Source organism: Colius striatus, chromosome 4, assembly GCF_028858725.1.
Source record: "Colius striatus isolate bColStr4 chromosome 4, bColStr4.1.hap1, whole genome shotgun sequence".
NCBI lineage: Eukaryota > Metazoa > Chordata > Aves > Coliiformes > Coliidae > Colius > Colius striatus.
In genome coordinates this window covers 68,463,448-68,607,626 of record NC_084762.1, presented here as the reverse complement: position 1 = coordinate 68,607,626, position 144,179 = coordinate 68,463,448, and positions in this window count along the sequence as shown.

The following is a 144,179-nucleotide window of genomic DNA, read 5'->3' as shown; positions in this document are numbered from 1 at the left end:
GTTGTCTACCGACACAGTCTCCCAGTCTTGACGTTGAATTGATTTTTTCCTTTGTAACTACATCCATTATATGATTTCTGGTTCTTTTCACAGTTGACTGGATAGAACTGACCTATTAGTTGTAACTTATTTAACCACTGAAGATCTAAAGCTATTTCTACTTATATTTGCAAACACTGCAGTGTGATAGGGTTGGATCTATAGAAGCAAGTATTTGATGTGAGTTTTGTTGAGGAATTTTTATTGTACCCTTTGAAGAGAATTTAACACACATTTGTACATAAATATATACTTATAAACAAAGGAATGAACAATGTATTGGAAAGACTTCTACCACTAGAAGTGGTTTTACAAGAATCTGCAAAGCTATCATGAGCCAGTTTCTTGAATACACTTACACCAGCACCAATCCTGTGAGAACTGGCCAGGAACACCTTAGCCTGCCCTTTGGTCTTTAAAAGCATTACATTGCAGATTATGTTATTTGACAGTATTGAGTTGGATGTTCTGTCCTCATTCATTCTCTGGTTCCTCACCTATGCCAAATCCTCTTATTTGGCTGGCAATGTGTCCCTGACACCACACTGATTCCAGTGGTGCTAATCATATCTGACCCAAGGGTGTGGAAACAGGCTCAGTGTGGATACATTTCAAAGAATTTGATAGATATAAGGGAGAGGGTCAGATACATGGTAAGTTTCTTACTGATATCCACAGACAAGGCCAAGCAATACCTTGTAGTGATTTTGCCTGGGCCAGGTTTTGGTGGTGGAAGGGGCTACAGAGGTGGCTTCTTTAAACAAAGATGTGCCAGAAGCTTCCACTGTAGCTGAAAGGGCTAATGCCAGTCAATTTTAAGATGGACTTGTCACTGACCAAGGCCGGGCCAATCAGTGATGGAGGTAACGCCTCTGTGAATAACGTATTTGAGAAGGGGAAAAAGTTGCTGTACCATTGCTAAACTGCAGCAGCAACAGGGAATGAGAATGTGAAAATACCTCTGCAGACAGCAAGGTCAGTAGAGAAGGAGGGGGGAAGTGGGTGCTTAGGCCCTGAAAGAAAAGCTCACCTGTGACGTGCTGGAGACCATGGTGAGGCAGCTGTCCCCCTGCAGTCCATGGAGGCCACTGGGGAGCAGAGATTCACTCACAGGCTGTGGAGGATCCCACCAGAGCAGGTGGATGCCTAAGGAAGCTGTGACTCAGGCTGGAGCAGTCGGTACCTGAAGGACTGTTCTCCCAGTGTATGACTCACATTGGGGCAGGGTGTGAGGAGCTGTACCTGTGGAAGGCCCCATCTGGAGCAGTTTGTGAGGAACTGTAGCCCATAGGAAAGACCCACATTGGAGCAGTTTGTGAAGGACTGTCTCCCATCGGGAAGGACTCCACAGTGTAGCAGTGGGAAATGTATTGAGGCCTCCCCCTGAGAAAATGCAGCAGCAAAGTCAATCTGTAATGAACTGAACACAACCACCCATCCCCCATTCCCTGTGCCTCTCAGGGGCAAGGAAAGAAAGTCCTGGAAAGAGGCAGTGATGAGGGGAGGTGTTTTAAGATTCAGTTTTATTTCTCATCTCTCTGTTCTGATGGTTTATTAATAAATAAAACCTTTTTCTCCCCAAGTTGAGTCTGTTTTGCCCGTGACACTAATTCAACTCGCTAATCTCAACTCACAAACCTCTCCTCTGTCCAGTTTAGGAGGGAGAGTAAAAGAATGACTTAGTGGGCATCTGGCATCCAGCCAGGACTAAACCACCACATACCTATTACTTGCTAATGAAAATCTCATGATTGATTACTGGCTAAAGTCAAATAGAAATTAAAAACAATAAGAATTCTCAAAAAGGTACTCACTGTTTATAAATATCAGGTCAAATGAAAGCAAAGGTACACAGACTACTGCCACTAATACTATCAGTAACACTACCCTTCACTCTTTCTCTCATTTTATCACTCTCTCTTCTTCTTTCCCTAGTTCCCTGAGCATTCTTTCTCTTCCCAAAAACTTTTTGATCTTTCAGAGAAGGAGTTTGTCAGGTTTCAGTCTTTGAGTGAACCTGAAATCTCAGGATATATCTGTAAAGAACAATTCAGCAATCTATCTGAGAATTTACCTGTCAAAAAAAAGTTGTCTAGATCTATGTATCAAAAAGACTAAATTTTCAATTCTAAACACTCAGATATCTACTAAATTTCTTAAATAAAGATTAAAACCATTTACAATTTCAGATCACTTTCCAAGGAAAAAATAATAGTGTATTGTACCTCTTTTTCCTAGTGTCTGAGAGCATTTTGTAACATCCACTACTAGATGACAATCATTATCCTATCTCTTGGACCTTATCTGTACAAATTTGCTTGTGAACTGTGTTTACTTTTTCTCAATTTTCCATCTATACAGTGACATAAGATGAAACAAATGCATTCAGTTTTTTAAGTTCCAACACAAAGACTCAAGTTTCAATAAAACGTATTGTAATTATGATTACTACTGCTCATACTAATCGTACTAAAACATTTCAGCTTCCAAGCCTTTAAAGTAATTATATACATAATTACAATAATTTTGTATTTTTTTAAAAACTAATTAATAGTTGCCTTGATAATCACACACTATAAAATGTTGTATAAAGTTCTGAGAAAGTTTTTCAGGTTAAACAAAATAGAGAAGGATAGATATATTCATATCCTTCTTTCATTTTTAAAAAATTGAAGTATAAAGTGGGATTTTCCAAGGCTGTTTAAGGGCATTTTTACAATACTTAGAAGAGGATAGAGACACAAAAGTTAAAAATATTATGTGTCATTCAGTGACTGGAACAAAACAGCCATATAATGGAGTCAAAGGATCATTTCAGTTGGAAAAGACCTTTAAGATCATCGAGTTAAACCACTAACCTAACCACTGAAGCATGTAACTAAGCACCTCATCTACATAACCATCTTCAAAAATATCTCCAAAAATGGTGACTCCACCACCTTCCTGGGCAGCCTGTTCCAATGTTTAACAACCATTTCAATGAAATTCTTCTTAATATCCAATCTAACCCTTCTCTGACTCAACTTCAGGCCATTTTCTTTTGTTTTGACATTTGTTACTTGGGAGAAGAGACCAACCCCCAACCTTGATGCAACCTCTTTTCAGGCTGTTGCAGAGAGTAAGAAGGTCACCCCTCAGCTGCTTCTTCTCCACTCTAAGCAACCCTACTTCCCTCTGTTCTTCTTCATAGGACACATTTTCTAGACTCTTCATCAGCTTCATTGCTCATTGGACACTCTCTAGCACCTCAGTGTCTTTCCTGTAGTGAGAGGCCCAAAATTGCACACAGTATTTGACGTGTGAGCTCACCACTGCTGAGTACAAGAGCCTTCTTGGCTACCTGGGCACACTGCTGGCTCCCATTCAGCTGGCTATTGATGAACACACTCATGTTCTTTTCCGCAGGAAAGCTTTCCAGCTACTTCTCCCCAAGCCTGTACCGTTGCATGGAGTAGTTGTGACCCAAGTGTGGGATCCAGCACTTGGCCTTGTTAAAATCATACAATTGGTATTGCCATTGCTCTAATCTGTACAGATCCCTCTGAAGAGTCCTCCTGTACTCAAGCACATTTACACATCTGCCCAGGTTTTACCATCTGCAAACTTACTGTGAGTGCACTCAATCTCCTTGTCCAGGTAATTTATGAAGATAAACAGAACAGGCTCTAACACTGAGCCCTCAGGAACACCACTGGTGACTAACCGCCAGATGGAGGTCACATTTCACAGCCTCGTCTGCTGGGACCTCCCTGATCACCCAGGACTGCTATTAAGTGACAGAAAGTTGCCTGGTGAGCACTTCTGCCAGCTCACTCAAGTACTCACAGTTGGATCCCCTCCAGCCCCATAGATTTGTGTGTGTCTAAGTGGGGCAGCAGATCACACATCATTTCCCATGGAACAAGGAGGCTTCATTCTGCTCTCTATCTCTGTCTTTCAGCTCAGAGGGCTGGGTACCTGAAGAACAACTGGTATCACTATTGAAAACTGAAGCAAAGATGGTATGTCCTATCACCTATTAGGCTGTGGTCCTATCACTTGTTAGGTAGAAGACTTCTTTATACCAGAAAACAGCGAGGTAATATATGAGTCACTCATCCCAAATTAGTTAAAATCCAGGCTGATGGTTTGTCCTGTATATATTTATCCTGGGTTACTGTGCTAATAAGTCACCATCTAACTCAGTATTTTATTGCATAAAAATTAGAGACGATTTTTATTATTCTAAGCATCCTTATGAACACAGTTAGTGGACTGCTGATGAATCTGTACTACAGTCTTTTTTAAAACTCTTCCCAAAATACTTTTCCTCATAGTTTCAGAATGCTTTCCATTTTCTCTCTGAAGTCTTGGATTTCACCATTTTAAAAGAAGTTTGAATAAGCTTCATTTCCCCAGACTTACAGGTTATAATGTGAAAGAGACTTACCTGTATTTATCCCTTAAAACCCCACAGCATCTACTAGTTATTACTTTCTGTTTGTCCTTGATGGGTTTTGTGTCAGGAAAAACTATCATGTCAGTGCACAGGCTAGAAATGGACATATGCAGCTGTTCAAAACTCTTATCTACTCAAATCAAAACTGAATATAAAACAAGACAAAACTTCTGCTTTTGCCTTCCTGCCTTGCACAAAGAAGCCAGATTTTTTCAGCTTCCTTGTAAAGTCTTAGACTTGACAGGAAAGAAAAACTGAAATGCATGTTTTGGCTGTATTATCAGCTTGTATATTTAATGGAGAGACTCTGTCACATGCCAGTTGAAGATGTGTCCTGCTTGCAGTAATTTAAAGCATTTGTCAGGCTGTCGAAAACAGAAGTGATTACAGCCCCAATGTCATGTCTTCTTGTATCATGTCACCGAGAACTGCAGAAGGGAAAAGCACATGTTACTCGTCTTGCTCCAGAACCACTGATTCTCTTTGGCTCCCTACATCTGATCTCAGAGTTCAAAAGTCAGAAGAAAACTATGACAGCTTTATGTTTAGAATCAGGAGTCAAAAAGTGCCTTTCTCTTTCATAAATCCATATATGATTATAACAATACTTGCAACAAAGAATCAAAGTGACTGTGTTATTTAAGAGACAAATTTGTTGAAACAAGGAACCAATGTTTGAAATTAAATATGATATAATTTGCTTTAAAAGGCCTGAACACAGAGCTACACACATACACATATCCCCTATATTTGGCAGCAATATTCTTCTCACTACAGTACTCCACATCTAAGGAAAAAAAACCAAAACAAATAAGCAAAAAAAAAGATGGAAATGGAGAAAGAAAGTATTGGACCCAGAGGACAATTCCCTAGAGGGACATCCAAAGTTCTGAATTTGTTTTTAAGGTTTTCCTGTGCAAAAAGGAGGCCAGACACTTGAGAAATTCAGAAATCTATAAATGAACATGGCAGAGTCAGGAAGGACTACAGCGATGCAGTTCCTTCTCTCAGAATTGTGTGATGTCTGTATGCTAAGGTCTGACTGTTCAAGCTGACAGGTTACAGCCACCAAGCTGCTTCTTATTTTTTCTATATCCCATCTTCATTATAGTCACACGCATCTACATCTATGTACCCAACTTGGCAGAAAGGAGCAACATCCCTTCTGTCTGATGAGCTCCATATCAAATCTTTAAGACATAATCCTGGAAAATGAAACATTAAACACTGAATGTTGAAAGTTAAAATTAAATTAATCACAAGAAATATTGACGTATAATATTGCATGAGTTTTCCTCAAAAAGTTATTTCTTCAACCATGTCAATTTCATTTAATTGGTCACATATTTTATATTTTATGGTGAATTGGATGCAAGACTACAAGTACAGAGAGAACTTTCAGCTCAAAAGCAAAAGTCAGTGTAATTGCCTAAGGGCTATACAACTGCTAAGAAGAGTTTTATCAGCTTGAAATTTTGAGTTGAAGCAGTCCAAAACCATGCTGTGAACCTATACATATTTAGTGCATACACTAGTTACTACTGCATTACTGAAACATTCGGTGCAACAAGGGAACTTACTGGAACCTCTAGTGTTTTCAGGACAAGTTCACACAGCAACTTTTCTACTGAGATAGTTCACACCACTCACTAGTTCTAGGTGTTCACTGTGCATGTATAGAAGGCTAAATCCCAGAGGGCTTCATATGCCCTGTGCAAAGAGATGTTTGCTCATACATTTAAGAAAATATATTAATTCCCTGATTTTATGGACTGTGTAGTTAGTGGAAGTGCAAAGTAGTGTCTGTGAAGAAGAAAGAAGATGTCAAAAGCCTAGAATGTGGAAATAACATTTAATTATTTATTTCCCTCCCCTAATTCTCCCTCACTTCATCCCATCAAAATAAATGTCTTTGCTGATTTTAACTATGATGGAATAGAACCCTGGTTTTAATGTTAGGAGTCTTCTTTCCATTTAAAACTTCTTTTACACTTACTTTTTGGGTATCTTCAGAGTAAATATTTATGTATCAACACACAATATTACTATTACTTACTACATGAGAAAACTGATTTGATATAGTTCTTCTGCTTTTGAGATTCTCTCCTCATCAAATAAATATACTACTTTTGTAAATCATTTGAGGGTCCAGGAAATGTGTGTTTGAACTCTGTTTCAAGGCAAACAAGAGTCCAAAATAAAAAGATCAAGGTTAAAATAAAGAAAAAAGAAATATTTCTAACTCAGAGAAAAGTTATTATCACTTGAATGACCTCTTAGTAGATTTTGTTTTCATTAAACCTCAAAATTTGTGCTATATTGTTTGATAGCATGAATTTCCTTCCTTTTCTGTTTTTTGAAAACTACATCAAAAACATCAAAATGGACTGTTGGGTACAGAGACTGAGAGTATGGGGAGCAGAAAAGCAGATTTCTAGAAAAATAGAAAAATAATCAGAAGTCTCTATTTGTTAGAAACTAGGATTAAGGTTCTGCCAGTCTAAGTGCACAAAAAATTTAGAAAACCTGGTGAACTTTGTGTAAAAGAAAATAACTTGAATCTGCACCTTATTGAGAAAAAAATCAGAAAATCAAAACTACTAATTACCAAGTCTTTATTAAACTATTTATACTGGCATCTGGTTAACCCTTCCAAAAAAAGGAACTCCAGATGAGGCCTGACCAGGGCAGAGTAGACGGGGAGCAGAACCTCCCTTGACCTGCTGGCCACACTCTCCCTGATGCATCCCAGGATGCCATTGGCCTTCTTGGCCAAGAGAGCACATTGCTGACTCAGTTTATTATCAACCAGGACTCCTAGGTTTCTCTCTGCAGAGCTCCTCTCCAGCAGGTCAATCCCCAGCCTGTACTGGTGCGTGACATTGATCCTTCCCAGATGCAGAACTCTACACTTGTCCTTGTTGAACCTCATGAGGTTCCTCTCTGCCCAACTTTCCAGCAGGTAGAGATTTATTTAGCTTTAAGCATTATTATACACTCATATTACTTCCTTTTAGGGTAGCCTCCTCATATGCAATCTGTAACAGTAAATGAGTAATGTCAGAAATATCTAGACTGTTCCCTGCTACTAAGAAACATATATTCTGCTTCCAGAACCTGCATGGAAATGACTATATGACTCAATTTGTAGGACAAATCTATTACCCATTATTCTTATCAATAAAGTTAGAGTTTGAACAGGACATATTCATAGTCGAATTGTACAGTGCAGTTCAACTTCACTCCATTTCAAAAATCATCAGTTACAAATGCTTGTTATTCCTAGTCTCAGTCCTTGAGCAAAGTATAGCAAAGTACTATTGAAAATAATAATGACATCTCTTCAGATCTGGTGGCAAGTGGCTAATATATGATTCAACAATTTCATGAAATCAGCAAAAAAATCTGAAATTTCATATTGACATTTCCTAAGCTGCCACAAATTCCTTACAGTATTCACAAAATCACAGTATGGTAAGGGTTGGTAGTGACCTCTAAAGATCACTTAGTCCAACCCCCCTGCTAAAAGAGATTCACTTTCATCAGATTGCACAAGAATGCATCTAGGCAGGTTTTAAAAACCTCCAGAGACTCTACAGTCACTCTGGACAACTTGTCCCAGGGCTCCATCACCCTGTCTGGAAAGCTTTTCCTCATGTTCAAGTGGAACTTTATATCAGATAGAGCCCATTGCACCTTGTCACTGGCCAACATAGAAAAAGAGAGTTGCCTCTTGCTCTCAGCATCGTCCCTTTAGATATTTATAAACATTGATATGATCATCCTCCAGTCTCCTCTAGGCTAAACAGCCCCTGATCTCACACCCTTTCTTTATAAGAGAGATGCTGCAGTACCCTAATCTTTGTGGTCCCACAATGTTTTTGAAATATATAGAAGAGGAAATAAGTGCCAAGGTATTCCTACCAAAGCCTTGATGAGATCTTGAAAGAAGGACTTACTGATAAGGACCAATCTATTTGTATTAATTAGTTGCTTGCCCAGGGGAGATCAACTCTTCATTTTTATGACCATTGAAGTTTACTAAAGGAGAAATGGAAAAGAAATCATTAGTGCAAATTACTGAAGTTTTTCATCATGATTGATTTATTATCTTTTGTCTTTTTTTAATAAATCTGTAAAAAGTATTATTTTTAGGAGTGGCCTACTTTATGAGCTCCTATTCTCTGACATTGCAAATAATTTAAATTTTTTTACATGTAAATAGGAAAAGCATCATTAATAATCATGATATTACTCTACTTGGGTTTATTTTGTCTTTTTTTTTAATATATATATAACGTATCAAAATGCCCTAGTTTATACATTATTCACCCTGGGGGAATAGGGTGAGTAATTGTATTTACACACAGTTACAGAACTTCAAAACTCTGATTAGACTAATTTGAAACATGGTGATTAAGAATTTAGGTTGTGAACTGCACTAGTTTTCAGTTTGTCTGCCCCTGCTAAGAGGATATTCATCCCAGGGTTAGCACAGTAGATTCCCTGCATAGTGTCTCACTAAATCCAAATGGAGTTATCCCCTCAAACTCACTAAACTGAAACGTGGTGGTAAAACTGCCTTTTAGGTTATCACCAAGAATTGCAACATTTGTTTATGTTGCTCAGGGTACTCTGATCCATTTTCTAATAATTTTAACGGTAGTCTGTGCCTTTAAATGGACTTCACTGAAGAGCTCTCAATAAACATACAATGGACTTTTGAGATGTCTTGATTTGGGAACAATAAAATAAAACAGTTGAGTGCAACTTAGTTTTTGGAAGAGAGAATTGATGGTCTGTATTACTGTTATCAGGATGAAAATCTTTTCTACAGCATTCCTGAGCAATTTAGCCTTTTTTCCAGGGTATAAGTAATTTTTTTGTCCTACAAACTTACCTCCAACAGACTATAGGCTGTGCAGACAAGATAGACACTACACATTTCCTTTAAATCATAACATGAAGGAGCAATTAAAGAGAAAACAGTTCATATGCTGTTAATCTATTTCCTGTTTTTTCAGTTTTCTGATTGGAATTGCAGCGTGTGAAAGACTAGATTAGAAATGCACAGAAACCAATAGGAATAAATATATTCATTAAACTGTCTTGAATTTGTCACAATGTTAGATTGAATTACAATAGCAAATATAATACTAAAAAAAGTCTGACATGAGGATAATTCTTTCATGATCTTACATTAGAGTTTATTGTTTGGATTTTGGTTTTCAGCATTGTATTGTATATAATGTTAATGTTCTATACAAATAATGTCACACAGAAATCATGCCATATATACAGTGGAGGAAGCATGGGAAGAGAAGCTGTTGAATAATTTAGGGAATCAGGAAATACTCTTTTCCTCCATCAGGTTTCCACATAAGTAGGATCATCACAGATTACTAATCTGAATCTCTCTGACTGTTTCTCCGTCTTTGCCCTTTCCTTGCAATGGAACTACATCTCAACTTGCCTAAATTCTTATAATTTGTTGCTCTTAAACTTGGACAGGCTAAAGGAATATATCTTACACAGAAATACCAGAATTTACTGATAGCCTAACTAGAAAAGTCTAATTTAAAAATTCATTTGAGCCTAGATTTAACTGTTCTAAAAAAAAAAAAAAAAAGAAAATATTACTATTAAATAAAAAGCTCCAATAATATCAGACTTAAAATTTACATCTGTTATACAGAAATTATTATTTCTGGGCCTTTCCAATGCTCCACTGAGTCCCAGGATTGACAATCTCAGTCTGAGGGAAGATTGTATTGAGTCATCAGGATCCTAAATCCTTTGTTGGAAGAGCATGGTGTTAATTGTGAAGATTTCTTCCTCTTTACTCTGCGATATACTTGGGATAATTTTCCTATATTTTCTACCATGCCTTACACTTTACTCTTTGTTGGTTGCTCCATAATTCCATGATCCAAAATCAAATCTAACATATATGCTATTTTGCATACGATAGCTGTTGTTTTTCCTTAAATTGTTTTAGCCAATTCCTGAAGATGTGTTTATTTAACAATGGATATTTAACTGCTGGTAATTTTTTTTATACCTTTAAGAAATCTGTTAATGTTTTGTGCCCATTCTTTAAAGGCCATCGCTATAATCCTCTGTTCTCATCTGTACTGTATTTTATTCTAGGATCATAAATAGTGCAATCTACACAGCATAGCTGCTTGTTATTGCTATTATTTACAAAAGTACATATAACAACAGATGTTAATATCATACAATTGAACAAAGTTAAGCAACAGCTAAAGGAAACAAGATCCTTGTTAGACAGCTGTTACAGCTATAAAAACTTAAAGAAACTTCCATACAATCCAAGTCTAAGTGACGTCTGACAAGCCCTGAAGTCTATATGGTTAGCTTAGGACAAAACCTGTGGGCTGTTGCTCTAAAGATTACACCATATTCATTGATTTCCAAAACTACAATCTCTTCTTCTAGATATTCATGTTTATCACAGATATTATACCAGGAAATGGCTATACTCTAGGCAGCACTTAGGTCCTTATCTAAATCTCTCAATTAAGATTTCAAATATGACATAAGAAAGAAGCATCATAAGGAATGCAGGGAGATTTGCAGCTGAAAGAATAAAGTCATGAACTTTAGTTTTATACACAGTGTTTTCTTTTCATACTGTTTGAGTTTGTGCCATAAACCAAACATAGGTAAGCTGCATAAAATTCTGCAAACTTCCCTGTGTCAATACAGGGTCTGATTTTGACATTTTTGCATAACACTGCTATTGCCATGCAGGATTACAGTAATGTAATCACTTTTCATATTCAAATCAATTAATTACAGAAACATTGATATAAGAATAATTTCACCTTACTATTTACTTATCAGATGAACATAAATATAAATTCCATATCAGAAGCACTTGCTCACAAGTTTCAAACACAAGTGTTTCACTACGCAATCCACAACCAAAAATTCTCCTCTGAGAATTCCACTATGCTTTGTAAATCTTTGTGCTTCTATAAGCACTAGGAACATGACATACTGTTTCATCACTTATCTTTTTTAACCCAAAGAGAAGTCCTCTCTTTTAAGATAGATATTCATCAGTAACCTGCCACATTCAGTTTGATCCACATTGAACAGATTTCACTCTGTTTTTATATATACTGTTAGAGCAAGATTTTAAGAGAAATAGTTTAACAATCTAAACCAACCAACCTTATTTGTAATGGGTATCTCCTTTAAAAGCTGTTGCAGTAGCACACAAGTTCTCACAATCACTGATCATATGTTACTAATTTTTCTATGAAATTAAGAATTTCTCCAGGGAGATGATTCAAGGGCTTTCCCTAAGCATTGATATTTGAATTTTTGTTTAACTTCTCTTTTTTTTTCAGACATTCAGTGTATGATATTCACTAACAGTATGTTTTCTAAAAAGAACATGATAGTTGAATGCTGTAAATATGTTCACATTCAATAAATGCATAGCCTAGTTCAGAAGTATTCAATATCAGCAGGAACAGATGGCATCAAAGGCAGTTATAATTATTCTATTAAGTATTTCCTGTCTGTATTTCCATTTAATTTTTATTAAAGCAAATAACATTTTCTAGCAAAGATCAGTCCTTTTGCTGTGTAGAGCAGCACACTATGCACATTCCTGGGTAGCTGTATTTCACCTCTATAATGAGTACACACAATATGTGCACCAGTGACTCCTGTAAAGAAAGAAACAAAATATTCTAAAATTCAAACTCAGCAAAGGACTGTAGTAAAGCTTCAGCTGTTGAGGTACTGAAAATGAGAAATGTGAAAAAAGACAACATGTAAACCTCTCTTACTAATTTAAGTAAATTTAATTCATGGACAGCATTTAGTAAAACTGCATCTATTCGGTTTGCCATACAATAAATCTGAAAATTAGCACTGTAATTTGTAACAGCATATTATCAATGAAGAAACTTCAGAAGTTCCAGTATCAGATACCTGTTGAGAAGCTGTGAATATCTGTCTTGATTTGAAGTTTTTGACAATGTCCACAGGGTATGTCTATGAATCATCATTACAGTAAGAACTATATTCTGTAAGATTTGACATTAAGATACATGTGTCTTTTTCTGATGTGATGTCAATCTATGAACAGAGCTCAAAGGCAGGAATTTAAATGAAAATGCCTTATAGGTGTACTTGGATTGCAGGTATAGAGATTGCATGCAGTGCAGGGTGCCTCAATATTGGCAATGAGGTGGCTGCAAGGTGGCCTCTGTGAGTTCAAGTTTTAGAAAGGCTAAAGTGCTGGAGAGGCAGAGTGGAATGAAAAAAACCCAAGAAGCCAAAGAAACAGCACTGCAGAATGAGGAGGGGGAGGAGGTGCTCCAAACAAGAGAGCAGAGTTTCCTCTGCAGCCCATGAAGAGCGATGTTGGGAGCAGATGATATTACACAGTATTATTACAGAATAGTAGGAGTTGGAAGGGACCTTTAGAGATCATCTAGTCCCACCCCCCCTGCAGAAGCAAGTTCAACTAGATCAGATAACTCAGGAATGTATCCAGGCAGCTTTTGAAAACCTACAGAGAAGGAGACTCCACAACATTCCTGGGCAGCCTGTGCCAGGGCTCCTTCACTCTCATAGTGAAATAGTTTTTCCTTATGTTTAAATGGAACTTTTTCTGTTCCAACTTTGTTTCCATTACTCCTTGTCCTGTCACTGAATACAATAGAAAAAAAGTGATTGCCCAACCTCCTTACATCCACCATTTAGAAATTTTTAAACATTAAGATTCCCGCCTCAGACTAAACAGCCCCAGTTCCCGCAGCCTCTCCTCATAAGGAAGATGTTCCAGTCCCCTGATGATCTTGGTGGCCCCGCGCTGGACTCTCTTCAGAAGTTCTCTGTCTCTCTTGAGCTGGGGAGACCAGAACTGGACACAGGACTCCAGATGAGACCTGACGAGGGCAGAGTAGAGGGGGAGCAGAACCTCCCTTGACCTGCTGGCCATACTCTTCTTGATGCATCCCAGGATGCCATTGGCCTTCTTACTGGATCATGTTTGGTTTATTGTCAACCAGGACTCCCAGGTCTCTCTCTGCAGAGCTGCTCTTCCACAGGTCAATCCCCAGTCTGTACTGGTGTATGGAGTTGTTCCTTCCCCAGACACAGAACTTTGTCCTTGTCGAACCTCATGAGGTTCCTCTCTGCCCAACTCTTAAGTCAGTCGAGATTTCACTGAATGAATAGTCCTGAAGGAAACAGCATACTAGATCGGAGGAAATGAGTGAAGAGGAAGGAGCAGCAGAGAAACTGTCACACACATCTGAATGTCACCCTTCACACTCTCTTGTCCCTGCACTGCTAACAGCAGTGCAGAGTTGTGGAGCTGCATGTAGAAAAAGGGGAAGGAAAAGCTTTAGTTTAACATATTTTTGTTTGCCACTACACAAATTAGTCTTTTGCAATTTTATTTAAATTTTCAATAGATTAAGTACATTTTCTCCAGGTCAAGTCTGTTTTGCTCACAACAATGCTATAATTGTTAAAAGATCTTTATGTCAACCTATGAACTTTCTTGCTCTTGTGCTTATTTTCTGCCCTGTCCTGATAGGGGAAAACTAAGAAGAGAGTTTGGTGAGATTTTAGATGCTAACCACAATCAACCCACCACAGAAGGGAATGAATATTTAATGTTAATACATTATGTTGATTTCATATTGACAAACATGAAAAAAAAAAGAAATTTTATAATGATTTCACTGGAATCATGAGTAAAAACAGTATCACAAAAATGTAAGAAACTCAAGCTTCTTTTTTATCATTTTTTCCTCACTGTAATTTTGTAATAATAATAAAATGTAACAAAAAAGACATATTCAATCCTTTCTTATGTTTTCTGCAAAGCTTTGCTGATCAGAATGTATTGATGCCATAAATAAAAAATCATGTCAGCACTCTGTAGAAATCAAATATAGCAAGGTTTAATCATGCCAGACTAATCCAACAACATTCTACAACAAAATAACATTCTTTGTCAACACATGGAGAGCAGTGGATGATGTTCACCTGGATTTCAGCAGTGTTCACTGTTTCTCATAGCCTTCTGAACAAACTGACAAGATACAAATTGAATGAGTGGTCTGCAAGATGGGTAGGGCTAACAGGCCATACTCATAGGGTGATGATCAAAGATTTTTTAACTCAGGCTGGCAACTCATCAGAAGTTAAATCCACCAGAGAATGTTGACCTGCTTCTTCAGGGAGGTTGGACTAGATGATCTCTAAAGGTCCCTTCTAACCCTACCATTCTATGATTCCACGATTCTATGATCTTCCTAAATGACCTAGATGGTGGGATTGAAAATGTCCTCACCATGTTTGCTGATGACACCAAAGTCACCACTTTTAAGTCAGTGCATAACCAGCTGGCTAGATGAGGGGATACCAGCGGATGTCACCTACCCTGACTTCAGCAAGGCTTTTGACACTGTCTCCCATAACATCCTCATCAGAAAGCTCAAGCAGTGTAGATTGGATGAGGGGACAGTGAGGTGTATGGAGAACTGGCTGAATGACAGAGCCCAGAGGGTGGTGATCAATGGCACAGAATCAAGTTGGAGGACTGTGGCCAGTGGAGTTGCACAGGGATCGATTCTGGGGCCGGTCTTGTTCAACATCTTCATCAATGACCTGGATGAAGGGACAGACTGTACCCTCAACAAGTCGGCTGATGACACCAAACTGGGAGGACTGGCTGAATCCCCAGAAGGCTGTGCTGCCATTCAGCAGGATCTCAACCAGCTTGAAAGTTGGACAGAGAGGAATCTCATGAGATTCAACAAGGACAAGTGCAGAGTCCTGCATGTGAGAAGGATCAATGTCACGCACCAGTACAGGCTGGGAGTCAAACTGCTGAAGAGCAGCTCTGCAGAGAGAGACCTGGGAGTCCTGATTGATAATAAGCTAAATAAGAGCCAGCAATGTGCCCTCGTGGCCAAGAAGGCCAATGGCACCCCGGGATGCATCAGGAAAAATGTGGCCAGCAGGTTGAGGGAGGTTCTTCTCCCCCCTCTACTCTGCCCTGGTCAGGCCTCATCTGGAGTCCTGTGTCCAGTTCTGGGCTCCTCAGCTCAAGAGAGACAGGGAAGTGCTGGAGAGAGTCCAGTGCAGGGCCACCAAGATGATCAGGGATATGAGGAAAGGCTGCTGGAACTGGGGCTGTTTAGTCTGAAGAAAAGGAGATTGATGGGAGATCTTATTAAGATTTATAAATATCTAAAGGGTGGGTGTCAGGAGGTTGGGACATCCCTTTTTTCCATAGTAGCTAGCACCAGAACAAGGGGTAATGAGATGAAGCTGGAACACAAAAAGTTCCACTTAAATATAAGAAAAAACTATTTCACTGTGAGGATGACGGAGCAGTGGAACAGGCTGCCCAGAGGGGTTGTGGAGTCTCCTTCTTTGGAGGTCTTCAAGACCTGCCTGGACATGTTCCTATGCTATCTGATCTAGGTGAAGCTGCTTCTGCAGGGGGGATTGGATTAGATGATCTCTGAAGGTCCCTTCCAACCCGTACCATTCTATGATTCTATGATGACTCTATGAAAGCCATCTTAAAGACAGGCTTGGATAGGCTTGAAGAGTGGGCAGGCAAGAACAGTATGAAGTTTAGCAAAGACAAGTGCCAAGTCTTGCACCTGGGACAGAATAACCAAAAAGTCCAGTGCAGGCTAGGATCTGTTTGGCTGGGGACCAGCCTTGATTAAAGCAACATAGGGCAACTGGTGAAAAAACAGGTAAACATGTGTCCACAGTGCACCACTGCAGCAAAAAGACAAACTAGATCCTGGACTGCATCTGCAAGGAGATTACTAGTAGAGATAAAGATGTGATCATTCCACTATACTCAGAACTGATCAAGCAGCACCTTCAGTACTGCATCCAGTTCTGATCTCTACAATTCAAGACAGACCGGAGAGAATCCCAAGATGGATCGCAAAGATGATCAAAAGACTGGAGAACCTGCACTATGAGGACAGGTTCACAGTATGCCAGTTGTTAAAGGACAGCTACAAACAGGCTGGAGACTCTCTTTTCACAAGGAGTCACATGGAAAGAAAAGAGGCAAGAGACATAAATTGCACTGGGAGAGGTTTCATATCAATACAAGAAAGAAATTTTTTACAGTAAGAACAATTATTCACTGGATCAAACTCGCCAGGGGTGTTATAGAGTCCCCATCACTGGATGTTTTCTAGATATGACCAAACAGGGTGCTAGATGATCTCAACTATGCTCCCTTTTCCAGCAAAAGATGAGCTAGATAATTTGAAGTCTCTTCCAGCCTGGGCTATTCTATTATTCTACAATAATTTTAGGTCATTTTTAGCTAACATTATCTATACTGTATAATGTTCTAATACATGTGCATGTGCATGAATGGCCAGTAGGATTTTTTTGGATGTTATAAAAGTCCAGTCAAAATAATCCTTAGACTCTTAATATTCATTCTAATAGGTATATTTAGTTGAATATTTCTTACATTCTATGCTGTTAGACATCTATCTTCAGTTCTGTAGGGTAAAGGTTTCCAGTCCATTCTACAGCTATTTTTGTAGTAGTTTAAGAGTAGGCTTGGAACTGGTTATTTTAACATAAATATATTTGGGGTGTCACAATGGAGTTATGTCAGGGTTACAAATTAAAACAGTAACTACAAAATATTTTACTTTAAGATACTATATTGCAGACTGAATGGAAAAATGTGCATTAAAAATAATGCTAAGGATATAGTTGTCAGTATTCATCTTCCACCTAATTCTTAAATACGATTTGTAGTGGTTTACTCTTACATTCATTAAGACATACATAATAACACACACAACATCTAGAAACTGTAGCATCTTCTTTTCTTGTTTTGAATGCTTCCTACAATTGCAAAAATTGTATTCAGAATGACTTTTATATTCACATTGGAATGAAGCATCAGCCATAGCAGAATGAGAATATCACATCCAGTTCAGCTGGAATCCTTTAGAATCCTTGTGGCTTACAGAAATAATGTGAAATTCCTTTTGACTATGCTAAAACTAAAACCGTGCTACACATTCAAGGCAGGATATTGCTGATCACATATTTGATGAAAGTAAAAAAACCAACACTGTACCCCTTAATAATTCTCATCATAAAAAGGACAGAATATATATCCTGAATTCCTCATTTAGAATGGCAAAAAAACCAGTAAATAATTAATTTCTCTGTAAACATTGATGAGACTGATTGTGGTGGTTTGACCCTGGCTGGATGCCGGGTGCCCACCATGTAATTCTGTCACTCCCTCTTCTCAGCAAGCCAGAGAGGGGAGAAAATAAGTTGGAAGCCTTGTAGGTTGAAATAAAAGCAGTTTATCAAAGCCACGTGACTTGGAAACAAAGAAAAGCCAATAAAGGTGTTACTCTCTACTTCCCATCATAAGCAGCGATGTCCAGCCACTTCTCGAGAAGCAGGGTTTTGGAAGGCAAAAGTGACTCACAAGTGCCTCCCACTTCCTGCTCCTCTCCCCAAGTTTATATTGCTGAGCTGATGTCGTATGATATGGAATATCTCCTTGGTCAGCCTGGGTTAGCTGTCCTGGCCATGGCCCTTCCCAAGATCCTACTCACCCATAGCTACTGGTGAAGGTGGTGGAAGGAATGCTGGAGAGACAGGATTGATCCTGTGTGAGTAGCATCCAAAACATTTATGTTTTTACATAAAAATTTAATTTTTACACTTTTAGCTACCATCAGAAGGCATAACACTCCAAAGGCTGCTGTGGAAAATTACCATTCCAGACTGATCAGAAAAAATTTGATACAAAAATTTGTCCAGAACAAAAGGTAATTCAAAACTGTAAATAAAAAAGGAGGGTTTTTAGATTAAACTTTATATAACATTTTAGTTATGTTACTCCTGGAAAAACATTTTAAACTAGTCCACATATTATCCTTATAGGTATATAAATACATTTTAATGTATTATAAGGTATTAATTTCAGTTCAAATGAGATATTTTGTTTAGTATAAAGTTATAATTTTTTATGTTTTCCATTTTTTAATGATAAATTCATTATTCAATCAGCTTTGCTTACAAGATAGGAAATCAATTGGTAACTGAAGAATGTTTGATGATATTAAGATACCATTTTTTTGTTAAGGCCTCTTGAATGTTTGATAACAGTAAGATTAAGTTTCTTGGGAAGATATTTTGTGCTGATGAGTTCAGGCAGAAGATATTTCGGTTCCATTAAAAGACTTAATCCATTCTGATTCAGGGAGGGATTATTTTCAAATAACTCTCCTATCGGTTTTGCCAGTGATAACTTTTTTAATGAAAAACTTCAAACTGTAAATTATCAAGGTAGACAATTTTTGTTAGATTTTCTGTTTTTTCACTGTAAACTTTTAATTTATCCTGATAATTTTCACTACAGGGAAAAATAAATTATTTATTTTCTGTATCAAGATAGGTAGCTAAGGTTCCCTCTACCCTAACTATTATGTCCCTATTTTTGTGTTCATTCTAAGCACTCTAGGTATCTCCCTGAGTTTTATATTCTGTCCACCTCACATTGCTGAATCCATTTGATCAAAAAAGTATAGCGAAGTATAGCACAGTATAGCGAAACCTATTCAGCTTTAGCACGTGTAGAGCATGTAGAATCATTTTACGACTGCCTTAAAGCCAGTGCTGCTCGTCTGTTTATTAGAAAGATCAAGGCCTCTCAGAGCTACTTCCTTTCTGATTGCTGCTGACCAATACTGCGGTTTGACATTTTCAGTCTTTCAATTAGAAAGCTATAGCAATCTACCCAGATGCCTGTCAGGGACTTCCTTCAAACTTTCAAAAGGAACAGGCAGGGTGAGGAGTAGTTACAGATAAGAACTTTATATAAACATAATACATAGATATATACATACATATACACAAAAGAGTTCACAAATTATACACATTCATGTTTATATGCATACATATAAATGCATGTCTGTGTGCATACACACACACAAAGGCTATTTCACTTAATGGTTTTACTGTTTGTACTGTCCCAAAAAGTTACAGATATGTGTAGATAGCCTCCCTCACTGAAAGTAATTTTAAAAGTAATCATCCTAGTTTATAAAAGGTTCATGGTGCTGCTAAACCACTTAATTAAAAATTGTAAGTCTTGGCTCAGCCCAGTAAACAAGTGTTCAGAAATAGGATATCTGCCATTTTCCTAAAGCTTAAAAAGAGCAATATTCATTATTTTCTCTTGTGAAATCTTTTATTAGAAATTCAGATATCCAGATGGTGATGCAGTATTTTTGGTGATAGCATTGGAGGAGCCGTAATAATTATCTATCATTACCACTATTTTTAGATTTAACTGATTTTATAGGATTCATTTCAACCTACTGAGACTGAAAAGATACATAAATATCCTGGTTAACATAATATAATTTAATTTCATTTAATATAAAAAGGAAAAATTAAACTAGTACGTCTATAACTTCATCTTTTTTTCTTAAATGACACTCAATAAACTGTACCCTCTGAAGGCTTCTTTCTAGAAAAATAATAGTTTTATAATCACAAACTTCAGCAGTTGTCTGTAGTGCAAGGTTCAGAGCTTCATGCTTTCCTTCACAAAGAACTTACAGATTTTTTTCTGTATGTGAACTCAAAATTGTTCCAGATTTCAGTCATAAATAATCTTTATATATACAGACAAGGGAGATTATCAAAGTTTGGACTTTTCCTGTCTTGAGATAATTTCATTTCCTGTCAGCATGATACAACCGGTAATATAGTTATGCACCATCTTTTCTTCCTCTGAATTAGGAAGGTCTGAAATAGTGTTGTAACATTTCTCCATTTCATTTCCGATGTAATGACATTACAGAGATGTTAAATGTGAAAGCTCCACTGCTCTTGGTACTGATGGTGTATATTCAACATACTAAATACATTATAATTTAATTCCAATAAGGTCTTCCTGTGTGAATATTACCTTTTCTTCAGGAAATCTGAAATTTATTGTACTTAATGAAATAATATTTCTTGAGTTATTTTTTTATTAAAAAAGTATTTTGCAAACATACTGCCATATGGAAAAATAAATATAATAAATTAATAGTGTAGATGCATGTAATGTATGAAGGTTTAATTAGTTTCTTAGTTTAATTATAAAGCCTCTAATTAATTAGTCAGAATGACTAATATTTTATCTATTCTATATTTTCAAGAAATATGGAAGACAAAAAATTCCTCCCTATAATTCAAATTTGACAATTCAGTTCTTTAGAAGACAACCAGGAAAACAATTAATAGGTATACCCATGATGAATCTGTCATGTTTGATGTACTAGTTACTATAGCACATTCATTTCTTCTCTCAGAATTTAGAGCAGATCCATCTTTGGAGATATTCACAAAATGAACAAGCATTCAGACTAAATAAAATACAAAATTTCTATGACAACCAAGGAATCTGTGTTGAAGTAAGCCTCAGAGTTTTATTTCTGACAGGTGGGAACATGAGTAGCAAGGTGCAATAATGCAATATCATTGGAATCTACTAGTTTTGCATAGCCTCCAACTGAAATGAAGAAAGCACAGCTACTTAGCAGCCTACTTGTTTCAGTTCCACATTGCTGTTTTTAAACAAAACATCAGTGTTGAGAACTTCAAAGCTCTTCAATGTTAGATTTGATCTAAGACTTCTGGAATTCAGAGCAATTTGTATAATTGTACTGAACTGAATCTATGAACCTTCAAAATATGTGAATTTTATGCTGCAGAACTAGAACTGGTATTTGCCTATCTTTGCTAATAAGCATTTTCATTGTGTTAGAAAAGTAACAAAGTTTTCACTATTATTAAATGAAATCATGTTCTACACAAGCTTCAGCAAAGTATTCTGTACACTTTTTAGTCCATTTTAATCTACCGGTATTTTTCAAAACATCCTGCTTTAAGAGAAGTCCTATTCAATTTTCACTTACTATATTCTTGAAATTTTATGTGTGACATTTATGTGTGACACAGTTCTTCAATATCAGCATTCATTTTCCATGTGTGAAGTCAACTTTGCAGTTGTTTTATCTACCTGAACTCTTCTTGATGCATGTAGTCTTCATTAACTACTTGTTCAAAATATTGAATCACCAGAAAATTCAGTAAGTGGTTAACTTGGTTTTCTGCCAAGACATGTACAAATAACAAGACGGTTTGAGAAGCGATTGTCTATCATGTTTTTGGCATATTCTTTCCATTTATATACCACTCTCTGCTATGATTGTTGGTAGTGAGCAGTGTAACTTCCCAGTTATATAAAAAATATATATCTTTTTTAAAATATACATTTTACCCCTTAACCTCTTTCACTCTGACTATCAAAGTGAAACAAAATATGTTCCTACAGTTTAGAAAAGGATTAAGAAAATCCATGTAAATGCTTCCATTTCAGCTACCATTGTCATCATTTCTTATCTCTTTCAAAAAGGTAAAAAGGTTACTTAGTCAATACGTTCTTTTTCTCTATTCATCTGGGAAATCTTCTGTTATCTTATTACTGCACAGGTGTTCTTTTATGCTGTTGCTCACTATATTCTATTAGTTTGCTTACTCTAGAGAAAAAATGCCCTAGTTTAAAAAATTTGTGGAAGTTAACATGTTTGAAAAATGAAATTAAAAGTGTAAATATAGTGAAGAAATTAGTTTCTATAAAACCCTCAATCAGTCTATGTGATCTTTTTCTGGTTTGTTTTTTTTTTTTTTATCCTCCCTGAGAAACTAGCAGAACAGATCAAATGGTGATTATGAGCAAGTTATAGCCACTGAAGTAAAACAATTCGCACTGGACAAAAAGCTACTTTTAGACACTCTTGTTTAAAAACACTAACTTGTAATCCTTAGTGTATAAAGTAAAGAGGATGATCTATGGGCCAAATTCTGAATCTTCTATCACTCTTTCAAAACCTATGTGATTCTACTGATCTACAGATTTAATCTTCATTTTGCAGTAATTGAGAACTCAAATGGAAAGGAGATAGAATATGCTCTGTGAAATTTACCCTCAACATCAGTGTCAAGACTCATTTTTAAAGGAAGTTTTTATCCTAGTGAGTTTGTCTATGCACTTCAGAGATCTTCTAAGATGAAGGCCACTTGCACAGGGATCAGTTGAAAAATTTGTGTTTCTGACATTTTCTGCATGAGCATGTTTCCAGACATAGAAATGTAGAGCTTTTAGGCCAGCAAAGCTCACTTCTAATTCATGCTGTACTTAACCAGTCATAGGAAAGTAGTCAAAGATTGCTACGGCTATTACTTAGGCTAAGAACTAAGCAATAATAAATCAATATTTTGCTGAATTGTTGCTTTTTAAAATAAGTGTTTGCAACTCTGAAACCTTAGAAGATGAAAATCACTGAGAGAGAGATTCACAGAAAACAAGATTCAGGATTTTTTTTGTGGGAAAAAAAGTGTAGTATAAAAGGTATTAGTATGATTTAAAGAGGGGGAGGGAAAAAAAGTCAGTAATAGACTACTATATTTTCTCAAGTTTTCTAGAAAAGTGGAAAAAGAATTTTGTTTAATGGCCCAAAAGATGTTGTTATGACCCTATCAGGATTTCATCCAGGAAATTAAGCAAATCTCGGAGAAATCCATGTTTAGAAACATCAGGTAGTGAGGAAATGTCTTGATCTCTCCTGATTGTATTTGTGAAATAGATTTTGAAAATGAGATCTTTATTGATGGGACTGAATTGCTCTCAGTACTGTACTGATGACATTAAGCTACATATGCTGGAGAAAATATTAAAAGCAAAAGCAACTAATAAATATGTAGAAATCACAGTCAGGTCTATAAAAGAAATCAGAGCCTGGAAAGTTTATCTCATATATTTTCTTTTCTAATGTTTTATATATTTGTGGCTTTTCATACATCTTTTTTCCTAACTGTATAATCTAAAATTACAATAAATTCTTAATATGAATTCCATACTTTTAATCAGTTACTCTACAGCCTCGTAAGACTTTTGTGTTTCCTCTGTAAGTTTCCTGCTTTAGAGGGGTCAATGTCATGCAAAAATTCAGAATATAGCAGAAGTTTTATTCAGAGGTTATAATATATAACATCAGTTATCACTTAGGTCAATGAATAAAGTCATCCTATGGGACTATACAAATAAGAGGATATAAAAATTTTTCTTCATGGAACAGAAACAGAGATGGTTGGAAAAAGAAACAGTGACAGTATGGCAAATTATTGAGTCATATTTAATAATGAAGTTTACCTTACTATTAGAAAATTTATGGAATTTTTAGAAATGTTTTCTAAATAAATGTTTCTTTTTAAGCCTAGAAGGAACCTCATGCCAACCAACATCTATAATAGTCACTTGTCTCCACACTGAAGCACATAGAACCATAGAATGGTAGGGGTTGGAAGGGACCTTTAGAGATCATCTAGTCCAACACCCCTGCAGAAGCAGGTCCACCTAAATCAGGTTGCATAAGGACATATTAGAGGAACTATATAAAATATTTTAAAATATTATTGGTTTAAATATAAAAAATCTTCACAAGCCCAAAGGCAAAACATTCTTTATTTGCATATCAGGATTCAAATTCAATATTAATTCAAAAGCTAAAGCTACAGTCTGTCCAAGCTGTTCACTACTGCTTCACTAATATATTAATAAATACTTCAAAACCAAGTCACTTCAGCCTCCAGTACAATAAAATACATTTTTATGTATTAAGCACTTAATATTCCTGTAGCAAAATCACACACAGGCAAATAAAACATGTTTAGTGTTCAAAATAATGGGAATATACTCATCTGGTAGGACAACTTAAAATGAACAAGGAAGTCTGTTCAAGCTGTAGGTTCCTGGCTTTCTGACTTCATTGAGCCTCATTTTCAACCTTTTCAGGTTGCTGTAGCAACCTATAGCAGCCAACTACACTTTGAGTGTCCATCCAGGCTAGATTTCACATTTGCAGTAATGGTACCGTAAGTGAATTCCTGACCTTTATCTCAAGCTAAATAGATTCTGTTAAATATTAATCCTTGTACTACCTTGAGATATCCTTGATTCATTTCATTTGGTAAGAGGATTGATTCTGGGTTCTAGTAGCACATGTTCTTTACTGTAAATTTTCAAGTTGTCTAAAATGCAGTGGTTTGTGATTTTATTTTCTTCGTTTTGTTTGTGGTAAGGGTTTTTTTGTAATCGTTCTAAGTGATTATCCATTATCAAGGTTCAAACAGTAGGCCTGAAGAAGCTTCCTGTTGTCATTCTTCACATATCTTCAGAGAAACACTATGTTTACTGGGCTTTCTTGTCAGTTTATATCATTCTGAGCTCAACTATATGATCCTAAAGTGCCTTGATTTAATACATTCTGCTTTACAACTTCATGGTTCTCATATAGCTGAAGAGAAAGCAAGGCACAGTAGGGTGAAAATCAAAATGGGCTCTTAGGAGATGATGGAAAGACTCAAACATCATCTAAAGGAAAGAACAATACTTTTGTGAGCAATTGTGCATTTTCTAGACCAGTGAAAGACTAAATAATTTAACAATAAAAGAGGTGTCTATCTGGTTGAAAACACAAACAATTAATTTGAATGCTGCTGCTGCTCTCCAAAGGGCACCATACCTTTATCTGATCCTGAAACATTACTGAGTTTTCCAAGATGAGATGATTCTCTCTGTATGTGAAACACACGTTTGTAAAACCTGGAATGAAAGTTACATGTAGGAAGTATATGCTTTAGATCAGATCAGACTTCAGATTGTAACTTCTGCTCCAACAACTTAATTCTGAAATAACTCATTTTCCTATGTAGTTTCCAGTACTTTCATTGTCTGTCAGCTAGACATCTCATACTCTCAGAGCCCTCATTGAAGCACAAATGTTTATTTCTTACAGTGTCACTGCTGTCAGTATGAGGAAAAGTAGAGTTGTAGATGATAAGGATCTATCTTTAGGAAGGAAAAATATTTGTTTCTCAAGTAAATTTTTTATTTGCAGCAATAGCTATTCAAACTCCTCCCTGTTGTGAATTGCTGATGTGTGGTGGCAACTCTGACTGTTTAGGAAAGCAAATATACACCAACTATAGGGGGAGCTTCAAGGAGCTCATGTTTTATTGACTAGAAAAACTAGATGGGTACTATTATTTTTAGGCTATACCTTCTAAATCGATGTCATAGATACCAACTCATTTTCACTTTCTTGAACTGCCTCTGCATGTTAAGAAGTCTAAATCATACTTATTTTGCCGATTCTGTAGTAGCCACTCATTTCAAAAATGAATGTTCAGTTTCTCTCCAAAACAGCATCATGTTTAAAATTCTCTATTTATTACTATATCCTTTTAATATGTTTGATTGTGTTGCATGCATACGTAATACACACCACTATTAAATCAGATTTGAGTCGTAATAACTACGTAATAGTATGCACCTTCGTAACATTTAGTACACACTAAATGCTTCTCTGACATTGCCAAGACATTATGTTTCTACTCACTACTTCAGTGAAAGAAGGGAGAATGGAGGAAGTAATCAATTTTCAGATGAAAGTGTAACATACTGAGACCTTTAAAAAACTTGCATTAATATGAAGTCAATAATAAACTTTAAAATAAAGCAAAATTGCATATTTTTAGTTATATTTATGGAACTGCAAATATGTACACCAAGTAGGATTGATTTTCATTTCCAGTGACTTAAAATATATTTGGGTTTGCAGCAGATTTTCTTTTTTTACAACAAGACACTTTATGTTTTTAAAGCTGGCTACATTTTTGTAACCAGTAAATCCTGCTTAAAATCTAAAGAGTGGGAAACAACTGATTTTCTTGTTCTCTAGTAAAAACAAGAATAATGACTCCATTAGAAAAGAGTGATTTTCTACTTTCTTCAGTATTAACAGTGATTTTCCAGGGAAAATTAGGAGAAAGATGTTAAGTTAGAAGCCAAAATATTATGGCACTTTGAGTCTTGTAAAAAAGAGATAGAGAGAAGTGTTAATAGATAAAGTTTTTTGTTTAGTCCAAGTCACATGACTTAAGCTATATAAAAGCTATTGGTCTTTGAAAAATATACACCATTACTTTGATACGATCTCTTTCATGATAGATTTTCTAAATTTTTAAAAAATTTTGTCTCAAAATAAAACTCACAGAATCAAAGAATCTTAAGGGTTGGAAGAGACCTTGAAAGCTCATCTTGTCCAAAATTGTTGCTTGGCTCATTAGTTGTTTGACTGGAATTTTTAATTGTTTTTACAGCATTAACAAAGTCTAAGAAAATGAACAGAATTTCAGACTTTTGAAGTTAAATATTGTCTATGTGAAAATGTCTTTATATAGAGAAGTGGATATTTCTATTTGAACTGCTTGTTTTCCCAATTGTTCTTTTGGCACTACTTTCTAATTTCTCTCTTTTTTCAAATATGTTTTATTACACAAATTTTAAATTAAATACATTGATAACAATAGATTTTTCTATAAACGGTAAACTCAATATAAAATGTGAAGAAAAAAGTGTTTCTGAGTAGAAAGCAGTGCATTTAGTTATGAACAGATTTAAAGGTGCATAAAGGCATTGTTTTGTTAATATGTGTTTCATTGACTGATGCTGGAAATAGACATGATACTTTTGGTGTTATATTTGAGTGCTCTAATCTCCACTAAATCATTTTCCTCAGGTGTCACTTCTAAGACAATGATTAATGGCATACTAATAAAGTTCACTTTGACAGTCTAAACCTAAAATGTCATTTCTATTGGGTATGAATAATTTTCAACTAAATAGAGCCTTGAATCAGCACCATGATGTTCTTTGTTCAAGTGCTTTATTTTAAAAATATTTCAATATCCCTGAAAATGAAAGTAAAAGTGGATGTGAGTTATCTACATGATGAAGTGGTGTTTTTGTTGGCTGATTCTTCATTTACTCTTGGCACTACTCTCTTTGAAATAAATTATCCACTATCAATCACTAGTTATAATCAGGTTTACAAAACACTTTGCAGTGCTCTTAGGCAATTGTAAATGGGAATTCTAATTCCCATCCTCAAATTAATTCTTATATGATCTTGTCTAGATGGTGTGTTTTGCAAGAAAATGGAAACCAGACCTCAGATTCTAATATTAGTCCTTAATTGTAAAGTATTACCAGCTGCACAGAATGAGCAATGATAATTTGTACTCCAAAGAACATAAAATCTTACTGACAAACAAGCATGTCAGGAGGACACTGAGAAGTCTAGGGAAAAAACGTAGTGGACCATTTTAAAGCTAGTATTAGCGTTCTTCTGTATATTGTAGGTGGAGTGATTTTTCAGAAAGGACTTAACAGTGAAAGTATTGCCTAACAAATAGATATTTTTAGCCACAAAAAGCAAAGAGTGGAAAATGGAAAGAAGGGCTATCTACACTGTGAAAAAAATTAAGACAACAGGATATGAGAGGGAAAAATATGCTACAAGATGCAAGTGCTTTTGAAACTCTACAGGATGCTAAAGGCGAAAGCAAATCACAGATAAAAGGAAGGGAGAGTCTCAGAGGATTTTAGGAAAGCCTTGGTTTGATTTGCTCTACAGGCACTGTGATCATTTGGAAAAATCTGGGATTTGCAAACACTTGTCTGTAACTTGAAGCACAAATCACATTGATTTTTTGTTTGGATTCAGTACTTTACATTTGGTATTTCAAAAGTGTTGTGTATATTATGCCAGTGAACTCACGTCAGGGTACAACTGAAACATATATATCAAGCATACTGGCATAGAGGAAGAACTAATTCTGCAAATACTACCATCACTTTGTCCTCAGGCTTTACATCATTACTTCTATGTTGTTCTGGTACTGAACTTTCTGATATTTGGTAATCCTTTCCTTTATTTACATTTCCATGTGCCTATAGTGACTCCTCACAGAATCTCAGAATGGCTGAGGTTGACAGGGACCTCTAGAGGTTATCTGGCCCAGGTCCAGAGAGCTCTCAAATGTCTTCATGGACTGATACTCCACAGTCTCCTTGGACAACCTGTGAGAGTGCTCTGTCACTTTCACAGTGAAAACTAACTAACTTTCAGAGGAAACCTTTTGAGTTTCAGATTATGCATCTTGTCCTGTCATCGGGCACCACTGAAGAGTCTGTCTCTATCCTTCACATATTTCTAAACACTAATAAGATCTCCACTGAGACTTCTCCTGAGGCTGATCAGTCTAAGCTCTCTCAGCCTTTCCTCACAGGAGAGATGCTCCAGTCCCTTCATCACTTTGTGGCCCTTTTCTGGATTCTTTCCAGTATGTCCATGTCTCCTTTGTACTGAGGAGCTCAGAATTGGATCTGGCACTCCAGATGTGGCCTCACTAGTGCCGAGTAAAGGGGAAGGTTCACATTGCTTGGTCTGCTGGCAATATCACGTCTAATGCAGTTCAGTACCTCACTTGCCTTCAAGGGCACATTCCTGTCTCATTTTCAACTTGATAACCACAAGGACCCTCAAGTCCTTTTCTGCAAAACTGGTTTTCAGATATGCAGTAGTGCGTTGTTAATCCATGGGTATAGGATGTTGCACTCTTTCTTGAACTTCATGAGGTTCCTGTTGCCTCATTTCTCTGTCCTGTCAAGCTATTTTCATTGTTATCTTTCAGTTTTTCTTTAATGTCATCTTGTTGATTTGCATTTCTAAATATGCTTACATTGCTTATTTTCTCCTCTCCTTGTCCCCTTGACCATATGTTCTGTCTGCATATTTTCATGGCTGATTTCTCATGTTAGCAAGGTACATGCAAATTACTTATGTGTCTGGAGCCTGTAACAATAACAAATTCTGTTCATTAGAGTTGGATAAGAATATTGGAACCTAAAGGCATGAAGAAAATAGTATACCTGCCATTTGACAGGCATCCTTTAATTTCTGCAAGAAGACTGCTTTTATTTCCTTTAAGATTTTAACATTGTCCTATTTTTTCAATCGGTTATAAATTTACTACATTTTGCAAAGGGCAGATAATAAAACAACCTGACATGTTCCTATGCGACCTGATTTAGGTTGACCTGCTTCTGCAGGGGGGTTGGACTAGTTGATCTATAAAGGTCACTTCCAAATCCTACCATTCTATGGTTCTATGATTCTATTGTCACTATCTTAAATATGACAGAAACTGATGAATAACTTGTATGTGGAACATCATTCATAAATATATATATTTTTACAGTAAAAGGTACATAACTAAAAAAAAATACAGCAAGAAGGCACAAGAAATTTATTTTATTATTGACATAAAGCAAGCCATTTTATTCAGATATTTTTATGATAGAAAAAAGAATCTACTTTTTTTTCATGATCAATGTGAATGTTGAAAAATTTTGCTTATCTAAAGAAAACTTCTTTTTCCTACAGAAAGGCTGCATATTGCTTCTCCAAGCCAACACTGTTTAACATTCCACTTTGGAATGGAATATTAGGACATTACCACTCACTCCTAGACTATTACTGAAAAGGCCACGGATGTTCAGACAGAATTTGAAGTGCCCTTCAAAGAATGGTCTTTAAATGACCTTAAAAAATATGATTAAGAACTTTTAATTTTTAACTTGGTTTCTATAAATAATAAAAAAACTAAGCAATAGAGATTGCATTTAGTTTTTCCATTCTACATAATTCCAGAAAATAACCTTAATAAGGACAATATGAATTAAAAATCCAAAGTCTTTCCACAACAGATCCTGCTGAAATTTTATGAACGTCTCCAGAAAACCTCTCAATGTTTTTCTTGATCTCTTTTTCTGATCCAACTGCCATTCCATCAAAACTATTATCTATTTAGGGTCAGCTGCTCACAACTTTTTGTGAAACCCTGGTCTACATGCTGTGGGAGAGGAAAATGCAGAGGGGGATTTAATTTTTTTTTTGTTATTTAAAAAAAAAAAAAAAAGAGGAAAATGAGAAACCTTAATGATGTGCAAATACTGCTCAACAATAGCCAAAACACTGATATATTTTCAACATTTAGTCACAAATTCAAAACACAGCACCATGTAGATTGTTGCAAAAAATATAAAAACTCTGTCTCACAAAGACTCTGTACATACATTCAGATCTCCTGAAACTGAAATATACCAGTGACAACCTCATTTCTCCTATTCTAAACTGTATCTTTTCAGACAAAAAATATTTTTGCCAAAGACTAGGAATTCTGCTGCCTCTTTTTATAAGTTGGTTTGAAAATTAATCACCTCTCCAACTAAGATACTGAATCTTATTTTGACAATAGATGTTTCATACTTAATTTTCCAACCATAGGTTCTATAAAGCTGGCAAGATCAAAAATATCAAAAAACTTTTCCAGTGTAAGTGCATACTCAAGGGACCAAGATGAACTCTTTAGCTTAATGGGAGAATTAGGGCAAGAAAAAAAATGGACCTAACCAGCCTTGCGTACTTTGAAGATGCAATGAGCTTTCTAGCCACTAGAAGATTTACAAATTCCCTGAACAACTCTCTGAAAGAAAGACTGAGATAAAGCAAAACTAGTTTTAAAATGGAGTTTAAACATTTTTAAATGGTTTATTTCTGTATTTTTTATTCCATCTCTATAGTTTTGATTTTCTGCTACAGTGGGGGACTGAATTCATGGTCCTGTGTGCCCACAGAGAACTCAGGAATACAAGCTTCTGAAGGTAATGATTAATTCCCAAACTTTCAGTTATTTATGTTGTTCTCCTTTGGGAACTCTTCCCTACTTCCATATTCTTAGAATCAGGTCATAAGACTTGTACATGATATTTTATTTTTACAATGCTAAATACTTAAACAAGATTACTCTTTAGACTGTTTTCAGTAGAGTTAATAAGTACACAAGTAGGTCACTTAGGATCAAGACACAAATGCTGACAACCAAAAGAGAAGAATTTTGGAATGCTAGGCATGTTCAAGAAAGTTATAAAATGAAGAAGGGGGTCAAATCATCTAAATAATTTACAACTATCTAATTCTATTAAGGCAGACTGGTTTTGAAGGTAAAGGAAAATTCTATGTTTTCAAGCAGCAAAAAATATTGATTTCCAAATTACAGAATGTCTGTAAAATAGGCCTTTGCACAGTATTTTTCATTCAGCATGCATCAGTGATACTTAGTTTTCAAATGACTTCATGTGACCTGATGGGCTTTAGCCAACCAAGCTTTCTGTTTCTCAAGTGCAAGAAACTTTATTAATCTCCTTATTTTCAAATTATATTCTATGATATTATTATAATTTTTAAAAGAGGTGAGTTCAGCCCAGTCATCCTCTAAGTCCTTACCCAGTTGCTCACTCAGTCCCCCCAGAAGTTGCCACTAACTTCTACTGTGTGCCTTGTCATTATTTGAAATAAGCCAAAATGCGGTCTCAGACAGTTATATTTTATTGCATATCTGCTATTGCATATCTGTTCTTTTCCTTTCTAATTTTTACCTTTTTTTTTAAACTACATGTATATACTAAATCTCAAGATCTTAGTAGAGCAATGCAAAGCTTATCTTTGTCTAATCTGAAGTGCTTTGAGTTCCTCTTTTATTACAATTACATGTCAAAAGGTATTAGGGAAAGGAAGTTAGAAGGAAAGTTGGGAACCAAGTTTGCAAATTAGACCATTTGGAATTCAAATATCACACACTGTGTCAGCTTTCTACTATGATTCACTATATGTTAAGTACTTTTGTAACACCAGAGTTAAGCAAGACACTTCATAAATAAATAAAATCTTAAGAAATAAAAAATTATATTTTTCAAAGTTACTACATGTTGCTTTAGTCCTTACTTAAAATTGGGAGACAAGCTGATAGAATCTACAAGATACTTTCCCTGTATTTAAAATATGCATTTTGAAAAAACAAAATTAAATGACATTTGTGTATTAAAAACAAACAAACAAACAGAAAGTTAACTTCAAGCCTCTCTACTATAGTCAGATAAAGGTAAAAAATAATCTATTCCAAAATTTTCTATGGTACTCATTAATGTACGCATATTGCAATCAACATTGTAAAGCTATGAAAGCATTATTTTCCTATTTTGGTTTTTTTCCCCTTATTCTTTCTTTTAAATCAGGATTCTTTGCATTTATTTCTAATGCTTTTCCATTTAATTGAAACTTTATGTGAAGAAAAAAAGTCTTTAGAGACATTTGCACAATCATTTCAAAAATTTTACGTTTGATTTTGAAAAACAATGACCAGAACAGAGGAACAAATACTGCTTTGGAAAGATTAAAAGATTATTAATCATCTCAGCCATCATGGAGAGGAAATCTGAGAGTGATCCAGAATCTGTGTTGCTGAAGTAACATAGATTTTTGTTGAATTAGTAAAATCTAATCAAAAATACATAAATCTGGTTCACTATAATGTGAATTATTTTTGATGATATGACCAGAACAGAGTTTCTCTGCCCTAACACTCAGAAGGGAAGGATTTCGAGTTTAAACTTGTAGTTTCTGACTAAAAGAATGAGATCTGTGAATAAAATGCCCTGAATTCTACAAATAATACAGTGGAATGATTACCCAGTATACATCTTAGAGCTGCTACTGTCTTCAGAAATTAGTATATATACCAGCTTCTGTAAAATTCTGCCTTTTAAAAAAGATAAGTTGTCTAAAACAAAGAGACTCAAGAAGTTCTCCAGAATCTTCTATGAATATGAACAAAAGCAGTAGTATTTTTTGCAATCTAGACTATTTTGTTAATGGCTATTCTAATATGTTACTGGATTTTTTTAACACTCAGAGAAAACAACACACAATTGTAAAATTTTATTACATAAATTTACTTCCAAAGTGCAGCACGTGAAATAAAAGGGAGTGTATTTCAGAAGAGGAAATTGTAATTTCCCATCACTCATGGGATATTTTCTTTCTTGTTTTAGTCCTTACACTATAGTATGAAGCCTTCAAACATCTTTCCTTCTTTATGCAGAAATGAAGAGTTGTAATTTTTAATCTATGACAGTAATCAATGTTTTTGAAAGACAGACTTGTCAATTTTCATTAAATTGTCTATCACAATTTGTATTACAGTAGATCCTAACTAGAAATCAAACTAAAGACAATAATGAAGTTTATTACAGCTGTTTTGAAAACAATATGTCAACTTCTTCAGGATAAAACTAAAATAGTAATTAAAATACACTACCTAAAATAATTCGCAATAAAACTTAATGACTAAAATGTTGTTCTATTTCAGCAAAGGACAATAAAAGCTACACAGTTTGGTTCAATGTGTAAAAATAAATACTGAAGATTTCAATGTGACTTGTAAGTCACATAATTAGAAATAGCATTGGAAGTAGATAATATGGTTTCTTTGTTAACACGCAAACAATTTCATACTGATAAAGATGATGAATAGCAATTGCTTATGCAAATCCAAAAGTCACTTTAAAAATACACATATCTAACATAAATTTAAGCTCACAGAAGGAAAACACTTTCTTAAGATACTTAAAATATTACTTTCTGGTCTTGAAATACACTTTTTTCCTTCATATAAAATGTGCAATTGTAAGATATTTGTTAAAAGGCAGGTCTACAGAATAAGGAGAATAAAATCAACCCAACAATAGAAGAAGCAGCTACTGTTTCTCAAATTTTTTTTCTTTCATTGAGTCTGGTATTACTCTTGTGCATGTTTAATCTGTATCCGTTTTCCTTGGATTAGAGACCTATTGGGCAAGCTTAACACCTATAAATCTATGGGACCTGATGGAATGTACCCACGAGTTCTGAGATTGCTGGCTGATGTTATTGCTAAGCGACTGACAATCATGACTGGTGAGATGCCTGAGGACTAAAGCAAGGCCAATGTGACTCCATTCTTCAAAAAGGACAAGAAGAAGGACTCAGGAAACTACAGGCCTGTCAGCCTCACCTCCATCCCTGGAAAGGTGAAGGAACAACTCATTCTGGATGGTATCTCAAAACACATGAAGGAAAACATGGTGATCAGGGCTACTCAACATGATTTTATGAAGAAGAAATCCTACTTGACCAACTTGAGAGCCTTCTATGAGTGCATAACTGTCTGGCTAAATGAGAGGAGAACAGTGGATGTCATCTGCCTTGACTTCAGTAAGGCCTTTGACATCATGTTCCGTTACATCCTCATCAAAAAGCTCAGGCAGTGTGGATTGGAAGAATGGACAATGAGGTAGATAGCGAACTGGCTGAATGACAGAACCCAGAGGATGGTGAATAACAGAGCTAAGTCAAGTTGAAGGCCTGTGGCCAGTGGAGTTCCAAAGAGGTTAGTTCTTGGGCCAGTCTTATCCAACATCTTCTTCAACAACCTTCAACAGAGTATGCCCTCAGCAAGTTGGCTAATGACACCAGAATGGGAGGACTGGCTGGCTCACCAGGAGACTGTGCTGCCATTCAACGGGATGTCAATCGGTTTGAGAGTTGGGCAGAGAAGAACCTCATGAGGTTCAACAAGGGCAATTTGGGGAGGAACAACCCCATTCACCAGTACAGACTGGGCATTGACCCACTGGATAGCAGATCTGTAGTGAGAAACCTGGGAATCCTGGTTGATAATAAACTAATTCTTCAAATTCCTGTCCTTAAACAGTGATGGCAGAGGCTCCAGACTGGCCCAGAAGACCGGAGGTGGATCTGAATCCAAGAATAACCCCCTCTTCACTGCAACCCCCTCCCCCTGTGACCAAGCAAAAGCAGCTCCTTGCTAAACCATGACAGACCTGATCTAAGTGGACCTGTTTTAGCAGGTAGCATGGACTAGATGAAAGTCCCTTTCAACTGCTATCATTCTGTAATTTTGTTGTTCTATAGTTCCGTGTTCATATAATTTAACTCTTTCTATGTGTGGAGAGATTGTGGCACTGCTTATTAGTACTCCTAATCACTGAAACAAAAGTATTAAAGTGTTGCTTTTAATTAGGAAGCCCCTGATACAATTCCATTTTAAAATAGAAGCAAACACATTCAAGTTCATAAAATATTCTAATAAATGATCCATGCAGATAAGCCCTGTTTGAATTTTCAAGAACAATCAAGAAAGCTCATTATTACATATTTTAAATGGATTAATTAGATTACATTAAACATTTATTGTGACTCTTGTCTTCCCAAGGAAAGTATTCTTTATTCAACCTATCTCACTTAATTTCCAGGTGAATTAGAACCCCTTTAATTTACTTCAGTTCTGATTTTCAATGTCTATGCAAGGCTTTAATAGTGTTTAACTAGTCCATAAATCAAACTTGTTAATTGATTTAAATTAATTTCCCTAAATATGTCTCTGTAGATAAGGCTTAAAGGGAAATATCTTGACAACTGAAGGTTGAATTCAAGAAGAATAAAGGAAGGTAAAAGCCTTAATAAAACTTCAGATACTTTTTTTTCCTATTTTGTGGAGCATTTTCCCTCTTCTGCAATTTTATGTAGGAGTAATGAAGAACAGAACAAAAAGAACTTAGATCATGTATTTCTCAGTTCTGCCTCAATATCTCAATTTGCCTTAGGTATTTGTGTAAGCAGGCAAAGACCTATTTTTTAGTATACTTTTTGAACATTTTGAGATTATATCAGTCCAAGATGAAAAAAGAGAATCTCCTCTGTAACTTATCATTAATGTTTGTTAAATAATTATCACTCTTATTCAATGATATTTAACAAAATTTATCACTACTAATGCATTCCATGCTTACGTTATTTTTTTTTAATATTTTTAAAAAAAAAAAAAAAAGGAAAAGGAGGGCAGTTCACAAACAATATGTGAATAAAGTGGGATTTACATTCATCCAAGCTAGTCACTTCACATACATGACAAGATTTCTCAACTCTGCTTCGTAGAGGCAGTTTGGCTCACGACAAATGGGATATTTAGACCTACATGTGAAAGCAGATAAAAAAATATCCCTGCATTTTGTTCAAAATATGAAAGGCTAATTTAACTATTGTTCATATCTATTGCTCTATATATCTGCTGCAGGAGATCATGCCTTTTTTTTTTGTAATCATTGAATGAGAGTAGAGATTCATCTATTCTGCCACAGTCCAGTCCCTTGTGCTTTAAAGGAGGGATTATGTATTAGGCTTTGAGGTGAGGTAAGTTCATGAACTATAGTAATTTCTGTGCTCCCATAACTAAGATTTTTTACACATTGAAATAACAGCAACTTCAGAACATGGAATATCACAGAATCACAGATTCTTAAGGATTGGAAGGGACTTCAAAAGATCTTCTAGTCCAACCCTGCTGCTAGAGCACCTAGAGTAGGTCACACAGGAACTCATCCAGGTGGGTTTTGAATGTCTCCAGAGGAGCCTCAACAACACATCAGGGCAGCCTGTTCCAGTGCTCCATCACTCTCACAGTGAAAAAAATCTTCCTTGTATTTCTTTGGAACATCTTGTGTTCCATTTTGTACCCATTGCCCCTTGTCCTATCGTTGGACATCACTGAGAAGAGCCTGGAGTATGTAATAACATTTTGAAAGTTTGCTCTGAGGTATGATAGACTCTTGATATTTTCACTTGAGAGGTAATCAGTGACTCTATGCTGACTAACATCACTACAAGTTGACATATAACAAATGTAATTTTCTCTGCATTTCATATTAAATTTCTTATTGGCAATGACAATAGATGCATTAAAAAAGTCATTTGTGACCTACTCTTACCCAGAAATATTTTTTTCTCTATTTCTTCACAACTTTTTGTACTAGACCTCTTTTATAGCTCATTAATTGTATCAACATTCCACTTTATTACCTGGATTAATAAATCAGTTTCACAGTTCACTAATTTTCACCAGTGTCTTTCAAATTTTATACTTGGGGTTTGATCTGCTGGAGAGGAGCTCTGCAGAGAGAAATCTGAGAGTCCTAGTTGACAATAAACTGAACATGAGACAGCAATGTGCCCTCGTGGCCAAGAAGGCCAATGGCTGCCTGGGATGCATCAAGAAGAGTGTGGCCAGCAGGTCAAGGGAGGTTCTACTCCACCTCTACTCTGCCCTGGTGAGGCCTCATCTAGAGTCCTGTGTCCAGTTCTGGGCTCCTCAGCTCAAAACGGACAGAGAGAGCCCAGAACAGGGCGACCAAGATGATCAGGGGACTGGAACATCTTTCTTATGAGGAAAGGCTGCAGGACCTGGAACTGTTTAGCCTGGAGAAGAGGAGACTGAGGGGAGATCTCATTAATACTTACAAATGTTTAAAAGGTATACGTCCAGGGAATGGGGTGACACTTTTTTCTGTAGTGTCCTGTGATAGGACAAGGGCTAATGGACAAATGTTGGAACACCAACAGTTCTTCTTAAACTTAAGAAAAAACTTCTTTACTGTAAATGTGATGGAGCATAGGCTGCCCAGGAAGGTTGTGGAGTCTCCTCTGGAGGTTTTCAAAACCTGCCTGGATGCATTACTGTGTGACCTGATCTAGGTGGACTTACTTGAGCAGGTGGGTTGGACGTCCCATTTAACTCATATCAATTTGCGATTCTGTGGTACTTTCAGGCCAAGTCTGCAGCATTTCAGTAATTTATTCACATATGCTGAAAATTTTCTTGACTTTGCATCAGGATTTTGACAAGGTAATGGCAATGAAATAAATCTGGACACGTTTCTATATTGAATCGCTTTTTACTGATCATGGACCACCTGCTACCATGGTTGTTAGATTTCTTCTCACTTTTTTACCTATAGTCCTGGTAGGACTATAAAGACATATGGCCAATCTGACGGGAACAATTTTTCATAAATTTATTTTTTGCTCAGTTATTGATACATATTGCTGTTTCTTCTCTCAAGGCTTGATTATGGTACTACTTGCTTCAGTATACTGTATTTCAGATGACAGAAATTCCATTTTGTAACTATTCTCATACTTACAAACATACAAAAAATGTATATATACTCTGCTAAAATGATCTCACCTGTTAAAGTAAAATGCAAATATTTAGATTATTCTAAACATTCCATTTTAGTTTATCTTTTACTTTGTTACTTTGCATTTCTTGTTGAAGATGTTAACACTTTCTTAAAAAAAAAAATTTTTCTGAATGCTGTGATTTTTCAAATGTCATAATGGGTGAAAATTTCCTCTTTTCTTTCTGTTGAATTTCAGTATTTGTATGTTCTGATAGATGAATAGGAAAAAGTCCTCCAACATAGACATACAACTAAATTTCTGGCTGTATGTTTCCTTTTTTTCAGTGCAGATTTACACATATATCATTGTCATGGACTATACTCTGATCTGTGGTGCTCATCCTATCCAGTTTCAGTAGATTAGGGCTTCTGACAGATCATTCACTATTTGCTGGAAGAGAGCAAATAGTACATGGAAACAGAACATAGCATAATTTGATAGCTAGAGTCTGATTCCACTTTCAGGAAAGTTTCCGATTAATATTCCCAAATCTTCCCTAAAGTCAAAGAGTTTATTTTTAAGAAGGGAATTATTTGGCATCTCCCATCTTTTCGTTTGCTTACATTTACTTCCTGATAACTGAGACAATATGGACATTTTTTGCCTTAGATGAAAACATATGTGTTATCAGAAAGCTGTAGGGACACAACCCCCCATTTGTGTAAGCCTACATTTATGAACAGATGAAAGGCTTTAAGAATAGAAGAAAATGGAATCTCTTTCAAAAAGCCATTTATTTTTAAGTACAATTTTCTTTGAATGAGAATTGTTTAATTTAATTAACCCTCTGTTCACACTCATCAAGAGAAAAGTTGTAGTATGTGCTACTCTCCACTGTAAATTACACATTTATAAAATGTATATAGAATTGTCCTTTTTAGGGGTGGAATCATCTCCTCAAGTTCTAGATATTGAGCAGAACATATAAACATCATAAAAGACAAGCTGCTGTATAGTAGGTGGATAACTAACAGTCATAGACCGCTTCGTATCTCTTGATGGTGCATTCAATAGATCAACTTTGTGGAAAAACATGACAGAAAATAGGATTGGATTCATATTTTGCAATTTTACACAAAACTGCTTCTGCATAATTTTTATAATTCATTGATTACTTGAAAATTGTATGCATCTGAAAAGAAATAAAATTAAAAGTGTGAAATTCAAGTATATTTCACACAATATATTTCTCCTGTTTATTGGAAATAAAAGTCACTTGGAAAAGTCTTTTAGCCAATTATTTTTTAAATTTTAAATTCTTCAATTAGAATGTTTTATTTAATGATTCATAAAAATCTTATTATGAACATCTACTGTCAGAAATTACATATTTGTACCTTATTCTACAATAAATTCCATGCAATTTCAAGGATAATGTTATCCTTGATGTATGACCTTGGATAGTTTATCAGTTTATTGTGGAACAATGTACATGAATGTATCAGTATTGACCTGTTATTTAGCAGAAACAGAAGTTCATACAGCTAAACTAAACTGAATATTCCACTACCATATTTATTAGTATGTTAGTTTCATTATTGGTTTTAAAAAAGGAAAGAGATTAGATAAATACAGTACATACATTACCATTCACAGTACAGAGAACAACACTAAGTAACCCAACAGTAGAAGACCATAAAACTTGTCAAAAAAGTCAGTCTGCAAAGTCAATCTGCTTTTATTTGTCAGTTTTTAAACAAGAAAATCCTTTTAAAATACACAGACAGTTCAAAAACAGTTTCTACTCCCTGCCTTGCTTTATGTTAAAAGATATAGAATTCCTAAATATCTTTCAACCTGAGAAATAGTTCAGTCTCTATCAATCAGTAGCACTCTGAAGCTCTGTACCTTTTAAAAGACTTCTGGCATTGTGTTACATACACATGTTTAGTCCTGTATATTTGCAATCAGTAGTCATTTCTCAATTTTGGATAGATTTTCTAATCTATCCAAAAGTGTCACAGACAGCAAAGGACTCTACTACTTTGGGGGGAAAAAAGGAATTACAGACACTTATTGGATTCTTTTAGAAAAATGTGCATAATTATTTTTAGGTTTCTTTGTTTTCTTAAGGCTTTTATATGAACTGAATTCATCAAAAGGACAAAATAAAATTCCAACCTTGGAAGAAATGCTGTGGGAAAAGCAATGTGAAACAGGTTCCATTGAATAATTTCTACATTGCTATATTTTTGCTGGTTGTGATAAGAAAATAAGTTATTTGATAAGGAAGAGTACTTTTATGCAAGAGCTGAAAACTGTAAGCTAAAGATGACTTTGAAAAAAAGTCACACTTCAAAACTGTTTCTTCATTTCTAAATGTATTTTCTGTGTGGTCTAAAAGACTCACTTTATTAAAAGTTTAACTGCCTATTGAACTTGCATGGCACTTTCATTTGGAAATATACCAGTGTACAGAGCGAAAGGTAACCTGAAGATTTTTTTTTTTCCTTAAAGTTGTCGGCTGCACTCTGCACTGACTTACTCCACTGAGACTCAGGAGGCAATTTTTGAATTAGCAGTCAACAGCCTTTTGTGAAAATCATGTCTGTTTTTAAAAATATATCAAATTGAGTACTTGAGAGGAGAGGAGAGGAGAGGAGAGGAGAGGAGAGGAGAGGGAGTCTCAGTGATGAGTACAGTAAACTATTGTAAACTATTAGCAGAAAAGTAAGTTAAAATTTCTTATTCTAGCCTTAGCTGTTGCTACTAAAACTCAGTATCAGCCAATATAAGGGCAAAAAAAGGCATTTATACAACTATTTGCCAAAACTTAAGAAAAATGTATCAAATAGTATGCCTTTAATAAACTCTGCAAATGATTGTGGCTAATTGTAATTATAATTTATTTATTCAACTTTTGTTATAACTTAAGTACTGGGATTTAACTAGTTTACACTACCTTTTCTAAATTTCATTTTACATAGCAATGTTTACCAAAACAGTAAAGCAACCTGAAAAATTCTTCTGGATTTGTGCACAAATTCAAATTTACATGACATTTCAGGACTCTTTATTTCTGAAAACATATGGAAATTAGATATGTGTAGTTTGAATATAGCATTGCAAATACTAGCCATATGTTAGTTTATTAGAGATTACATTTTCCTTTCAACACTGCTAAACATCAAAGAAATAAATTTATTGTTGTATATATTGAAGTTATAAAAATAAACCATGTTATTCTTTTCTCCTCATTAACACTATTGAAATAAAATCTTACAAAATAACAGCCAAACTCACATCATAAATGACAGTAGCACCATTAGTTTGTGGAACTGACCAGTCTGGCACAATACTACATTAAATTTAAAATTACAAGTATTTAGGGGAGCATTTTGAATATTTGTACAGTTTTAGTGTGCAATTGTCATTATTATGTGGGAAAGCTATGTTTAGCAAGATGTCTCTATCTACTATATTCTATGAAGAAAAAAACTAAGAAAAATCTTGTGGGTGTAACCATGAGCACTTACTTGCTTACCCAACCTAGTCCTGAAGGACTACAACATCAAAAATAAAAACATTTGTTTCTAAATAGTTTCTTTATGAGATGGTGTTTATGTGAGTTTGATTATTTCTGCTACATAGTTTTATCAAATACTAAGCCAAACAACTACATATTTCTTCCGAATTTGTGAGAAAATAACTTCATTTTGAATATGTGTTGTTCATACATTTATCCTTCATTTATTTTAACAACTTCATAGACACTCCTTCCATAGTTACTGAAAACAACATTATGGTCCAGGGTTGCAAACTGCCTTAACTCTTTGCCCTTGCAGTATGACTGGAACATAAAAATCGCTATTGAACATTGGCAAGAAACCTCCCTTGGCCTTGATGTTTTTCACATATTCATCTCAATCCAAAACTGTTTAATCTGAATAAGCTTTTGTATGCCTGAAAGGATGTCTTTCCCGCATCCACCTCAAGATTGTGTCATTCAATCTAGTACGAAACAGCTCTATAGCCAGTACATGTACAATTATGCAAACCTGGTTTTGAAGCTTCTTCAACACTTACACATGTAAGAGTCAAAATTGTATTCCTTCTCCACACTTACACAATCTGCCCTCTTGGTCAAGGAAATGATAGTCATGTTTGAGGATTTGAATGTTGTGCTTGAAGAAAAGCAAGGTTTATACTAACTGTTTTTTTGATCTTTGTTATGTTATTCCTTTTGAAAAATGTATATACAACTAAAGCAAATAAGTTCCCTATCAGGACTTGTTTTTCTGTACTGGGAAGAAGATTAGGTTACTTTGAACCTATCTACTTACTCCATGCACAATGAATTTTTTAGGATGCTAAGAATGTGTCAGAATATAACAACACTGTATTTAGTATTTAATATTGAATTTCATTTGAAAACTTTTCTCTCTGTTGAAAACGTTTTTCACCATTTTCCTCAGATGGAAATAGTTCTTATGTGTTATGTGAAAAGATAAATACAACTATGGTTAAAAAAGCAACTTCTATGAAAAAAAAAAAATGATGACTACAGTATTATAATATGCTAGGTATATTTAGGTACACAAAATCAAAGTATGTGGTTTGAAAAGAGTAAAATGCAACACAAGGCATTTTTTTCTTTCCACATTTTGTCATTCCTTTCATTAACAATATAAAAAAAAAAAAAAAGTCACAATAAAAATACAATTAGAAAAATAAAAGGGAAATATCTATTTGTTCTTCCAAATTGTTATTAATTTTATTCTTATTATCTCAGGGATTTGTTTAAGTCCTTTCTAACTCTGTGGGTACATTTAAACTGACTTAAATGCAAATTACATCAACCTTTAATCTTTGAAATATTAGTACTGTCTATAGCTAGATAATATTTTTCTTTTTAAGCACCTTTTACATAGTGAATGACAAATTTGATTGATGGTATGTCTTTTAGGAACTTATACAAAAGTTCCCACCAGTTTCATATATAGTTTGAGGCTGAAAAAAATAAAAACAAAACCCCAAAACCCTCAAACTTTAGGTCACAAATAACAGAGAAACCCTTCTACAGTGATAGCTGAATCCTCAGAATATAAGTTTTTGTCCTCCTACTTTTTAAACGAGGTGAGAACTGAATACATCTGCTGATCTTTAACATCACATACTGTTTATTATCAAAGAGTGAAATCCTATTATACAGAAAGACTGAGGACTCAAGACACTTGAGCAAGCATAGCTGCACAGAGTGTTTTGAGACTCCAGAAGGCATACATTTCAGGCTCTGACTGTTGCTGCAGAACTGTGCAGACCTTTTGGAGGCTTCTGCCATATCTACTCATCCTCAGAAACTAAAATATCTAACATAGCACTCCTTACCTGTGCTTAGGTAAATTAATTGCTCCCTGTGTGTCTTTCTGTTTTCAGATTCAGGAAAAGAAATGTTTTTGAACTGAAAAATTGTAGCATTTTGAGTGCATTTAAAGCATTTGACTGGTTCTACAGAGACACCAGATACATTGCAGTAAATTAACTTCCACTCCCATTGGGTCTCAGGTCATTCCTTAGGGTTAGGTCAGCCAAATATCGTTTTCATAGAATCATTTAGTCTAATCTCTTTGCTAAAGCAGGTTCACCTGAATCGAGTCACAATGAAACGTGTCCAGATGGGTTTTGAAAAATTCCAGAGAAGACAACTCCACAACTTCTCCAGGCAGCCTGTGCCAGGACTCCCTTATCCTTACAGTAAAGTACTTTTTCTTTGTGTTTAAGTTGAACTTTTTGTCTTCTAGCTGATGTCCATTACTCCTAGTTCTGTTACTAGACACTTTAGAAAAAAAAGGTTTCACCCCATCCTCCTGACATCCACCTTTTGAGTACTTATATCTGTCTTCTAGGCTATACAGACATAGATCCTGTAGTCTTTTCTCATAGGGAAGATGTTCCAGACCTGATCATCTTGATAGCCCTGCTCTGGACTCTCTCCAGAGGTTCTCTGTCTGTCTTGACCTGGGAAGTCAAAAACTGAACACAACACTCTAGATGAGGTCTATCCAGGGTGTATGTATCTCCTTGATACATCCCAGGATGCCATTGGCCTTCTTGGCCATGAGGGCACATTGTTGGCTCATGGTTAGTTTATTGTCAACTAGGACTCCCAGGTCTCTCTCTGCAGAGCTGCTCTCCAGCAGGTCAACCTTCAATGTGTACTGGTGCTTGGGGTTGTTCTTCCCCAGGTGCAGGACTCTGCACTTGTCCTTGTTGAACCTCAGGAGGTTTTTCTCTATCAAACTCTCAAGCCAGTCAAGATCTCACTGAATGGCAGCACAGCCTTCTGGGGAATCAGCCAGTCCTCCTAGTTTGATATTATCCATGCACTTGCATTTTGAGAGTATGTTGTGGAACTCTTACAAGGCTCTACTTTAAAATAGCCTAACCAGCAGATAGGATTTTCTTCACATTAACAGAAGAATGCAAATGATATCTTATGAATTTCCACAACATTCCTACTGAAGCAAAATTATGTCTTCCCATATTATTTCTATAGATAAACACATTTAAAAACATGACCTATATAATACAGAAATCTAGTGTGACACAAAGCATTGAAAATTTATTTTTGTATTCCTTCTAAGGAAGTTAAGAATCATATTTTTAGCTATCCCAGCTATCCTTATAGTAGAAGCCAATAAACATATGGGATTACTGAATAAAGGATCAAATTAGATATATTTTCAAGGGACAGATCTGGAACAGTTGCTTCATGATAGAAAAAAAAAATAAGAATTCAAAATCACTGAAGTTACTGGAGGCTAAGAAATCACAATTAGAGGCTGACTGATTGATGCTTTAATATTTTTTGCATCAAAGGATATTTTTGGAACATATTCGAGTCAATCATCATGATCAGCAGTTGTGATGTTTTGGACAGAATAGTTTTAGCAAGAAAAGAGTCATGTAAAGAGCTGTAACAGGAGAAAGAGAGGTCATCTGTATGTTTGATTGGCCAACCTGAGTACTCTAGATGTCTGTAGAAATGACAAATAGTACATACAGGAATAAACATAAAACTCTAATAAAAGTATTAATTCATACTATTCAAAACTGACAACATCTATAAAAGCTTACAAAAACATATTTTAAAAAGTATTCTTAACTTTTTTCCATAATGTTGCACTACTCAGTTCACTTACTATTCCTTCTAACTGGGTGGCAGTCAATTGTTTTCCTTTTTTTGCTTCTCTTCTAAGTGCTCTTCAGCTCTTATAGCCAATCATCCTTTCAAAGCCTTATGAAAAATATAGTCTCCATTGTTTTTTTCTTTTTTCAGAAGATCTTTCTGTTTCATTTTTCTGGATTAAAAAAAAAATTGAAGTACTTCCTTCAATTCATTTAAGAGTTGTCTTAAGAAAGGTTGTTTCTGTAAATATATTGGCAGTCATCTCTTTCATGAAAGTAATTAATAAAAAATCTTTTTCTTCTAGAATGAAATGCCTCTCTCTGATGAATGCTGAACATTACCCAGTAAGAAGCATATCTTTCACTGTGACTACAATAGATTTTACATTTAAAACATAACACAAATATCTAAACAGTAGTTTTCTGTTGTGCATAATCTGGATCTTGACTGAGAGTAGGCACAGCAGCAATTCATAGCTTTGAAGTCATAACTGTTAAGAGGTTTCTTCAAGGTCTTTTAAAAGGAACAGAACTACAGTGATTTCAGAATGGATCTTAAACATTTGTGTAGTTTTAGTAAATATTTCATCATTGTCATTATACATTTGATAAAGTTGTTCTCAGAAAACAAAAAAAAAAGGGAAAAGAAAAATATTGAAAGAAAAATCACTAAATTTTTATCATAAGTTTTGAAAGATGAGGGTTGTATTTCACTTTACTCTTCCATGAAAATTTCTATTAAAATGTTCTTTCAGAGTTCACAAATTCCACTGTATGAGTTGTAGTTAATACTTAATTTTTCCTAAAATCAAATAATTTTTTATATTCTCTTTTCTTTATGTTATATTTAGATTCTTTATTTGTAATTACAATTAATGAGTAAGGTTGAAGTGTATAAATAGAAATTGTGTTGTGTAAAAATTACCACTTGTGGTAAGGTTCTAATTTGCTCATTGTGGAAAAAAGATACTTTACACAAAGAGAGTTGCTCAGGATACACTTCATTAAACTCCTTCACTATTCTTTTGACAGAAACATAACGTACCACTTAGCTATGTGTGAAATAGGGCTACCTGGTGCACAAACTTGACTAAATACACAAGTGATTGTCTGAGAGAACCTAAACTAACTGTTAATAGAGACACAACACTTTATAATTCTTTGGGTTTATGGTCTCTGGGAAGGAGTTTTGTGGAAAAGAGTGTGAGTGTCCTAGTAGATATCCAGTTGAACATGAAGCAGCAGTATGCCCTGGCAGCAGTGAAGACCAGCAATATCCTGGGCTTTATGAAAACAGTTGAAGAAAATTATTGTCTCCACCTATTCTTTGCTTATTAGGGCATATCTAAAACACAGCATGCAGTTTTGGGCTCCCAAGACAGGAAAGGCATTGGTAAACCTGAGTGAGTTCAGCAAACGATCTCTTGGATACTCAGAGGATGATGGAGCACTTGTCCTGTAAGGAGTGGATGAAGGCCCTGAGCTTATTCAGTCTGGAAAAGAGATATCTTGGGTGAGGGGAGGGGAAAGAGTGGGCTCATAGAATTCCCCAACAGCTACGGGGAGGTGACTAAGCAGTTGGAGCCAGGCTTTTCACAGAACTGCGTAGTGGGAGAATGAAACTGAAAGAAAGGTTCAAAACAGAGACAGGGAGATCCTTTCCTCTGGGGAGACTAGGCTGGACAGGGGTATGAATTCCCAATAAGAATAGCTGATCAGCTGTCTCCATCCTTTGAGATTCCAAGCACTGACAGGGAACAGCTGTAAGCAGCCCAAAGAGAGAAGCTCGAGATCTCCTGATCCCTTTTCCACCTGTGTCATCCTGTGATCCTATCATCTCATAGCTAGCAGGGATAGTAACTAAACGAGTCAATGAAAAGAAGTGGATTCTTTAAAGACGAGTATTGCTTCTCAGAGGAATTGGTATAAAATGGCTTTATGTGGGAGAAATTATACACAATCAAAATAGGGGCGTGTAATGAAGATTGATAAAATAGGAAAAACTCTATACCGTTCTATACAAAAGTCTATACCACTCCTGTAAGGAAATGCTAAAAACAAGTTTTATCTTTCATTTTCTGTTAAATTTAAACCTATCATTGTCTTTGATGAAGGACACTGTAATTCTTTTCATGATAAGGCCTGCAGTGGAAGGATGTCCTTGTCTACTGTGGATCCAAGTTCAATTCCAAATGGAATAATTAAGGATGAAGATAGATACCGGAATACACTTTCTGAAATCTCTCACTTTCAAGTTATACTGGCAATGCGATCAAGCATAATACTGGATTTAATAAAAGCAATGTATTTTCATCTCAAAATGTATTGTTTTTGTAGTAAAAATATTATGGCAATTTATTCAAAGCTCTTGAAGATCTGAAGATTTTGCTATTTGTTGTTGTCAGTTAGAAAATGTTTATTGGATAACGTCATTATTCCCTGTATTGTTATTCTGTTACCTATATCCCTGAGCCAATATCAAAATCTCATATAATTTATGATAAAAATATAAAATTTTCAAAGTTAGAAGATTTCAAAGTTAAATATTCTACATTCTATTACCATTTTAAAATAAAATCACTGGAAGGGCACCTTTTCATTTGCAACATTCCTTAGATAAGTCTATAGAAGTTTTGTAGCTGAACCCAGTGTTTTCTCAACAAAAATATGATCACACATTATAGACCTGAAATAAGATCAAATTCTACTCTTAAAATTTTCCCAAAGATTGTGCTAATACTTCCTAAACAAACAAACAAACACACAAAGAAGTTCTTAAAATAAGCAATTTTCTTTGTATTTCATATGATTTTTGTACCTTTAAATTTCCAGTGAAACTTTGAAGCTTCTGTAAACTTAAAAGGAAATAGCAGGGCATTTGAATAATATGTTAATCTCTGACCCTCAAATTTATTTTGTAAAATAAAAAAAAAATCCTTTCTTTGATCAAAAGTACTTTCTTGCTGAGCAATCTTATTGGTGAATTTCAGTTCCCTACTGACAATCCTTTATAATAAGAAGGGATTATGAATTTTTGATTAGTATCAGATTATATTTTTATCCACCAACTGACATTTCTGCTAATTGAGGATAAATGCATTAGTCTGATACCTCCCCAAAACATAGAACATATTAAAAGTCACAGCACAAGCTGAAAACTTAATTAAAATTCATTTTGTTCTCTGAAATCTACTGGTTGTCTAAATCAGAGCCTTGCAGATAAAGTTGAAACTGTAGACTCTACAATATCACTATTTGACACTTTTTTTTATTAAATGTAAGTGATATATCTAAAATTATTAGCAAAAAGTTAATGTAATTACTTTAGTCATTGCAGACCTTTTTGTGATAAACTATGCTCCTGTACTATCATTAAAAAACACCAGCCAAATGCTGATTTCCTGGTCAAGAAAATTCACATATGATTGAAAAATGGAAAAAGACTAATGGAAAAGAGAACAGGGCATCGTTTCTTTCAGTAATGATTTTTATTGGTAAAAAATTTGAAATTTTTCTTTGACTATATTCATCAAGCTTGAGAAGAAACCTTGATGAAATAATTATTGCAAATGAGAGATAATGACAGGTTTTTTTTTCCCTGAAACCAATTCTCCCAGTGTTTCATTGTCAGGCTCTAAAATTGCTATATTTTGATATGAAATGTTTTTATAATCTCTGGAATATGCATTTCTTAAGCAATCAATTTTTTATTTGCATTAATAACTAAATTAGAATATAATTCAATAGAAACTATATTTAACAAGTCAAATCAGATTCAAATTTGTGAAAGGTATTCTGAATTTCAATTGTGTACAATATGGTAGGAATTTTAAGGATTTGGAAAGTTCTAACATTTTCCTTTTCATATGTTAGACATATCCAGTGACCAATTTCTGTGCTGATTTGACAGTGTAAAATGAATGAAAAAACAATTAAAATTACTGATAGTTTTTAAATCCTACCAATATATGTTCAGTCAGCCAGGTTTACTGTAAATCCTTCATTGTATATTATGATAAATGTTAACACAGATGTTTTTATTGTTTCAATAACAATTTAACTAAAAAATCCACTTGCACACTGTTTATGACCTTTTATTTCATTAGTAGTATTTTCACCTGTTTTTATAGTTGTTGCTATTTCACTTCAGATTTTTTCCCTGAGAATTTTAAGCATGGCTTGACTAAGAAAATAGAAGGATAAAGGACTACACAGTCACAGATATAGTATTCTGTTCAGATTATGGTTGTCACAGTTTACTGTTACTCTCTTTGCCTACAGTTTTCTTTTAACAAATATTTGAGAAGATATCTTTTCCCACTAAAAAAATATATGTTAATATTATTACTGTGGGTATTGTAGGTCACCAAAAAGCTCTGCTTCTTAAATTTTAAGAACAGAGGTTGTTCTGCCATATGGGAAACACTCAGAGCCTACCAGGAACTTCCCTATTGCTTTTCTATAGAGAAAATAGAGAATGAAATTTTAGTATTGTCAATATTTGCTAGTATTCTCAATTTAGAGCAAGAGACTTGATGGAATATTAGCAGAATGGAAGGAAGGATTAGAGATGTGAAGTTTTCTGATTAAACTACCCGTCTTTTGTTGAAAGGACACAAGACTGGTACACACATAAATAAGTTCTCACATACACTCAAATTTTATGTTGTTCAGCTGTGTGAATATAAGACCAAGCATACAGAAGAACAATTTTGTTATAAAAACCCCCTATATTTATTTGATACAGCTGTTTCTGTAGCATACAAAACTGTAGCACCTGGCCTTTTGCTGTCCTTCTTTAAAGTATTACTCAGTTGTAATTGTGAATCATATTTATAACAAAATAGATGCAACTTGTCTATCCTGACATAAGCAATGGGCAAAATAAACACAGTGATATTTTCAGAACAACTTAAATTATGCTTATTTGGGAAGAAAGCAGAAGAGAAATGACAGTACCTTCAACCTTGGCACTTCAACAAGACAACTGCTGAAGCAACATATGTTTGAATCCCTGAAAAAATGTTATTATCATTAAAAGAGAAAGCAGCGATTTTGTTCAAGTTCTAACACACTATCCTCTCTAAAGAGGTCTGTCAATCTACTTCCACTTTTTTCACTGTGAGGGTGACAGTACCCTGGCACAGGCTGCCCAGGGAGGCTATGGAGTCTCCTTCACTCCAGGTTTTCAAAACTAGACTGAATGCATTCCTGTGTGACCTGATCTAGGTGGACCTGCTTGAACAGGGACGGTGGACTAGATGATATCTAAGGATCCCTTCCAACCCCTACCATTCTATGATTCTGTGATTTGGTGCCTAAATAATCAACAAAGTCACTAATTTCTGTTAGCTGAAGAAGATTAGAGTGACCACTAATATAGTATCAAAATTGATGACATTTATCAGAACACTAATAGCTGTATTTTTGCCGTGGTACTCAGCAAAGCTATCATTAAAGACAAGTTGTGAAAGTATTCACTTCAATGTCTTTATTGGTGTTCACAATTTCAAAAGGTAACAATGTTGAGTATTGGTATCAGAATATATCACAAAAATGCATTCTCTGGTATTTACAGTTTTTATGAGCTTGGTTGTAATTCTTGCTATAGGTAGTTATAGACTTCCTATTAGAAAGAATGTCAAGCTATTTGTCATGGTTTGGCCCAGCTAGCACAGCAGTACCACGACAGTCTCTTGCTTGGTGCCCCCATTCACCCCCACCCTCGTTAGGATGGCAGAGGATCCAGCGAAATGGGAGTAAAAAGATAAGCAAGGTTGTTGTGGATCAAGATAAGGGCAGGAAGGGCTCGCTACCAATTACGGTTCTGGGCAAAACAGACTCCAGTACTCGACTTAGTGAAGAAAGTGGGAAAGTTTATTCTACAAGAAACAGAACGGAATAAAAGCAAAAAGGGAGTAGGATGATGAGAAAATTACAACCAGCACTTTAAGATCTCCCTCCTCCATCCCTCCTTTCCTCCCGGGCCCAGTTCACTGCTCCCGATATCTCTACCTCCTTCCCCCTCAACAGTTTGGGAGGGCAGGTAATGGGGGATGTGGTCAGTCTCTCACAGATGGGCTCTGCTGCTTCTGTCTTCTTAGATGAGGATGACTCCTGGCATTCTTCCCCTGCTCCAACACAGGGTTCTTCCCCCGGAACACAGTCCTTAATGAACTTCTCTGGTGTGGGTTGCTCCCAACAGCTGCGGCTTCTGCTGATACAGGGTCCCTCACACGGGATGCAGTCCTTGGTGAATATCTCTGGCATGGATTCTTCGCCGTGATTGCAGTTTCTGCAGTTGCAGGGTCCCTCCTTCGGAACACAGCCTCCTCCGGCCATAATCACTGCCCCTGGTTCAGGGCCTTTAATGAAGTGAATCGCTGCCCTTGGTCCGGGGTCAGCTTTAGCAAAATGAGTCTCTGCCCCTGATGCGGGTTCATTTTCAAAATGAGTCTCTACTGCTGATGCGGGGTCTTTAAAGAAAAGAAAATAAATCACCAGTTCTCTCCGTAGAATGCAGGGGAGTCTCTGCTCCAGCACACCTCCTCCTCTCTTTCATCACTGACCTTGGAGTCTGCATGGTGGTTTCTCTCACTGTTCCTACTCCTTGTACCATCACCAGCCAGAAGAAGAAGAAGGGGCAGAAGAAGGAAGAAGATGGAGGAAGAAACCTCCCCTTCTGGCTTCTTCTTAAAAAGTGATCGTGGAGGTGTCTAATTGGCTCAGCCCCAGAAGTGGGTCTGGCTCAGAGCTGGGGAGAGTTGCGAGCAACTTCTTTCAGGAGCCAACTTTACAGCCCCTTCCCCCTTACCAGAAAAGGCTGTCATGTCAAACCATGACAGTATTTGTCAAGGATAAAATAGAGTATTTCTTAGTGAAGACCTCTTTACATATTTTTACTGAATGCAAAGAAAACATCCAGAGTAAAATGTAACTTTATTCTGAAATTGTGTTGAAATGTTTGAAAAGTAAGTAAAATTTAAAATATATTCCATTATTTCTTTTTCTGATAAAACACACACAGACATACAAAGTTTGTATTTCAAATAGGACAACAATTCTGTTTGACAGATATATTTGTTGAATTAGATTATAATACATTTCAGGAGATGGAAACTGAAAAAAAAATTAAAATTGAATCTTTATGGAGATCAAAATCAATATGAAGAGAGCTTTAGGTATGCTGGGTTTCAGCAGCATTTAACATTTTAACACTATGATTTCAAGCCTGAATATAGAATTCCAAATCAGGCATCTTAATTTCAGATACATTCACAGAGTCCCTTCAGGTAGGACTCACAGCACAGACATGCTATTTCTTGTTCTCAGAAATCTCAACATTCTCCAGATATCAGATATACAACATAGCAGAGAGCTAAGCCCTAAATCTTTTTCTCAATTTCAGTAATAAAGTTTTCACTTCCATAAACTACAAATGGCCTGCTTATTTGAAAATACACGGGAAAGAGAAATGTTCCATGCTGATAATGGTGGTAGTAATACTATCACCATTTTTACACATCTATGAGATTTTGTCCTAAACTGAAAGCAGTAACTTTTGGCATACCAGTTGGAATATGCAAGTGAAAATACACCTGGGTCATTTGGAAATAGACAAATGAAGAAAATCTCCTGTGAAAGGTGCTTACCACCTAAGCACAGAATAATATGTGATATTTTGGCGGAGGTTATCCTCTCAGATTGAAATATCTGCATTCTAGGACTAGTTGCAGGGATTTATACAGTTGTGCAGTAGTACTGCAGATCTAGTTAGAGACAGTTCACTGAGTTTCTAAAAGTAGATATCAATATAGAGGTGGTAGAAGAATAAATTATTGTTGAGGTCACAGACATGCCACAGAGTGTACACAAAAGTGGGTAAGTGTAGAGATTTTAAATTTTTTCCAGGTCTGAATTCAGTGTGGACCTGAGGATAGGGTAAGAAAACAAATTGAAATACTGCCTCTATATTGAACCTTTCCCTATTGCGCAACTTCGTTTGTGTGCTAACCCATTTCTAAATGTTCTTCCTGTCCTTCTTTTAGGAAAACCAAACCCACTTATCACTTTTACACAAAAAAAAGTCCCTGCCTTTATACTCCTCAGTGAGGAGAGGTGTAACTGGACCTGCTGCTATCATAGAGCTGTCTCAGGGCAGTGTTAATCACCTGGAAGACAAACTGTAGGCTCACTACTTCTGCTGCCAGGGTTTGGGTAGATAAGGGAAACATTTCTAGAAGTAGAGCTAGGTTTAGAGTGCTATCTGGAAGTAGACCAACAGAAAAGCAATACCTGCTGTATTTTAAGTTTCATAGAATCATAGAATGGTAGGGGTTAGAAGGGACCTTTAGAGATCATCTAGTCCAACCCCCCTGCAGAAGTAGGTTCACCTAGATCAGGTGGCGTAGGAACATGTCCAGGCAGGTCTTGAAGATTTGAATTTCTTTTCTGGTGTTCTTCAACCCACTTTTCCTAAGCAGCACAGGAGTCAATGTTGGAGCTGGTGCTGCAACCAAATGTAACAAGGAATCCTTGAAGTCTGATAACAAGACCAGGCAAACACAATTAGCAAAACCTTAAACAACTTTCCTTTTCTAACAACAAAACAATGCGTATGTATGTAATAGAACAATGCAGGAGAATTCTGCATAGTTCTGATATTAGTTCTGATGTCTCCATTATTTGTAAATGTTCTCATTTGTTACGTTTATCTGTTTATGAATCATTGTGCCAGGACAACTAGCTGATTCTGGTATATATACATCTTACAACAAGCTCTCCTATGTTATCAGATTGAGTAGCTTCATTAGGCTGTCACACAATTCAGTATTAGTAATTGGTCATTTGTGTGAATAGTCATGAGGATGCTCTTATCATTCTTTTCCTGTATTTTTTTATGTTTGCTGTCTTTTAATGTCAAAGTTCTGGGCTACAGCTTTGTAACTATTTACTTTTACACAAGATAATCAGGGGACTGGAACATCTTTCATATGAGGAAAGGCTGCGGGAACTGGGGCTTGTGTCTTTAAAGAAAATATTTTCTAAATATACCAGCTGTTAAAAATCATAGAATCATAGACTTGTTTAAGAAAGACCTTTAAAATCTTTGAGTTCTGCCACTAACCTAACATTGTCGAGTCCATCACTAAACCATGACCTTAAGTATCATAACTACACATTTTGATTTCCTCCAGGGATGGTGACTTACTCACCTCCTTGGGCAGCCTGTTCCAATGCTTGAGAACCCTTTCCTAGTTTTCCTGATATCCAGTCTAAACTTCCCTGGTTGCAAATTGTGCCTATATCCTCTTGTGTTATCTCTTGCTACTTGGGAGAAGAGACTGACCCCCATCTGGCTACAGTCTCCTTTCAAGTAGTTGTAAAGGGTGACCATGTCTCCTCTCAGCCTTCTATTCTCCAGGCTAAACAATGGCAATTCCCTCAGCTACTTCTCATAAGATATTCTCTAGAGCCCTCAACAGCTTCATTGCCCATCTCTGGATATGCTGGTGTGATCTTACCAGAATCAAGTACACAAGGACAATATTTTCCTTGGTCCAGCTGTCCACACTTTCTAATACAAACCAAGATGCCCTTCGCCTCTTGGCTACCTGAGCACACTGCTGTTGATCATCACCTTCTGTCTTTTTTCCTTTATGGATGCAGATTTGACGCAGAGTGTAGAATGACATTGAATTAATCCCAATAACACCTCTGTATCAGGGCACTCTCCCTAATGAAAACGTACAAGCTGAAAGTTAAGCTGTTTTTTAGCAGTGAAGGCTGTTACAGACCAGCCTGAGTCAACTGTCTCCAAGAATAACTTGGGAGGATGAGAAAAGTCCTGAGCTAGTGGGCAATGAAACATATATCTCTGAGATAATATTGTTGCTGTAAACTAGGTGTTCTTACTAGCTCTACAGGGATGTAAATTTAGCAACAAGATGACTGACAATCACTTGATTTTTTAAAAGCCCAGTCCCATTTCTGTGGAGCATGAGAGGATTTTCGCATACCCTCCTTTGGATTGTGTCTGAAAATCTTGAGCAGGTTATCTCAAGGTTACCTTCTGGAGCTGAAAGAGAATCACCCACTGTCTTTGATATCGGTGAATAATGTACCAATAGGTGTAATCAGTGTTTTATTTTAACCAGATTACAAAAGTACTTTTTGTTTGTTTCTTTCTTTCTTTGTTTTTCCTGAAAAACATCAAACTCCCTGAAATCTTTAAATTTAAAATAAGTATACAAAGAACTTATGTAAAGATACTATCCAAATGTTTACACATTCTCATAGATATATCTCTGCCTTTCAAATGAAAATAAAATTAAATTGATGCTACTCTTTTCATAGGTCAAAAATCTCTTTTCTTTGCACAATAATCTTACCTCCAACTGTGACAAATTAGATACTTCTATTTCATGCAATATTGTGGCTCCTTTTTGACTGATATATCAGTAGAGATTTTATTCAGAACTCAACTATACATTTCTGTTTTCACAAAATGCAAAGTTTTATACTGAAGAATTTGTATTTAAATTACAAATAGATGAAGATGACAAAACTATAAAGCTCAAGATTGATGCATAGACAATGCAATCAAATAGCCCATTATCTTAGTTATTGCTGTCTGGCACAGAATAGGAAAAATACTATGGTTTTTTTTTTAGTGTAATATCCTGTATTTAGTATTACCAATTCCTATTACTGAAAATATTATATTTCTACATTATTTCTCTTTTTAAATCCTGTTTCTATGGTAACTGTTGTAGCTGAAGTTTGCTAAAACATTATTTTATTCATTATTATAATCAAATACATGCCAGAATATAAAGTTATTGACCCCAGGAAAAAAAACCTGAAAATTTGGCTCCAAATATACCTATATGAAAGATCAGATGAAGTTAAGAGGTGAGATTTTTACCTAAATTAAATTTCTGTTGATGTCATAAAGATAATAAGAACTTTCAAATTGCCAAAATCTGCCCTAACATCTTGTCTAAAAAAATTTAAAGATTGAAGTTGGCCAATAAAATAAGTGTTGTTTCACTCAGGAATCTGTGTTATTCAATAGACCCTTGAGACTGTGACACAGAATAGAAATGCTAGTAACTTGAGATGAAGCTGTAGTATTTAAGCAGATGATTGCATTATGTCATGGTTTAATTGCATTTTGCAGCTAAGCTCCCCCCACTGCCTCTGATAATGTAGGGAGGAGAATCAGAAAGGAAAAAGAAACGATGCTTACCATTAAAATGACATGCTGTATATCAAAGTTTACAGATGGTTTATAAGAAAAAAAAAAGACATGATAATTTCCAATGACGAATGAAGAAAAATATAACTTCCATTTCTTAAAAATTCAGGGGGGGTTACCTTTGGAACAGTAACACTTAGAAATGGAAATATATAATTAGCATGAGAAAATTCAAATCAGGCAAAGAAATATTTTTAAAGTACACCATCAGAAATGACACAACAGGAAGAAATAGCTAGCTGTAACAGCAAGAAATGACAATGAACACTTTAAAATAATGAGCAGAGTTAATTAATGCTTAATGAGAATCCTCCAGAAATACTCATGACATTCAGAATGATACTAAATGAGTTCATCATTGCTTTTATGAAACCAATATTAAACCAGTGAATTAAGAATAAAAGCAATTATGTGCAGTATGATATTTCTATTTCTCATTTTGTATCTATTTTGTCTTTGCACAACTTCAGTCCTCCAAACAAATTCATGAGTAAATGAGTACATGAGTACACATTATTCTTGTGCATAATTCCACTGAGTGAAATTTATGGAAATTCAGACAGAATGTATTAGTGATGAACCATTTGCAAATCAATTCTTCAGTCTTATGCTTTATCTTGTCTATATTTGTACTTCCTGCTAAGGCATCTACTCTTGGAATTCTCTTCCTTCCTTGCAGATGGAAATAAAACATGTCTGATTTGCAGTAAACTGGAATTAATATAGGTAGACTGAGTCAGACTAGAAAACAAATCTGACAGGAAAGCTGTGGGTATCACTGTTCTTCCCTCCTGGTTGTGTAGGTTGTCTTCTGACGTAGTTTAAGATACTTGATGTTGTATGAATGTAAATCAAAACCCATCTGATCTTTAGGATCGAGAGAGACAGAAATATATGGTTTTAGGGTGAAAAAAATAAACAGCATTCAGTAAGAAATACTTCAATGAGCATGATGAACCTTTGAAGAAAAAAGGCAAGGATGCCAGATACCTACACAACCACACTAGCACTCCCCTCCTCAGCAGGACATGAGGAAGAAAATAGGATGGAAAGAAACCTCGTGGGTCAACATAACAACAGTTTAATAAAGAAAAAGCAAAAGCTGCATGCAGAAGCAGAGAAAAACAAGCAAAAATATTTATTCTTTACTTTCCACCACCAGGTTATTCAGTCACTGTTGAGAAATTATGGCCTCAGTATATGTAGCAGTTGCTCTAGAACACAAACGCCTTAATGATAAATTACCTTCTTTCCTTCATTATATTAACTTGACATACGTTACACAATTTTCTTTTGCTTCATTTGAGTCAGCTGTCTGACTATGTCACTTCCAAAGATCTAGTCCACCTAGAACCTAATGGCTTTTCAGGGTGAGGAGAGTGGGCATACTGGAGAACGAGCTCTTATGCCATGGAAGCATTGTTCAGCAGTAGCCAAAACAGTAATGTAGCTACCACCTTTGTAGCTACCAATACAAAGCACAGCACTATGAGGGCTGCTGTGAGGAAAGTTAACTCGATTCTAACCAGACCCAATACATGGTGAAATAGAGAATTGATGATTCCATTCCATCTGGACATTTAGTATATGACAAATAGTTCCATTTTTTGTGTTCACAAAATACTACATAAGATTCATGTTTTACTATGAAACAAGTAGTTCTGTAAGTACTAAAGTGAGAAACTTCCTACAGATTTACTTATTAAACACTGAATGTCTGAGGGGAAGCAAGGATAGGTGGGAAGGTAACAAATATAATTAATTTTACCCTTTTCCTCCTTGTTAGGTAAAGAAGGTGTGTTCCAGTATTACAGCTAATAGTTTTATAAGAGCTACTACAATCTAATTACCTATCTTCATCATACTTTTAGAATAGAAGTTTCATATCGAGGAAGGGGAAAAAGGTTTAGTTAAATATCTGGTAAGCTGAAAAAGTATTTATGGGGACAGTTACTCAAAATGTGATCACAAAATCAGAAGTAAAATTCATAGCCTTTACTCCACATTCTTATTTAAGGATGTTAATTAAAATACAGATATAATTATATTTTTTTATTAAAATCTGCAAAAAGAAGACTAGAAGAAACTGATCTAATAAAACTACTTTTCTTTCACTCAGACTTACTCTCCATTGAAAAAATATTTTATGCAATCATAAATTTTAAAAAAAAAGCAGTTTTCAAAATTGCTTTTCATTCTCAGCTTCATGGGCAAATGGCAGGGAGTTTGCAAACTTTTTCAAGCAAGCTTTGTAGGGTCATCTTAGTTTGAATCTCTGTTAAACAGTTTACTGCACTTTTGTATTTTTATAACATATTTTCCATTTCTTTCTACATATCCTATTTTAATAAAAACTACCAGGGGAAAAAAAAATAAGCCTAGGCTAATTAGATTTAGTTTGGGCATAATTTATCAGCCAGCATAGACACTCCATCTTGTTATGGGAACCACAGAGGTAGCTGATGTCTTATTGCAGTCTCTTTCCTCTTTATAAGAAAAGGGTTTTCCTTTTTGGAAAACTAGCACTTACTTGATGTAAAAAGAGCAATGTAGTAATTTTATCTTTGTAGATATTTCAATTTCTCTTTGCATTAACATAGTATCTTTTACTTTATGGAGGTGGCATCAGTCCCTTTTTAAGCCAGTGTCTCACTTCAGATGCCTAGACATGATGTTGGATATCTGACAGACTTCTGTCATTACAGACTGACCTATTCAGTGCCTCATTATACCCTCAGATGGCACTTGGTGTACCCTACTTTTAAATTGTCTGATGTCCAAAAGTATAGGTTGTAATAGAAGTCAGTATAGCGGAGGCCTTGGGGCAAATTAACTTTTCACCTTCCACAGTTGAACATGAGCTAACATTTTAGTTTTGATTACATATATTAATTTTAATACTCATTCTATCAGGTATGCATTATAGCCTAATGCAAATAATTGTGTTAATATACAAGTAGATTCCTCAGGAACTGGATATGTTCTCTGTTGTTATGTCACTTAGAAGTTTCAAAAATAAAACAAGGTTTACATATAGTATATGCAACATATATTCTATAGTCCTGTTAAAATGTGGAGTCTGTAACTGGACTGTGACTATAGTCAGAGGAATATAAAACTAATTTTTTACCTTGTTTAATGATCATCATTGTAATTTCTATTTTATTGGTATACCAATTATATTACCATTCTAGAATAAAAAGTAATATACCTCTAAACTTGTTCTGTACAAGTAATCACTTATTTTAGTATATGATTGAAACACTAAGAAAAAAGTTATTTGACATTCTCTGATATCTTGTTTCATCTTTTATTAATTAAAGATAATAAAGGATTTAATGGAAATCATATCTTAGGTTGGTATAATGTAATATTTGGGGAATTTCATTTTAGTTTCCTTAGTCCTCTTTTAAGACTTCTCTGCTTATTTCTCTCTGGTATTCTCTTTGTACTAATCAGTCTAGTGCTGAAATTCCAATCAGTGTTGCAATTTAAAAGACAGATTCAGATTAAGACCATTCCAGGCCATCTGTTCTAGTTGAAATAAATTGAAGATAATATCATTCCAAATGCAAAACAATCTTTACATAATACTTTATCTAAGAGTTAAAAGCGGAAAATCCACATTTCCACACAAGTCATCCCTAAGGTGATGTTAACACTTCAGTTTACACATAAGTTTATTATTACCATATCTTCCTATATTTTCCATGCTTCCAGTAGTGATAAAGGAATGTGTGTCTTTATTATTTTTAACACATACATTTTTAGTCTTCCTTTCCTAGTAAAAACTTCTATGTACTAAGATAAAAATCTAAAATTAGTTTCAAAAAGTGTGAGTTTATTTCAAAATCTGACATCTTGACATATTGTTAAGAAGAAACATAACACGGACAACAAAAAATAAACAAAATCAAACATATGCACATTTTTTCCCCTTGTAACTCTTAGGAAAAAATGTCATATCAGGTTACTGTCAAGGTTTTTATCTTTGCTTACGGATTACATCATAAAGAAGCAGTAAATAGCATAAAATAGTTGTTCAAGTACTGATATCTGTCAAGCCATCCTACTCTTGAGAGTAAATTCCATCTGTGAAGTACACTGTATACTATTTTTCATTGTCAAAAATAAACTATCAAAAATTTAGAGATTTTTTTAAAGTCCTTTTCTTTCTGTTCTTAAGAGATAAATTATCTCTTGTCCTATATTCTGTTTCCTATCAATTTCAGAAAGAGTACATCAGGTATTATCTATTCTTTGGTATTGAAAAAAATATTAATTTCTTTTATAAGAGTTTGATCACTGACCTAACTGATTTCCTTTCAAGGTGGTAAGTTTAATTCAGATGTTGCTGTAGTCTGAATACTTATTCCAGTGTAGAATAAAGAGGAGTAATTTTCAAACTACTCTTGAAACAATGGTATCTTGCAGTAGATAATGGAATGGAATTGCCTGTGGAGCATCACCTTCTATAAGGGAGTGTATAATGATCCTCATTTTGGTTATATTATCTAGAATGGAACACTACGTTTTGTTTCCTTATATGATAAATTCATGATATCTTAAATTACAGAATAATTTTCTTTTATTTCTCTATTTATCTAAACCTAAATGAAACAAATGGAATATTTCTCCTTCCTTTCTTCACTAAATTACAATAAAAAAAGACAGCATTCCAGGCTTTTATGAAGTATGTATTTCTATGTTATGTCAGAATAATATTATAAGTACTTCAAATTCCATAGTAAATATAATCTAATTAATAATTATTATTTTTCTAGATCAAAAGGAAAAATTTAAAATAAGGTTATAATGATAAATAAAAATGATTTGGCAATTAACAATAACTATTACTTATAATAATTAGAAAAAATGATTTAATAATTAGATTTTAATTTAATAATTAGAAAAACTGTGAGGGTGACGGAGCATTGGAACAGGCTGCCCAGAGCGGTGGTGGAGGCTCCTTCCTTGGAGGTCTTCAAGATGTGCCTGGACATATTCCTATCTACGTGAACCTGCTTCTACAGGGGGTTTGGACTAGATGATCTCTAAAGGTCCCTTCCAGCTCCTACCATTCTATGATTCTATGATTCTATGATTCTATGATTAAAGGAAAATTTTGGTTTTAAATATTTTTTTTCTCCAGGGGACTGGAACATCTTTTATATGAGGAAAGGCTTTGAGAACTGGGGCTGTTTAGTCTAGAAAAGACTGAGGGGGCATCTTCTAATATTTACAAACATCTAAATGGTGGGTGTCAGGAGGTTGGGACATCCCTTTTTCCATTGTAGCTAACAATACGAAAAGGGGTAATGGGATGAAGATGAAACACAAAATGTTCCATTTAAATATAAGAAAATCTATTTTACTGTGAGGGTGATGGAGCAGGGGCACAGGCTGCCCAGAAGGAGGTTGTGGAGTCTCCTTACTTGGTGGTCTTCAAGACCCATCTGGACATGTTCCTATGCAATCTGATCTAGGTTGACCTGCTTTGGCAGGGGGTTTGGACTAGGTGATCTCCAAAGGTCCCTTCCAACCCCTACCATTCTATGATTGTATGATTCTATAATCACTCCACATGTCATTAGCCATAATGTATTTAATACTGATCATCCCAAAGAGAGACAGAAATGTTGTGAAAAATTTTAAGGAAAAAATGAACATATTCAAGGTATTAAGGTGCATAAAAAATGAGAAAGAGCACCTGGATGTAACCAATGTATAAACACTCTGGAATGCAGTGGTAACCTTCAGTGACTTACATTCCTGCCTTTGAAAATCTTCTTTACAACATTCAAGGGCAGAAAATTTGTAAAGGTGATAGAAGGCAAAATTATATTAAACACATTTATATTCCTGATAGAAAACTAGTATTGTGGGCTATAGAAGAACCATTGCTCATGCTTTTAGAGCAGATTTAAACACAGCACTATAAAATGTACACTTTGAAACAATCCTGTATTGGCAGAAGGATGATGATTATGTAGTATGTGTGGCTACAGCTCATGGAGAGGACATTCTTCATGTTTCAAATGAGTAAGCTTCCAGAGTTCTGCTCTTATTAATGTTGAGTCAATTTTAATGACTAAGCATTGGCTTGATGTCAGCCTCTATTGAGGGACTAAAACAGTATAAATTCAGTCTCTTTACCAAAAGGCCAAGAACCTTACATGCATCCTCACGTGTGTTCTGAACTCCTTTCATGCATCAAATTCCATGACGATTAGGGCATTTAGCAACTCAGGTCAATGAGATTAAGTCACTGCTGGCTCTGGTGTAAATACTGGGAAATTCCGTTACATCTTCCTTTTCTCCTGAAGCTTTGAAAAACATCTACAAGGCTTTTCCTGATTTGCATTAGGTTTGAAGGAGGACCATAATTTTATCTCCATGGTTCTGAAGCACTTAAGGGTGGATGATATATAGCCAGTGTACATTTATTAAGTCTTAAGAAAGTAATTCAATAGTCCATTTTACAATCAGCCCTAAAATGACACATTTCTTAATCCTAGCTTGAAAGGTATCAGTTCTAAGCATGTGCCTTCTCAAAGTCTGAACTGAGGAATATTTTTTAATGTTACACTACACGACAATGTGCTGCAGTTTGTGGTTCAAAACAAGGTCCAAGGAAAGAATGGATTTTTTCTTTCTTTTTTGTTTTCTCTTGAGGTTAAATAAGAGAAAACAATTACAGGAGAACTAAATCTTGTAGGAGTTCACAGGACTGCAGTACATTCCCTGTTTTCAGAACTACATAAATGGCCAGCAAAGGAAGTTTGTTGTCTCAGGTCTTAATTTTCACATCTGTCAGTCTACTCAAAATATTACATCATGTTCTTATGTTATCATCACATTTCTGTTGGCAATGAAGCCTGAAGTAACCATAAAGTAGTTATCAAGTGCTCAAAGCACGGTTCCTGTTTTCATGTAAGTTTACAATATCACACTATGTTGAAGAAGGTTTTCAATATGTTATTTCCCTGCCTTTGAAAGATAACTGCAAATCCATGAACCCCTTATTCTCATGGGTTTCTATAGATTGTGAGTAGCCCTGGTGGAAAGCAAAGGAAAAGAATTTTAAGATAAATGTATAATAGAATCAAGCAGTAAATTAAAAAAAAGTAACTTTTGCATTATACAGAGTGACAGTGCAGAAAAAAATTGAAACCACTCTGTGGGATTTTTTTTCTTCAGATACTAAATTTTTATAGACTTATGTCCCAGTTTCTCAACTACTGACTTGCTTGAAATCTAGTTTATCTTTTTGCTCTTGAAATCAGTAAAATTTCAAATATATATGTCTGCTAGTTGGCAATCGCAACACAAATATGTCCAATACAATATAGCAATACACTATGTCTACTAGGAAAGATCTCATTTCTGTAGTGCACAGCTACTGTAAGTATCTGAAATTGTTCAGTGTCTTGAAATTAATCTCCTTTGTAAATGCTGGAAATTAGAAGTTCCACTGAGATTTCATTGGCTAGTATCAGAACAAATAGCAAATTTAACAGCAAGCTTGCTTTAAGTCACATAATGTGGTGTGGAAAATAGTTTGGAGGCAAATAACTAAATTCCAGTACAATATCACTATATTTCCAAGGTATTTTGTTGTCCAAATGTGTTTAGTGAGTTCAATTAAAAAAAAAAAAACAAAAAAAACCAAGAAAACAACAAACCAACAAACCCAGTTATAGAGTTAGAGTCTTAGATGTGTAGACGCTGTTCCACATGCAGCTCATAATCCAAGTCTAATTATTAAAGTACGTTCCAGAGAACTTTCTCTACCATTAACAGAAAAAGTTCTGCTATCAAGATCTTTTAAAGTTTAGTAAATATAGATTTTTTTAAATGCCACATTTCGGTAATGTTTCATTCTAAAATTGTATAATTTTAACTGACTATTATCACATAACTTTTAAATGTTTGTCATGATACAAATCATGTATTGCTGCTTGCTATATGTTGATTGGAAGTTACCCCTCACACACACAATTCACAGGGCTTTTTTAAACTGTTCTGTTCATACAGTTTACAACGGACCTTCCTTGTTTTTTGTAAAATAGCCACTTGATAATGGTTTTCAGATAAATTTTCCAAAATAATTCAAAAAATATTAATTTGCCAGTATTTGGAGTTTTTGTTCATTTTTAATTGCAAGTTTTGATATTATATCTTGATTGACAAGACATAGAGAAATATAAGAATGGCAGAATTTTGGAGTGGTAGGAATTCAGTCAACAAAGAACTGTCAGTTCCCTGGATTTTCCAGAGACAATGCTTACGTCTACAGGTCATATATGACAGAGTTGTGATAAACCTCTGTAATAAAAACTTTGAGCAATAGATAATGAGCAGAAATACAAGAAAAGAAATAAAAAGTAGTTAGTCAAAAAAGTATTATTCAATGATGAGTCTCACTTTTATAAAACATTATAAAGTTAAAGTATGAATGAGTTAAAGTGGAAAAAGAGATAAAGGATACGTTCATTGATATTACCTAATCAGATGCACTAAGGATGGCTAAAACAGTGCACTACAGGGAATATTGTTCTTTCTATAAGAAATATATCATCAGTTGTCACATCCTGCACATTTGCTTCTTGTCACTGTTGCCATTCTCATACTCCCACAAAAAAAATAAAAGCCAAAAGAGTGAAAGCAGAACTGATTGTTGATACGTTTTAGTGAAATATAATGTAGAGAAATATTTTTAAGCTATCTTCCAACCCAGTAGATTTTTCTCATCCAGAAACGATTTTCTTAAAAAAATGGTTCCAACTAGCCAAATTCTGCCTTATAACAGTTTGAGTGTAGTGAAACTATGCCACATTCACATAAACTTGCTATATATTATGCTATCACATAAATAGTTGGAATACCGTGTAAGAATTTTATGAATCTGGCATATTCCTGGATCTAAGATATCCAGAGGTAAAGCTGTATACATAGACTAAAAGTTCATCCAGAATTTAAGAAGAATAAGAGATTTAAGAGATAAAACCTTGTAAAAAACACAGTAAATTTTCACACCTAAGCTATAAGCCAGCCACAACAGAAGACATAATGGAAATTCAGATGGATGCTTAATGCCCCTACAATAATGTTTTTTGTTTACAGTTAATAACATACACATAAACCTTACTCTATTGCAATAGATAAAGTGCAATGACAGATATTATCTCTTTGCACTTCCACACTCTAGCACACCCTGCTTTGTAGGCAACTGAATGATCCTCTTCATCCATGGATGTCATGATTTTCATCTTTCTCCTACTCAGGGTAAAATAGAGTTAGAATGTCACTTTTCCCAGTTAATCTTCAGCATGTGCCTTGTCCTGCTTCTGCTATTACAGTTTTCATTTACTTTTTCAAGTAAGATACATTAGCAGTCAAGGGCAACAGCTGAATTGGAAAGAAAAGAGTTACTTGTTAGTTCAGTATTGTAATTAAACCTCAGTGTGGCAAGGGAGGGAGCAAGGTCAGGGAGGGGGAAGGGTGTAGGAAGGGTCTAGTTTAATTCCATATAACTCCACAGAGAATACAGAGAAGCTGAAACAATTTCAAGGGACCAGAGCATTATTTACCAGGAAGGCAATAGAGTCAGTACTGACAGAAACAGTTTTCCAAATGTGACCAGTGAGGCAAGTTAGATCTTAAATAACAACTGTGCCTTGCTGCAGGAAGAGCTTCCAATTCTAAATGTGACCAGTGAGACAAGTTATATCTTAAACAACAGTTGTGTCTCTGCTTAAATAATAAATCGATCTTTAAAGAGAACTTGTTTACAAACCTCAGTGTGACAGAATTACTTGTAGTAACATCAGACTACAATTCTAATGGTATTTTACAGGGAAATACTGTAATATTGTCATACAAAGACCTGAAGATGTCCAAAGCTTTGAAGATATATCCCTTTGCTACCAGTTCTCACTTGTAGAAAGCAAATTATATTAGATTTTCCATCACTTAAAATAATGTTTTATTAGGAAATCAAGTAAACTGCAACAAGAAAATTTGTTAAAAAGGACAAAAAGATGAGACTGATAATCCAGACAGAAGTAAAATAAAGGTTTGAAAGTAAATCTGTAGCATAACCCCACACTCAATGGACATCCTTTCCTTATCTCCACACTCAAAGTCCACTTGAATTTCCCAAGTGAAACAGAGTTCATTGTCCAACATCTTACTTTGTCCAGTGTGAAAAACCAGTTTCTCTGCTTCATATTGTGAGGCAGGGGAGAGCGGCTTTAGCACAGATCACCTCAGAAAAACCATGAATTTCTCTCAGAAAACTCCCACTCTGGATTTGTGATACATTAACTACATATTTGGCTCTTACTAGTCATTCTTATATTTTAGAACAGATTCCCACTCTGAAGAAAGCAAATTTAGTTTTCATGAGTGCTCCTCTCCTCATCTCTTCCTTTACCTGGAGAGAACTTGAGGACTGACACATAGTAGCCCAGGAAAAAACAGCAGCCTCATTTTTCTGCTATCCGGTCATGTATTTAACTTCTTAAATAACAAATTTGGAAACAACAATTGTTTTTCTATAATCTGTCAGAGTGATGGAAGTGCATTTTGCACCCAGGGCAAGAAAATTCATATAACTGAGAAAAATCTCAGTGGGATTTTTTTATTCTCTGCATCACAAGATATAGACACAGAGTAAAAGTTATATACAAACATTTAGGCACAGAGAGTATTATTTAATTTTGTTCTTAAAAAAACCCAAAAAAGTTGATTTAACATTGTGATTAACTTTGAAAAAAACAGCATAATATATTCTTGTACCTAACTCTTAAGTTATTGTCAAATCTGTTTTAATGAGTGCAATACAACACATGCTGTATGATCATGTGGTTAAGGGTTTGTTTTACTACAGTACATTTCAGAAACTAGAAACCAGCTAAGACAAAGCTTTTCTGAAAATTGCTATGAATATGAAGATTAAGAAAACAGTTTGTGAGAGCAAGAATTGGATATATAATATTGGATTTTTAAAAGGAGATCTCTTCTTCCTCTTTTTTTGCATTTAATACTGTGTGTTATACAACAGCCAACTCATTAAAACATTTGAAAGAAAATATTCATATTATACTGTAATATCTGGAAAATGGCACCTTTAGGAATTATGTCACAATGTCGATAAATACTGTGATTTGTAGAAATCCAATTTACAGTGATACAGTGCCTGTAAAAAAGCCAGTTCCAATATACATAAGGGTTTTAATAAGGGACGTAGTGATTTCAGACACCCTATTAAAATGCCTACTAATTTATTTGTGTACACACAAGGAATGCACACTGAAAGAATGTTTGCTGGAGTTTTTTTCCATTCTGTTTCTACTATATTGCAGAAATACTTAATTTCTGGACAACTACTTTTTAAAAAAATGGGGGTTTTAGATCTCTTTTCTGAATCATTTAATATGTAGAACTCCTCTAAACTGCTAAAATATGGAAAGAACCTGAAGATATTTAACAAAATCCAAAATTGCAGTCACGTGAAAAATAAATAGTAAATAAATGAAAAATAAACATACTTTATGTGTTGCTGAAAGGTTATGTTATTAGTTATATCCAAATATTCCTCAATACACCTGCCATAATGACACTGAGCTCAGAAAGGTTATAAAGGACATTAAAGGGCTCCAGTTTCCAAGTTAAACTAAGATTATCAGTAATAAAAAAAGAAATAAATGAAAAACATTAACAAGTATAGAAAGCATTTTTTCTTTTGTGGACCTGATCTCTCACAAAAATAAATTGGAAACTTTCAAGGATATCATTTCAAGGAGATAATTTCTAGTAGTGTAGAACACTAAAATATCTGGAGGGGAATAATAAAAAAAAAGGAGATTATTTTCTAGATCTCAAACTAACTTGAAGTATATTTGCATAAAATAACACATTGTCATGGTTTAACCCCAGTCAGTAAATATACACCATGCAACTACTCAATCACCACCATTCCTCCCAGTGGGATATGAAGAGTTGGACAAAAAATAAAACCTGTCTATTGAGGTAAGAATAATTTAATAACTAAAAGAAACAAAATATCATCATAATAATATTAAAAACAACTGTAATGAAAAGAAATAGGACAAAAAGAGAAACAGAAATAAAACCTAAGAAAAGACAAGTGATGCACAGTGCAATTACTCACCATCCACTGACCAATACCCATGACATTCTACAGTACAGAATATCTATTTGCCTAGTTTGGGTCATCTCTCCTGGCCATGCCCTCTCCTAGCTTCTTGGACATCTGCTTACTATCAGAATCTGGGAAACTGAAAAACTCCTAACCCAAGAGAAGTGCTAATTAGCAACAACCAAGGCATCAGTGTCAACATTATTCTCACACTAAATCAAAAATACAGCACTGTATCTGCTACTAGGAAGAGAATTAACTCTATGCCAGCCAAAACCAGAACTTTCTCATGTACTTATTACGTCCAGTAACTTATTTAACTTATTTGCATATGTCCATTGGTTTATTCTCAAATATTTTTTTAGCTATAGTTATATTTGATATTTCTATTGAAATTAATATTAAAAAATGTGTAATGACATTGTTTTCTGTAGGTTTGTTCTCTCATTTCCTTCTTTCTTTTTTATTGTTTATGTCACTCCTCTTGTGTATTACTGCTTCAACAAATAACCCTTTTGTCTTTTTTTTTTTTAATTAAAAAGAACAAATCACAGAATCAGAGGATAGCAGGGGTTGGAAGGGACCTTTAGAGATCATCTAGTCCAATCCCTCTGCTAAAGCAAGTCCACCTAGATCAGGTCATACAGGAATGCAACTAGTCAGGTTTTAAAGACCTCCAGAGAAAGACTACACAGCCTCCCTGGGTAGCCTGAGCCAGGGCTCCCTCAATCTCACAGTAAAATAGTTTTTTCCTTATGTTTGTCACACTTGGTTTTAGGATTATTTTATGAGTTGTTCCATCATCTTTCAAGGGATGGAGGAGAGGCTGACCCACCTGTAGTTTCCTGAGTTCTCCTTCTTCAGTCCTCATACACCTCACTTGTCCTTCATGAATGTTCAAAAATTATGGAGGGAGGTTTAGCGACCACTTAGCCAGCTTCCTCAGCACTCTTGAATGCATTTGATCGGGACCCATTGACTTATGAACCTTAAGCTTACCTGACAAGTCTTTAACTTCTTCCTCTTCCACCCAGGGCAAGTCCTCTGCTGTCCTGACCATCCTATTATCCTTGCTGGACTGGGCTTCCTGAGGACCAGCCTTGGCCGTAAAGACAGAAGCAAAGAAGGCATTCAGCAGTTTGGCCGTCTCTGCATCCTTTGTCACCAGGGCACTCTCTGTGTTCAGCAGTGGGCCCACTTTCCCCCTAAGCTTCCTTTTGTTGCTGATCTACCTGAAAACCCCCTTCTTATTTTCCTTTACTTTCTTGGCCATCTTTAATTCTAGAAGGGCTTTAGCTTTCCTGGTTGTACCCCTGCATGTCTGGGCAATGTTCCTATACTCTTCCCACAGAACCAGGCCTTTATTCCACATGTCATAGATATCTACTTTCTCCCTGAGTTGTCCCAGCAGATCTTTGTTTATCAATGGAAGCCTCCTACCTCCTTTTCTCACTTTTCTACTTCAGGGGATACACCGATCTTGTGCTTGGAGGAAGCGGTGCTTGAAGATCAGCCAGCTGTCTTGGGCACTCCTACCATCTATGGTAGGAGTGCCTCATGAGATCCCTCCAACTAAATCGTTGAAGAGACTAAAGTCAGCTCACCTGAAATCCAGGGTCACAATCCTTCTTGGTGCCCTGTTTTTTTCCACACAGGATCTTGAATTCTGTCATCTCATGGTCACTGTAGCCAAGATTGCCTACAAATTTCACATCCCCAACCAGAGCCTAATAGTATCTGAAAAGTATAGCAGCATAGCAATCTAATATTAATCTGTTAGTATAACATACCAAATGTGAGAATCAAAACCTTGCCTTTGTACTAAGTCCTTTTATACTCAACTGGAGTTGAGTATAACTGGAGTCTGTTTTTTTAAGCCAAAGACAGACACCACTCTTACTTGCCCTTCTTTGAATGTTCAAGGTATGATTTATCTCTACATGTTTTTAAAAAACCTTGTACGAATGCAACATCTGAGTTACACTTTCAGTGTAACTTTCTCATTTCCCAAAACAGTCTAACAACCAAAAAATACAGGCATAGGATCACAGGCAAATCACAGATGAGGCTTACCTTTGGTTTTTCACCCTCAAACACATTTTAGCTACTTTGCCATAGAACGAAGAGAGATTAATATCTTTTACCTTTCTTTTACTGATCTATGTTTTCATGTTGATCCTTTTACCTAGTTCAGAAAAACTGGTCATGAAGAGAAGGTCTAATACAGGTCCCTGTCTTTTTGTTCTCTTTTTCTCCTTTTCCTCCAAATCTTAACAGGAAGGATAGCTATCATCGAGCAGCACTTGTGAGAGTCACAGGTGAGGACTATCAGCAACTGCTGGGATAGGATAAAGTAACTTTAATCAATGTCACTACTTTATGTTTCTGCTTCTTATTTGCTCACTTGAACAGCTTTGTGATACCAAGCACTAAGAAAAATATAAAGTCAGAATTATATTTTACAGTTGAATGTTATTCTTATTCAATATTAAGTCTTTGTTTCTCAGTTGTAGCAAAGAAAACTTTTCTTGTCCATATATTGGAGGATAAGTACTAATGGGCTGATGGTTTCTTTCCATGCCAGGAGAGGATGTTAGGATTATTCACTTTCCTAACAAATTCAGCTGTAGCTAAATTTTAATGTTAATACTGCAAAGCCTTTGTGCATTTAATATGAAAATAACAAAGTGACTTGCAAACAATTTGTCTAAAGAATTATAGTATTGCTTCAGTGAGAGAAAATTTCTTTTTACTTAGGTAGATGAAAACTTGTATGGATTTGTTCCAGTTATGATGCTTCCTGAGTTCCATTCCAGTGAGATGCCTCAGGGTTTTTTGTTAACTTTAGTCTTTATCATTGGTCAGTTTTATGGATTTATATATCTAATACTTATGACAAAAATAGAGCTATTAGAGCATACCATTATCTTTCTGTAAAAATAATTTTATATTATGTGTGTGTACATATGTGTATACATACACACATATATCAATTAATTAGAGCAGTGTTCTCCAAAAGAATGTGTGTATGTTCCTGCACCCTATTGGGTGCACAAGAGAGACTCTTGGAATGTAAGAAGAAAATGTTGTAACTTATACAATAAATATATATATATTTGGAGGTACATGCTAAGATTTTTTTTTTATTGATGCAAAGTGTGATCCAAAAAGTTTGAAGATCACTCATTCAGAGAACCAGAAATATCTGAAAGGGGGCTGTTTAGAAATCAAGGCAATTTTAAATTAAAATTAAACTTTCTTTGACTGACATACATATTCAGTGCAACTAGTTCTTCATAATCCCATCCTAATTAATTACTTATTCTAGTCATTGCCTGCAGGAATTAACTTTCATGATGGATGGAAGAACATCCATGATGAAACTGGACTTGGTCAATGGGACCATTATAATGGTTCCTAATTTGTGTAATCTGGTCAAATATTATGCTTCCCAGCCACAGAACTGACTTCTTGGTTCGATGTTGTTAGTTCATCAGAAGAAGCATAAGATTTATATTTTTGTCAATATACTGAAGTGCTTGACAATTAAGTACTATATGAGATTGTAAACAAGGCACTATGTAAGGATTCAGATCTGCAGCAGAACAGCAACTGCAAAGACTGAACCCTAGAAAATCTCTAACTTTAGGAGTTTCACTCTGAAAATAAACCATGCTGAGGATGTAGGAGTACATGATTATTTTACATTCATCACATCAAAGAATATTTAGTGAACAATGCAGATATCAACATTAGTGAGTCTTCTCTTTCTTGGTAGAATCTCATGATGAAAGATATGAGATATTCTTATAATGATATTTTTTAAGCACGCTATATTCATTTTCATAAAGAAAATTAAACCCTTGATTCAACATTTTACAAAGTACAGTTGTATAACTTATATTTTAAACAAGTCATTCTTGTCGGAATAATTACATATAATTGGCCACTCTTCTAAACAGATGTTTGAGTGAAAGATATCTTATTCAGAGTTTTCTTTATGTTTTGTTATTATGAAGAACATAATAAAATTGTAACAATAATAACAATTTGCTTTGTGTGTTACAATATGTATTTAATAGCAGTTTAGAGCAGATGGTTTGTCATGTGCTTCCACAATATATTGTCTTCCTACATAGGCATAGAGTAAATCTAGCTGATGTATGGCCAAGGAACACCTACAGCTGTTGCAGAGATCATCAGCTTGGAGAAAGATGCAGAAAAATCTAAATATGTGTAAAATAAATGTCCAAACATTTTAAAACCTGATGGAGTGTATTATTTTCCTAATTTAGTATTTTATATTTCCCTTAAGCTTTGAGTCATACTCTGAAGAGCTTAAACTTTCTTGTGTTGAAAGAAGTGAGACTTGTTAAATTGTGACATGAACGTCTTATAGCTGTAAAGAGTCGGAAGAATTGCATAGGATTGTTGTTGAGCAAAGTAAAAATTCTGTTGATTTTCCATGGGATTAGAATGCAGCTGTTATATATTTCCTCTAAAAATAAGAATTAAGCTTTTCCAGTAACTTTTCTTTTTGAAGGAGCTTTAGTAAGGGAAAAAAAAAAGACACATAAACCCACATAAAGTACATAAGCTTTAAATAATATGAAATGTATTTATGGTTAGCTGAGCCATAGTGTTATAAACTTAAAATTGACAATTTGAGGTCTTTCATTTTCTTCTTGCACAACTAAACTAATTAAAGAGTAAAAAATAAGATATAGTGCACCCTAACAATTTAAAAAGAGGTAATCTCATTGCCTTTTCTATAATTTCATAACAGCTTAGTAGTTCAGATCAGAGATGGTGTGATTCACTGTGCAACAATACGGAATTTCTCAGTAAAGTGAATAAGAGGATTTTCTAGAAAACAGATTCTCGTAGTATAATTGGTAGTATCCCTAATGTGCCTTTACATGTAGTTTTGTTAAGACAACAGGCTTTTGAACAGCTCCTGTTTCCAAGTCTCAGTAAACTTTAATTCCCAGTATCCATCTATTCGTCTTTATCAGGGCAATACAGACAGTCAAAAAGGATCTCCTCTCACTGAATTTTTGCACAGAAACCAGTGGAACCTCTTAAATCTAGCCACTATTTCATTACTTTGCACATGTATGGAGGAACATATCTGGTAAAATATCTGATCTACTTAATATGTGTATTATTCATATTACTGTCATCTTGTGTAAGGAAAGGAACTGATTTTGTGATTAGGAGTGTATTTGAACTCAGGGTATCAATGTTAAAATAAGTGCCAAGGTGTGGCACTTATTAGGAGTGGAGATCTGAATCTACTCATCCTAAAACCTTTGTGACCATTTTATCACAAACAATAGAAATAACATCAGTTCTGAAAGTGTTTAGAAGATATTGGGCCCACCATATCAGATTTTCTCAAAAAAAAATTAAAATCTTGGAACAAATAAATTTTTCATATTCTTTTAGAGACCAAACATGCCACAATTCTTTTCTCATTATCATCACATATTCCTTAAACACAATGTGTCATAACATTAAGTAACAATTGATTTCTAATGAAAAGGAATGTTTTTACTGTGTTTTGCATCTCATTGTTTGTCTGAACCATGTAAGTGGATAGTTTGCTCATTTTCTTTTGACAGAAAAGTTTATTTCCGTCATCTACCGTCTTAGACTGTAAGGACTATTTTTTGTATCTAGCATAAGGAAAGGTATAGGTAGTCTGAAGGATTGAACTGGAACACCTGAATTTGTGTTTGGTATAGTTGCATTTCATTTATTTCTTAGCCTAATTATTGTGAAAAAATACATCCCCTAGTTCTTCATCAAAATAGTTCCTCTCTGCAGAGATTTTCCCCTTAGAAAAGTAATTATCCTAATAATATTTCTTTAAAAAGAGTTGATATTTAGTGAAACATGCTCTATAAAATAAGTTCAGGTTGTTTATATACAATATTCAACTTCAACTGAATTGTATGGGAATACTGTCACCCTTCCTTTATTTTTTTCTGTATTTCTTCAACTCTAAAGTTAAAAGACATGTCTCTGAAATAAAGTACAGAAAGAAGTTATTTAATTCATCAGTGAACCAGAGTGTGTTGATTTACTTCTTGGAAAAAAAAAAGAAAAAAGAAAAAAAAGAAACAGTCCTTATATTGCTCAAATTTTACAATAAAAGATGCTACATTACATAATGTCTGGAGATGAATTTGTTGTCATATGGTGAGTACAAACCAAGCCTGAATTCTTTACTTCCTCTCAAACACAAAAAAAAAAAAAAAAAAGAAAAAAAGGATACAGTGATTCCTTAAAGATTATCAAAGATATGAAAATCCAAAATTAAATATGTTTATTTACTGTGAAAGGTAACCTGCTATGACAGGAGTGTAATTCTTGAATTCGTGTTGCTTTGATGATGAGCACATATATCATGTGATCTGCATATGAGACCTACATTGTCAAATATCTGTCTTTGTACCCCACTTTGAGAATTGGGCAGAGAGGAACCTCATGAGGTTCAACAAGGACAGGTGCAGAGTAAGTCCAGCAGAGGGCCACCAAGACGATCAGGGAACTGGAGCATCTTCCATACGAGGAAAGACTGCAGGAACTGGGGCTGTTTAGAGAAGACTGAGAGAACACCTCATTAGTGTTTACAAATATCTAAATGGTGGATGTCAGGAGGTTGGGACGTCACTTTCTTTTTATTTTATCTAACGACAGAACAAGGAGTAATGGAACATGTTCCTATGAAAACTGATCTGTGTGGACCTGCTTCTGCAGGGGGATTGATCTCTAAAGGTCCCCTGAACTCCTACCATTCTATGATTCTGTGACAATCACTATTAAAAATATATCAGGAATTGACGGGATGAGGTGACAGAGTTATATTATCATTACTTTTATATACAGACTGAAAGATGCAGGGAATCCAATTTTGCATGCCTGTTTGTCCTGGTTTCCACCCCCTTACACTCCTATAACAGCTTGATTTGGAGATAATGTCAATAATAGAAATTTAGTCTTGTTATTAAATAAAATACTGAAGAATTAGAAAACACTAAATCACTTGTCTGGAGCTGTATCTCAAGGAAGTAATTGGTATTATTTTGAACTTTAATTCAGGTACATTGTTTTCAGGACTGAAAATGCTGGGAGATTAAATAATCGATCCCATTCTTTACTTACAATAGTACAAATTCTTCATTTAGGATTTCAATTTTGAAATGTTAAATGCTGCTTTGACGTAGTTATATAGATATTCACCAAGGACTGGAAGAGACTCTTGGTAAATATCGTCATTGTTTTTTCCCCCTGAGAATTCAAAAAGTCTCCTAACTATAGTATAGCAAATGCTTCTTTTCTCATGTGCTCTCTGATTAATTCTCTGTCTTCATTATTAAGTCAGAACAGAGCTGTGTCTTTGTTCTCTTGATGTTCTCATGTATGCCTATTCGTTTTGTTCTTCTAAGGGCAACACAACTATTTACCATAACTCCACCTCAGGCAGATTGCTACCAAAAGCAATTCAGGACAAGTCTTGATCAGAAAGTGGATGTTTTCTTGAATTTTTATCCACTCTCCTGTATTAATTATCTTCGTTTTATCATTCTATAATTCTATGTGGGTTTTACAGTATATGCCAGTTGTGAACACTCTTCCCCAAATCAACCAAATTTAAATCTAGAGAAATACTTTTGTATTGCATTTATCCATCTCTACAGTTCTCCAGAACTGCAGTAGATTAAATTAAACTGTATTGCTTTTTGTAAATTATTGTGCAATTACAAAATTAATGAATTAAAATGCAGAATATATATTGTCAATGATAAGAGCGGTCCCTATTAAATATTAGGCTTCTATCTGGAAAGAAAAAAAAATCTTTTTAAAAACAGTATGTCTCGTAAGACTAATGTGATAGCTGTGGTAGAATAGTTAGAATATATGGTAGAACAGAAAGAAGATTATCATCTTTTTCAGATTACCATTCTGAGAATTCAAATAGGTTTCTTGTATATGTATGTCAAGTTTACTATTGTTTTATAGAAATTAGAAGCTTTGTGGGAATAATAAACATGCTCCCCACAAAGACAGCAGTAGTTTCAAACTAAAATGTCAGGGAATAATGATTTCCAATATCAACATGTTGCCAGAACCAATACACAAAAACTGACCCTGAATGGTGTGTAAAGAGGAATGTCAATGTTCTCTCAAGATATTGAAAGAAAGTTGTCTTTAAAGAGAAGTAAAAATCCTCAGGCTGCTATATGAATCTCTCTCTTTAACCTTCTGTTCCTTTATTGATGTCTAGCTGTGGAATTTTTTCTTCCCCTGACTGTTGCAGGAAGAGGGTAGGAGCATATTTAGGAAGCCTGAGGTATACTGACTTCAGTAGCATAGTTGAAATTCGTCATTCCAAGAATCAAAACAGCTATAACTACTGGAGTTTCTTTGGCTCCGTTTTCCCTTGTATTCAGGCGTGATCATTTTGAATCTAGCAAAGATATTAATGACAAGACAGTACTGCTACATGTTCTCTGAGTAGCCAGTACTAACTTCTGCCTGGTTTTCTTGCCCTGTCACTGTCATAAACGAACTATATGGAAAGTAATGTGCTATGTTTAGAAGAATGACTCTACTGTCTATATTATTGTATTATATATGTATTCATCAGAAATACAGTAACTCAATTGTTAAACTACTCTGCAGCTATCTTGCTACATTAAATATTCCTCCATCACCATAAACAGGTTAGTAGAGTTTTTGTGAAAGAAAAAGCTCAAATTCATGAAGAGTTTAAAATTTGAAAATGAAGATTTATTTTAAAAGAAAGTTTCAAATTCTCATCAGATAATATTCTCAGAGATATTTCAAGTTTATTTCAAGATATCATAAAGATTTTTCTAATTACGTTTTTAAATTATGAATTAATTAACACAGGAAAAAAACACCTGGAAATACATTAATTTTAAATGAAGATTTTTTTTTGTCCTGAGACTGCTAAATTATAGTTTGCATGTTTCAGTTTTTCTGATTTTATAACAAGTTAATAGACTAAATGAAAAATCTGGTTAAATCTACTAGATATTCACAATTCTTTTCTTTTGAAAGTAATTATTCCTTTTACTGACATATGTCTCTATTGAAGTTTATTCAATGAGCTGTGCTGAAAATAGACCTCTTCTATTACTATTTCACTGCTGTCCATACTGGTGCAACATTAATTCACCAGAGAAGAAAGGCCTAATTTACAGAAAATACACCATTGTGCTAAATGGAGTGAATCATTAGCAGCGGTGAACCCTGTGGATATTCAAAGCTGGATCAAGATTGACTAATCAGAAAATGAGAGGAATATGGCTTCCATCCTGACTAATTAATCAATGAAAGCCCCATGCCAAAGTTTTGAATAATAGGGAAAGACTACTGAATACTTAAACTTTTGATTTTTAAATCTTGAGGTTTTTTCTGTGTTGTTCTTTATTTACTTACTTATCTATTGACTTTCACACTGTTGCTTATAGTATGGTGAAATAATCTCCTATGTAAAATACAGGGCATTTTGAAATTTGTGGTGTATTTTTGTGATCTATTACAATTTCAGAAACACTAGTTTCAATAAGTGTCATACATCACATGCAGGTTTCAAATTCTAACATTGTTACATGGAATACATTTACCACATAACCAAATTTTTATTTATGTGGTTTCTGGTAGTAATCTAGCACTTAACTACATGTCTGTGTCATTTTCTCTTTGATATCTTGTATGAGGTAAATCTCCTAAAGAACATTACACAAACATAAAGTGTTCTTACCTTGAGCTCATACTCAATCTGTTGCATCCAAATTGCATTACATTTGTAAAGAAGGTAATGTACAGCTAGCCTGCACCTCCATGGTGGACCTATGGTATGTAGGAAACATCATATTTTCTACATACACACAGATCACTGCAAATATGTGCAGGAGGTCTGATATTCTGGAGGAACTTGACATTAGCCACGCTTTTAATACCACTCTTTGTGAACTTTCATTTAAAACATTGTTCAGGACAGAAGATAACAATCTAAATGTGATTAAACCAGAATGACATTCTATCCAAGAGTAGCAGCACATACTACTCCTTAGGAGTCCAGTCTCACATAAGTTTTGAACCAACTTACCTTATCCTTAGTAAGGCTTTATGACTTCAGCAGGTGAGATCTACTTTACAGATGACATTCGTTGCATTGTTTCAATTTAATTTTCAAAACAACTTGATACAATGGGAGCAGTAAAAGAATGCACTTTATTTTGGTTTATTAGCAGCATTCTTAAAATAAGGCAGAGGGCTCTCCAGGTATTTCTTTGAAGTGCATAGCTTCTAACCAGCAGTGCCAAGAACAAAGTGGTATCAACATAGATGAAGAAGAAAGCAAGCAACTCAGGCTGAATGGATGGAAAGCAGTTCTTGCAATTTTATTCACTTAATAGGAAGGGAAACTTTAGCCCTGCATCCGTGTTCAAGTATTATCCAATACATTTTTACCCAGCTTGAACTTAAACTGTGGGCATGCTCTGATTTACCAAGCAATAAATCTCTCAAAATCTCAGCTGCAAGCTATGTACCTTCAAATAGATTGTACAACAGCACAATAGAACAAGGATTCAAAATCTTTTATCTTTTTCTTGTCTCTGGATTGGGAGTGATGTTTCCCATTCCTTGTGTCAGGCCACTTGAGTTGTTACGCTTCTGAAAAACAGAACATCAAAGAAAGAATTGCTACTGCTGTAATAATATTAACTACATATGTAGAATACTTATGCAGGAAGCAGCATAAATTTACTGTATTTTTTTTTCATCTCAATAGAAGTTTTCACTTATCGTAATATGATTTCATAGCATTAATGAGGTTTGTATTAATTTTCCTTGCAGAAGTTAGTAAAATAATAGTTAAGAGTGAATCATCTACTTCCCATGCAACTATTTCTGGATAAGAGTTTTTCAGTGCATTTATGATTCATTTTCCTATTATCTTAACACCTTGCATAATTCACAGCAAATTTATTATTTATTCAGAATAAATGGAAACCAAAATATCAAAATGGAAGAAAAAACAAGTAGAAACATACATTTCTGGAAAGGTGTATAGACTAACAAAACAACTATTCTTAATTATTTTTAAATTAAATTGCAACTATTTAAATATTCAAATTGCTGAAAAATTCATTATCATTGAAGAAATATTCAAAGTTTTAGTGCTGGCTTGCATCTTTTATTGGGAGTAAATTTTCTTGATTTTTTTTTTTTGAAAAACGAACTTCTTGGGTTTAATCACAGAATCTCAAGGGCTGGAAGGGACCTCGAAAGATCATCTAGTCCAAACCCTCTGCTAGAACAGGATCACCTAGAGTAGATCACACAGGAACTTGTCAAGGTGGGTTTTGAATGTCTCCAGAGAAGGAGACTCCACAACCCATCTGGGCAGCTTGTTCCAGTGCTCAGTCACCCTCACAGAGAAGAAATTCTTCCTTGTATTTCTTTGGAACCCTTTATGTTTCAGCTTGTACCCTTTGTCCCTTGTCCTGACATTGAATATCATTGAGAAGAGCCAGTCTCCATCCTCATGGCACCCTCCCTTCATGTATTTGCAAACATTAATAAGGTCACCTCTCAGTCTCCTCTTTTCAAGCTAGAGCCTCAGCTCCCTCAGCCTTTCATCATAAGGAAGTTGCTCTACTCTCTTCATCATCTTTGTGGCCCTGTGCTGAACTTCTTCCAGCAGCTCTCTGTCTTTCTTGAACTGAGGGGCCCAGAACTGGACAAAATATTCCAGATGTAGTGTCACAGGGTCAGAGTAGAGGGGGAGGAGAATGTCTCTTGCCCTACTGCCCACACTCCTTCTAATACATCCCAGGATGCCATTGGCCTTTTTGGCCACAAGGGCACATTGCAGGTTACTTTCTCCTACACTACTCTCTAAGAGTTCATTCCCCAACCTGTACTGGTACATGGGGCTATTCTTTCCCAGATGTAACACTCTACACTTGCCCAATCAATGTTATAAATGCAATAGACACTCCCCACAGCACATGCATTCCATCAGCAGTTATCTTAATGTCAACTCTGTTGACACCAGAAATAATACACCTGAAAGAAGTGTTAGTTCAGTGAATATTGCCTGAGCACATCTTACTGGAATGAGGAGCATTTCAGGGGATTAATAAAAGGTGAATGCTACAGCAAATCATGTTACAATGTGTATTACTCCATTTGACTCCCTCCAACAACATGCAGAAAACTGTCAGGGAATTTCAGCATGTAATTACTATCCTTTACACCCTCGAGAAAGAGATAATTTACAATAAGCCCAGTACTTTATAATGACCATCTGAAGGACATTCACGTATTTGTAATAGTCATAGGCATCCTATCTAGGGGGAGTAATGAGTACATTAACAATGTCCAGAGGACAGTCTGCTATTACATTTTAAACCTGTCTCTATCACAGAAAGTTTTTTCCACTGACAACATTTTTCTCCCTCACCAATTTTCTAAAAGCTAATGTGAAAGGCAAGTACAGGAAAAAGTTCTGTAGACTTCTGTATCTTGTCATGGACGGGCTTATCACATTCTCTAAAAAAAGTGCAATGCCTACATGTCAGCCTGAGATTTTTCTCTTCTATCAAACAAAAGTGCATTCTTGGCTCCTTGGGGAATTCTTCTGTTTGCTGTTATTCTTCCAGATCAACACATCATTGTAGGTCAGGTTTTATGACAGCTGGAAATATAACACAGAGACACCCTGAGGACTTACTCTCTTATGCAATGGTCTTAAATGTTCCAATGTCTTTGCAATAAGCATGATATAAGAGTCCTGGTTAGTCTGCCAAGAGATTATCCTAAGGGTGCATTCAAAGATTTGACAACCCTCTACTTTGTACTTCTGTTGAAGGTATCTTTAAATACAATTGCAATATTAGTGTACGTTTTACTTAAAGTTAGAGGCAATTCTGTAGAATTATTTGATGGTTTGTTGTTATTGGTTTATACATTAAACTTTTATCAAAAATAATTTTGTTTCATAATGTGCATATTTAGAAATAGAAGGACAAAGGTACTTATATAGTTGTAATAGAAATTGCAGTCCAGCAATGGTGTTAGAGAATGAGTGTGATTATTCACAAACTGAGGCTGAAGCCAAAACAGTTACATCCTTAGAGGCAAAGTATATTAACCAAGAGGTAGTGACTATTTACTTGCCTTGAATGCAAATATTTGCATACCCACATATTGTAACCCTAGAGAACATGTGATCATTTTGGAAAATTTTAGCACTGCTAATAGTTAAAACCAACAACAAGCACAGTTTGTTTGTAACACACTAAAACATAAAAATGCAAATAATACAGAAGAAAAAAAAAGCAAATGGAAACTTTTGGACACTTGCACAGGCGGACAAAAAAAGTACAAGTGGAAAATCTGCAAGACAAAACAAGAATTTAGAACAGGTAGCAGAGATTTTGTTTCAGGGCTACATTTGCTTATATCTAATCTTTAATACTGGAAGGATACATTGTGAAAAAGGTGAAGATAATCCTACAGAACAAGCAAGAAAGACGCCTGGTAAAACCAAAATAAGTCCTTGTCCCAAAAATAGGATGTACTATGTCAGGAGCAAAAGTGATCATCATTTTTCTTTTGAGTATGGGTGTAAGAAATGTGAAAAAAAAAAAAAACAATAAGAGAGGAAAGAAAAGTAAGCTAGAAAATGCCCGTGCTTAGTTTCATCTCTCCTTGTGGAAGATCTCTGAAACCTCAAGACTTTAATCTTAAAGATGAAGACCTGTAGCTGTCAGTATTAGGGTATCAGATTGGTGGTATTCTATACTCTTGGTTAATCTAGATTTTTGAGAATTGTCTCAATATTTAATGATAACAACTGAAAATGAGTAAGAATATAACATTGGCAATACATATTTTTTGCTATTTAATGTCAATCCAGCAAAGTCTTTTCTTGAAGTTTAAAAATGGCTTGATTTATTTAGGCTCTCACATAACAATCTGCAGTTACTTGATATTTTTATAAATAAACAAAATATTTAGACTATTTTTTTCCAGTTGCGATATGATTGATCATAAATGTAAAAGCTTTACATTATTCAAAAAAGATAGGCAAAGGAGGAAAAAGAGACACATAATTTTACTCTGCAGATGTTAGCAAGGAAGATTTCTGAGTGCTAACAACTCCCAGTAGGTTCCCTTTAAGATCCATGGAGATAAGTAAACAGGGATAGTGTATGTTTTATTCTCATGTTCAGAACAACTGTAGGTTTTATTCTTCTAATCAAATATATACTGAAATTATGATTAGATATTTACATTAAAAATTATATGACTAAAGAGCCAATGATTATTATGGGACTTTCACAGTTAAGACTGTGTAACTATTCACATGATAACCACCAAATTTTAGGTGAGTTAAATCCCACTCCCACTGGAAAACAAGTAAAATAGAAATCTTGTAGTGGTTTTGTCTTGGCCAGGTGTTTTAGTAGGAGATGGAGGGTCTACAAGGGTGGCTTCTTTAACAAAGAGCTGCCAGAAGCTTCCCCTATAGCTCATAGGATTAGGGCCAGTGAGTTCTAAGATGGACTCTGCATCTGACCTGGCCAATTAGTGACTGAGGTAATGACTCTGTGAATAACGTATTTGAGGAGGGTAAAAAGTTGTTGTGCAGTTGCAAAACTGCAGCAGCAACAGGGAGTGAGAATGTGTCTGTCTCCAGTGGAAAAGGAGGGGGAGGCAATTTAAAGTACTGAGAAAATGTAGGTGTTTGTCAAATAAGGCAGGGTAGATTTAATTTGCCTTTGGATGCCTAAGATACAGGCTGAAATAATACCAGCAACATTAACGAATGTCTATGAGAAGCGACAGAGGCAGGTAACAGGACAAAGTTCTATTTATATAGAAAAGCAAGAAATTAAAACTTCGATTAATTTTAACTTCTTCCATGCTAAAAGAATGATTAACCCAAATATTTGTGAAGACATAACAGAAAACCAGTAACATTAATTACATGAAATAGAATGTTTTTTAAAAAGAGGTACAAGTGTCTACACTTAGGCAAGAATACTCACCTTTATGAACAAGGTTTAAGGAAAGCCTATACTCTGTACTGGTGGGGCTTCATCTGGAGTACTTCTAGAGAAGAGAAGACTGAGGGGACATCTCATTAATATTTACAAATATCTAAATGGTGGGTGTCAGGAGGTTGGGGCATACTTTTTTTTTCTATTGTATCTTGCAACAGGAAAAGGGTTAATGGGATGAAGCTGGAACATAAAAAGTTCCATTTAAATATAAGAAAAAACTATTTTACAGTGAGGGTGACAGAGCAGTGGAACAGACTGCCCAGGAAGATTGTGGAGTCTCCTTCCTTGGAGGTCTTCAAGACCCTCCTGGACACGTTCCTATGCAACCTGATATAGATTTACCTGCTTCTGCAGAGGGGTTGGACTAGATGATCTGTAAAGATCCCTTCCAACCCTTAGCATTCTATGATTCTATGATGCTATGAAACAAGCTAAGCATTATTTCTGAAGGAAAGGATCAAGATTTAAGGAAGCAAGAGCTAAACACTGTTTCTGAATGAAAGGATCAAGGGTTACGTTTACGTAATATGACTCCTACTGAGGGAAATCGGTGATTTCTCAATAACAGGATACTCTTAAGACACGTTGCTCCATGGAGGCAAGGTCTCATCTGCAGAACTCTGTTCAGTTTGAGACTCTGATGTTCAATGCAGTTTAAAACAATGAAATTGGCTAGAGCTTTGACAATATCACTAATGAGGAAAGGTTAAAAGAACAGAAGTTTAAAATTCAGAGGTAAGAAGGATGAAGGATTATTCTGCATTAGATTTCAAATAAATAAATGTTGCAAAGGTAAAGGAAATGAGATCAAGCCTTCTTTTTTGTCTGCAATAGATACTGCAAAAAGCAATAAGTGTAAATTTTAACAAGGGAGATTAAGAGCATATATAAAACACCATGATATTCTGCTGAGTTATGAGGCTGGGCCTTGAAAGGTCCATCTGGCTCTATTTTTCTCTTACTTTACATAGAAAAATAAACCCAAAATGTTGGCTGTATTAAAGAAGTGGTTGGAATTTCAATTTAAGTGATTAAAATGTCGATCGGTTTCTACAGAGAAATGTAATAGTGATTTGACGAAATGTAGAGTATATAGGATATTTATACAAATAAGTTTGAATATTCTTGTCTACATTTGTATAAAATTATTTATTTCTGTATATGTTTCTGAACTTTTGTGTTACCCACTCTAAAATGTATATCATAAACTGATTAAAAATTATTTATTCATTCCTAGGATAAATACCACAAATCTGATCAATAACATAAATTTTCAAAGCGAACTACCAAAGATAAAAAGACGTGTCAATGTAAGACTTTCCTGTATATGTTTAAAAATTCAGAGATACAAACTTATTCACTGACATACTGAGATATTAATGCATGTTGACAAGAATGAGTTACTGTTGAGTCTCAAACAGAAATGAAAAATGATATTGCAGGTCAGAATGAAAGTCAAAATTACTTCTGTCAAAATACTTTATTCTTGTAAAGTCATCTTTCAAATAATTATTACTCATTTTTCCCTTTTGAATATAGTTTGCTACAAAAATTAGATTTTTGCTTGAAAAAAAAGACTTGTGATATTAAACATGATTTTTTTTTGTGACATTGTAGATGCTTTATGAATTATTAGAAAAAGTGATGAATATTGAGCAAAGGACCTAACTCAGAGACAGAAGCAGATGGAAAAAGTTACATTTCATTCATTACTGCACAAATACCTGAGACAGTTTCACCAATCCTGAAAGAAAAACATGTGAAGAGATGAGAGACGTCAACTGCACATAGTTACAAAAAAAAATTGCACTGTTTTTTAAAAATTATTTCCATTTTGGATTTATTTATGATATGTACAGTATTCTGCTTCCTCTAAAAATCATTCTTGACATCCATAACAATATTCTCAGACACATTTTCAAAGTAAAATGTTAACATAATTGGAACGTAAGGGCAAACATTCTGTTCCATTAAATCAACCTTCAAAAATCTGAAAAGTTGTTATATGCATATAAAAGAAAATCAAGTACTCTGCTAGAATATCTAGGATCTAGACTGGTTTACGTATCCTATAATACATGTGCTCTTTTGAATATCTGTGCTCCTAATTAACAGGCTTCATTCAGGTAACAAAAGATTTCTGTAAGACATATTTTAGACTTGATATTCCCAGCCATTTATGTACCTTTTTTCCATTTAGTATTGGGCTGCATATACAAAGCCAAGCACAGAAGTTTGAAAGAACAGTATACTATCTCTAATAATGAAATATTCCAACAGAATGGAAAAATAAACAGAAAGCCTGTTTGTTTAAATACAAAAGGACATTGACTTGTTTTTTTCTTTTTTCAAAATGATGAGTGATTCCTGATAGAGAGATAAGAAAAAGATGGGACTGAATTCAGATGTAGTTACATAAAAATATTGGGACAGAAGAGTCAATAACAGGAGCCCAAGGTTAATAAAACCTCCTGATGCAGAGCAGATATGACGGTTTCTGACCTTCTAACTCAATTCAAGCAGTAGTGTTCAAGGATTAAGAGTATATCTAACAAATCACTTCAACGAGTATTCTCTTTAAAACTGAAAGATCCCATAATCTCAAAGCAAAAGATCTAGTCCGCAATGCCTTTACAAATGCATAACAAGAGAGAAAAAATATCTTTTGTTTTATTAATAAAAAACATTTACAATAGAGGCAGCATAATAAAAACAACCCATCCACTGTGTTACATAAACCATGTATATCCAAGTTGAATAAAGATGAGGAGAGCAAGAACCATGGAAGGAAAAAATCTTTGGTGTCTTTTCCTTTTCTATTACTTTAATTAAATTGATCGAGTCTAGTCCTTTTCAGCTGTAAAGCAAAATAATAAATTAATTGCAAAGAAAAATTAATTCAATATTAATCTGACAATGTACTGGAGCCTAATGGTTATTAATAACACTCTACACTACAGATACCCATCCATCCAATTAAACTGATTGAGCTAAAAAATATGCATATGCATATTTGATGAATATTTTTTAAATTTAGATTTTAGTTTTTTTCTCTTAATTTTTTGTTGATTTCTCTTTATGTCACTGTTTATATTTTTTAAACTTTGTAATTAACTTTTTCTGTTTAGATATTTTGCAAGTAAATAATATATAGAATCTTACTGGGAAAAAAAAAAAGAATAAAGAAGAAAAAATACCATAGTTAATACAGACTGTAGAGAATTATGTGTAGTTAAATAGTTCCTTATTATGTCAATCTCAAGAAATACTAAAGTATATGATGCTTATTGAGAAGAAATCCTACCTCCTGTTACTATGTGTCACTGTTTGGTGGTGCAATTTTCAACTTCCTTTTGCAGGTTGCATTGTGTTTCTGTACTGACAGAAATCATGACTTTGTTTATTCCAGAATGTCTTAATCAGTTTGTTCTAAGTGAGAATCACCTCTACTGGATATTTTTCCTCCCTGGAACTCAGATGTACAGTGAGAAAGCTTTACAATGGGCCATTCACAGAGTCTCAGGGAGTGTCTCTTGCTGTATATCAATAAAACTATGGAGGTCTGAAAACGTAATTCTGTTGTTAAATTTTACACAATACTATTTTCCATGTTTTTACAAATGGTCATATTTCTGGGAAGAGCATCTTTCTGATTGTTTTTTATTTCCAAAGTACATAGATGGAGTTCATAATACTGTTAAAAAAATAAAATAAAGAAATAATTTGCTAAGACAAGAATATGAGATAATTGTGTCCGAAATTGTGTTGAAATAACTTAGGAGTATGTGTTATAGTAATAATCATCAAAGTTCTGTTGCATATATTTAGAGACCTCTGGTGGTTTAGGCTCCAGTGTTAAACATGATACAACTACCTTTCAAAATCTTGAAAGTCAGATGATAAGATAAAGTAGCAGATAAACCCGGGCAGAAAATGTGGAAAATGAAAGGAACAAAAGAAAACTTGTCAGATTAATTTTCAGTAATTTAATGTGTGCATAACATTTTTGGATTTGCCACTGGGATTTTATCTAAGAGACCGGTGCCAGTGGAAAGGTTTCAGATTTTATGACAAGGGATCCTTCTTCAGGGACTATAACTTCTAAGGGGTCTTCTAAGGGGTCTTCTTCTGCCTCCTGGTGGTCGTAGGGTGGTCACTGGGATGAAGTCAGTAGTCTTCCTCTAGTGGCCCGCTCATGAACTCTTCTCTTGGCTCTTATCAGCTCATGCGCAACCTATTGCACCTGCTATAAGCATCTCATCCAACTGCACCTGTGCACATTGTAGAAACTTTATGGTTAAAGTAAGCAAGACTTTTACAATGACTTTAAACAGTTCCTTGCACAACTATTCTTTCATGATTTGATTAACGAACATGACCTTTTCCATTACACCCATAAGGGTAATGGAATATTTGGGAATAGGATAGCCAACTTGATCAAGCTGTACTATCCAGCAGGATAACAGAGAAGGGCAGGGAATGCCATGATAAGTGCCCCTCATCTTCACTCCGTGTTGCGATGCAGAAGTCTGTCCACTCTGAGAGACAGCCAAACCGGGGAGGATCCTCCTGCATCTTTCCAGGGAAACCTGTGTGTTTGAGTAAGCCCCTGCGTTGCCTCTACACCCATGCATGCAGCCTAGGGAATAAGCTGGAGGAACTGGAGATGTGGGTGTGGATGTGGGGCTATTACCTCATTGCAGTCACAGAAGAGATGTGATGGGACAGCTGTCATGATTAGAGTACAGCCATGGAGGGCTATGGATTGTTCAGGAAAGACAGACTGACAAGGCATGGAGGTGGAGTTGCTCTCTATGTGAGGAAGCAATTAATGTGTACTGAACTGTGCCTGGGTGGGGATGAGTGGCAGGTTGAGTGCTTGTGGATGAGGATTAAGGAGCAGTGTAAGGTAGGTGATACTGTTATAGGAATTTCCTAAAGGACAGATGATTAGGAGGAGGAAGCGAATGAAGCATTCTGTGAACAGTTGAGAGCTGCCTCACAATCACAATCCCTGGTCCTCATGGGGGACTTCAACCTCCCAGGTATTTGTTGGCAAAGCCACTCAGCCAAGCACACACAGACCAGGACGTTCCTACAGATTGCTGATGACAACTTCCTGTTACAGATGATTGAGGAACCAACGAGGAGGGGTGTGCTGCTGGACTGTGTGCTGACAAAAAAGGAGGGTCTGGTTGGGAATGTGAAGGTTGGAGGCAACTTCAGCTGCAGTGACCATGAGATGACAGAGTTCAAGATCCTCTGTGGAAGGGGCAGAACACAAAGCAGGACCGTGACCCTGAATTTCAGGCAAGCTGACTTTGGCCTCTTCAAAGACTTACTTGGAGGGATCTCATGGAATAAGATCCTAGACGGTAGAAGTACCCAAGAGACCTTGTTAATCTTCAAGCACCACTTCCTCCAAGCTCAGGATCAGTGTGTCCCAACACACAAAAAAAGGAGGAAAAGGAGGTAGAAGGCCTCCATGGATGAGCAAGGATCTGCTGGAAAAAACTCAGGCAGAAAACAGTCATCTATGACAGGTGGAAACAGGGCCAGATTTCTTGGGAAGAGTATAGGAACTTTGCCAGAGCATGCAGGGGTGAAACTAGGAAGACTAGAGCCCTTTTAGAATAAAACCTAACCAGGAAAGTTAAGGAAAATAAGAAGGGTTTTTTCAGGTACATCAACAGCAAAAGGAAGATGAGGAGGAACGTGTGCCTGCTGATGAACACAGAGGGTGCCCTGGTGACCAAGGATGCAGAGAAGGCCAAATTACTGAATGTCTTCTTTGTTTCAGTCTTTATGGCCAAGGCCGGCCCTCGGGAAGCCCAGTTCAACAAGGACAGTAGGATGGCCAGGACAGCAGAGGACTTGCCCTGGATGGAAGAGGAAGAGGTTAAAGACTTTTTGGTCAAGCTTAAGGCTCATAAGTCAATGGGTTCTAATAGGATGCAGCCTAGAGTGCTGAGGGAGCTGACTGATGTGGTTGCTACGCCACTATCCATCATTTTTAAACAATCATGGAGGACAGGCAAGGTATATGAGGACTGGAGAAAGGCCAATGGCACTGTAGTCTTCAAAAGGGCAGGAAGGACAACCCAGGAAACTACAGGCCCATCAGCCTCACCTCCATCCCTGGAAGGGTGATAGAACAACTCATCCTGAATGTAGTCATTAACATATGAAGGAGAAGATGGTTATCAGGAGGAGTCAACATGGATTCACCAAGGGGAAATCCTGTTTAACCAGGCTGATAGTCTTATATAAGAGTGCATAACCAGCTGACTAGATGAGGGAAGAGAAGCAGATGTCATCTACCTTGACTTCAGCAAGGCTTTTGACACTGTCTCCCACAACATCCTCATCAGAAAGCTCAGGCAGTGTGGCTTGGATGAATGGACAGTGAGGTGGATGGAGAGCTGGCTGAATGACAGAGCCCAGAGGGTGCTGATCAATGGCACAGAATCAAGCTGGAGGCCTGTGGCCAGTGGAGTTCCACAGGAGTCGGTTCTGGGGCCAGTCTTGTTCAGTCTTGTTCATCTTCAACAATCTGGATGAGGGGACAGAGAGTACACTCAGCAAGTTGGCTGATGACACCAAACTGAGAGGACTGGCTGATTCCTCAGAAGACCGTGCTGCCGTTCTGTGGGATCTCAACCAGCTTGAGAGTTGGGCAGAGAGGAACCTCATGAGGTTCAACAAGGAAAAGTGCAGAGTCCTGCATCTGGGAAGGAACAACCCCACGCACTAGTACAGGCTGGGGGTCAAACTGCTGAAGAGCAGCTCCGCAGAGACACACCTGGAAGTCCTGATTGATAATAAACTAATCATGAGCCAGCAATGTGCCCTCGTGGCCAAGAAGGCCAATGGCATCCAGGGATGCATCAAGAAGAGTGTAGCCAGCAGGTCAAGGGAGGTTCTACTCTGCCCTGGTGAGGCCTCCTTTGGAATTCTGTGTCCAGTTCTGGGCTCCTCAGCTCAAAAGAGACAGAGACCTTCTGGAGAGAATCCAGCACAGGGCCACCAAGATTGATCAAGGGACTGGAGTACCTTCCTTATGAGGAAAGGTTGCAGGAACTGGGGCTGTTTAGTCTAGAGAAGTGAAGACTGAGGGGGCACAAATATCTAAATGGTAGATGTCAGGAGGTTGGGGCAACACTTTTTTTTAAATTGTATCTAGCAACAGGACAAGGAGTAATGGGATGAAGCTGCAACACAAAAAGTTCCATTTAAACATAAGAAAAAACTATTTTACTGTTAGAATGACGGAGCAGTGGCACAGGCTGCCCAGGGAGTGTGTGGAGTCTCCTTCCTTGGTGGTCTTCAAGACCTGCCTAGACCTGATCTAGGTTGACCTGCTTCTGCAGAGGGGTTGGACTAGATGATCTCTTTCTTTATATGATCTCTAAAGTTCCCTTCCAACCCCTACCATTCTTATGATTCTATGGTTCTATGATTTTTTGTCTTCTACTATTTCTTGCTCTGAATTTGTCCTCTGAAAGACTATTACATTAATTTTGTCAATTGTATTACAACTATATACAGAATATTAGTATTTCATGAGACACATGCATATTGTCATAAAGGTGATCTGACTCTAAGATTGCACAGAGCTATCAGAGCATATCCCTCTTTTTTCATTCACCTCTCACTGCCCTGCAATAACCATCTCTGTAGCATCCTCTGCAGACAGCTGCTTACATGGGTGTGATTAGTCTATGTGCAACTGACTCCATTCAGAAGTTTTTACATTTCTTAAAGTATGTCTCCTGGTTTTGTCATAAACTTTCTCCTGAACATGATATTTTCAGATATGCATCTGAGATGGAGAGAAGTAATTGTAAGAGTGAGTTGATATGGTCTGTCAGAAACTACAGCAGGTTCTGTTAGACAGATACTTCCCCTCTGTTTGCACCAACACCTTGTTCCCCATGATGACTCATCCAGGTAAAAAGTTTAGCAATCATCTGCCCTGAATAAGAAATGCATTTCTGGACCATAACATTGATCACAGTATTTGTTGTATCCCAGTATCATTCCTTACCAATTTTTTTTACCTCCTCTTGTTTGAAAGAGTCAACCCAGAAACTAACTGTCCTGAACAGGAAAAGTAATCATTTCCCTTACTTTCCTCCTGTCAAGATCTGTGAAACTTCTGCCTGAAAACTCTTAGAGAAAAAAAAACCACAAGCAAATAAAAATTCCATTATTTCTCCAGAAAGCAGCATTAAGGAGTTGTTTTGAAATCTGTACTTTTATTGTGCATTATTATTTGTATTAATATCAGGAACTGGAAAATTCAGAACAAATCTCACCATTTCCAGTTTCTCTTGGAAAAAACCTTTTTGCACAGTGACAGCTGCCAGCTCTGGAAGCTTTACCCTCCTTCCTTTTTTTAGCTTTGTCAAAAGACACTTGCGTTTTTAAAATAACACATTATAGAAGATCATTATAAAATGAAGCATTCAAGTTTTGATGATCTGTTTCCTCTTAATTGACAACTGTGAAAAGCTATAGTAGTGCAGCTGTCATACTCTTACTTGGCAGTTACCTTCCAGAAAAAGAAATCATTCCACAATTTTCTCCATGCTAAGTAAGTAGTTTTCTGGGGACACAAATGGGAAGAAGGCTGCAGTCACATCTTCTTTCAACTTTATGTAAATAACTTTTGTATCAATGGAAAAAATAGATGAAGAACGATTCATGAAGTTGAATTTCAGCTGATGCTTCTTCCATACTGCAGATGGAGCAGTTCTGTTGGAAAGTTGTATATTTGTGAGCAACACTAATAGGTAGATTATTATTTTAATTAAATAATGTCTATTGATCTGTTAAAAAGTTAACGATTGAATTACTCTTGAAAACTATAGAATATTCAAGTTAGTATGCACCAGCTGGACACGTTCCTATGAAATCTGATCTAGGTGGACCTGCTTTTGCTGGGAGGTTGGACTAGATGATCTCTAAAGGTCCCTTCCAACCCCTACCATTCTATGATTCTATGTTTCTATGAAAGAGAACATAACTCCTCAATAAGAGAATCTGAATGAGACGGCCACCCAGTAGGGCAGCCATAGCAAGTGTTCTCCCCTGCTTTGTCACCACCAAAGAACACACAAGATCAACTATGACTGAATATCGCCAGTTCTCTCAGACTTTCAATGTAATGGATACTTCAGTCCCCTGATCATCTTGGTAACCCTCTCCTGGACCCATCCTGGAAGTTCTCTATTACTCTTGGCCTAGGGAGCCCAGAACTGAACACAGTACTCCAGATGTGGCATTACTAGGGCAGAGTAGACAGGATGGATAACCTTGCTCAATGTACTAGCCACACTCTTCTTAACCAATGGCCATGAGAGCACATTGTTGGCTCACATTTAGATTATTATCAACCAGGACTCCCAGGTGTGTCTCTGCAGAGCTGCTCTCCAGCAGGTCAATCCCCAGCCTGTACTGGTGCATGGGGCTGCTCCTTCCCAGATGCAGGACTCTGCGCTTGTCCTTGTTGAATCTCATGAGGTTCCTCTCTGCCCAACTCCAAAGCCAGTCGAGATCCCACTGACTGGCAGCCCAGCCTTCTGGTGAATCAGACAGTCCTCCCAGTTTGGTGGCATCACAGAATTTGCTGAGGGTACACTCTGTCCCCTCATCCAGGTTGTTGATGAAGATATTGAATAAGACTGGCCCCAGAACTGACCTCTGTGGAATCCCACTGGCCTCAGGCCTTCAACTTGACTCAGCTCCATTGATCACCATCCTCTGGGCTTTGTCATTCATCCAGCTCTTGATCTACTTCACCTTCCACTCATCCAAGCCACACTGCCTGAACTTTTCTTACAAGGATGTTAGGAAAGAGTGTCAAAAGTCTCGCTGAAGTCAAGATAGATGACATTCATGACTCTACTCTCATCTACCCAGCCATCAACAAATCAAACAAAAAACCCCATACCAAACCAATGACAGACAAGTAACTAATTCCAAAACACTTCCACATTGAAATTCACTGAAAATCAACACCTATGGTTTGCTTTTGGTTGTTTTTTTGGTGGGGCTTTTTTTTTTTTTTTGGAAGGGGGAGTGGTTGGATTAATCTTCAAAAGATATCTGATTTTTTACATATATCATTCTGAATGTTGTTCATATAAAGGATTTCTTTTACCTGTACAGTAAGTGATTCAATAAATATCAACTTTTGCATAAATTTTTAACATAAATCTTATACACCTAAATAGATTTTTGTTAACTTTTCTTTCCTGTCTTCTGACTGCTGTCATCTCTACTGGAATCTGAGACTGCAAAACAGAGCAGCAGATGTGATGAGAGCAAGTACAAGGCAATCAACAAGCTATCTCTGTCTGCGTACTGTCAGGAAGTCTCCTTTAAATAGAAATGTTTTAAAAAATAAATCTGTGTGGTACAGAAGACTGGATGAAGATAGTTATATCATCCTTCTTTTAAGTCTGAGCACAACAACAGAACTGAGAAATAAGTACATTGGAAACACAGGCAGAGGAAAAGTAGACATGAATAACAATTCACTTGAAACAGTAGAAAAGCAGATAAAACCCCAAAAATACCTCAAATCCACAAATTGTTCAAGAGATTATTAATATGGTCTAACTATCATGAGGTTTTACAAACTACTTGGACAATGCTTACAGAGATTATTGGAAGTCAGGTGCAGAAGTAGAGGACAGTAGGCTATTGTTAAACATGACTACATGTATGTTGTATGTTGTTCTCCTGCTCCTTTGTCCTCTTTACTCTCTGGAATGGAGAGGGAAAAAAAAAAAAAGTTTAGTAGGAAAAAAATCAACTGTGTTTTACTACCGTGAAAACCAACCATATCCAACATATATTTATAAAGCTAGTATCTTCATGCTGTATAAGCTAATTAATCTTCAGTGTTTTAGTAGCATATTTGTACAATTTCTATAATAAAGAAACTTTACCAAAATAATTGCAATGCCAATGTACGAAGGAAAGGAAACAAAAATAGTTCAAGAACTTACAAAGGGGATAGCAATTCAGAACTTCTTTTCTGCTAGTAGATAATCTATTTTCTGTAACTCCATGAAGAATTTGCACGAGCTATTCACTGCTGCATTTTTTTGTAATACATAATGACTTTTGTTTTGCTGACTCTGTTGACTGTTTCCATAGCATAATTAGAGATTTTTTTCTTCTGACTGAGTAGAAGAAAGTAGTATCTGGAATCATATATAGCTTTGAAACAAAAGTCTAATCTACACTCATGGAGTGACCAGATACAAAACTGATGAAGTTTATGTTTAGCAAGCACTAGAGGTTTACAAGCATCACCTTCATGATGTGGTTTGATGAGCTCACCAAATCGAAGCTGCATCAAAGAAATCCCAGGGGAAATCTTAAACTTTTTCTATTCTGTCTCAGTCTAACAAGAAAATCTTGCTGAAATGTGTGTCCATGTGTAACAGTCACCAACCTAATCTGAATCTAAGGAATTGCAAAGTGGAAGTGAAGGTCTATTGCAGTAAATTACAGGTATGTGATACAACAACCTTTTGAAACTATGGTGCTTAGTAAAATTTCAATACGCTAAACAACAAAAGAATAAATATAAGGTTCCACTAAAATTAATCAAAAGCTGCACACAGACATGCAGAAATGCTAATTTACAGACATATGTATGATGAGTTTTGCTCCGTTTCCAAAGTTCCCTACTCCCTGTCATCTCCTAAAACTTAACAGGCAAAATGGTTCAGAAAAAAACAATGTTTTTCTATGACTTCTACTTGCCACTGACTTCACATACCTATTTATCTTCATATGAGATTAATCACAGAATCAGAGAATCTTAAGGATTGGAAGGGACCTCAAAAGATCATTTAATACCATCCCCCCTGTCAGAGCAGGACCTCCTAGAGTAGGTCACACAGGAAGTCATCCAGGTGAATGTCCCCAGAGAAGGAGACTCAACAACCCATCTGGGCAGCCTGTTCCAGTGCTTCATCACCCTCATAGTGAAGAAATTATTCCTTGTGTTTCTTTGGAACCTCTTATGTTCCAGCTTGTACTAATTTGAGCAGATAGGGTTCCTTATTTCACTGAATGTGAGGAACATTAAATCTTAAGTAAGCAGCCTCCCACAATGAAAAGACTCTATTTCACTTAATTTAATGAAGTTTGCTGAACAACATTCTCATGTATTTTTAATTTTAAGGTCATAGTTAAGAGAAAATAACCTCTGAGCTATCTAGATCTTAGATAAATACACACTCAAAAGCAACTTTCAAGGGCAGGGTATAGTTGAAAATTCTTTCTTCCCTAACAGAAGTCATCCATTTCATACTAAACTTGGCTCTATGAGCACACTAGAGAGTGTTGTTAATCACTGAATTGTACCTGAAGTCTGGTCTCTGCTCAGTGCTTAAAATAGAGTATTGATTTTGCCATTCCCAATTCTGATGCTATTTGTTTACCAGAACTGCCCTTTCTCTGTCTCATCCATTTACCTTTAGTTTGCTCTTTACTTATCTTTTAGGTATTTTACTGTTATCTCTAACATAAAGGTTTTTGAGCATAATAGCAGAATCCTTTCTGGATACCAATAAAAGGTCAACTTTTTTCTTCCTATTTCATCAAGTGTTGTGCAGCTATGAAGGAATGGATAAACCTGATTATTTCATCTCATATAGCCTGAGAATTTCCACACCAAAAAGCCATAGATTTGAGGGGGTAAACAATACTTTGAATTCTGGCTACTTACAGTTTGATACTGTGTACAACATAGTAAAAACTGTGAAAATGCTAACTTTTTATGAGTATAGTCAAACATGTTGGTGATGTAATGGTTTCTAAATAATATCTAGACAAGAAAAATCTACAGACTTGGAAGAAAAAGTCTCAAAGCTTTGACTCTTGTATGTTCTGTGACTTTCACTTAGTGATATCTTATTCTTCCACTTGATACCCAACATTTTGCAGTTGAAGTGTATTTAACAGACAATTTTTTATTAGCATAAAAACAATTACTACCTGTCGTGGTTTTGCCCAGCCGGAGCAAAGGGGAAAAAAAACCCGCGACTCTTCCCCCTCCCCTTCTCGACGGAATGCGGAGGGGATCGGAGAGGAAAAAAAAAAAAGTAAAAGAGCCCATGTAAGTTGAAATAAGAACAATTTACTAGGGAAAATTGACGAGGAACAACTATAACAGAGACAAGGGGATATTACAAAGAAAACTAGTGAGTGATGCAGTTGCTCCCCACCCGGGACCCGACCTAAGCAACTGCTCCGGACCAGCGACCGAGAGCCCGCAGCCCCGGAAGAGAGCTTCTTCCAGCTAGCCTCCACCTATACACTGGGCATGACATTAGGATAGTATCGAATACCTGCCGGCCAGCCTGGCTCAGCTGTTCAGGCTGTGCCCTTTCCTGGCTCCTCACGGGAATTAACTCTATCCTAGCTCAAACCAGGACACTACCTTACTAATATTTTGCCCATCATGTTTTAGCCCAGTAGTCCAGAAACATACTGTACCCCAATGGTTAAACTTTATATTATGTCATTATTTTACTGAATATACATCTTCTCTAGACAGACTTTAATGATTAATTGTTTAACTAAACAAGTTCTTGGGAAATCATCCTTCCAAATTTTGCATGAGGAATTTTAAGAAATTGAAAATGGTTTTAGTCTAGCATTTAGAAACTTTACATTTCAGCTTTACGCAGTCGTGCTCAGTACAAGGACTTAGAAGAAAAAATGAACATATAAAGCCCAAATCCTCTGGCCCCAAATACTCTCTTTGTGCCATTTAGAGATCTTAAACAGTGCTTCTTTTGGGAAATCCCATTTTTGTAAGATGAGTCAGAGAGATAGCAGATAAAAGCTGAATCATGCATGATGCCCAGTATCCAATGAGGAGCTCATTGTATGCGTGCATTGAGTTACTTCCATAGGGGTATATTTTGAAACTGTATATCTGTATACTGAATGACTGGAGAGTTACCAATTAATGGACATCATTCTATTCTCAGTTCACATAAAGCTAAACTAGTCTGATACACAGAAATTAAAAACAAACCTACTCATTTCAAGACACAAACAATTCCCTTCATCTTCCTTCAATCCAACACTGTCAAAATATTCTCTTAAAGTTTGTAGATATATAACATGTAAAGGACTATTTAAACAGATTAATTCTATGAACAGCAGGAACTCTGAACATGCCTCCAGTTTTGCCTTTCCACTGCCTGGAATATAGATTGACCTGCAGTGTATTTTATGTGTCACTATCAACTTTGTATTTAAAAATATTAGACAAAGTTTACATTTCCAGACTTTAGTCAAACAGCCAAATCTTTTGTGTTATATAAGCACAACAATCAAATGATGCAACATATAACTCAATTTTGTAGACATAATGTCCATTTTGATTTATTTCTTTATTTTGTTGAGCCACACTTGGTTAAGCACACAGAATACTTCAGCAAATGTCATAACTAAACTTTAAGCAAAGCAGTATAAGGTTCAGATAAGAAGGTGTAGTTCTACAGTTGCTTGTGAGTAATCTGTCACATGCAGCATGGTTTTAGTATTTGTTTTTTTCTTTTTGTCAATAAAAACTGAATACCGGGGAACTATTAATGGAGGAGTTTATTCTCTTCAAAGTATATATAGATTTATACAAATAATTCTTTATTCAGATGACAGTTCTCCTGACTTTGAAAGGGATGTTCTACTGTGAAATATAATCTGAGACCTCAAGATACTCTAAAAGTGACTAAGCATCAGGTTAAGGTGGCAAGTAAGTACAACATCAACTAGGCCCTGGTCTGAGGTTTACCTAAGAGAGCAGACTATTAGAAGTTATTGGATGTGACCTAAGAAGCTGCTGAACTTGATAAACAACAGCATGAGAAGCAAACAAAAGATGTGGATAGCACCATGAGGTGTTAGCAGCTATCTGCTGTGTCATAAAATCCATTGTAGATGGTTTCTGGCACTTTGGCATCAAGGCTTGAACTTGAGCCAATGAGCAGGAATCTCTGGGTTAGCCATCAGCAGGAGAGCTCTCAGAAACAGGGACGCCCAGCACAGATACAGTGTGTGCTCTGCCTTTCCCAGAATCTAAGGTATGAAGAAACTCACCACATGAAATGAACTTTCAGACAAGAGTTCAATAGCCCTAAAATTAATCCAGTAAATAAGCCTGTAGGAACTAAAAAAGTAGAGAACAGGGAGAGGATGAAGTTAAAGGGCTATTTCTCACTTGAACAAAATAAGCTTCAGAAATACCACTATTAAAACTAATCTAATTCAGCCTAGCACTTGATTGAGTATTTATTTGGAAATCAGAACCTGGATCTAGCTAATGAATAATGTTTTCTGTGGTTTTATCAACCATTTTAACTTCCTTCTTAAAGACTACCTATCATGTTTTATATTTTCCCTTAAGACTTGAGTTGTTATGCTTCTAAGGGAGGCAAACTGAATAAATAATCTACAACCATCTTTTTTCATTTAAATGATATTTTAAAACTCTAAAATGTCCAAAGCAATAATTAAAATCAATAAAAGTCTTATTTAAAGTACTGTAAAGCACTATTTCTTGTGAAAATTCTGGTTATGAGGGAGCACATGTATGAATGAGGAAAGGAGTTCACATTCATTTTGCATAACCAACAGGCCTAGGGCTCAGGCACCTAAATCTTATTAATCTGACTTCAAGCTTCTTTGGTGTAAAATGTAGATATGTTTTCAAAGCATCATTTGGTAGGCTCTAAGGAGTAGATGCCAAATGCACCCATATATACCTCAATTATACCATATGCAGTATGTAATATCCATCCTATCTGTACAAGAACTTCTTTTGATGTAGCTATTGAGATCTATATTTTTGCCAGCAAAATTATCTAGAGTCTTTAGATTCTGTACTTCGGACTAACACCATGATGACAGAGTTGATAATATTTTCAAATTTATTTCAGTTTATTAGTCGAGGTCTAACAGAAAGAGTTGGAAGTAGGCATAAGTCCCTGATGATTAAAATATTCCTCTTTCTCTTGTGCCACCTCTGCCTAGCTGGAGACCAGCCACTGCCAACCCGCTCACTGAGAAGCAAGACACATGATGGTTTGCAGCATGCACCTAGCCAAGGTCTCAGCTGAGTTACAGGCCAACACAACTCCAGTGCTGCTACCATCTCTAACCTGGAAGTGTCACTCGGGCAGCTGGTGGTACAGGAGGAAGGTGAGCAAGAAAATATCTTGGAAATGAGATTTGAATTTAAATTGTAAAACTCTTTAAAGCTGTCTTATCCTTGGGCACCAAGAATCAAGGTCCATCTCTGTTCTCACATGTCCTAAAGACCTACCACAGCTACATTAGCCAAAGAAAGAATTGGAGTGATCTTTGAGGCAAAGTGCTATTTCTAGTAGAAAATACAAACAACTCAGGCCAAGCTGACCTGTAGGACTCCAGTAACTCCAGACCAGATAAATCTTCCCATGCAGAAGCCATATTTGGATATGACCTTTACAGGGTTCTTCCTCCACAGACAGGACACTCAGCCTATGCATTGCAAAAGTGACAGCCTGCTCTTGACCATAACGAGTAAACTCAGAGCACTGAGGCATTCTACAGAGAAAACACTGCAGTCAGTCATGATTAATTTAGAGCAGAAGGCTGAAGTGTGAGAGCACCCTTTTCTGGGTTCAGTTGCTAGGCATAGCCAGACAAGGTATTCTCTTCTGTCATATCTTTTAAGGCTGTTCTCTGGGCTATTGTTTAGGACATTTATTATTGAGATAAAACTAGAGATATTGACCATAATGTGACATCTTTCTTATGCTGTTGGTTGTATTATAATCAGTACAAATAATGATTGAATGTGTCTATGTTCAAAATGCCTGAGAAAATCTGACACAGTGGATGTATAATTAATTTTTCTCTATTTTTTTTTTCTGAAAAGACATATTTCTATGAACAAGTGACTGAAGTTCATCAATGAACTTCAGTGCTATTCATCAATGAACTTCAGTTCTATCTAAAAATTCTTCAGTAAATACAATTTGGGAATTCATCAATAGAAAAAGTTTTCAACAAGTTTGTTTGCTTAAAAACTAGAGCTTCTCTTAATTCTTGTAGTAAAATGGAACAATGAGGTTGAAGTCTTAGCCCTATAAGCACAAGGGACTTCCTTTCTCTGAATCAAATTAGTGGAATTCATTTAGGTTATAAAAAAGGCCAATTATCAATTTTTTTGTCTAGTCCTTATTACTTTGTAAATGTGGGTCAAACAAAAAGACAAAGTGGTCCTCTAACTTGCAAACAACTTGATCGTAACAGAGTCAAATGTAGTATTTGTGTAAACTCGTGGAAAAATACTCTTGCTCATTTATGAGTTTTAAAAGTGATAAAGTTTTATGGACTATTTCAGTGTCAATGATTTCTTATTCTGTTCATATCATGTTTTTAACAAAACTATGCATTCAATGCTATACAATTATTGCAGCAGTTTCAAGATGGCAAAATTTAAATATTCAAAAATGTAGAGCATCAAGATAAGATTATTTCTGTTATTTCTAGCTGGCATGTAATAAAGCTCATGTCATGAGTAAATCTAAAATGTTTTTCTAATAGTCTTCATAGACTTTTCTGACATTCACAAATACTGTAATTTGGAAGAGTTGTCTGTTTACTTAACATGCCAAGTGTAAATTACTGTTGATTTTTTCCTCAGACCATTCTGCTTCCATCAAATTCATATAATAGGATGATATTTTTTGTTTTAACATTTCTCTTTTTCTTTTCCTCTTTCTTTTCTATTTTCCTTTTTAATTCCCTTAGGAGAAAGAAAAAGAGAAAAATGTTAATAGAAGAGAAAATCAAGTCTTTTCTACTGCCCACAGGAGCAGTACATAGCTTACTTTCCATTTTCAGCTTTCCATTATGTACAAGGAGAAGGTACTGAATACTTAGGTGTGTTACAATACATCCCCATTTGGAGTCAAGGAATATACACAGTAAACATCTGTCAGAGATGATATGGGTTCAGTAAGTCTAGCTCAAAGCAGAAGAATGGATCTCTTGAAATCCCTGTCTTTCAATGAAACCTATCTCTTGCAGAAATCCAGTCAAAACTCTAATGCAAAATTGCTTAGACCAAACTCACTGAATGTTGTGCTTGTATAGAAAAGGTCCATTTATTCAGCTATTTCATTTCCTAAGGATGATGCAACACCAGCTTGCAGAAATATATGATAAAGAAGCATGCATACAAATCCAGCAGGCATTCAGAAACCTTAGGTTTAACAAGTTCTAGCTCATCATTACACAGATTTTCTTAAACTCACAAGAAATAATGAATGGTGACAGTTGAGCGTAGATGTTTGTAACTTCTCGTCATTATCCAGACACCACTCTTACCTGCAAGTTCCACATCCTGAACGTTTGCTGTAGTTTCTGATTGAGATCTCAGATTTACATTTGGTTTGAGAAGAGGAAGGTCCTTCAGGATCTTTCCAGACTTCCATAATGGAATGTACCCCTAATAATATCAGTGGAACCACATAAATAGAAAAGTGAAGTACTTGTAGCTTGCAAAGCAGCAAAATAATAGTGATTTGCCCAATAGTTCACAATGTGTTTGGTCAGTCGATTATATGGGTGAACTGTGAGCAGGACCTGTTATTTATCTATCCCATTCGTGGCAAAAAAACCCTAGAAGGAAGCAGGAGGTCTCTGCTGCACCCTGGAAGTCATACTGCTACACTGCTTCTCTTGTTCTAAGCTTAGCCATAGTTCTCAAAAGCACACCAAATAAATCTAATCAGCACTTGTACAATACTTCTGTCTGAGATCTGAGAAAGCATACATTTAGATCCTTCCACTAGATATATACGTCATCATTATTCTGTTACCATAGGTACTGAATTGTTCATCTTGATTTTTGGTGATATGTTCTCTTTGAATTTTACATCTGTGATAAGCTTATAATTTATTTTAAGCTTCAGTCTGCAAGATAGTCCTGTTTATTTCTTGTTATTCCAAGGTGTACTTAAGCACCAATATATATCTAGAAATTATAATATACATTTGCAATTTTTTGCTGCATATAGCCCATAGATAATGAGCTAGAGCTATAGTATGTGATTTCCTAAGGCTAGTCCTATCCTAAAAGCACTGGAAAATGCGTATGTCTCATTCCATTTCACAATGGATAGCAGAAAAACACAGTTAAAAACTCCATTGTTAAGGATAGCTCTCAGTTCTGTAACTTTGAGAAAACTGAAAGTAAAGATGTGATTATATAAAGATCAACTATAAAGACTGATTGACTGAAAAATAATTCTAGTACTAATAAAATTGTATGGAAAGTAGGATAGACTGAAATAGGAGCTAATTTTCAGAGCCCCATTTATTAACAAAAGAATCTAATTAAGGTCTCTTAACCCCAGTTAGGAGATGTAACACTAAATATAAACACTAAAAATAAACTTTTCAGTTGATGGTAGTGAAAACTCAATTTAGTTTACTAGTTATTGTTAAGATGTAATAAATTGTATTCTGAGACTATCACAGCATGTAAAGATCAGATAGTACTACACACCATTCTCAATTTATGTTGCTGTGTCTTGCTTTAGCAAAATAATGTCTTTACTGTGCTCAGTCACAATAAAAGACAAAACTTTAATTTTCTCTCTATATTTCTCCAAGTGGCTTGTTTTCAACAGATAATTATTTTTTGCTAACTCTTTATCACTTCTTTAATTTCTGTTTTATCATATTTTTCTGTACATAGGGGTTTTATTTCTTTCTTCCATACTGCCATACTTTAACTCTGCTAATTTGAAATCCTCTTATGTAAAGGATTTCACTTCCTACTCCTACGTCTGCCATCTTTTTCTTATGTTATCTTTTTTTCTCATTTTATAAACTATAGAAACCTCTCTGCTTCCTGGTTATCTGCATTTCTTCTAGATTTTTTTAATTTATATTGCTTTAACTTAAACCATCCTCTTCTCTCGTCACTTCTTCCTATTTCTCCATCCCAGAACATCTCTGTTTTGCTTCTTCTGTCAAAATTACTTGAAAAATATTATTTAAGAGAGTCATTATTGCAGACTTTTGATTCATTCATCTGACAGTTGCTTCAGCTAATAGATTTTCAAGTGTTTTATTCACTCTGATTTAGAATTTCCCAAGTGGCTGAGTCTCTATTATTGCTTTTGGGACAATGATCCACACCATGATGAATGCCTGTTGCTTTCATGGTCGTCTTTAATTTCCTTCATCTTTTGCAGATACCCTATTACAATAAAACAAAAGCCTTACAGAATTTTTCTGAGACTTCTTCTCTTGAAAAGTTGACTTTGCTCATACTTGCTAAGAATTCTCTTTCATTTACTATATCTTGTGGGCATATTTTATGTCCAGACTCTAAGGAAGTTTAAACAATGATAGACCTGGCCATGCGAAATAACTTTCCATGAAGTTGACAGGATAATGCAGTGCAGTCAGACCTATGCCTTTCACAGTATCTTCCATCCAAAAAGGACTCAGCAGAATCTGTGCTCTCTAGTTTCATCCTAATGTCCCAGTCTACAAGACCTATACACAAATGCAGTGACTTGCCTCATACTTTTTGTTCTTTGGCACTGTGTCATCACATAATTCAAAATCTTGACACAACTCCTACATCCTCCCACACCTTTCCTCTAAGTAAGATTCCATACCCCAGGAGAGAAAATAGTTTGTTAACCTGCCAAACATGAATGAGATGGAGACAAGAGATGTAACTCAGTGATAGATATCTATAATGTGCATTAATGTACCATTACTTTATATGATGGAGAAACAGTAGTCAAGGGAAAAAGTGTAGCCATTCATGAAAATGATGTTGGTACTTTTTCTAAAGTACAGCAAATGGCATACAGAGAGGAAAAAACAATCTTCTGCAGCTATATGTCAAGAAATGTAATAGCTTAATTGCTGAGCCAGGAATGTTTGAAAGAGGTATAGGTATAGTGAAGAATGTTATCAGCTTGTCCTACCTCACATGTTTCTGTTTACACAGACTTCTGTGTTATAAGTCACTGAAGACCAGAATGTAGCCAATGTTTGTGATTTCTCTCACTAGCCAAGTAACTATAAATTCCAGGTATTTTCAAACAATAGCGGTAACATTCACTGTGATAAAAGTTTTTGGAAAGAATGGGAATAGAGATGTACAGAAATCCCAGAACATTATATTTATATCACATCTCCTTTGCAACTGACAATAAAGATCTGATTAAATTAACACTGACTTTTAGAAAGTAATCCATTGAAAATAAAATTAAAATTAAAAAATACTCAGAAGTTTATTTATTCGGTTTCAGAATTAAATATTTTCTACACTTTTCCAATAGGGAAGACATACATTCATTTTGTCTATAAACGATGCACAGGGAACAGAGCAGCCTGTACAGACATAATGTTTGGCCTACTTCATACAGAGTTACAATCCCAAATTTTACAACCCACCACTTATTTCACAACCCACCACTTATTTCACTGTACTAGAAACACATCTCCTTCCTCTAACCTCACAGATCCATTTTTATCTCTTCTAACTACTGACGTATGGCAAACACTCACATAACACTGTTGATCTGAGCTACCTCATACAGTTGAAGTGAGATATCTTGTACTTTTTCAAGTACAAATCCTTATTTTCACTTTAACTGTAAGTATGAGTGTCACATGGAGGCAATCATTCCTATCATTTCTTGGTTTTCCTCAGGTCACCTCACAACACAATCATAGCTCTCATAAAATGCTTCAACTTATTTTATTATCTTTCAGAATATTTATCCAGGCCATGTTGATACAAGCAGAGTGCCAGCAAATAATTCTGTAAATTAGACCTGTCCAGTAACTCCAGTTAAGAACATCTGAATTTCTACATTTTGAGACATTTGATACTGAACACTTTAGAATAAATTAATACTAAAATCAGGACTATAACTACTATAATTGATAAAACGTGTCACTATTCCCATCTTCTCCCATAAGGCAGATAATTAAATCAGGATTTAATGAGGACAGTAAAGATAGTGTAAGTAGTCTCCTTAAAATTAAGGAGTTCTATATGTGTTTGACTATACTGAGTTTTTGTATTTTTGCTTTTTTAATGTAAGCTAAAACTACTCAGTGTGGTAGTTTTGACTAATTGTCATCAATTATAATTTATTAATCAACTTGCAATTCAGTTTTTTCCTTCATGTTCTTTGTATTTCACCAAAGGCATACCTAGCGTTATTTTCAAGATCTCTTCCTTCACATTCCTTTATGAATTCCATGTGAAAGAAAAAGCTATTGTGTTTCAGGGCAAGGTGTACTCACGTGGGCAACTACTTATTTTTTCCAATATCTTTAAGACATTGATCCTTTCTCAGAAATTTTTTGAATCTTAGGTGACAGAGATAATATTTATGTCAGCTTTAATATACTATCTAATATTTACTACATATGTTTCTCTTATTAACCTGTTTATTATTCTTAATTTTTTTCTTTAGTCTTCTATTCCATACAAAATGCACTATACCTCCCATACTCAATTGCCTCAATGACTGGTTTTCAATTACTTCAAACCTATCTTGACATTTATTCAACCCACTTACACTTATTACTTGATGACACACACACTTTTCTCGTTGTACATTAGCTGGAAGTTTCTAATTTGTTTTCTGGCATGAATATATATAATTTATTTTAACTCATTAACCGGTCCCCCCGCATTCTTTACTAATTCAGTCTGTTTAAACAGAATTAAATAAATGCTGAAAGCCTAGGATGAAATAAGATACAATAAATGAAGGAAGAGAAAGTACAACATTATGCTTCATGAAAATCATATCAAAGTCAAACATTATTTATTGTATAATTTCCACTTGTACACATTGTACCAGAAAAGAATGATGTGTTGTGTCAACAAATCTATAGATTAATTTATTCCTTAAAATAGATGTGACCCTTTCTAATTCAAGGTAGCTTAAATGCTGTTAAACTTAATCTCTAGAAGCTCCACTTCAGACAATCAGTCTAAGCTTGGTCTCCTCCTAACTTTCCAATTCTGTTTTCTGAAAAGGCTTTTCTCTTTTCATTCAAGAGGAGCATAATTTCAGAAGTCTGTGATATGGGCAGAATCTCCATACACACTCCTCCCTAAAAGCCATGTTTATGACCTGACATTTTATTTCTACGTTAGTTTTTGGACTCGAAAGCATGCAGTACCCTTTGAATATGTTATTGACAATATATCTAAATGAGGCAGTTTTTCCCTTCCTCAGATTATAAAACATTTAGATCTGTAGGAGGAACCTATCTACACGAAGCAAACAGTCTGGCACATGCCATACAGCTCACAAAATGTGTCATCGTAGGCTGGGTGTGAAAGAGATGTGTTATGATACTTGCTACTACCTAGTTTCAAGTAGCACTACACTAGATTCATTAGTGCAGTGAAACACTGCTGTGTCCATATCATGAAATTTAAAATCAATAGTATTAACGTTTCTACTGTGAAGCAATATTACACACACACGAGCTGTGAGTCAGCACAACCTACAAGGTGCTAACATCTTTTCCAAAACAATGAATGTTTCATTTTTTTTCATTTCAAAAATATCTTTAATGCTAAACCCTGAAAAGCAGATATTTTCTGGAAATATTCTGATACCTTCACCAACAGAGAACAACTGAGGCTTTGGTTTTTCTGTGTCTCTATGGTAACACCTTAGACTTTATGGTTACAATATGTCAAAGAACTGCTTCATGCCAGTCTAGGAGCAGAGGTTCAAAGGAGCCTTCCTATATCCTAAACTTCATTGTCTTTCTAAAAACTGCTTAAAATTGATGTGCTTTGGATGTTGGTTGAAGTGTTTGCCGTAAGGAATAAGCCCTTACAGCAGTCCTGCCTTATAACTTCAAAATTCTTTGCAAGTCTCAAGAGAGATCTCTAGATTGATTCTTTGTTCAATCTGTCCTGAATGAAAGGGCTCCTCTGTGCTGTTGCCAGAGCACATACAGAGAAAACAACTCAGCACAATAGTCTTTTCTTTAAAGAATATTTTTTCCCACTTTTTCCCAGCTATAGATGAAAGGTCATACACTAGGCACAGAGCCATATTTCTGCCTTAAGGTAAACACTTTTCAAGCACTTAAAGCGAGAACATGAGTCAGATTTATAGAAGTCAGTTTGGAGGCCACAGAAGATCTGAGGCACATCACTGTCTGTCAAATATATTTGGCAGGTGGAGTCTAAGATAATTTGAAAAACTATTTTTAACTTACTTAAGTTGTGTTGAAGAATCATTTAAAAAAAAATCCATCTGGATGAGGTTATGGACATTTCAAGCAGAGAAGAAATGACAGTGCTTCAGAAAAAAAAAATCAACTCCAATAATCCATCATGTGTCAAAGAAGAGTAAAATAAAGAAAATCTAAAGAACATGTAACCAAACCAAACCAATCAAACAAAACCCTGTAAAGAATGCTATGGTACAGATCATCATCAGCAAAAAAAACCAACATCAAAGAACAAGTAACTTCTTCTTTCATGTTGCCCTTCAGGTAAGTTATTCCAAGGCATCTGATCAAGACAATACTGTTGCACAGACCAGACAGAAGAGGCAAAGAAAAAAAGACAAAACTAAAACTAATCCAAGAAAAAAATCAAAGCTTTAAAAAGTAATCGAGATTGATCTGGTGACAACAACTTCAGCCATTATGGAAGAAGCACTGTCCTCTGCCAGGAAGAATTACAGCTTTTTATGCATGGGAATATTGAGACATTGAAAGTTAATTTAACTATTGATGTCTGAAAAACTTGAAAATAATTGACAATTATGTGAGTCTGTTCTGCAAGGGACAGACTTGCAGTAGGGACCAGGAGTAGGGATCCTGATAACAGATATCTAGTCAACTTAATCAGGTTAAAAAATAACAAGAAAACTCTGATAAATAGTGAAAAATATAGTAATCACTAAAAATGGAAATTCTGTAAAATGTTGGTCTCTCTGTATCAGCAGAAAATCAATCCAGCAGGACATATGCTTACATCTCAACAGAGAGAGACCACTTAAATAGAAGCAATCACTATAGGAGATTGGCTTGACTCACTTTCACTAAAGTTACTAATTTCTAAATAAATGAAATTATGTTCTTGTCAACGTGGAACTTTTCTTTGCAATTTCCCAGAGAGTTAAAGAATAGACACCTTATTTTTAATATGAACACCAAGCTGATAACAACTGGACCACATACACAGAAAGCTGAAAAGAAAGAGGGAGTCCAAAACTGTTAAAAGTCTGTCCTAATGGCTGCTCCTTTTAATCATTAAACAACATTTTTGTTCATTCAATATTTGATTATACCAGCAGCACGTGAAGACATAAAAATTGGTATATCTACTTTCATAGCTTTGTGAATGGTGCCATAATATATGGTAACTTCTGACATGGAGGTCAATTTTTTCACATATGAAGTTTAAATACTTCTTCTCCACTGGTTTTCTCACAGTCCTGTCAGCAAAATATGATGTCTGAATAGGCATGCAGAGTAGTGTTCACATGGTCCAGATGGCCATTTCCCCTGTTGTCTCCAGATCCTCAGATTGTGAAAGAGAAAGCTGCAATCAATCCTGCTCCATTTACTATGGCAGACACCTGAAATTGTGATTGTGTAATAGTCTACTGACATTTTTAAAGGGATCAGTATAAACTAGAAAAAAAAAAATAGGACAGGTCAGAGACATTTTTCTTAATGCCAGTTGTTCCCAGAGGCTACATTTTTCAGAAAGGGCATGGTGAGTTATCTCCAAGGTTGACAAGAACAGATAATGTGTCAGTTATTAGAAGTAGGAGGATTAATGGACATCTACCAAAAATATCGTGTTCAATACATTAGTTATTCAGGGATGAGGATGATTGAATTTGGAAAGAAACTGTTAAGGTATCTGAAAAGTTAATTTGAAATGGGAGGAGGTACCAGGCACTAGATCTTATCTGAAGGCTTATTTGAAGCAAGTGTCCAAAACATTTGTCGGTACTACAGATGCTTTAATGGGTGATTAATCAGAACTGGGAATGAATGGAGGTCAAGGGATACCTCAAAGCTGAAAACCAGGTTTAATTATGTTGTCTGGAGTAATCGAATTAGATTCTTCTCCCTATGCCTTTTAACACTTCTATAAAAGTAAATAGATATGAGTAAAAAAATATGAATAAGAATCAGGAGTAAGGGAGAAAGGATGTGTAATGATATGCTTACAGTATGTGAAAACAATTAAGAAATGTATCTTGATATGCACTGTACAATTTATTGCCAGAGAGTTCCCACAAGAGTTGATGCTAAATTCATGCCCTAGTTAAGTCACAGCCCTTTTATCTGCTTTTTCATCCTAGACACAGAAAGAAATCTCTAGTGGATGATGGCAAACATGATATTTGCATCCAATAGTTGGTGGATTCTAGTCCTTCCAATATTGTAGTTTGGTCAGTTTATCCAAACTTTTATTTATACACTTTCTTTTCTCATATACAATGCAACCTTACCAATGAATGCAGATAGTGATAGTGATTCAGAAATTTTGCTAAAACTAAACTGCAGCTTCCATATCTACTTTAAAAAAAAATAGAAATTACTCTGTTTTCTGTAGAATCACCTTACCATCTCTACTCTTCTTTTGTTTTCCCTCTGTGCTACATCACCCAATTCTTGTACCATCTTTCTTACTCACCCTGAATTGATTTGTTATTAGTATATTATATTGCTTGTTGGCTTAGCTCCAAAAAGCATCAATTTCATATCTTTTCTTTCGCGGTAGAGCATTTTTCGTAACCTTTGAGGATTTTTGCCGTTTTAGATTTTTTCTAGCTAATATCCTTTCTTCAGTACTCTGTTGAAATGCAAATTTAATCCTGTAGCTAGTGCTTAACAAAGATGGTATACACTGTGATGTTCCCTAATTATGAGAAACTTTAAAATAAAATTTAAGTTTAAATTAATTTTACTAAGGTATCCAGTGCAGTCGCTCAGCTATGCACACAAATATAGATGCAGCTCATCACAATGTCACTTTATTCAGTTTTCTCATAATATTTCCCCAAATTCTTTTAATCAATTCAGATTCAGTCAAACCATTCTCAATTTTCTGACTTCTCCTAGTTCCTTCTGCCGTTTGAATTTGTTGCTTCTCATGATTTCCTTCCTCATTATTTTGCCCTGAACTGACAGAGCAATGCTTTTCTATGAGAACTGATTTGTTCATTTATGATGGAAAGAAATAATATGGAGTCATTATCAATCCTTACAGCTCAGCTGATTTCAGTCAAGTCTCCTGCCTGGGATCTATGTTTATATTTCTATCAAGTAGCTCTAGGACAGCATGTTACCTGTATTACAGGAGCACCTGGAAGATGCAGTTCAGAGTTGGTAAGGTACAGGCAAGTCAGGAAATGGCAGTCTATGTAACATACCAGCAGTTTTAACTCATCATCAGCCTCATAGTTAGTCTTATTATTGCCAGTGTAATGAATACCAAATGGAGGTGGAAGCTCAGTTTGTAAAATGTTAGATTGTGAGGAGGAATGCCTTTGAACAAAAATACACATGTATGAAGAAGAAAGAAGTATCAGCAGAAAGATAAAAGCAGAAAGCAGAAAGAAGTATCAGCAGGTCAAGAAAACTAATAAGTAAAACTAGCATAGCTGAAAGGTAAAACAGAAGGTCCTTGTCCTCAGGTGGGCAAATGAATAGGAAAGGTATCTGAAAGTCATAAGCACATCAGAGGCATGAAGTACTTTTAAAGAAAAGACATTTTTCTGTATTCTTTCTCACATAATTTAGACATTCAGAATAACAATTTTACACTTGATGTCTGCAGGGCTGAATTTGACAGTTGTAGTCTGGTGTAGTAGGATCTCAACCAAGTAATTATAGTGAAAACTCAGAGGCTCCTCAAAGAATAGAATATTCAGTATGAGTGAGAGTGTCTATACCTGTCTCTAATTCTTCTTCACCAACTTACCTTGTTCTACCATGGAATAATTCTATTGAAAGATAGAAATACAGATGCATGCAAGAATTTTTTAAAAAAGTGAAATTACTATTAAAAATTGTGCATAAAGCAAAAAAAAGGAAATTTGTTTTTCGTGTTTTATGCCAATCTGACATTAGGAAGTAACAAATGTTAAAGCAACATAGAGACAGTCCAGCTGTATTCTGAAAATATTTTTGTTTCTATAGCCAAGGAGACTGAGTTAGTTCAGACAGCTTTGAACTTTTTGCTGCTGGTGAGTCTTATATTTTTCACAACAGATTACATAGATAGTGCCTTTTAAGAATCAAGGTGCAGTTAGATGCTGACAACCAAAACATTGTACAAAAGGAATGAAGCTGTGTTTCCAGTCTGATTTATGTTGGTCAATAGAAGATAACTGCCTCATGTCTGCTTTTATAGGAAGCACTTGATATACTTGATGAATTTTACTAAAGCTTAAATTCCAACTTTGGACAATGGCACACTGTTCCTATTCTATTACTTTCAGGGTAGCTATAATATATTACAACGGAATAGCATCCCTCTAGTGTCCATTCACCTGAATCATTTCAGTTCTCATCCATTATGCACCTAAAGAAATGAAACAGGAACCATTTTTTCTACGCACTGTAAATTATGAAACATTGTACAGCCCACCAATGTGAATGATTAACTGACATCAAGATATATTTCACAAAAATGGTTCATTCTTCTCAATCAAAACCACAAATTGATATACAAGATCAGAAAATGATGTGAAATGTGAGTATTCTTAACCTGATCTCTGTTAAGAGGTATTGTCGTTTCTCATGGAACAACTAGTCATTGCAATATCATAAAAATAAAACTAATTTAAGATTACTTTTGTCTGTATAAAAGATACTTCCTTCACACAGAACCGTGTTCTTTTTTTTTAGCATATACATTGTAAATTAAAATCTATAATAAGGTTTCCTAATGGAAGTACAACATTTTGTCAGTTTGAATCTTGTAGCAAACTTAAATCACATCACTCATTGATATAATAAAAATCTTGCCTGATCGTTGATCTTGTTAATATCTACCTTAATCAAATTTATTCATTACCTTGGATTTGGAAAATGTGAGGTATAACTCAAAAAACATTTAGAAGCTTTAACTGCTTTCCATTTTAATTTTCACTCTTTGCAAGTCTGAAAAAAGAAGTTTTTTTTTTTTTCAAACTGTTCCTCCCATATGTCCAATGTTAGGTATAATTTATCTGTGAATATGTCACTTTCTGCATGAAAGCAGAGCATTTAATTTCAAAATATCATCCACTGTTCTCTGATCCATATTAGTCATTGTTTCAGACTGAAATTATTGATCTTCTATATTTGGTTTATTGCAATTTCTCATGCTAAGGATTTTTGGTTTTTTAATCTAATCTGCTACATCTTGTGTAAAAATGAGCTTCATTTTGTGAATATTTACAATCAATCTTAATTTTACCTAAATAAGTTGTGTCACTGAATTCAATAAAATTGCTCAGGTTATAAAAGTAACTCACCTTTTCAGGTTTTGCTAATTGAAGACCTACAGGAGTAGTGGTCACTACATGACATGATTTGGTGAAGCCTTTGACACTTACTTGTCTTGATTCCTGATTATGTTCTGTTATCCCACTGGGCAATAATTTTTTTCAAAAGTTTCTCAACCAGATTTCAGTGTTTACAGCACCATGTATCCAGTCCTTGATTGTGCAGGTTTTATAATAACTCAGGCAAATATGTAACTTATGCAAATCTAGACTTGAAGACTTGTCTTATCAGTGTAGTTCCCTTTTGCTTTTGAGATGAGTTGACTTTCACCACTTGTGCGAAAAACTTCTGAAAGTGTGAGTCTTAACAAGTACGAACTTTTCTGATTTTATATGTCTTACACTTAAGAAAACTGATTCCCAGGTTAGAAAATGTTTCGGTAAAACTTTTTAGGATTGCTTATCTTTGGCTTTGCTGGCAGTGGAAAAAATTTTTAAAACAAATAAACAAACCAAAACAACAGAATGAATTTTCATAACTGAGATTTCAAGGAAGTTGTAGTGATTTTCCTTGAATGGGACTTAGTGGTGATTTGGGAGTGTTTTTTCTCTCATAGTTCACATTAGTTTTCAAGAAATTTAATCCCTGGATTACTTACCTGGTCACAATTTTTAATGTCTAAAATAAAGAAAGTAATGATTACTTTAAAAAGCAAGCCACATCACTAAATTAAACAATAGTCTGCAATTAATTCCCTCCTGTTGAAAGACAGGAGATGAAGAGTGAGAAACAAGAAAAATGTACAATAGAAGACTGCAGAATGTATGCATTGTAGAATAAATTAGAGCAAATCATAGAAAAAATGAGCATCAGATCAAGAAAGATCAGAAGTATTTCGTGCACGATCTCCCTTGGACAATAAAAATGAGTGGCACATTACATGGCTAATCATGTTTTCTCATATTTACACCTTTTAGTTTGTTTGACTATTTGAAGTCAGCTTCAATAGCACTGCAAAGCTGAAGTTTTGAAGGAAAAACAATCCTTTTACTAATTTCTTTCTCATTCACAATACATCCTTGTTAAATATATCCATATACCTGACTATATATGAGACAGTTGGCTAGGCACAGATGTTCTAAGTACATACTTTAATTTGTCATGTTCCCATATTACTTACAATCTATTTCTAGAAGCATTTTCTCATTTGTACATATCACTATGTTGCTCAAAAGTAAGTGGGGTTTTTTAGTTTAAAAAAAAAAAAAAACCAAAAACAATAAAAAACCTCCATCATCCGAAAAAAAAAAAAAGACAGGAAAGAATACACTCTTGTACTTTGTTTTTTAAACATTACCTCAGATTTTTTTTTCCCCTGAGGAAAATTATTACTTTGAGCTTCCTGACACCTGGGAGTATCTGCTCATCTATCATTTGAAACATCCATTCTGTAGCATTTTTATTTAAAATAACTCACACACTTATTACACAGTAGCTCTGCTCAGAAAGATGGCTTTATGGCATATAGATATTTAGTAGCTCAACTGCAACTGATCTGTCTGATGAATAGGGCTTTTAACTACATTATGATTTTTGGAAGACCATAAATGGAAGAAAACTAATTGAATTGTCATTTGAATTGGCTGAGGGTTTGCCAGTCTTTGATAGATAATGGAAACAATTTAAATCACCTCTAACAGGAGAATTTCTTTGACTCTGGGAATATCACCATGAAGTCACATACTATTCCCTGGGGTACCAGAGGAAACCACACTTTTAATTGCCAGTGATACACATATATGAATCATATTGTCAGCTGGATGTGTAGCAACTGCACAGAGTCTATATAGTACTGTACAGGGAAGCTGTTAAATTGGGAGCATCTTTGTGCCAGACTAAAACAAATAGCTAGACTTTGTCAAAGAAAAAAATAATTCATCATTCACCTTAACTTAAAAAAACTTTTTCACGTGCATTGCATAAAATTTGGTTCTCAGTAGGGCAGTGAGCCCATTAAATTTCTTGCTCTCTAAAATTCATTAATTTCTTGTACAGAAAATATGATCTCTAAGGTGAATTTCCTATTCTTCATGTTGGATAACAATAAATATTAATCAAAAGCATTGGGCATGAGTGATTATCAACAATAATACGATGTATGTTATAAAATCTTAAGCAAATGCCATTTTGTTTATAGTTCAGATATAGACACTATTAAGCATGCAGCCTGATTTGGCCAAGTTATTTGGTCTACTTTAAAACTCAGCTTAAAATTCTGAGTGTAAAGACAGTTAGATTTTTTTAGATGGTTTTTCAGGGGCAAAAATTGGCCTGTAGAGATAAGGCAAGGATTGGGAATTGCAATATCAGTAAGGAAAGCTTTCAGTGTTAGTTAGTCAAACACTGAAAAACAAGCAGCTTTACAGGTTTTAATCTCAGAAGAATGGTTGAATGAAACATGATTTTAATTATAAAATGGAAAATACTTGGCTTAGAAAAACAAATATATTTTACAGTGTGTTAAAAAATGCACTACTTCAGCACTTTTATTAAACCAGTTTCTGTGTTCATTGTTTGAGACTTTTGCCACTTTCTCACAAATTACTGATGGATCTTCCTGTTTTCTGTTTCTGTAGGCCATTCACTACTATATATTCATTCACTCTTGAGAACTATCTTTCTGGATGCTCCAGAAAAGTCTTCTTTCTTCAAAACGTTTTTAGAGTACTTACCTCAAAATCAAGTGAATGTATTTGACAATTACATAAACCTGGAACTGTGCCTCCTAAAGTATTATATCTTCTATGAATGTAAAGTGGTTAAACAGCAAAAGCCATAATAGCAATATTTCTCATGAGAAGACAACAAAAGTGACTGTACCAAATTATTTGAGCTTCATTCATGAAGTGAGATTCCCTTGCATCCTTTCTAGATCACAGTGAGAGCAAGCAGTGCTACATGCATATTATTGTATCCTCTTTTGGCCAGATATTAAAATTTTCATATGATATCTAATCCACCTTAGTTATTGTCAAACTCTCTTTTTCCAGACTGTTTTATATAGATATTGTCTTACATTTAAAATTCCTCAAACTCCAAGCTCATAGAAATAAAATTTCCAATTGTTTGTTAGAGTATATTTTTGCAGACTTTTAGCTGATATATATTTTCCTAAATAATTTATTTGGATTTGTGCGTTTCCTCAGTGTCCCTATACAGACATGACCAGAAAAAAAAAAAAAAATTGTAAAGGAATGATTTTTGAGATATATTATTCCAATGCAAGAAAGAAACATTACAAAAACACACATGCTCCATGACAAAATGGAAAAGAGGATTATCTAAAAATAGTCTACAATTAATTTTCAAAATTACAACCCTAGGGATGAATCTGAGAGATCTGAACATGCTTTTTCCATATGCCAAATTCCTTAGCTCCTGGCTGATCTGAGGATTATTATTGTTTACTTCCTTTTTCATTTTTAAAAACAAACAAACAAACCCTCTAATATATTTGTTGTTCCAACAAATTATTTTTTTAAGGTCAAATCCAAAATCAAGTTATTTAGTAGGCTAAGTCCAGGTGACTTTAATGGGATTTGGCTTAGGTTCTTAGGACAGAAGACAGTCTACTGATAAATATTTTCCAATTGCTATCGGTATAACACAACTGAGATCCTGCTTCAGAGTGCTGTATACCTCAGCAATGTAAGAAATTAATAGTGATAACAAGGCAGGATACACAAAACAAGTTGAAGCCTGAAAAAAGTGTGAAGATACTAGAAATGAAAGATCTATGTGATTGGGTTTTTTTACTAAAAGCAATCAGAGAAGTTAAAGACTTTATTGAAATGCTAATCATAATTATGTTATTAACATTGGAAAAGAAATAATGAAGGAAAATTGGATCTTTTCCATATGTTTGATTCTGAGTTCTATGCTTCAGTCTGAATGTTTTTAACTGTTATGGTTTAGGCCTGTCCAGGGACAAAAGACCATTATTAGACTCAAGTATCACAGACGTGAGAGTTCCTAAAGGGCAGAGAGGGCTTAATTGCTGCTTATGGTCTCAGACAAAACAGACCAGGCTACTCGACCTGGGGAAGAAAATCAAAAATAATTTAATCCAACACCAACTAAAACATAATCATAAAACCCCAAAACATACCAACACAAAACAACACAGAGTGGTACAATGAAGAAGAGCACAACCAGCCCTTTAAGACCACCTTCTCCTCACCCCTCCCCTCTTCCCAGGCTCAGAGCCCTGATCCTGGTGTCTTTTTCTCTTCCCACGCTGAATCGCTCAGGGAGGCATGGAATGGGGGTTTCAGTCAGTCTATTTCTGATAGTTTCTGCCCTTTGCCTCTCCTCAGGGTTTGGTGGGCTCCTTGCCAATCCTCCCTGCTCCTCTGCGGGGTACCTCACACACCTGGCAGCCCTGCACAGGCCACTTCAACATGTGTTCATCCCAAAGACTGCAGCTTCTCTCCGCCTCTCATGTGGTCTGCTCTGTGGCCTGCAAGCTCTCCAGCACGGCCTGCGCCATGGCCGCCTCCTCACACAGCCTTCTGCCCATCCAGGAGCTGCTGGTGGCTCTCAGTCCTGCCATTGCCCTTCATGGGTTGCAGGGGCACAGCCTGTGTTTTCGCCACAGGTTGCAAAGGGGTCTCCATTCTGGCGCTCCTCCGTCCTTCCTCCTTCTCTGACTGTGGGATCCACATGGTAGTCTCCATCTTGTACCGCTCTTACACCTTCCTGCAAGCACTTCAAATTCCTGTCCTTAAATAGTGATGACAGAGGCACCAGATTGGCCCAGCCAGGCCGGAGGTGGATCTGAACCCAAGAGCTGGGGAAAAGTCCGAGAACTCTTTACTGGGTCTGCACTGCAGCTCCCTTCCCCTGTTACCAAGCAAAAACATCTCCTCTCTAAACCATGACATTGACTTATTCTCTACCCTGAATTGGTTATTTCTGTAAGACTGGTTGCAAGAAATTCAATCCAAAGTATTTCTATTATTAGAAAGAAAAAAAATATTACTTCAACCTTGTGAAAGATGTCTAGAGCCAAGTATATATAAAAATACTTGATAGAATTCAAACTTAGTAATGCTAAGCACAATTTGTATTTTGTGTTAAACTGTTTCCTAGATAAAATATGCAGCATGTGTACTCCTCATTCTAAGGAAGTCAAATACAAGACTGTCCTCTTCGTTTTATACATATTACCTCCAAAGTTATTCTAGTTCTTCAATTAGTTATTCTAGTTATCTAGTTTTAATGTTGAGAAGTGAGTATTTTGCTGACTCTGAGGAAATTGGAGAACTCCTTATAAGTCACAAACTTTCTTCTTTGCTAAAATTGGACTCAAGATATCTGAACTTAGTTTCAAATATTGTTGCAAGATCATTTATGAGATGAGTCTCATCTTTTGTGCTGATAGCTCATCTTTCCTCTTTGTTTTATTTGGCCATTTTCTGGCTTTTTTTTTTCATAATCTGTTATGAATGTATATCCATCACCTCAAACTTCACCAAAGAACCATTAAATTAAAGAGTAGTTGATGGGAAGGCACCTTTAAAGTGTCCATAGTCCAAACTCCCTCTTAAAGTGAATCTTTCACTAACATAGTCTCAAGTTAGTCATGACTTTCTCCAGCTAATAAATCTTTTGGTGATGTAGATTCCACAGTTCTTCTGGCTATCTTGGGCCAGTGCTGCACTGCTCAGCTACTGAGGGTAATTTAGCTCATAGTTAAGACTACCCTAGCCTTTTCCATAGATGTGATATCCAAGTACTGTAACAGCTAAATATATACTTACGTAACACCAAAGTAGTTTTAGAGAAGCGGAAGATAGTACTTAGCTTCAAGCAAATATGACACTGCATTTTTGGCACTACACATGTAGAATTATTAAAAAAAACATGCAGTGCTACCTTGTAAAGCTTTCTGTCTTGGAAGTATCTAGTATGTTTAGTAGACATGATATGATCACAGGAGATCTAGGCTTCTTCAGTTTTAGGTGAGATTAGTTTATTTAAGAGACAAGTTTGTCATTGACAACTGATGGATAAAGCTTTAACAGCTAAATGACATACAAGACATATACTTGTCTGTCTATATAAACACAACTTTTCCTTCTATGCAACAGCAAATGGAAAAAAGCAGAATAATGAGTAAAAAGACAATCACTTGCTGTGAACTAATGTTCATATTACTTTGCAGTTTTACATGAATAAGCTTTAAGAGTCAGTGGCAGTTCAATCTTTAGAGGTATGGAAATGACAAAGTGTGTTGGCTTTGGGAGAGAGTTCATTTTCTTCATAGGAGCTAATATGGGACTATGTTTTGAAATGGAACTGAAAACAGCTTTGTTAATTCAGGGATATTTCTCTTACTGCTGAGCAGTGCTTGCACAGAGTCAGAACCTTTTTGCCTCTCACACTGCTCAGCCAGCAAGTAGGCTGTGAGTGCACCACAAGAAGTTGGGAAGGGACACAACCAGGAGAGCTGATCCTAACTGACCAAAGAGATATCCCATACCATATGATGTTGTGCTCAGCAACAAAAGCAGGGGAAAGATGAAGGAAAAATAGGATATTCTGAGTGATGACATTTACTTTCTGAAGTAACCATTATATTTGATGAAGTCCTGCTTTCCAAAAGATGACTGAACACCTACCTGTTAATGGGAAGTAGTGAATGAATTCCTGACTTTTTTTTGTTGCTTGCATGTGTAGCTGTTACTTTACCTATTAAACTATCTTTACTTCAACCTATATTTTCTCATTTCTACTTCCAATTCTATCTCCCATCTCCAGTGACAGGGGAATGGGTGAGTGGGTGTGTTGGGCTTATTTACTGCCTGAGGTTAAACCAACACATGAAGGTTCAACAACTTCATAAGTTGTGAACTGATTTATATAAAATCCCACTATCTCCCTTCCTAAGGGATATTATTTGTGAAATGGTAGGGACCAGAACACATTTCTTACATACTAATACTATTTAGATTCCTTTGGAAAATTGAACCAGGTTATTGGGTAATATATTGGAATGCAGTGCTTTAACACATTTTAGTTACTCTTGAGTCTATTCCTCACACTGTCTCATGGTAACTCAACAATAAAACTGAGTTTATTTATGCAACCCACATACACAGAATATAGTTACAAAGGCAATAAAGTTAGGTTTAGAGAAAAGAAAAAGGAAATCATCTTTCATAACTGACAGAATGACTTTCTTAGATTGTCTTGCTCTTGAAGTATGACTGGGTAATAATTAACTAACCATGAGATCTTGCATCTCCCAACTGGCTATTCAGTTCTGTGCAAACCCTACAATGTGAGTTTGCCTTTGTAGAAGACAATGGAGTTTTCAAGGAATTACCAGCCTCTGCCACCCAAACTTTCTGATCTGTGTTCCATTCATGCAGAAATACTATCAGCAAGGGATGTCTTCTAAAACAGCTTAACAGGATGTTGATCTCATTTTTTTCCAGAGATTTATTTCCTCACTTTGTCTAACTTTTAGAAATTTTGCTGATTTGGTTTGGTTAGACAAAATCAACTTCTACTCTATTCAGACAGTAAATACAAAGTCTTACACAGAAATGGGAGCTTAAGTAACCACAACCACATTATCAATCTGGTGCAAGAAATCCTAAAACCTTCTGCTCAAGTGACAACATTTTTAGTAGATTTTTTAATGCAAAAGAATATATTAAAAATTATTATATAAACTTATTCACATAAATCATTTATGCAGTTCCTTACTAACTAATAACTGAGATCACACTTAATGTGATCCATCCCTTCTGTTTTGAAGGGACACAAAGATACTTTTTAACCTGGAAAAAAACTCCAGTGAGAGAGTGAAAGATTATTTAATTTATTTGACCTGCTTTGGAAAATTCTTTTGAAAGAGTGAGAAGAGGGTTAGTTCAATTTGCTTTAGGAACACAACCACAACCATAACAGATACAGATAGCGCACACATTAAACTTTTTTTTGGAAATGTGGGAATGTTTGTAAAAAAAATTTAAAACTTCTCAATATGGGTGTTAGACATACAAGGTTTTTTGTCTCCAAAATACTGCTACAAGAAGATAGCAATGGCCAAATAAGAAAATATGTAAACTTGGAGAAATTTACAGAAAGGGGGAAAAAGTAAGTTAAAGAGGAAATTGCAATCAGTCTTCTCATCATCAACCAGAAATAATTAGCACAGCATGCTACCATTCAGCTGTTGATTAAAGGTTTTTGCTTAATATATTTGAAATAATTATGCTCATTCATAAGGCTCTGTCAGCACTTCTGTTATGAAATATATCCCTCTGGGGTTTGTACCCTTATTTTTTTTTCAGGGATGCATATGAAATTTCATTAGTTTGAATTATAACACTTTTAGTCATATTTGATGAAAAGCTATGTGTGTATGTACTGCGGTATGCTTAAAAACCCAAAGCTCTTTTCTTGCATCCTTTGTATATTCTTAGTCCCCTTTGAAGCAGAAAGGAATTATAGAAGCACAAAAAATACAAGAGTGCTCAGAAAAGGCATCAGGGATTTATATATATGCAGTATATAAAATATCTAAGGGCCTCTGCCTACAATTATAATTTATGAATTAATTATTATTAATTTTCTATTGTGCTTGAAGATATTTTCTTTTGTATTTATAAAATATAAATGATAGTATTGGCACCAAGTTTTCGCACTGAAATATGATTAATGTCCTATGTAAAGTTGCATTCTTCACAAGGAGACTCAAAATCAGCTAGGACTTACTTTAGTTCCCAGTGCTGACAGTTGTTAATATTCTATCTCATGCTGCAAAGGCTAATATCTTCCTGTATTGTTTTTAGAAGGGCTTTGTGGTTCTACAAGATACTTGCTGAACACATATCTCTGTCTACCAAAAAGCTGTTTTGTACCTGCAGTTGGGCAAATTTAGATGAATAGATATGTTAGAATTCCTGAGAATTACTGAGCACAAATAATGAATAAGATTTTCATTGATCTGCTGAGATATTGGAAAGAAAACAATTAAACAAAAAAAATACCACTTAAATCTTAGCTTCCCATTTTTCCTCTTAATACTTCTAATTGTTACCAGGACCATTAGTTTTCCTCCATTACTGATGATATCAACACTTTATTGCTCAATTAATGTTACTGTAATAGTGTTCAATAGGAATGCATGTTCAGGAATCTAAATTCAACCTTGGTGTCATGTATTTATCATGTTACATTGTAGGAAATATGTATAACGATGATTTCGCAATCTTATTCTGGCGACACTGCAACAAATATGAGCATTTTAGCGGCCACTTGTCTAGGACAGGCAGACTATGTGTATGGCATCAGGAAGGTGGGCTATAATAGCTATGTATCGTATGGGATATACATCACATCAGCCTCTTATAAACAGGACAACATTGCCTGCAATCTATTCTTTTACATAGAATCATGGAATCATAGAATGGTAGTGGTTGGAAGGGACCTCTATAGGTCCACTAGTCCAACCTCCCTGCAGAAGCAGGTTCACCTAGATCAGGTCGCATAGGAACATGTCCAGGAGGGTCTTGAAGACCTCCAAGGAAGGAGACTCCACAACCCCATGTTCTTTTACAGTTTATAATTCAGAACAGGCTGAAGCTTGGACACTTGAACTCATGGTCATAAAACAAATATCTCCCTTCCTGATCTCTGAGACATTATTTGAGTACCAACTTAATCCACATAGATCTTAATCCACATAGATCATACATAGATCTTACAGGGACTTGAACTTCATTTTCCCAGATTTCAAATTAAAATCCTAAATGCTTCATTTGATGACAATTAGAAGTACTTTTTTTGGCAAATAGTCCTGTTTGGGTACTTAAATTATTAAGTTTTAATTCAGCTATTAAAAGGCAGACTTTTAACCGCAGAGGAGGGAAACAGCAAACACAAGGGACTTTTGACCGTATGTCTGTGTGATGGTACATCCAAAGGGTGCTACCGAACAAATTGTTTCCTATTCTCATGATCATGTTGCTCTACTGACTTCTAGTAGTGTATACTTCTGATATGTATCTGACATAGAAGAGAATGTCTTTCTGGACAGAAAAACACAGTAACTGATAAGACAGCAACGAGAAAAATTAATTCATCCACTTCCTTTGGCCTTTTCATAGAATCATAGAATGGTAGGGATTGGAAGGGACCTTTTAAGATCATCTAGCCCAACTCTCCTGCAGAAGCAGGTCCACCTACATAAGGTCACATAGGAACATATCCAAGTGGGTCTTGAAGACCTCCAAGGAAGGAGACTCCACAACCCCTCTGGCAGCCTGTGCCACTGCTCCCTCACCCTCACAGGGAAATAGTTTTTTCTTATATTTAAGTGGAACTTTTTGTGTTCCAGCTTCATCCCATTATCCCTTGTTCTATTTCTATATACTATAGAAAAAAAGGGATGCCCCAACCTCCTGACATCCATCTTTTAGATATTTATAAACATTAATAAGATCTCCCCTCAATCTCCTCTTTTCTAGACAAAACAGTCCCAGTTCCCGCAGTCTTTCCTCGTATGAAAGATGTTCCAGTCCCCTGATCATCTTGGTGGCCCCGTGCTGTACTGTCTCCAGAATTTCTCTGTCCCTCTTGAGCTGAGGAGCCCAGAACAGGACACAGGACTCCAGATGAAGCCTCACCAGGGCAGAGTAGAGGGGAAGCAGAACCTCTCTCGACCTTCTGGACACACTCTTCTTGATGATTACCAGGATGCCATTGACCTTTTTGGCCATCCTTCTTAATAATGTTCATTGATGCTTTCTCATGGAATTTATTCAGGTAGTCTATATAATATTATTGATTTGAAAAAAAATATTTCTTTTTAAGAATCTGTAAGATTTCAATCTTTCTAACGTGGATAACTCCAATTATAGTTTCTGGAAATATGAGTTTAGTTATATGTAATAATATGATGGTAAATCCTTTGATATTCATTCCTTTCTTCATGTAGTCTCATAAGACATTTCCTTAGTAACCTTATTACATTAAAATTGTTCATGTCTTTTTCCATCTACAAAATATTGAGGAATTTTTGTTTCATTCTTTCATGTCTTACCCTTATGCATGTCACATACGAACTTACAAAATTTTATTAATGGGAAATGGGAATACATATTAAAATGTACTGTAATGTTCTGATTTTACTCTAAGTCATTTATATTATATCATAACTTAATGAGTCAAGCCATCACATTTAACAGTAGCTCAGCATGAGTTTCTCAGGCAAGAGAAAAAGAGCATATAGTTGACTTCTGTCAAACTGTTCATCTTTATATAAGTAGGCTTACAGGGTTGGTCAATCATCAGGAAAACTTTGCTATGCCTATACGTTAAAATGTCAACTCATAGCTTTAAAAGATCTGTTAGAGAAATTTTTGTTATAGACAAACTGTTCACTTTTCTCATACTATCACACGAAATATGTCAGTTTAAACAGTTATTTTGTAATCTCCAAGCCTAAGTTTTAAGGTAACAATATCTACCATGTTTTTGTCTTTTTTTTTTATTGTTCTTATTCTATGTCACTGCCACATGTGTCTCATACTCTTACCTGAAATGAAGGTAAGAAATGGAGGATGAGCTCACTGACAAACAGGTACAGGGCAAACTACAGTCTGCAGATCATCCTTTCAGTATGTTCAAAACAAAATCTGGAAATACAGAATTAGGAAACACCTACATGTCTTATCTTTTGCTCATCATACTGCTACAGATAGAATAGATGTCCAGCTTTATTCTCATTTCAGCAGTAGATATACCTAGGGTTGTCTGTCACAAAACCCAAATGCTTTATGTGTTTAACGACCACCTAAGTTTTCATCAATATAGAAAGGCAATTAAGCATGTTATTGAATGTACTCCAATAGACATTACTGTGAAAAACAATTTCTCTTGTAACCTTCCCACGCCTATTTCTAGCTGCCCCAGTTACATCTACTGTTTGGTTCCAGCTGTTATACATACAAAGATTATGCCTTTATATGTCAATAAATGAACTTGCATTCACTTTATCGAACATATTCTATCTTTAATGTGCAAGTAGTTCTAATTAGAGAAACTAGATTGAGAGACTTCTTGCTTAAGGAAAGCTAGGACATGATCCCTGTTCCAGCTCATATCCTCTCAATGTCAGGAATGAAGAGTTCTCAGTTTCAAAATGACAGTTTAAAGGAAGGTTCGATCTACGCAATACCTAACTGTAATGGACACACTTTTTAGAAGGACAGTCAAAAGACTAACATCTTTCATTTATTTGATAAATTTTGGGTTACTATGTTATTAAAAAATGATGATGGATAGCAGCATCACAACACACTGAGAGAACTGACTGTCTAACCTCTCCTAACCAAAGATATGATTTAGAAGAACGTGAGTTCCATCCATGACAGAGAAACAGTTTTAGTCATACTCTGTCTTTATTATTTCTAATAGATTGGTTTAGACTTTCCACAGCTCAGAGTGCTGACTATGATGAATTTTAGTTCTGAATTACTCTGGTTCCCTATGAGTTATATAAGAAGTGTACAGGTAAAAAATGCAAGTTTTAGACCACAGATAGAGAAACCATACACAAGTTGTTCTGTTATGAAACAGGAAACATATTTGTAACTTCTTTAAACATGATGAATCAATAAGCTCAATTTTGTGACATTGTTATTAGTGTGGAAATTGTCAATGTTAAAAAAAAATCTCACACACAAGTGAGTTCTTGAGTTACTTATCTTTCTGATTTTTTTAATAACAATCACAACTCTGTAAATGTTACTAGTAGAGTATTAGTGGTTTATGTTGTATGGAAAGATAGTGCATTTTTTTGTAGTTTCCATAACAACCAGAGTATAAGGTAATCTAAAATAATTTGCATTTCACTGCAGTCTACATTATGAATGCCTAACACTGCGTCAAATAATAGATTCAAGAGGAGCACTTTCATATTTTATTAGTTTACCTACTAAGTGAATAGTCATAAAAAGGTGTTATTTCTGTTAAATGATGGGTCTGAGACATAAATGTAGATTTACTTAAGCTGTCATCTAAGTTTCTTTCAGATAATGCAAGCAACTAAGTATCTGTTATCAGGTGCACTCAGACTGCCACCATGTTGGAAGACCAGGGCATTCTGGACATACAGCAAGCCAACTGCAAGTTGTAACTTTGGTTTTGTCTAATGGTTTGGAATTTATTTTCTAGAAGTGTCTAAGTCATTTTGCTTCTGTATGTTTTTGAAAGACTGTTTTCAAAAAAAGTCTCATAATTTGTGTTTATTGGATACTGGGTTGAAGTTGCATAAATGCTTTTCATTGTCTGAAGACAAATCTTTCCCTACAATAAAATTAAAAAAAAAAAAAAAATTACTAGGAGTAAGAAATGTTTTGTAAGGTACTTTCATCATGTCTGTAAATGTAAAGAAGATCAGTGTTCTACCTTACATCTCTATTCACACTGCTCATAATTGGCTTTCAGCAATAAGACTTTTCTGTCAAAATTGTCATGTCACGTTTTTAGTTTGATGTAAGCTAAGAACTTACAGTAGTGCATAGTTGTTGCTATGCTGGAGCTTAGTTAAAATTCTACATATATATGAAAATTCATGTCAAAAGCAGAAAGAATTATAGCACTTGCTATGTTAGACCCTCTTACTGTTTTGACTCCATACTCTCCTGGATGTATTCATAGAAAAGACAGATGAATGACCAACTCTGATCCTGAATGAACTAGGAAGGAGAATCTTCCTTGTTCCACTCTGTCTCAAAGTGATTGTTCCAAAAATGATGGACAGTTCCAAAATATGATAAGATATTGCATCACACTAAGAAAGCCATGATGATATCTAAAACCTTGAAAAATAAACTTCCCTTTTCTCACATTAAAAAAAAACCAAACAACTGTCATGAGGTAAATGAAAAGACAAGGGACATATTTAAGATAGTCACTTAATTTTTAAAGTAATAATTCCATATTTTCTGTGCAGTGTTTTTGAAAAGTTTAGAAAAAAAAGAAGCATAGGAAAGAAAATACTTATTTCTACACAATACTTTCCTCATCACAGACAACTGACATGACATTAAAGAAATTGATGAGTTTATAAATACTGTTCTATTTGTTTAGCATCTTCTCCACTGGCTTGCAAAGTATTTTACAAAACAAAGACATACTGGGAAGGAAATCTACATACAGTGCATGACATTAAGACTACACTGTGGCTGCTCTGCATCTTGTTCAAGCATCTGAATTTGAAGACAGTTTTAAAACTAAAGAATGTGACTGAAATGTCGACTCCTGCCTTGATTTTCATCCAATCAGAATGTTAATTTTAGCAGACTGGTTTATCTTTGTTCAGTTTGAGAAACAAGGCTGTCTTCTATGTAGAAACTATATTTATGGTATACATGAGTGCTATCTGTGGAGCAGGCATTATCTTCATGATAATAGCGTCAGTAGCTGACCCTAAAGAGAAAAAAGAAACCTGCAGCTGTAGGGTGGAGAATTTGAGAGAAAGCAGTGGTGGGTGAGCATCGGCTGCTGCAAAAGCTCTCATTCTTGACTATGATATTAAGTAGGTCAGAGTCATGAATATTTAACACATCAAATCAACCTAATCTTGAAGCACAGTCGTTTAAATTTGTTTCAACTCATGGCAATGAGAGAAATAGTGTTATCATGTAATAGACCATTAAAACAAATGAAGACCAGAACAGCTCAGGAGCAATGAGCTGCATGAAAGAATGCATATGATTTTCTGTTCAGTTTTAGCAATGCAACTTCAAATGCACTATACATGCACATTTTTCATGTACATGAAAAACAAAGATAAAAATCTCTGATAATGACATGGAGGTTCCACAATGTAGCTCTGCTTAATATGAATATTCTCTACTCAGAAGTCCTCTTACAAAAATTAGTTTACTAAGACAAGAGGTTTTATAACTCCTTGGGAAGATTATAAAAACTCATATTGCATCATTGTGTCTACTGCTGATAATGTAAAATGGCAAGTGGTAGGCCACTACCATCTCACTTCATATGTTCAAGTACAACTCACATAAGTAAGAGCTTGTCTGGTCAGACATCAATCAGAATTGCATGGTAATGGAATTATCAAAGTTTAGTATTTTAGTTGGTCATTTAGCCCATCTTTACCTCAATACTCCATAATGTAGAGGGCTTTTCCTCAATACAGGTTGACACGCTGCAACCATAAAAAATGATTAAGCTGTATTGAATATTTTAATTTGAACTTTGTCATAGAAATAGACCACATATTTTCAGAAGCCTTAAATATTGAGAAAATTAGGCTAATTATTATTTTTCTTACTCCTGATGTCTTCTCTCCAGAAATAAATTATATTCTATTTAGTGACTTCTTCACCAAATATTTACTGTTTCTTTTTTCCTATATTATTGAACCAGTTATCTTTTTACTGTTATTTTCCACATGCCTTTATCTTGTACTTATCAAAGCAGGAAAGATCTTTTTAAATATTTCAGATAGAAATATTTTGTCTTGGTGTTTATCTGTGGGAACATATTTGGCAGATAATAATTTTTTTTTTAAAAAATGACTAGTTCTGATATGTAAATTACTGGAAACTAGTCATTAATAACTGTTTCATACCAAGTTCTCAGCCATGGCAGCTATAGCACAGGTATAGGAGAATGATCATACAAACTATAAAATCTATGTAAGTTTGAGAAGTTTTCAGAATAGCAGCATAGTGCCTGCAACTCCTTTTGATTTTTAATTGCTCTTTGTATCCTATAGCCAGACTTTGTAAAGCTTATAAAGACTCCAGCTGAGATGAGAATAAATTCAATTTCTACCCTCTTATCTACTGTCTTTTATTCAACCAGATCTTATCGATTTAAGCAGGAGCACCACTTGTGCATGTGTGTGAATGTCTGTGTAGATTAATATGAATGAACAAAATTTTTGTATGACAGGATTTCATTATATTTTTCTCTCAGGATTTTTCAATAGGTTCTACTTAAGTTAAGAAAACTTTGACCTCTGTAGTCATTACAGCTAATAAGAAAACAGTAGAGGGGTTAATTGATTCACATCTCAGAGGTGCACAGTCTCAGTTCTCATGCTGCTGCTGCAGTGTATTTCTATTGGAATGCTTTTAGATGTGCTATCAGTAGAACTTAATAATCACTCTGAACTGTCACGTTCACTAAAGCTACAGAAAGCGTGACCTTTAATCAAGAAGGAGCATCAGAAAACATCACTTTATTGTAGAGATGTGCAATTCACAGTACTGCATATTACAGCTTCAGTTCTTTAATGGTTACGAAATTTGTTTTTCACACAGTTGCCTCCTGTTGTAATATTTTCTATTTTTAGTTAGTATTATATTTTCAAAGTAAGAACATTCGGTACGCTTAATGAAAATTTCTAATTTAAAGGATCTGTCTATGGAGGGACATTTTTCAAGTATTCAGTTTTAGCCTTCTTATCAGACTACTTACTGATAACTCTTGCCTTCTCTATATTGATCACCTAATCTATTTGGTTTAGTCATCCCTTAATTTAAGGCAAAAATATCTGCCAGGCCTTGCCTTCATTCTCATTGGGTGTCAGGTAGGGCAAGGGACAGTTTGCCAGTAGAGTCTGAAATAAGCTTGGTCCCTTTCTCAACTACTGTTCTCCAGTAATTTTCTGTGACTTACCTTAGAGTATTTCTGATCCTAATTTTTCACACTCATTGATGGCTACATGAATGTCTGCATAGCATATTAACAGTCATGGACTAAAATACTGTGTTGAAAAATGAGGGACATTATTTTTCTTAGTTATATATCTGTTCTTTCCACTTTAAATTGTAGTAGGATAAGGTTTACATTCTTCCAACTTCACAGGTTAAAAAAAGGGGTTTTACTTGCTTTACAAATTTAAGAAACCACATATATTGAGACACTGAATTAACTTTGAAGATATCTCTTAATGTCTACACAAGGCTTAATTCACTCTATTGGTCAAAATCTAATTTTGATTTTTAAGTCTTTTGTTATAGAAGATAAGCCAACATGATTAAGTCTTCTCTGAAAAATGTATTCTTTACAGACATACCAAAGACACAAGCACAGTTAATAGTTACACAAAAGTCTGTCTGTTTAGTGTTTCTCCAAGAGCTAGACTAATTCCATTGCATTCATGAGAAGAAAACAGAAAAAATATTCTGCATGTGTCAAAAAAGTTGTACTAGGTTCAATATTTAAAATATATGAATGTATGAGCAAAATCTATTATTGAAATTGTTTTATTGTTGTCATTTCCTTGGAGTTTATTAAGCACTGCCTATAAATGATTACATGATGCTGTCCATGCACTGAGCTTGCTGTTAGGGAGAAGCTGGAGGGGACTGCTCTACTGAGGAACATGGCAAGTCAGGAGCCACAAGAAGAGTGCAGATTTTGCAGGAAATCATTCCACCATGACCATCAGGGAAAGTACAGCAGGACTGATGGTGGTGATTAGGGTCAGATGCAGACCAGTGATAGACAGAGAAGTCTATAGAGATGAATTATGCCTGAGGTCAAATCAAAAATTCAAGCCCACGAGGTAAGGGTAGGATCAGCCAAATAGAAGGTGAAGTGGAGCATAACTGCATTCCAGCTCCAGTCTTTCACCTTGGTGCTTACTTGGACATTGTCATGGCTAGACTACCTAGCTCATTCCTCAGCTTCTGTCTCACTTTCCTCTTTGCAAATCAACCTATTCCTTTTGCTATCTGACAGAGATTTTATTCCAGAACGTACTTCCTGCTGCTTTTGTTCATTTTATAATCCAACTGTTCCAAATAATCATCGTTAAAAAAAAAAAAAAAAATTAAAAATAGATATTAGGACATTCAGCCTGGAAGCTGAAAGAAGTAAGGTTTTACACCTTCCAAATGTGGCCTCTGAACAGGTGACAGTCATATTTAGTCTTGTAGAAATCCTCTTCATCTGTCTTCTGCCTAATTAATATTTAATCACCTTTCTGTGAACCATTGAATGTTTAATTTTAGTATACACATTTTGTTCATGACTGCTGAAAATTTAATATAGGAATAGTCCTTCTAACAGGAACTGCAACTCATGAATCCTACTTTCTATATCTTGAGTCCTCGATGTGAGTGCCTTAACCTCAAGGCAACCTCAAGACAGCAACATTTTGTGGGCTGCTGGATGGTACAAGTTTGAATCTCCTAAGGAAGTAAAGGGAATTAAAATCATATCAATCAATTCCTGAGTGAGTGCTCTAGCCTAGGCTATTACACAAAATGGCTAGGCTAGGCTATTACACTATCACCACTTCTAGAGATATTTTAAAAGAATATTCTGTCCACAACTGCTCTTTGGGAAAAGGCTAATTCTGCCATGAACTCTAAGAATATTTAAAAATGTCTATAAACCTGAGAGGTTTTTAGTAGAGGTACACCAAGTTTTGTTAGATATACAGGCTATACATTACTATATCCATTCTTGAAACAGTGCATCTTGGAGAGCTGTGAAGGAGTGCAAAGGATTTTTAGGGACAGGAAAGAGCATAACCCAAGGAAGCAAAGATCTGAAGGAACTCTCTCTCTTTAATTTTTTTTCTCAGGCTTGCTGATGATTCATGTGACTGCAGTTATTTTTCTCTCCTCCATCCCACACCACTGTTAAGACACCGAATTTATAATGTATAATTACCAGGATCTGATCTATGCAGTGTCTCCTATCCTAAACAGCTAATATTAGATATTATCCAATTCAATGTGGTGCCAATGACACAGGAGAAGAGCTGCTTTAATTGGATGTCATGTGCAGGAAAAAAACTTTAAACTGCTTTAACAAATCCTATTCTGAATATTCATCTTCTTCAAAAGCAGTACTGCTTAACACATTTCTTTTTTCAACTTTTACGCTTTATCTAGCAGATTGGTTTTTGAAGGTTTTTCTTTAAAAGAATGAGAAAGATCTTACTAGTTGATGGCCTGTGTATTGGTGTTTTGGCAACACTGGAAAGAAACAAGAAAATTCCCAACTTTCAGGCAATTTCATATTTCTTACATTTTGCTTCCTTCTCTGGGATGGTATTATCAGATGGGAATGCAGAACATTAGTCTCTTGCCATCCATATTAGCCCTTAGGGTCATTGATGAATCATAGGTTCTGCAACCTGTATCAATTAAGGCCCTCAAGGAAACAACATAGCTTATAATCTTGGATGTTATCCTGATTAGAAAATGGATTTTAATTAAGAGGTATTCATTAAATTGCTTTTTAAATTCACAAGGAAAATGTTTTCAGAGTCTTTGCTCTAGTTTTAAAAACTGACAGACATAAACAGCCAATCTGGTGTCACTTGTCTCCTGCTATATTTTGGTGCATGAATTTCTTTTGCTCTTTCTCTGCTTTGACTATTACTCCAATTTATGATCTCATTTCAGTTTTATTTCTTCCATCCACACTTAAAGAAAGTTTTTCAATTCAGTACTTTCAGTTATTGATATATTCATCCTCTCTCCCAGTAATACTTCATTTTAAAAGGACAATATAGTGTAATTCTCCTCTCAATAGTCTGTGGAAAATAAAGTTGAAAGTAAATAAAAACTTAAAATATGCATAGGTAAACTCAAGTTATTTCAAAATTGTTCTTATTGGACTTTAAGAACACTTAGGTTTATGTTTCAAAACATGATGTAAACACTCTCTCATGTTCTATATGTTACTAATGAAATGCTTATTTTCATTAACTTCTATTTAAACTTCTGTTCAATGACAGTTAATGAAAGTGTTGAAGAGAAGAATTAGACATTACTTTGCAAATGCAAATATAAGTAATTAGTCCAGAATTTTTTCAACAGTCTAGAAATATATTTTGGTGTAGTATTTTGTACTTTGTTATTAAATAAAAGCTGAAAGACATCAGTGTTATTAAATTGTTGTAAAACATAAAACATATGTGAAGAATTTTAATGGCAGTGTAATGATGAAGAAAACCTATATATTGTATTATGGCAATTACTTGGAGTTGATTAGGCAGAAATATTCCTTTCTATTGTTAAAAGATGTGGAGATACAATTTGGGATGTAACAAAAAAACCCAAGTTTGTGTATATCAGTAGGGATACTGAAGCGATGAGAGCTAACAAAGAAGTATTTTTATATTCTTCCTCCTCAAAGTGAAAACACTTGAAATATTCTTAAAATCATTATTATTGATAAAATTATTATTACTACTACTACTATTATTACTACAATTAGAAATTTTTATTTGTGGTGTGTGCCTTACCTCTCTAATATCCTTATTTAAATGTAAGAAAAATATCTGACTGGAAAGCATCTTACTTCTCATATTATGACTCCATTTAATGAGTTACATCTCTCCTTGTTCCTAAAGAGAACAAAAGAGTTGAAGTTTCTTTTTCTTGATAATGCACAATGGTCTCACATGTAAACTGAATCATAGATATAAATTTTTAACTACAGAAATAAGGAAATATTTTACATACAGATGTGGAACTAAGTGATCCAGTAAAAAAAAAAATAGAAAAAAGTAAATATATATATATATGGGAATACTCTGGATGCACACAGTAAAGCTTTTAGACAATATTGAGATTCAAAGTCAAACGCTTGAAAGCTAAAAGTCAAATCTGCATTTATGTGTGATGCATACAGACTACAGTCATGTCACCTCTTATCTACTTTTTACTAAAATAAAGAGATTGAGTTCACTTGGTCACATACTAGTAATTCTGCTTCTTCATTGTTTAGTTAGTACTTTTTTCTTTGCCCCCACTTTCTCAAATTGGACAAAACATTGCAATATTATGCACATATCCCTCTTCCTATTTAAGTATAACTTATTTAAATGGTCTATGACTTCATTATCCCTTTCAGCTTTATACTTAAACTGCAGTTTAGACCAGCACAACATGAATTAAATCTGCTGCCAAAGAAGTTCTTCCTAGATCTTGCTACTAAATCATCTCATTTTGGTTAACACAAATGTTTGTATAGCTATGCTATGAATTATTTGTAAAATAATCCTGGAAAAATAAAATAATTAGTTCCAAAGTCAACAAGTGGCTTAAAGTCTCTGTTTCTCAGAAAATCTACAGTGTGATTTGGTAGATCCTTGCTTAGGCGGAAGAATGGCTGAATATAGGCAGTCACTGGCAGAAAGAAGGCCTGAAACGTCTTTGAAAACAACATCAGCTTGTGCTGACTTAAGCTGATTATTTAGCAAGCATAGTAGGATGACCAGGATAGGAGAGGACTTTCCCTGGGTGGAAGAGGAACAGGTTAAAGACTTGTTGGCCAAGCTTAAGGCTTATAAGTCAATGGGTCCTGATAGGATGCAGCCTAGAGTGCTGAGGGAGCTGGCTGATGTGATTGCTAAGCCTCTCTCCATCATTTTTGAACATTCATGGAGGACATGCCTGAGGACTGGAGAAAGGCCAATGTCACTCCAGTCTTCAAAAGGGCAGGAAGGACAACCCAGGAAACTACAGGCTGGTCAGCCTCACCTCGAACCCTAGACAGGTGATGGAACAACTCACCCTGAATGTTGTCATTAAACATATGAAGGAGAAGATGGTTATCAGGAGGAGTCAACATGGATTCACCAAGGGGAAATCCTGTTTAACCAACCTGATAGTCTTATATAAGAGTGCATAACCAGCTGACTAGACGAGGGGAGAGAAGGAGATGTCATCTACCTTGACTTCAGCAAAGGCTTTGACACTGTCTCCCATAACATCCTCATCAGAAAACTCAGGCAGTGTGTCTTCAAAGAGGAATGGTGAGGTGGATGGAATGCTGGCTGAATGACGGAGCCCAGAGGGTGGTGATCAATGACACAGAATTGAATTGGAGGCCTGTGGCCAGTGGAGTTCCACAGGGTTCTGGGGCCAGTTCCACATCGGTTCTGGGGCCAGTCTTCTTCAACATCTTCATCAATGACCTGGATGAGGAGACAGTGTACCCTCAGCAAGTTGGCTGATGACACCAAACTCGGAGGACTGGCTGATTCCCCAGAAGGCTGTGCTGACATTCAGCAGAATCTCAACCAACTTGAAAGACGGGCAGAGAGGAACCTCATGAGGTTCAACAAGGACAAGTGCAGAGTCCTGCATCTGGGAAGGAACAACCCCATGCACCAGTACAGGCTGGGGGTCGAACTGCTGAAGCGCAGCTCTGCAGAGAGAGACCTGGGACTCCTGGTTGATAATAAACTGACCATGAGCCAGCAATGTGCCCTCGTGGCCAAGAAGGTTAATGGCATCCTGTGATGCATCAAGAAGAGTTCTTCTCCCCGTCTACTCTGCCCTGGTGAGGCTTCATCTGGAGTCCTGTGTCCAGTTCTGGGCTCCGCAGCTCAAGCGGGACAGAGAAATTCTGGAGAGAGTCCAGAGCAGGGCCACCAAGATGATCAGGGGACTGAAACATCTTTCATATGAGGAAAGACTGCAGGAACTGGGACTGTTTAGTCTAGAAAAGAGGAGGTTTAGGGGAGATCTTATTAATATTTACAAATATCTAAAAGGTGGGTGTCAGGAGATTGGGACATTCCCTTTTTCTATTGTATGTAGCAGTAGGACAAGGGATAATGGGATGAAGCTGGAACAAAAAAAGTTCCATTTAAATATAAGAAAGACCCATCTGAACACATTCCAGTGTGACCTGATCTAGGTTGACTTGCTTCTGCAGGGGGGTTGGACTAGATGATCTCTAAAGGTCCCTTCCAATCCTATCATTCTATGATTCTATGATTTAAGATGTCTGAACTAAACCAATAACTGGCTTTTGCCAAAAAAGGTGATTTCTCCTTCTTTTTTTTCTTAATTTCTTCTGCTTGACTAATCCTTTGGTGAACTTTTCAAGTTACTAAACCAGAGAAAAACTTTCTGAGGCGTTCAAATTACTTTTGTCCCCACTTAGTGCAAGACCTTACTGAGCAGGGTACTAAGTTCAGGTAGGACAAAATAAATGATGGGGCTCTGTTGATGAGGGCACAAGATCCTTGAGCCTTTTCTAGCACCCTGTGCAATTGCGTAAGTGTAGCCTTCACATGAAATTTCACTCGTTCTGCTGGTTAGCATACATGACTATTCTTCACACTCCAGCCCTCTGAGTATTTTCCAGAGTCCATACTACTGAAAACAAAGCATGCTTACCTCAGGAGGTGTCCTAACCCTTCTCAGACAGAAAATACAATAACAGCAAAAGCTGGAACAGAGGATTTTGAAGTGTTGAAAATATATCTGTGTGGATATGATGTTGTTTAACTCAACAAAGATATTTTTGTTTAAGAAAAAGAAAAAGGTGTCATTTTCCTACTTTCAGCCTGCTGACATGTATCAGTGGGACCTCTCCTCTCAATGATTTACCTCCCTCTGCAATTTAATGAGTAGTGGTTTTTTTTATTACACTGTCAGATGCCTGAGAAAAATTATGAGTTGCATAAGACTGCAGATGATAATTGAGTAATAATAGTGGAAACACAAGTGAATATTTCCCATCCAAAAGGAAGCTTGGAGTATACCTTACTGAAATATTTCCAACAGGAGAGTCTTCCATGGTAATCTGTAAAACCAGAAATATTTCCCCATAAAAACAGTCCTGTTTCAAAACTGGTCTGTTCAAATCTTCCTGGTGTTTTAGCACTTTGCTGATTTGTTCAGGTCTTCATGTCAGAGGCGTGCAGCCTAACACAGCATTCTAAATATGAGTAATCAATGGCTTTTGCATTCAGAAAATATTTTGGAAGGTGAAACTTCATCAGAAAACATTTCAAACTATTGAAATCCATCACGAGAGTTTATTTTCTAAGGTTCAATTTTGAGATTTCCCAGTAGACTAATTAATATGTGCTATGTCTCCTTCAATCTAAAGAGAAAACATGACAATACTACTCAGAATCATTTTATTTCCCTTCTCAGGAAAATATCTACAGCTACCACAGTTAATTTTTTTTTCTTATACAACAGCTGGCTTCTCTGATTTTTTTTTTTCTTTCATGATGCACAGTTTTTAAAGACTTTCCTTAAATAAAATAGAAAGTTATTGTTGGACGGATCTTTCTACAATGTCAGTCTCCCTGATTCTCTCCTCTCTCTTTTGATTAGACAAGTGTTATTCATACTAAAGAACCTTTATTTCTTAGTGATCTGCACAAGTGCTTCATTGGTGAAAGGATATTTGCACACAAATAGAAAATATCAGGGGCTTCTGTATTTTCTCTATGACAGATTCAGTCTACCTACTTGTAAAATGCTAATATGATACAAATAGTATTAATAGACCTTCTGATTCAGGGAAACACCATCTGTCTTGTTAGATACAGCTTTCTATGAAAGAATATGCAATGAATAATTTGTGAAGATTTTATTCTTCATGAGTTAGCTAAATAAGGAATGCTATCTTTTCTTCTCACAATTTATAATGAGAACAAAAGCCCAAAGTGTTGCAAAAAGACATTTGTATTTTAAATGTACTACTTCAGCAATTTCTAGATAATGTAAGTGTGAATAAATGCAATAATTTAAGGTCACAATCTTTATTGTAATATAATAACACTGACATGGAAAAAATTTGATAGGAGAGACAAAGGAAATATATTGCAAAAAATGCAAACAGATCATAGAATCATAGAATGGTAGGGGTTGGAAGGGACCTTTAGAATGTTCAGAAAAAGAAGTGAAAGAATTCAATGTGGTGGTGAGCTTAGTGATTTTATCTGTGAAACATTTAAACTTCAGAACAGATTGTAGCATACTATTTGGGAGCATCTGGGAAGCTGTCCAGAAGAAAAGAACCTGGGAGTGCTGGTCAAAAACCAGCTGAACATAAGCCAGCAGTGTGCCCATGTGGCCAAGACAGCCAGTGGCATCCTGGCTTGTATCAGAATCAGTGTGATCAGCAGGACCAGGGAAGAAACTGTCCCCCTGTACTCAACACTTGTGAGGCTGTACCTCAATACTGTGTCCAGTTCTGTGTCATTCATTATGAGGGATACTGAGGTGCTGAAGCATGTCCAGAGACAGGCAACAAAGCTGGTGAAGGGTCTGGAGAATGAATCTTGTGAGGAGCAGCTGAGGGAGGTGGAGTTGTTCAGGCTGGAGTAGAGGTGGCTGAGGGGAGACCTGATCGCTTTTTAAAACTACCTGAATGGAATTTCTAATAAGGTGGGGTTAAGTCTCTTCTCCCAAGCTACAAGTGAGAAGACAAGAGGAAGTGGCCTCAAGTTGCACCAAGGGACTTTTACATTGGAGACTAGGAAAAATTTCTTCACCAAAAGGGTTACCAAGCATTGAAACAGGCTTTCTGGGTAAATAGTTGTGTCTCCATTCCTGAAGGTATTTAAAAGACTTGTAGATGTGACACTTAGGAACACAGTTTATTGGAGGACTTGACAGTGTTAGGTTAACAGTTGAAATCAATGGTCTTAAAGATCTTTCCCAACATAAATGATTCTATGCTTATACTTACAATTATGTAATATTTATGAGATTATTTTTTTTTCTTCCCAAAGATTCAGTGCTTTTGACTCTTAGTGCATCAAACTACATTAAACCCATCCATGGTTGATGCATGCCTTCTTTTGCACAATAGACTTGAGTCCCCAATACACATTTCATTGATCTGATACTAAAGCAAATTAGTCAATTTAAAAACACATTGTCCATCCTTGACTTTTCAGTTTAAATCTTCCCTTATTGACAAAAATGTAAATTCATTATAAGATTTAACTTAAGATTTAATTTGTGTTTCTCAAGTCATGAGCTTTCACTTCTATTTCTTCACTTACTAAAACTGACAAGTATAATTTGTCTGCAGTAGAAATAAAATCATGTATTGAATTTAGTATTGATTCATTATCAGTATGGGCAAGAAGACTGCAAAGAATTGTTTCCATAACAAATTCTGAACAGATAACAGTTCTCTAAGATGCTAAAATATTTATTGATTACCTTAATAAATAAAGTTTCATTGAATGTGACAAGATAAAGACCATCACTATAGAATAAAAGTTTTAAAAGGGAGAAACAAAGAAGCAGGTTGAGGGAAGTATGTTTCTACATTAAATGTATTATTCTGAGTAAAGCTATTCAGAATTTTCTTGACAAAAATTATTTTCCTCAAGAGTAGATATTTTTTTATGACATTTATTCATCTCCTCAGCATGTTCTCATCATCATGTTTTTGTCAGAATGTTCTGTTTGGTACATAACCTTGACCAGTAGTAACAAGAATAGAAATTCCTACAGCACAAGAAGTTTGCCATGGAATTTGATTTTTTATTCCAGTGAAGAATTAAACCAATATTGAAATCTCAAAAGTTGCTATGGAATTGTAAAGACTTAATTTTTAATAATCTCCCCAGAATATTTCTAAATAGTGGATTTCAGTACAGAATGAAGCATCATCACAGAGGGGTTGTTAAACACTGGAATAGGCTGCCCAGGGATATGATTCAGTCCTTTTTCCTGGACATATTTAGAAGACATGTAGATGAGGTGCTGAAAGACATGGTTTAGTGGTGGCAGTGTGTTAGGTTAGTGGTTGGGTTCAATGAGCTTAAATGTTTCCTTACTGAAACAATTCTGTGATTCTGTGATTCTAAGGGATATTATGTAAGAGCTGTTCAGAGCAGTTACAGGAGGAATTCTAGTCTCCATTCACAGTCTTCATAATGGCCTTTCTACTTAAAAAAGAGAGAAGAGGAGGTCCAGAAGACAGAGTGGACTGAAGAAGTGAGTGACCTCAGTTCAGGCTGAATCATAACTTGTGCCCTTAGATAAACCCACACCATGAACTAGGATTGATTTTGCTTAAGTTTCTGGTTCTATATAAAGACTCAGAGAAAATCAGTGGAGGTTTAGCAATAGGAATCAGAAATGTCTTGGTCAAAGTGTCTCAAACAGACATGATCTAAACAGAGAGACACAAAAGTCAAACTAGTATAGGTCATTTTTTTTTAATGCTTTGAATGAAGAAATTATTTACAGTAGCATTGGAATGGAATAAAAAAAATACCAGGATTTGGAGATCTATTCATTTGAAGAAATGAAAGGCAAAACAGAATTTTTGATGCATAACAGAAAACCAGTTGAATACAACTTTTTTTATATAGTGAGTTATACAGACTTTCCAGTCTGGAACCTTGCAGGAGGACAAATTGTCATAATGTTAATAGTTTATGAAAAATAATTTTGATTGTCTGTAGTTCTGCCCAGCCTTAGGCAAGATATTTACTCTCTCATTGTTTGTAACTGCAGACCTGTGACAGAAACAAGTGATATGACATGCAGGTAACATTCCTTAAGTTTTATACAAGGTGGTAGATGTAATGAGTAGGTTTTTTCAGTGGATATTTCACAATACAAATAGAGGCTTTTATCTCTCCTTACTGTCACGGTTGAGGCCCAGCTGGCAACAAAGTACCATACAGCCACTCTCATCGCCACCTACAAGGATAGCAGAAGTGGTAGTGAGAGGGAGGAGAAAAGAAAATCAAGGGTCTTGTGAATCAAGACAAGGGCAGGGATGGCTCACTTGCCCGTTATGGTTACTGGCAAAATAAACTCAACTGCTTGACTCAGGGAAGAAAACAAGATCTGTTTAATCCACCACTGAGTGGTGGAGGAAAAAAAAAACAAAGCAAAACCAGAGTAGGATTATGAGAAAAGGATTATGAGGTCATTCTGAAGGGCTGCAGCTTCTCTCACACCTCTCCAGTGTGGGTGTTCTCTGCAGTCTGTAGAACTCCAGGCACATTCTGCTCTAATATCACTTCCCCATAGAGTCGTGTGGGGTCATCAAGCTGCAGGTGGATTTCAACTCTACTGTTACCCTCCACAGATTACAGCGGTGCAGCTGTGGTCTCAATATGGGATGAAAGGGTACACCTTCCCTGTTCTGGCACACCTTCTCTTGTCTTCCTTCAGTGACCTTGAGATCTTCATGGTCATTCTCTCATTCCACCTCATCTACCTTCTCCATCCCTACTTCTGATTTTTTCTCTGTTAAAAGTGATTGCAGAGGTACCCAATTGGCTCACATCCAGAACTGATATTCATAGATACTGATATTCAGTATTTATTTGCATAGAGTTGAAGTACATAGAAGAAAAAGATAAGGGGATAGATTGTCCTTTTTTTATAGGACCCTGATGTAAATTTTTCAACCTATGACTGGTGACTTTAAACTACATGTACAGTTCTTATGTATTATAGTCTTTTATAATGCATTTTGGTTCACAATGGGCTGCAGCATTTTATGGGTGTTGATATCTTACTGTACATCAGTCACAGTTTGACATGACAGCCTTTTCTGGTAAGGGGGAAGGGGCTATAAAGATGGCTTCTGTAAGAAGTTGCTCAAAACTCTCCCCAGCTCTGAGCCAGGCCCACTTCTGGGGCTGAGTCAATTAGACACCTCCATGATCACTTTTTAAGAAGCCAGAAGAGGAGGCTTTTCCTCCATCATCTTCCTGCTTTTTGCTTCTTCTGCCCCTTCTTCTTCTGACTGGTGATGGTGCAAGGAGTAGGAACTGTGAGAGAACCAACTATGCGGACTCCAAGGTCAGTGATGAAAGAGAGGGGGAGGTGTGCTGGAGCAGAGACTCCCTTGCATTCTACGGAGAGGATTGATGAGATTTATTTTCATTTCTTTAAAGACCCCACATCAGCGGTAGAGACTCATTTTGATAATGGCCCTGTATCAGGGGCAAAGACTCATTTTGCTAAAGCTGGCCCCACACTACGGGCAGCGATTAACTTAAATAAAGGCCTCAAGCCAGGAACAATGACTATGGCCAGAGCAAGCCGTGTCCCATGGGAGGGACCCAATCACTTCACTACAGACCCCGAGCCAGGTTCAGTGATTTTCTTCTTTAAAACTATGGCTGGAGCAGGCTGTGTCCCGAGAAAGGGACCCAATATCCACAGCTGTAACTGTGGGAAGGAACCCATGACAGAGCATCTCATTAAACTTGTGCCCAGAAGAGGCCTTGTCCAGAGAGAGGGACCCTATAACTTCAAAAACTGCAACCATGGTGAAGAATCCATGCCAGAGATATTCACCAAGGTCTATGTCCCATGTGAGGGACCCTGTATGGGCAGAAGACGCAGCTGTTGGGAACAACCCCCACCAGAGAAGTTCGGTAAGGACTGTGTCCCAGGGGAGGGGCCCCATATCAGAGCAGGGGAAGAATGCCAAGAGTCATCCTCATCTGAGAAGACAGAAGCAGCAGAGCCCATCTGTGAGAGACTGACCACATCCCCCATTCCTTGCCGCCCATGAGCCGTTGAGGGGGAAGGAGGTAGAGATATGGGGAGCAGTGAGCTGGGCCCAGGAAGAAAGGAGGGATGGGGGAGGGAGATCTTAAAGTGCTGGTTGTAATTTTCTCATCATCCTACTCCCTTTTTGCTTTTATTCCCTTCTGTTTCTTGTAGAATAAACTTTCCTACTTTCCTCTCTAAGTCGAGTACTGGAGTCTGTTTTGCCTGGAACCGTAATTGGCAGCGAGCCCTCCCTGCCCTTGTCTCAACCCACAGCAACCTTGCTTATCTTTTTACTCCTATTTTGCTGGGGCCTCCACCATCCTAATTAGGGTGGGGGTGAATGGGGGCACTGAGCGAGAGACTGTCATGGTGCTGCTGTGCTAGCTGGGCCAAACCAGGACAACATCACATGGTTTTATCAGCTATTCACATGGATGTCTCATTAAGGTTGTGTAACCATTTTAGTTAAATAGAGGAGAAAAATGTATTCACTTCTGTTCTGCTCCTTAAATTTAACATTTAATTAAGTCAGTGAATTCATGTCTCCTAGTGCTTTTGGGAGACTTGAGAATGTTTATATTTACACGTGATATTCTGTCATCCTTTCCACATTATTTGTCTGTGGTTATTTCCTACCCTGAGAGCTTAACAGGCTACAAAGTTGCAAAATGACACCTCCCAAGAGCCAAGTGAAAACTTAGTTCAGATTTGTCCACATCAAAGTCTTTAAGTGGAAAGCAGTTTGCTATACCTATGGTTTTCTATTTTAGATTACACTCCAGTGATACATTTTGGTTGTGACTGATTTACACTAAGCATTACAATGATGTAAAATGTAATTATGTAAATAATGTTTTAGAGAATTTAAATATAAAATGTCTCCTTAACTGACTATCTGTAATGAGCAAAAAATAATAACTGTTTTGTTGCAAGTTTCTGTGATTAAGCAAATAACATTTCTCGCAAAAATAAATTTACAGCAACAACACTGGGAATTGTGGCTGAACTGAGATATATCCTTTAGTTACACTGAATTTGCTGATGAAATTTATTTCATGACTGCTGTCAAGCTATATGATAAATAACAAGTATATCTAGCTGCAAGCTCAAATTCGCTGAGCTAATCTTAGAACCTTAGTGATAGGGATGGAGTTTTTGCT